This window comes from Perognathus longimembris, chromosome 28, assembly GCF_023159225.1.
Source record: "Perognathus longimembris pacificus isolate PPM17 chromosome 28, ASM2315922v1, whole genome shotgun sequence".
Taxonomy (NCBI): Eukaryota; Metazoa; Chordata; class Mammalia; order Rodentia; family Heteromyidae; genus Perognathus; species Perognathus longimembris.
The window spans coordinates 96,938,123-97,082,301 of record NC_063188.1 but is presented as its reverse complement, the minus strand read 5'-3'; the positions used below and the strand labels follow the sequence as shown (position 1 = coordinate 97,082,301).

General features: G+C 36.4%; 4 protein-coding genes across 4 annotated transcripts; all 4 read left to right on the top strand.

Annotated features, from left to right (window-relative positions):
• The first annotated feature begins 35,891 nt into the window (after nucleotides 1–35,891).
• LOC125343224 (melanoma-associated antigen B5-like) lies at nucleotides 35,892–36,881 on the top strand. Its single transcript, XM_048335489.1, has one exon. The coding sequence runs from the start codon at nucleotides 35,892–35,894 to the stop codon at nucleotides 36,879–36,881; it is 990 nt and encodes a 329-aa protein (XP_048191446.1).
• A 7,892-nt stretch (nucleotides 36,882–44,773) lies between these two features.
• On the top strand, nucleotides 44,774–46,054 carry LOC125343223 (melanoma-associated antigen B3-like). The gene has a single exon (XM_048335488.1). The coding sequence runs from the start codon at nucleotides 44,774–44,776 to the stop codon at nucleotides 46,052–46,054; it is 1,281 nt and encodes a 426-aa protein (XP_048191445.1).
• A 5,716-nt stretch (nucleotides 46,055–51,770) lies between these two features.
• On the top strand, nucleotides 51,771–52,817 carry LOC125343222 (melanoma-associated antigen B4-like). The gene has a single exon (XM_048335487.1). It carries the CDS (start codon nucleotides 51,771–51,773, stop codon nucleotides 52,815–52,817), a length of 1,047 nt encoding a protein of 348 aa, XP_048191444.1.
• Nucleotides 52,818–54,160: 1,343 nt separating this feature from the next.
• LOC125343221 (melanoma-associated antigen B18-like) lies at nucleotides 54,161–140,576 on the top strand. The gene is made up of 2 exons (XM_048335486.1): nucleotides 54,161–54,214; nucleotides 139,509–140,576. The coding sequence occupies exons 1-2, from the start codon at nucleotides 54,161–54,163 to the stop codon at nucleotides 140,574–140,576; spliced, it is 1,122 nt and encodes a 373-aa protein (XP_048191443.1).
• The last annotated feature ends 3,603 nt before the right edge of the window (nucleotides 140,577–144,179 follow it).

Below are 144,179 nucleotides of genomic sequence, written 5' to 3'. Positions count from 1 at the left end.
TGGGCTGGGATGTGGCTTAGTAGCAAAGCACTTGCCTAGCAAGTTCAATATCCTAGGTTTGATTCCCAATACCCCGCCGCCAGTCTATATATTTCAGTAACTGTTCACGCTATTTTATGAGTAATTCTATGTGGAATGGTTTAAATGCAGTAATATTTTCACAAACTACAAAACATCATTTGTCATTAAAATAATCCCTGTAACAAATTGTGGAGATCCTCTCGGCAAGAAAAATAAAATAAAATTAAGCAGTGTTCTTGCAATAAACTTTGTGTGTGTGATGGGGGGGGGGGGCATTTGCGACAGAAACTGGTTCCTTATACAGTGTTCCTGGTTCCTTGCCAAGCACTCTATCTATGAGCTACATCGCAGCCCCTAGAAATCTTTTTTATTATAAAACATTTAGCAGTCCTGTGTCTGTGCAAAAAACAGTGCCGGGAACACAGCAGGTACTTCATATGGCTCAGTGACTGGTTTTGTGTTATTAATTAGTTGATACTACATTAAGCATTATTGATATTTTTCATAAACATTTTTGCTTTCCAGAAATGAGTGAATTAAAACAAAGTTTGTATATGGTAATTAGTTGTGCGAAGTAGGCTCACATTTGGCAGGCATAGAGCTGATTATAAATTTAAGTGTTATAGATGGTATTCATGTAAGTGGAAATAGAATATGAGATAAGGTTCTACTAAAAACATATCAATCAAGTCAAGTGTAAAGACATAAACTTGTCATCTAATCACTTGAGAAGCTGAGGCAGGAGAATTCCAAGTTTAAGGCCAACCTAGGCTACATAAGAAATTTTAGGCCAGACTCAATTATATGCTACCTATATCAGACTCAGTTCATCTACGAAGACATACATAATACTTAACACAAAAGGATAGAAAAAATATTCCATTAAAATAGAAGACAAAAAAAGACCCAAAATAACAGACATCACAGTGGAGAGAATTTAGTGAAGAGTGTAAAATTAGACCATTAGGCCATTTATCCAAAAATAAATAAATCAGCACACCAAGAGGATAATTGTTAACTCATGCATACCAAGGGACAGAACACCTAAATATAAATGGCAAATATTAATAGATATGAAGGGAAAGATAGGCTGCAATACAACAGTAGGATACTTTAATACTTTATCACTGTATAGATCATTCAGACAGAAAATTAATAAGGAAACATTAGGGGCTGGGGATATGGCCTAGCGGCAAGAGTGCCTGCCTCATATACATGAGGCCCTGGGTTCGATTCCCCAGCACCACATATACAGAAAATGGCCAGAAGTGGCGCTGTGGCTCAAGTGGCAGAGTGCTAGCCTTGAGCGGGAAGAAGCCAGGGACAGTGCTCAGGCCCTGAGTCCAAGCCCCAGGACTGGCAAAAAAAAAAAAAAAAAAAAGGAAACATTAAGTTTAAGCTAAAATCTAGATCCAATTATGGTTCGAATATAATATGTCCCCCATAGGCTCATAGGGGTGGATTCCTAGAAAGTGGTGCTATTTGGGGAAGTGCTAAAACCTTTGGCAGGTGAGGATTCATTGGAATAGGTGGATCACTGGTTACATGTCCTTGAAGAGTGTTTTGTCCCTGAACCCTTCCTGTTCTACTTCCTGTCTGCCATTCTGTTAGCAACTTTGTTCTGCTTGATGCTCTTGCTGTCATGATATTCTGTCTCCGCTCAGGTGCAAAGCCATGGATCTAGAACTATCTGAAACTGTGAACCAAAATAAACCCTTTCTCCTCTACATTATTTATGCCAATTTATCTGTCACAGTAATAGAAAAACTTATTAGTAATACTTCTGTCCCATAGCAGCAGAAGATACATTTTTCTCAAGAGCACAAGAAACTTTCTTTAGGACAAATAATGGTAGTCCAAAGAATGTGCATTCAAATTTTGAGAAAATTGATATAGTATTAGGTGCTTTTCAATAAACACAATGGTATAAATGGAAATCAATAATAAAAGGAATTAAGAAAAAACTCAATACATGAAAATTGACTTGATTCCTGAACAAACAATGGGTCAACAAAGAAATTTAAAAGGAAATAAAAAATACCTTGTGACAAATGAAAATGGAACACAACATACTGAAGCTTATGAGGTATGGTAAAAGATGTCTTAATAGAGATTTTTTTTTTTTTTGGCCAGTCCTGGGCCTTGGACTCAGGGCCTGAGCACTGTCCCTGGCTTCTTCCCGCTCAAGGCTAGCACTCTGCCACTTGAGCCACAGCACCGCTTCTGGCCGTTTTCTGTATATGTGGTGATGGGGAATCAAACCTAGGGCCTCGTGTATCTGAGGCAGGCACTCTTGCCACTAGGCTATATCCCCAGCCCCTTAATAGAGATTTTTAATGTTACAAAAATGGATAATCCAGGCTCCAGTGGCTCATATCTGTAATTCTAGCTACTTAGGAGGCTGAGATCTGAGGATTGTGGTTTGAAGCCAGTCTGGGCAGGAAATTCTATGAGACTCTTATCTCCAAGACTGGGTTGTGCACACACACACACACACACACACACACACACAGGCACACACACACACATACACTCTCATACACACAAACACATATAAGAATATCTGCATGTAATAACAAGAAATTAGACACTTGTCTCCTATTACATACAAAATACGATTCAGGTCACAGAATATTACTTTATATGATTATGTGCACATAGCTATTGAACCTTTGTCAACCACTCCTATGAATATCTTCCTTTGGCCTTAGTGTGTGAACGTCTAGAGTCCTATATAATTTATCCTATCCCAGTATATGTGCATATAAAAGAATTGTACTCATTACTCATTACTCATTACCTGATTCATGTAATCACTCTGTATATCAACTCCACAATAACAATAAAAAAGAAAATTACTTTCAAATTAGTGTTAAATGCAAAAAGAAATGAATCCAGCATGTATTAAAACTGAGATGGGGGCTGGGGATATAGCCTAGTGGCAAGAGTGCCTGCCTCGGATACACGAGGCCCTAGGTTCGATTCCCCAGCACCACATATACAGAAAACGGCCAGAAGCGGCGCTGTGGCTCAAGTGGCAGAGTGCTAGCCTTGAGCGGGAAGAAGCCAGGGACAGTGCTCAGGCCCTGAGTCCAAGGCCCAAGACTGGCCAAAAAAAAAAAAAAAAAAAAAAAAAAAACTGAGATGGGGTCCCGAGGAAGATGGCGGAGGAGAAGCAGAGTGCTTGCGGAGCTCCCTCCGATATCGTAGTTTTCTCACCCCATAGAAACTGTTACTCCTAGAAAGACAGCCAAAGTAAGTTCTAACAGTACAGGGATTCTGAACAGGAAGGAAAAATCGACTTTGGGGCTGGGGATATAGCCTAGTGGCAAGAATGCCTGCCTCGGATACACGAGGCCCTAGGTTCGATTCCCCAGCACCACATATACAGAAAATGGCCAGAAGCGGCGCTGTGGCTCAAGTGGCAGAGTGCTAGCCTTGAGCGGGAAGAAGCCAGGGACGGTGCTCGGGCCCTGAGCCCAAGGCCCAGGACTGGCCAAAAAAAAAAAAGAAAAAAGAAAAATCGACTTTGCTGGTCTGAAAACACAGATTTTAGCTCTGCGTGGCGTCCTGCCGCTGCGCCAGTGCCGGCACCGGTGCAGCGCCCGGCACAGCACCCCCACACTCTGCGCAGCAAAAGCGAGACATACTCGAGACGGCAGCTGAGCACGGATGACCTGACATTGCAGAGACAGCGTGAGTACCCGACAAAAGTCATTCTCACTTGAGCCCACAGACCAGCTTCTGGAAGGCATCCCTGTCCCCACCGCCAGAGCAAAGCGCCATCTTTGCCACTGGCATAGGTCAGACCAGACTGGAACTGAAGCGGGCCTGGGGAAAGCAAGGTCAAAAAAGCCATCTTTGAAAAGGGCAGGAGGGGAGGAATCAGTGAGAACCAGCTCCGCCCAGAAGAACGCCCCCTGCCCTGGCGGGAGGTGAGTCCTGGGCTTAGCCAGAGGTGCCCCGCCCTGCCCGCCAGAATTTCTAAACTTAAAGCAAAAGTTGCGAGCAGCTACCGGGGGCACGGAAACAACAGACGGAGGAACAAACAGTTCCTGGGACAGCTAAACGGTCCCATCACAGAGGAAGCTAATTCCCAGCCCCAAACGGAGCTGCATTCCATACCCACCTATGCCAAGGAGGCCGCCTCCCTCAGGCAAGCAACTCTCAGCGGAGCAAAACAGGCCAGAGGCGCCCCGCCCTGCTGAGTTCACAGTCTAGTCAAGTCCAGGCATCAAAGGCAGCGGCCCCACAGCAGACAGAGGAGCCACAGTTCCTGAGACTGCTCACGTCCCCATCGACAGAGGACGCCCAAGGCCTGCCTGCAAGCTGTGCAAACCTCAGAGACCCACGATTGCACCAACAGGTGAAAAGGTCAGAACAGACCCACCCCTTGCCAACTGAAATCAAGTCAAACCAGCCTATCAGGAAAATAGTCTGCAGTCCACTGCAGGGAAACCAGAGACTGGGGAGAAACCACCCAAACAAGGAGGACTACTTTTTTTTTTTTCTTTCTGCTTTTTCTTTTCAAACATTTTTTTAAACGTTTTTTTTTTTAATTTTCTCTTTAATTTTTTCACATCTGAAACATCATTGGTTGTTTTTTTTGTTTGTTTTTTATTTGTTTGTTTGTTTTCCATTTTTACCGGTTTGTTTTATCAAGGTTTTTTTGTGTTTGTTTATTTGTTTGGGTTGTTCCTTTTCTGTTATTTTCCTTTTTATTTACTTTTTCTTCCTTTTTAAATAATTTTTCTCTGTTTTGTGTATCTGTCTTCCAGTATTTTTACTTTATTTCTCTCGTTGCGTCCTCTTCCTTTAAAAATTACTTTCCTATGAATAACACCTCCACTCTTTTCTGCTAACTCTCCAGTGTTTGTCATTTTAACCTTTTCTTTCTACTGATTCTACTCTTCTCCACATTTCCACGTCACTGAAACTAAACCAAAATCACCCCCCCAATACATTTTACTCTATTCTCTTTACTAGCTCCAACTTACCCTCCTGACTTACTGCCTGGACCTCCAGGTTCCATTGACTCCTGGTTATTGGATAGAGGGTATCCCAGCTTAATACGAGTGAATCAAAGGGGTTCATAGAGAAAGCCAGTCCTAAAAGTACTTAATATAAAAACAAGAATTGCGTATAGGGTTGTAACAGTAAATAAGTAACTACTGAATACAGGGCCCAGGATCGGTTGTTATATTGAAATTGTATTCTTAGGAACACCAAATCTAACTTTATAGACAGGTATACAAGTTATCTGTATACAATTGTGAAATTGTAAGATTTACACAACAGTGCTTGGTAAGGGCTGCTTTGGGTCTTAAACGGTGCTCACAGGTGCTGGTAGACTGGAATTCCCAATTCAAATGGGCAGAAGAAACACAAGAAAGATGGCAAAAATGAAGTCCTATCCCCCCCTCAAAACAAGCAGGATGCAGAGCAGCCAATCAAAAACATGGAAGAAAACCCCCAAAATGCTCTACAAAGTCTACTGATAAACATGATAAATGAAAAGTTTGAATCTCTTCAGTCAATTATGTTAGAGCGTGAGGAGGCAAACCAGCTTTACAGAAAATCTTAAAAGATGTACTATACAGGGAAAATAATCAAGATCCCAATACAGACAGAGAAATGAACCCTAAATAGTAAACATCAGATCAAGGAATGGGAAGACACAGCTTTAAACAAGATATTGATTATGAAAGGAACAAACGATCATCTCTCAATCCTAACTGTCAACATTAATGGACTTAATTCTCCAATCAAACGACATAGGCTCATAAGTTGGATCAAAAAATGAAGATCCATCTTTCTGCTGCCTCCAAGAGACACATCTATCCAGCAAAAGTAAACATCTTCTAAAAGTGAAAGGCTAGAAAAAAATCTATCAAGCAAATGGCCCCCATAAGCAGGCTGGAGTTGCAATCCTAGTATCAGACAAAATTGACTTCAAATTAAAAAAGGTAAGAAGAGACAAATAAGGTTACTACATACTAGTAAAAGGAGCTCTCCAACAGGAAGAAATAACCATCCTAAATATCTACACACCAAATGCAGGAGCACCCAACTTCATCAAACAAACACTACTGGCTCTAAAGACATTCATAGACACAAACACATTGATAGTGGGGGACTGTAACACTCCACTATCACCTCTGGACAGATCAACACGCCAAAAACTGAACAAAGAAACCACAGAACTAAATAATTGCATAGACCAACTAGACTTAATCGACATCTACAGAATATTCCACCCAGCAAGGACAGAATACACATTCTTTTCGGCAGCACATGGAACATTCTCCAAAATAGATCACATCTTAGGGCACAAAGAAAATCTGTACAAATTCAGGAGTATCAAAATCATTCCCTGCATTCTCTCAGACCACAATGGAATAAAATTAGAGCTCAACTCATTCAGCCACCACAGAAAATCCCACAATTCATGGAGACTAAAGAACACACTGCTGAAACATCAGTGGGTCTTTGAAGAAATTAAAATGGAAATTCAAATGTTTATGGACTTCAACCAAGTTGAGGACACAAAGTACCAGCTCCTTTGGTACACAGCAAAGGCAATACTCAGAGGAAAATTTATATCTCTGAGTACATACATCAACAAACTGGAGAAACAGCAACACAGTAATTTAAGGAAGCACCTTAATTTTCTGGAGAGAGAACAGCAAGCCAAACCCCAAGTCAATAGATGGAAGCAAAGAATTAAAATCAAATCAGAATTAAATCAATTAGAGACGAAAAAAACCATCGAAAGAATCAACAAAACAGAGAGTTGGTTCTTTGAATAAATCAACAAGATAGACAGACCCCTGGCAAACTTGACCAAAAAACGAAGGCAGCACACTCAAATAAACAAGATAAGAGATGAAACAGGTAGCATCACCACAGAAATAACCGAAATTCAGAAAATAATAAGGGACTATTTTGCAAACCTTTATGCCAACAAATTCGAGAACTTGGAAGAAATGGATGATTTTCTAGAAAAAATTGATACCCACAAACTCAACCATGAAGATTTAAACCTTCTAAACAGACCCATATCCAGTATTGAAATAGAAATGGCAATAAATGATCTCCCATTCAAGAAAAGCCCAGGTCCAGACGGATTCACTGCAGAATTCTACAAGGCCTTCAAAACAGAACTCACTCCAATATTTCTCAAACTCTTCAATGAAATTGAAAGAGAACGGTCACTACCAGACTCATTTTATGAAGCCAGTATAACCCTCATCCCAAAACCAGGCAGAGACTCATCACGGAAAGAGGACTACAGACCAATCTCCCTGATGAACATAGATGCAAAAATTCTCAACAAAATTCTAGCCGATCGACTTCAACGGGTCATCAAAAAAATCATACACCACGATCAAACTGGATTCATCCCAGGGATGCAAAGTTGGTTTAATATACATAAGTCAATTAATGTAATCCACCACATCAACCAGAGCAAGGTAAAGAACCACATGGTTTTATCGCTGGATGCGGAAAAAGCAGTTGATAAAATCCAGCACCCCATTTATGCTAAAAGCCCTGGAAATACTGGGATTCCAGGGAACATTCCTGAATATAGTCAAGGCAGTTTATGACAAACCAACAGCAAGCATAACTCTAAATGGTGAAAAACTAAAGCCATTCCCTTTAAAATCAGGAACAAGTCAGGGATGTCCACTCTCTCCCCTGCTCTTCAACATAGTAGTAGAATTCCTAGCCAGAGCAATTAGGCAAGAAGAAAATATAAAGAGGATCCAAATAGGTAAAGATGAAGTTAAACTTTCTCTCTTCGCAGATGACATGATCCTATACCTCAAGAATCCCATAGACTCTACCGCCAAGCTACTAGAGCTGATCCAAGCCTTAGGCAAAGTTGCAGGATATAAAATAAACCTTCAAAAATCAATGGCCTTTCTCTATGCTAACAACCTGAAGACCGAGGCTGAAATCAGGAAAGCAACTCCTTTCGCAATAGCCCCCAAAAACATAAAATACCTAGGAATAACCTTAACCAAAGAAGTAAAAGACCTCTTTGATGAGAATTTTAAAGCTTGAAAAATGAAATTAAGTCAGAACTAATAAAATGGAAAAACCACCCATGCTCCTGGATTGGGAGGATTAATATAATCAAAATGGCAATATTGCCAAAGGCTATCTACAAATTCAATGCAATACCCATTAATATCCCAACACCATTCTTTAATGAAATAGAGGAAGCAATGCAGAAATTCATATGGAACAATAAAAGACCTAGAATAGCAAAAACACTCCTAAGCAGAAAGAACAGTGCTGCAGGAATTACAATACCCAATTTCAAGCTGTATTTTAAAGCTATAGTAATAAAAACAGCTTGGTATTGGCACCGGAACAGGCCTGAAGCCCAATGGAACAGAATTGAAGACCTAGAATTGAACCCACAGAACTACGCCTACTTAATCTTTGATAAAGGAGCTAAAACAATAGTATGGAAGAAAGATAGCCTCTTTAACAAGTGGTGCTGGCAAAACTGGCTCAACACATGCAACACACTAAAACTAGATCCTTATATATCACCCTGCACCAAAATCAATTCCAAATGGATTAAAGACCTTGAAATCAAAACAGACACCCTGAAAACACTAAAGGAAGGAGAAGGAGAAACACTTGGGCTCCTTGGTGCAGGATGGAACTTCCTTAACAAAGACCCAGAAAGGCTACAAATCAAAGAAAGGTTGGACAAATGGGACTGCATCAAACTGCAGAGCTTCTGCAGGGCAAAGGACATAGCTCGCAAGATAAACAGAAAGCCCAGCGACTGGGAGAAGATCATTACCGGACATTCAACAGACAAAGGCCTCATCTCTAAAATATATGCAGAACTAAAAAAATTACCTTCTTCCAAAACAAAATCGCAAAAAACCAATAGCCCCCTCATCAAGTGGGCTAAAGACTTACAAAGAAACTTCTCTGATGAGGAAATGAGAATGGCCAAGAGACATATGAAAAAATGCTCTACATCACTGGCCATAAAGGAAATGCAAATCAAAACAACATTGAGATTCCATCTCACCCCAGCAAGAATGTCATATATCAAGAAAACTAATAACAACAATTGTTGGAGGGGATGTGGCCAAAAGGGAACCCTACTTCATTGTTGGTGGGAATGTAAACTGGTTCAGCCACTCTGGCAAGCAGTATGGAGATTCCTCAGAAGGCTAAATATAGAACTCCCCTATGACCCAGCAGCCCCACTTTTGGGTATCTATCCAAAAGACCACAAACAAAATCACAGTAATGCCACCAGCACAACAATGTTCATCGCAGCACAATTTGTCATAGCGAGAATCTGGAACCAACCCAGATGCCCCTCAGTAGACGAATGGATCAGGAAAATGTGGTACATGTACACAATGGAATTTTATGCCTCTATCAGAAAGAATGACATTGTTCCATTTGTAAGGAAATGGAAGGACTTGGGAAAAAGTTATACTAAGTGAAGTGAGCCAGACCCAAGAAACATGGACTCTATGGTCTCCCTTATTGGGAATAATTAGTACAGGTTTAGGCAAGTCATAGCAGAGCATCACAAGGCCCAATAGCTATACCCTTATGAACACATAAGATGATGCTAAGTGAAATGAACTCCATGTTATGGAAACAATTGTTATATCACAGTTGTAACTACTTTCAACGTCCTATGTGTATCTGTAGCTTCTATTATTGATGATGTTCTTGTATCACATTCCTGTGGTTGTACCTACACTATCTTTGTAATCTCATCTGAGTATATTGGACACCGTGTATACTGGTATTGGAAGTAGGAAATTGAAAGGGAATACCAAATTTGAGAGACACAGGGTAAAAAAAGAGAAACAACTACAAAAGCAATACTTGCAAAACTGTTTGGTGTAAGTGAAGTGAATACCTCCTGGGTGGGGGGAAGGGAAAGGGGGGAGGGAGGGGGGTATGAGGGACAAGGTAACAAACAGTACAAGAAATGTATCCAATGCCTAACATATGAAACTGTAACCTCTCTGTACATCAGTTTGATAATAAAAATTTGAAAAAAAATAAAACTGAGATGGAAGGTACAAAGTTGTAATATTACTAAAATAAAATATATAGGAAATGTTCTATGACAACTGGTCTTGGTAATGATTTTTTTTAAATATGAACCTCAAAGCACAAGCAGCAAATGCAAAATTGACAGCTAAAATTACTTTAAATTAAGGCAATCATCATAGTGAATTGATAAATTACAAGAGGACAGAAAAGATTTGCAAAGCATAAATCTAGGGAGGGGTTAATATCCAAAACACATGAACAATCAAAACAACTCATTCATATGAAAATAAATAATCCCGTTAAAAGTGGGCAAATGTTCTAAAAGAAAAAGACATGCAAATAACCAAAAATTATAAGGAAAATACTCTAGTGGGGTTTCAGTAAGTCAGGCTTGAAATCCTAGCTATGCAGGAGGCTGAGATCTGAGAATGATGGTCTAAAGCCAGCCCCGCCAGGGAAGTCCATGAGACTTTTATCTATAATTTCCAGGACAATCACAATACAAAGTTTGTGTGTTTTGTATTTATATTTCTAGAGCCCCAGTGAAAGATACCACTACCAGGAGGCCATACTAAACATTGCTGCATAAATTTCCCCAATCTCAGCAATGCTCAGGATTTAACAGTTTCTTGAAAGCTTTTTTTCTTTTGTCAAAAAGAAAATTAAGCTCTGTTTTTCATAGTATTGCTCTGCTGAAAGTAATTTTATTTTTTTCTATGAGTCAGTTAAACCCAACATTAAATTATTGCAACAACAACAAAACTTTCCCCAAACTAGCAACTCAAATAAGATAGAAATATTTCATCTATGAAAATAGGAGATCGCAAGACAGATGACTGAGCACTGCTCTATGAGGCCTTCCAGAGATTTAGGATTGTCAGGTAGACTATAGTTAATCCTTGACTTTCCAAGGCACCTGGAGTAGTTGTCAGTATCATTCAGTGGTAAAGAAGGAACTCTGGGGCACAGGGTTTAATCAGTGCTAAGATAACTCTTAAACTGAGCACGTTGCTTCTATTCTATTCTTTGGCGTTAAAGAAAATATGAAATAAATGTTAAGCACAGAGGTCATGTTTGACGAGGTAAAAATGGTAGTGAGACTTCCAGATAACTAGGCAAGTACAATTGTCCATATGACATGTAATTATTATAGCTTAAATTGGGACAATAGTCACTACAAGGAAAAATGGGATCAACTAAAGAAATATTACATTAGAAGACTTGTTTGTAAAGGAAAAAAAAAACCCACAACTGTCTCTGGAATTTTAAAACTGAAGGGATGATATTAAAAACAGTATGACAGAAGGAAAAATACAAATTGATTTATGTAAGAAATTAGTTCTATATGATGCTGAATTGAGGGCTCACAAGAAAGTGGAGTTTATCTCTAGAGGAAATATCTGATTTTTTATAATTCAATACTCATTTCTTGTTGCCAAAAAGTAATTTAAGAAGAAGCCTCATTCTCTTCCCTCCTGTTCTCTCTGAATTGTCTCATGAAGCAAACATTTATCATGATGCATTGTGACCTGTGTTCCATCTTTACTTTTTTACAGATGTTTCTGCTTAAAAGTTTCCACTTTCCTTTCTGTAAATAAACAAATTGGATCTATTCTCTGCTTTTCAGTGGAAATTCTTGTATTTTAGCCTCCCAGGACACTGAAGACTACAGGCTGTACCCTAAAATGGGAAGAGTGAAAAAAGAACACAGAGCAAACAGGCTTTGGCCTACCTCTGAGTTACATCTCTCTTGCTGACTTTCCTGACAATAGGAATCCCAAGATTCTGGACCTTGTTGACCTCTTGGTAACTGTTGATTATTCACAGCTATTATCTGCCTGAGTAGCAATCTCTGTAATCAACTTCTTTTCTCTTGAGTCCTCTAGTATCTGACAGATCTGTTCCCTGCTTAATAGGCTGCCCACTGATTCTATTACTAAAAAATTAAATCCCGAAATTCTTAAATATACACTAACCTACAAAGACTACAGCAAGTCTCATGTATCTGCTACCTAACGTCAATATTTGTAACTGTTAAATAAATGGACATAAGGTTCTTACCTCCAATTAAAAACCAAAAAAGCTGAAAGCGGAGCTGTGCTTCAAGTGGTAGAGAGCTATCCATGAGCAAAAATGCTCTGGGACAGTGTCCAGGCCCTGAGTTCAAGCCCCAGAACTGGCATACACACATGTAATGACCAAATGGATAATATCATGATCAATACAACTTCCCCACTTTCCCTTGTGGGAAACGTTGTTCATCTGAAAACTGAATGGTTTTAGATAGCACATATGCTTCTTAAAATGCATTACAAACTGAAGCAATTGCCCACCTCCAATTCTTTGTTTCATTTTTTCATATAAAATACTGCCACTTCTAAATATATCTTTCTAAACATTTATTTTATCCACACTTGATAGAAGGACTAAGATTAAATATAGTACCATGTTGCATAAAGGAAGGATCCTCTCATGAAGATACCCCACAATGGCTTCTCCTTTTGAAGGAAAAAAAAAAGTAAAATCTGTTTCCATCAAAAATGGATTCCTTCTTCTAGTAAAATGTATTACTGAAGTTAATAATCTTCAGCTGCTGTTTTTGGAATTTATCTAGATTGATAGGAACAGAAATTGCTTTAAAGATGATATCTCAGTAAAATTACTGTTGGGTTATTTATTTTTGCCTTGAGAAATCAGATCCAAATTGAAATACATTAATGTCCCTGCATGTGTCCACATTATGGTGAAATGTTCAGGTAAGTGGGATAAATGGAGGTAAGATATAATTTATGTAATTTTTTTCTTCTGTAGAGTACATGCATGATAATTTGTCAGAGCCATTACATTATTTTCTTGAAAATATCCCTAATGTAACATTTCATGGTCCTGACTATAATTTCTAATAACAATTTTCTATAGAAACATCCCTGGAAATATCTAGAGATCATATGTCCATACCTGTTAGAAAGTAATTTTTCCTATGATAGGACATCCAAATGATAATACTACTGTATGTAAGTTCTATATGACAGATACATTTTAAGGCTTCATTTGTAGTTTTAAGTTCGCAGTAAAATTGAGAAAGGTACAAAGATTTTTGTTATGCTCTATATCCCCATGCATGCATAACTTCCCTACATTTTTAGTGTACTGCAACACAGCAATTAATTTTTTTTACAACTAGTATACCTATAATGACACATCATAATCATCCAAAATCCATAGCTAATACTAAAGTTCACTGTTGGTCTGTACATTGTATCAAGTTGAACAAATGTATAATGGCATATAATCATAATAAAGTATGATTCAGAGTAGTATTTCTTCTTCCTCTAAATCCTTTGTTCTCCATGGTTTTGCCTTTTCCTCAGTGTTATATGGTCAAGTTCATAAAATATACAACTCTTTCAGACTGTTTTCTTTTCCTTCAGAATATATATTAAAAGGTTCTTAGTGTCTTTTCATGGCCCAAATAGCTCATTATTTCTAGCAGTGAAAAGCATTCCACTGTTGGGTGGCACTGCAATTTATCTATTTATTCACCTACCAAAAGATATCTTGGTGGTTTTGTCATTATTTTTCAAAAAGTATCTATAAACATTTAGGTGAATTATTTTCTTTTTAAAATTTTATTGCAAAGGTATCACGTAGAGGGGTTATAGTTACATAAGGCAGGTAATGAGTACATTTCTTTTTGAACAGTGTCACTCCCTCCCTCATTTTCCCCAGTTGTTTCCCTCCAAGCCCCCCCCTTCCTCCAAAGTTGTATAGTTCATTTTCAACATAGTGTCTAGTGAGTATCACTGCTGAATTGGTTCACGCTTTGTTCCACCACTTCTGTGCTTCCCTTCTCCTCTCCATATATACAAGACAAAGGGTATAGAAATCAAAAACAGTGACAAAAGGGAGAAAAGTGAAGGGAAGGAAAAAATAACTGCAAACAGTACAATAAAAACCTCTTGCTTCCATTGCTTGGAGTTCATTTTGATAAGTACCATTCTACATAATCATTCTATATAGCCATAGCCATTGAACCCTTGTGATCCTATTCTAAGAACATCCTCCTTTGTTCTCATTGTGTGAATGTTTAGAGTGCTCTTTGATTAATCATGTCCAAGTGCAGTTATGTCTTTTACTATCCATTGGATATACTTGTAGATTTATAGCCACATTCTAATTATTACAAATGAGGGGAATCACAATGGAATTCTGTGCTTCAATCAGAAAGAATGGCATTGACCCATTTGTATGGAAATAGATAGACTTGGGAAAATTAGATTAAGTGAAGTAAGCCAGACCCAAAGAATGCTTTTAAGGTTTTCAGAGCCTTTGAGTAAGCATCAAGTATATATTCTTCAGTAAAATGTGTTATTTTTGGTGGTACTGGAGATTTCATTCAAATTGCACTTGAATGGCTGAAGTTTGTGATCCATACTTCCAGTCAACTATGGTCTAAGTTTAACTGAGTTTTTCCTTTCTTATGAAAAGTTTTTACAGTTTTAGGTAACAGGTCTTTCTCTGATATATCTTTTGCAAATATTTTTTTCCTGTCTGTGGCTTACCTTCTCATTCTCCTGATTTTATCCTTAATATAGCAGATATTTTAAGTTTATTGAAGTTATCAATAGTTTATGTCATATGTCCTAGACTTTGTTTTGTTATATCCAAATTTCAACACTAAACACAAGAATTTCAACACTAAACACAAGGTCATCTGAGGTTTTCGTAATTTCTCAATTTAGGACTTTTGTAAATTTGTCTTTGACATTTAAGTTTATAATTCAGTTTGAATTATTTTTGTGAAAGTATTCTGTGTTGTTTTGTTATTTTTGCATGCATATATCTAGCTGTTCTACAGCCATTTTTTGAATAGATTATCTTATTGCCATAGGATTGGCTTTGTTCTTTTGTCAAAGTTCATTAGAAAATATATGGAACAGTTTCTGGCCTCTCTATTTTGTTCCACTGACCCACTAACATATTTGTTTTTGCTTTTTTTTTTTTTTTTTTTACCAAAACCACATTTTCTTGATTAGTGTGGCTTTATAGTAAGTCCTGAAGTCTGTCAATGCCAGTCTTTCAAGTTTGTTCTTTAAAAATATTGTATTGATATTTTGTTTATCCATATAAACTTTTGAATAAGTTGTTTGACATCTACAATAAAACTTTCTGGGATTAAAAATTATAGTAGCTCAATTTTTACTAGACACATATTAATTGCACATGCCTGTGGGGTACATAGCATGGTAAACTGATAATATAGGAATACACTGTGCAATGATCAAAACAAGGTAATTATCTTTTCCTTTTTTTAAAATTTAACTTTTATTTTCTATATCTTTATCTTGGGTTGAATACAACTGTGTTTATTTTATTTATTTATTTATTTGCCAGTCCTGGGGCTTGAAATCAGAGCCTGAGCACTGTCCCTGAGCTTCTTTTTGCTCAAGGCTAGCACTCTACTACTTGAGCCACGATGCCACTTCTGGCTTTTTCTATATATGTGGTACTGAGGAATTGAATCCAGGGCTTCATGTATACAAGGCAAGCACTCTACCACTAGGCCATATTCCCAGCCCACTTATCTTTTCCCTTTTAGCAGACATTTATTATTTCTTTGCATTGAGAAAGTTTGTACTCCTCACTTCAATGGTTTTTTTTTATAAAATATGTAATGAATTATCATAAATTATTTTAGTCATACAGTAATGTAGAAAAGAACTTATCCCTCCTGTGCAACTTTATTTGCTACCTCTTGTCTAAACTCCCTCTATATTCCTTTCTCTCTATTCCTCCTCTAGTATCACTATTTGCTTCTAGGAAATTATCTTCTATTTTTTATTGGGATCGCACTGAGTCTATAGATCAAGTTGGGAAAATCTGTCACCTTAACTATGTAGAGAGTTCCTATCTAAGAACACAGGGTATCTCTTCATTTTATACGTATTTTTGTTAGATTAATACCTAGGTTGTTTTTGGATGTGTGATAAGTATAAATGGCTCTATGTTTTTAATTTTGTGTTCCACTTATTCAATGTCATATATAGGAAAGGGACAAGTTTTTGTATATTAGTTTTGTATACTGTACCCTTTCTATAATTTGCTTGTTAATTTCTGGAATTTTATTTTAGTGACAATTTTAAATGATACTAATGCATGAATTAGGAGACTGTGTGTGTGTGTGCGTGTGTGCACGCACACGTGCACATGTGCAGATGGGACTCATATATTTTTTTTTTTTTTGGCCAGTCCTGGGCCTTGGACTCAGGGCCTGAGCACTGTCCCTGGCTTCTTCGTGCTCAAGGCTAGCACTCTGCCACCTGAGCCACAGCGCCCCTTCTGGCCGTTTTCCATATATGTGGTGCTGGGGAATCGAACCGACAGCTTCATGTGTAGGAGGCAAGTACCCTTGACACTAGGCCATATTCCCAGCCCATGGGGGACTCATATTTTTGACTCTCTGTAAAATTCTTCCTCTCTGTGATGATTTCCATGATGTTCTCTTGACCAATGTTCTAAACATTTTAAGTTGTACAATTCATAATTTTAACTTGAGGCACTGTATACAAGAAGGAAAAATATATTCTGACTACTCTGTCATTCAAACTGTTAGCATGTCATGTATTTTTATGTAAGTATGTGTGGGTGCACCTTGTTGTATATAAATATAAGTGTGTCTATGTATGTATGTATATATATATATATATATATATAATGTTTCTTTAACTAGCACTATGTTTGGAACTATATATCAAACTACTTCTTAATATTAGTACACCCACTACTGAAGAACTGGTTTGAATGGCTGAAAATATATTTTGAATATTTCTGGTAGTAAATAGTTTAGTAAAGTTTTCACTTTACCTATTACATAAACAATCCTATGAAAATTATCAACATACAAATGTTTAAAATATTCTGTTCTTTACCTTATGATGGGTTAATAATATGTATTCAATATAATAAAACAAAAAAGGAAAACAACCAAATCTATTTAAGAATATTTTGTTACATATTTTTTTGTGTTGGGGTTTGAACTCATGCCTAGATGCTGTCCCTGAGCTATTTTGCTCAAGGCTAGTGTTATAGCACTTGAGCTACAGCTCTACTTCTCAGTTATTTTTACTTTATCTTCTATGTTGTTCTTTCCAGACAGGAACACTTTTAATTTACTGTCCTTAATTTTAAGGTAAGAAAGTCTTCCAAATTGAACTCTCTTTATAATATTTATTTATTTTTCTCATCCTGGTTCTTGAAGGCTGTGGACTTTCCTTGCATATATTTCACTCTTTAGGATGCATGTTATCATAAAAGAGTATGAATTAAGCTGGGTGCCAGTGGCTCATACCTGTAATCCTAGCTACTCAGGAGGCTGAGATTTGAGGATCATGGTTCAAAGCCACTCCAAGTCCATGAGATTCTTATGTCCAATAAACTACTCAAAAAACCCAGAAGTGGTAATGTGGCTCAGGTGGTAAAATGCTAGACTTGAGCAAAAGAAGCTCAGGGACAGTACCCAAGCCTAGAGTTCAAGCTCCAGGATTTGGGGGTGGGGGGTGAGTATGAATTAGTTGCCTGTTTACTTTTGTATATATATATATATTTTTTGGCCAGTCCTGGGCCTTGGACTTCAGGGCCTGAGCACTGTCCCTGGTTTCTTCCCACTCAAGGCTAGCACTCTGCCACTTGAGCCACAGCGCCGCTTCTGGCTGTTTTCTGTATATGTGGTGCTGGGGAATCGAACCTAGGGCCTCGTGTATCCAAGGCAGGCACTCTTGCCACTAGGCTATATCCCCAGCCCACTTTTGTATATTTTTTAAATGTATTAGAATTAGAACTCAAGGCCCTATGCTTCCTAGGTAAGTGCTCTTACTATTTGAGCTACGACTACTGTTGTAGTTTGACTTATCTCTAAAATGAACACTATACCTATCAATCAAGATTATTGTGACACTTAATAAAGCATAATATCTATGCAGACACCCAGTATAATACTAGATATGCCTGAAGTTCTCATAAAATATAAGTTAACTCAAACAGATCAGTAGGCAGATATTTTTAGACATTTCAGAACAGTGCTATCCAGTAGAACTTCCTGTTGTGACAGACATGATGAGCACTATCTAATATGCTATTTACCATCCATGTCAAAATTTAAAGTGTGACCACTATAACTGAAGAAATTAATTTTGAATTATATTTAATTATTTGTCTCTGAATATTGGAGGTTACACTTACATGAATCACATAAACAGTACATTTCTTTTTGGACAATGTCACTCCTTTCCTCTCTCTCTCTCTCTGTTTTTCCCTCCTGTCCCCACCCACAAGTTGTGAACTTCATTTTCATCATAGTTTTACTGAGTACCACTGCTGTGTTTGTTTACTCAATTATATGTAATATAAACATAACTATCCATATGTGGCTACTAGCAACTTTGGTCAACAAACACAGTTCTAGAGACTATGCCCTTGCTTTTGTTAAAACAATGAATACCTTGATACTAGTAGAGATATGTGTGCATGAATGTAAAGTGTTCACTCAATTTTGGTATTCGCTTCCAATTTCTTAGTTCTAATAGCAGTATACCAAAATCGAGAGACACGGGGTAAAAGAAGACAAACAACTACAAAAGCAATACTTGCAAAACTGTTTGGTGTAAGTGAACTGAACACCTTATGGGGGGAAAGGGAAAGGGAAAGGGGGAGGGGGGTATGAGGGACAAGGTAACAAACAGTACAAGAAATGTAACCAATGCCTAATGTATGAAACTGTAACCTCTCTGTAATTCAGTTTGATAATATATATATATATATATATATATATATATATATATATATTTAAAGAAAGGAAATATGAGTCTACGGCCATACCACCCTGAACGTGCCCAATCTCGTCTGATCTCAGAAGCTAAGCAGGGTCGGGTCTGGTTAGTACTTGGATGGGAGAAAGGAAATATGAACAGTTAATGAAATTAAAGGATTCTTGTCATTTTGTGTAAAAAAAAAGAAAGTAAAGTGTCACACCATGAAAAATAAATGAAATTACTCTGAGATTTAAAGGCCTATGTAAAATTTTTCAATCATGGCTCTTTAGACAGACATATACCTTCTCTATCCATGTAAGGCTGACACTGTCCTTATTACTGAGCCATCTTACTCTTGTTAGATCCATATATCATTTCCCCAGCCATGGTAGTTATTTTTAATGGTAATTAATTGTAAAGTCAAACTTAAAATTTTTTAAATTTCCTTCCTCATAATTAATGAACCAACTAAATGAAATACTAAATAAAAATTATCAAAAAATTTAAAAACTCACTATATATTAGCAATCATAAGCCGTTTGAACTAGTAGCCTGCCTGAGGTTAGTACTCCAACTTCATTTAGGGATTCTCTTAACATTTAATTGATAGAGACTATAATATGAACTTAATTGCCAATAAAATGGAGAGAATAGCTTCAAATTTTAACATGTGTTTCTGGAGTAGTTAATGTGTGCATGTCAAAGTTCACTTTACCATTCAAATTTAGAAATATTCATAGTATTGCATTTATGAATGTTGGAAATTATTCTTCTAGATTTTAGTTGGGTAGTCATTGCAATGCAATCACTTTATGCCTGTCATTAACAGAGGAATAGGAAAATTAATCACCATATTATATAATTAATACATAAAAATTATTGATTTGGATTTTGGGAATTTGTATTTGTAGTTAAGGTTTTATAACTATGACAATTGTTGATGTTTTATTACTGATTCTGAATTTGTTGATGAAACATTTGAAATTACAATACAAATTATTATTGAAGGGTGAAATTCACCTAATAATTTTTGAGGATAGTTCAAGAAGAAATAATAAAATTAAGAACAATGTCACAAACTGCATATGGTGGCACATGCCTATAATCCCATTAATTCAAGAGACAGACAGGAGGACCACGAGTTTGAGCATAACACAGGCAAAGTTTGTAAAAATCTGTATCAAAAATAAAGCTCAAACAGAAGAGCTAGGGGCATTATCTCCAAGTGGTAGACCATTTATTCAACATGCATAAGGCGCTGGGTTTAATTGCCAATACAAGGACATTATCTTCATTTGAATGTTTTTTTTCCTTAAAGTTATTGTCCTAATTTATGATCTGGAAAGATAATTCCTACTGAATCTCATTCTCTTGTAGAAACCTGACTATAAGCCTGATGTGCCTAGTCATTTCTAAGAAGCAGCCCAAAGACTTCATAGCAGTACCATGAATGATAAGGAATGGTAACCAGAGGCTGTCAAATAACTGCATGCTTTTTGGCAGCTTTACATTTGAAAGAAGGTCCGAGCAGCCAATGTTCATAGCTGCTGAATCTTTCTACAAAGATTTCTCAGAAATCAGAAAATGCAAAATCCAGGGAAATTGTCTCAGGACATATTTGAACTTACTAAAACTCTATTTAACTGCATTTTCAGAATCACTATTATCTCCTAATTCTGTTTTTATGAAAATCACTTAATGAAATATGTTACTTAAATCATCTTTATATTATAATTTGTAATTCTCCTAGAAGCAGACTCTGAGATAAGGATTTGAGAGGGAGAGGGGAACTTATTTGAGAGGTAAGCACAAAAACAATAACAAGTGCAATAGAGATGGTACAATAATTAAAAATTGGTAAATTTTCAACTTACTTAAAAGTAGATAAATGAAACATAATCTGATTGGAAAAATTCCAGGACCTCAGAGTTATTGATATCAGCGGGTAAGTAAATGAAATATTTATTTACCAGTTCCTGGCATTCGTGCTAAATGCTAAAGGGTTGCTTGGAGGTTTGCATCAATGCTCTTGACAACAGATTATGGCCTGTGTTGCAGACAAAAAGGACTCCAGGGACTAGAGAGAGCCACCACAGATATTGACAAGTAAAATATTAATATGCACTAAAATATCACATAGTGAAGGGATATGGAAGGGATAGTAGCACAGAGTAGGTGCGGAAGTTCATTAACTGAATTATGGAATAACTATGTAGATCTGAAAAAAAGTTTCTTGAAGGTACGGAGTTCTCATATAAAATGGATATTAGCTCTCTTGTCTTGGCAACAATGACTACAGAAATGGGTGTCTCAGCTATAAACTTCCTTAAAACTTACTTAAAACAATACATACCTTGAAGAAAAGTATATTTTTGCTTGTAACTTTGGAATTCTTCGAAGAATCTGAAATGAAACTCTTACCATTTTATGATAACATTACTATCAATGATGATAGAAAGGGGCCAGAGGCATGGCTCAGTTGGTAGAGGACTAGCCAATGAGCAAAAATGGCAGGTATGGAGTTCAAGCCCTGGTCTCAGATCTAAAAAAAAAATTAACATAATAAATACAAATTATTTTAGGAGAAAACTATGAGGAATGATAAAGTGTTTTCATTAATGTCTTCCATAGATTTTTAAAGAGAGGGATATTATATAGTACCTGGTCCAAATACTAAGTATTTTTAAAACTACAGAGTTCCTTCAATGCTCATTCACACTACTTTATCATCATGCTGGTGAAATTTGCTGAACAAGTACAGCTAAGGAGATTTTACCCTACTGAAAGAAAAAGGCATCCCATAATGGAAAACATTACATTGAAAGAGAAGCTAGACTATTCTTAATACTTAGAAATTTGATTCATGTTGCTTGAGATCTTGGAGGCAACAGGAAACCTTCGTAGCATTCAGATATAAATAAATATTTTACCTTGCTACTTTGTGTATGTCTTTCTTCATGAAACCTAGAGACTGAAGAAGTTATGTCCTCATATTTCTGTAGCAGACAGGAATCTTACAGTGGAGTATACTAAGTATTCAACAACTATTATCAATTAACACTATCACTATATTACCAAATCAACAAGTAGAATCGTGTTCTTGGTAAAACAATACAGCAAATGAATCAGACTGTTGATATTAAGGCAACCAATCATGTATGAAGCAGCTATGAGGACTTCTGACTTTGACCAAAGTATCTTTAGCAAGAGCTTTATCCACAAAAGCTCCATGTTACATGCTTGGCCTCGATGTCACATCTTTCAAAAGATTCCTCAAAAGATATATTTTGGGGGCTGGGGATATAGCTTAGTGGCAAGAGTGCTTGCCTCGTATACATGAGGCCCTGGGTTCGATTCCCCAGCACCACATATACAGAAAATGGCCAGAAGTGGCACTGTGGCTCAAGTGGCAGAGTGCTAGCCTTGAGCAAAAGGAAGCCAGGGACAGTGCTCAGGCCCTGAGTCCAAGCCCCAGGACTGGCCAAAAAAAAAAAAAAAGATATATTTTGATCCTAAATAAATAATTAAATCTGTTGTGTATCAATTTTGTTTTAGTCATATAATATTTGGTTATACAAATAGCTATATGATCTCTCTCCAAAAGGGAAAGCTATAAGGCTGTCTCAACCATTGTAGCCACATAAATGTAAGTATGTGAGAAGAAATAAAGAAATCGGATTAGATTTTGTCTCTCTGTGTTAAATTTCATGAAGAAAACTGGAGTGTTCATTCATAAAACTTGTGCTATGATTGTCAGGAATGGAGAATGGATAATAGTAGACCTGATTTCAAATCCTAGTTTTTTCAAGTTTAGTATTTTTTTGTTTATTTAGTTGTTTGTTTTTGCTGGCCCTGGGCTTGATCTCAAGGCCTAGGTGCTGTCCCTGAGCCTCTTTTTGCTCAAGGCTAGCACTCTACCTCTTGAGCCACAGCGCTACTTATGGCTTTTCTGAGGGTGGGGTGGGGGTAGTTTATTGGAGTTAAGAGTCTCATGGACTTTTCTGCTGATTTGGCTTTGAACTACAATCCTCAGGTCTCAGCCTCTTGAGTAGCTATGCATAATCCACCAGTGACTGGCAAATTTAGCATCCTGAGTGACCAAGAAAGAGACCATAATTTTAAATTTGCAACATCTCAGTTTTTTATCTGCAATATGTAAACACTAGTGTAGTACAAATGATACCATCAATGTGGAATAATAATAGTAATATGTGGGTTATTTTAGATGCTATATTTTCTATTGATATTAGTGATCATAGAGAGTACATGTACATTAGGTTTTTTACTTCATTTCTTATGTACTTAAAATATGTAATATAAGAGCTTAAAAGCCATGAAATTCGTTCCTAAGAAGGAACTGATTTGTGACAACCTTTCTACAGGGAAATTGTGCAAGTCACCTTCGTTAAGACCAACAGTAATATTAATTTCTTCCAAGAAAATATACATAAAAAGCCCAATATATATTCTATGTCACCCATCCTATTTAGATTTCATATAAAGTTATCAAGAAAGTAAGTTTTGTTCATATGAGAAATTTTATCTACTATCTTGACTATTAATTTAGTAAAAATTTTAGTGCTGGGCACCAGTGGCTCACGTCTGAAATCCTAGCAACTAGGAAGCTGATACATAAGGATTGTAGTTTGAAGCCAGCTTGAGCAAGAAAGTTTATGAGACTCATCTCTAATAAACTACCCAACACACACACACACACACACACACACACACACACACACACACACACAGAGAGAGAGAGAGAGAGAGAGAGAGAGAGAGAGAGAGAGAGAGAGAGGTGAAGCTCTGGTTCAAATGAAGAAGTGAGGACTGGCACCCAAACCCCCAATCACCAAAAAAACAACAAAAACAAAGAAGCCTTCAGCATCATTACTGTGTAAAGTATAACCCCTGTCCCTCCTTTTTTTGTTGTTATTGTTGTCTGTGGGGCTTGAATTCAGGGCCTGGGTCTTGTTCCCAAGCTCTTTTGCTCAAGGCTAGTGCTCTACCACTTCGAGCCACAGTGCCACTTCCAGTTTTCTGGTGGTGAATTGGAGATGTGTCTCAGAATTTCTTGCCTGGGCTGGCTTTGAATTGTGATTCTTAGATCTCAGTCTCCTGAGTAGTTAGGGTTATGGGCATGAGCCACCAGGATGTTAATTGTGAAATCTTTAATTTTGAAGCCAAAGAAAATACTCTAAATTCTAGTGAGCAAAAGCCTCTATAAACTCTGAAACAAACCTCAGCTGTAAACAAATCAGATTAATCTAACTCCATAGGACCTTCATCTTTGAACGACTTAAACACGACCACTAGGCAAACAGATATTAATAAGCAAAGATCAAAGGAAGCTTCTTCCTAATATTAAAGGTAAAAGAATTACTTAAGGAAACTGAGATCTTAGGGATGCAGTTCATTAGAGCTTGAACTCAGGCCCTGCATGCTGTCCATTTTCTTTTTCACACAAGGCTGATACTCTACCACTTTCAGCTTTTGGTTGTTAATCAGAGATGAGAAACTCATTGACATTTCTGTCTAGGCTGGCTTCAAACCACAGTCCTCATATCTTAGCCTCCTGAGCAGCTAGAATTACAGGCATGAGCCACTGGCATTTGGCTTATATTATTTATTATTTTATTTTTAAATTTTCCGCTTGTGGTGTATAACATGATCTTTCAATATAACTAATTCAGTATATAAGGAATCTAGTATATATAGTATATACTAGAGTATGTATGCTATATATAGTAATATATAGTAATTACAAAATAATACATTGTTGGGGATTTAGTTTGGCCTTGAAGGGGGAAGGGCGACGAGAGCTCCCGAGACGCTGCCCTTCCCTCAGCCCTGGGACAGTGTGGAAGGTAGTCACTCCCACCTTCCTGCTTCAACTGGAAGAGAAGCAAAGCAGCCCCCGCCTCTCGGCTCGGCCACATGTGTAATGGCAGAGACCCAGGCCTTGGGGGGCTGTGGTCTCCGCCCATAGAGGAAGAGTTGTGACATCACCTGATGGACAGTCCTTTAGCCAATCGTTAAAATCCAGTAGCCCCTCTCCTGCGTGCGCCTCTGGGGGTATAAACTGTTAGCCCCTGCCTTGAATAAACCAGAACGCCCCTGAGGCTTTCTGGGACACCCACGCGCCCGTGTCTTCCTTGGCTGGAGATGGGGGTCTTGCGACTACGCATCACCTGAGGCTACCCGTGGACTCTGCTCCCGCAGTTATTTCCCTACTGGCCAGGGGGATGTGAGAGGGCGGTAGAGGACCACACACAGAAGAGGCAGAGAAGCCCAGGATCCCCCTTGTGGATGGGGGGGGGGGGCAGAGTGAAGCCCGGCAATACATCATATATAGATTACTAGAGTAAAGCAAATTTATATATCTGTCATCTCCATGTAGTTATCTTCTATTTCTTGTCATACAAGAATCTAAAAGTGATACTTATTTAAAAGCAAACAACAGATCAATGATATTAGATATTAACATTAGCTCCTGTTATACATTAGATCTCTAGATTTTATTCACTATTACATAATGGCACTATTCTCATAATGGTCATGTATAAGTATTGTTAAGTCATTTGAAGATGAAAATCCTCTAGGGATGAGAATTAATCCCCTTTGAATGAGACCAGCCTATTTCTTCCAAATCTCACCCCACCAGCATCACTGTTAGCCACTGTTTGAATATATAGTTCACCAAAAAGGGCATATTTATTTAAATTCATTCAGGAATTAAAAACAGAAAATTGAAACAAAAATCCTTCATGTCTGATATCAATCCTAGGTTGAAGCAGAATAAATTTGAGCTTGGACTATACAGCAAGAGTTTTTTCCTCAAAGCTCTCCTGCATCTGCTTACTGATGCTTAAAAATGTAATTTCTTTACACTAATGACAATGGTTAACATGTATATCTTACAGTGTACAGAGGAGTATTCTAACACGTGATTTACAAATCTTAACTAATTTCATCTTCTAATTACCCAGTGAATACATAGTGTTACTATCCCCATTTTACATATTGGGATACATCAGAAATAAGAGAGTAAAAGTAACTTGCCCAAGATTGTAATGAATATATAAGAATAAAGGTGAGAAACAGGGCTGGGAATGTGGCATAGCAGTAGGGTGCTTGCCTAGCATGCATGAAGCCCTGGGTTCGATTCCTCAGTACCACATACACAGAAAAAGTCAGAAGTGGTGCTGTGGCTCAAGAGGTAAAGTGCTAGCCTTGAGCAAAAGAAGCTCAGAGACAGTGCCCAGGCCCTGAGGCCCAAGCCCCAGGACTGGCAAAAATTAAGGTAAGAAACAATACTAGTAAAAGAATAATACTGCTAGCTAATATTTACTAAACTCATATGTAAGGACTCAACATAAAATGATACATTTAATTCTCATCTTATTGCTATAAAACTGACCTTTAATACCTTTAGTTTCCAGAAAACCAGTAAATAGGTTTAGTGAAATAAATAAATATTCTCGTGTTCCTATGGCTAGTTAAGTGGCAGAAGGAGGATTCAAATGCACATATTTCTAGGATTCTTCTGAGAGCTGGTATTCTTTCAATTATGGGACATTATTTGTCAGAAAATAATACCAAAAATAGTTACAAGCTGGTATAATGTACTTTTCAGCTTTAGTAACCAAAATTAAATTATATGAGAAATTTGAGTGAACTGAGTAAAAAGGAAGATAGCTCACAGAATTATGAGTGTTTGCTTTTAGTTGTCATAAAAAAGGCCACATTTTCTATTGGTGTGGCTTTTTCCTAACATGACAGATATTTGGGTAAGAAGTTGTTTTCAAAATGGGATAAACTCAGCTTTCAAATTTATTTTCTGCTTGATGATTTTAGATGTTTGGGTAACCACTGCTTCAAATAATTTTTAGTATGCAAACCAGACGCTATTGGCTCACATTTGGAATTGTAGCTACTTGGGAAGCGGAGAATGAAAGGATTGAAGTTCAAAGTCAGTAGAGCAGAAAAGTTTGCAGGACCTATTTTCTATCTGTAGCTGGGCACAGTGGCACATGGCTGTCATTCTAAGATATGCACAAAGCTAAGATTGGGATGTTAACCCAGGCAAAAAAGGCTGGGATATTTCATCTACATGAAGTGAAGGTGGACATGGTGGCATGTGTTTGTGATACAAGCACTGTGACTGTGATAGATAGCAAAATGTAGGATCGTCACTGCTTAGGCATGCACCTGGGTGAGAAGTCTGACCCTATCCCAATGATAACCAGTAAAAACAGAGCTGGAGGCCTGGGTTCAATGGTAGAACCCCACTCTAGGAAGAAGGAAGCTCTAGGTTTAAATCCTACTATTCCCCCCCCCTCCACACATACAAATTATAATACTTCGTAGTGTACATTTTCAGTTTTCATGCTTACTGTCATTGATAGTAATCTTGAAACAGAAATCAATGGATGTATGCTGTAGTCACTGACCACTATTGAATTGTAGCTACATTATATAAAATTATGCAAGGAAAACAAATATTAATTGGTCCAATATTTTATCCATACTATATAATATTTATTTGGGAAGTACAAAATGACTGACAGAAGTTTTTACTTTTCCTTTAGTTAGCAAGATATATGCTGTCATTTAAGAGAGCAAAAATAATTTCTAGCTATTTAGTTAGTAACAAGCAAGAATTGCTTATTACACACTTGTAACTATAATTCTTTTAATATTGTAGGTTAATACTTTTAAGATGTCTGATTTCAAGATGCTATATAAATAGAAAAATAATAGTATTATCTATAAAATCCATATATGTCCATATAGTATCAAGTAAAAATGCATACTTCAAACAGGAATAACATTCATGCTATAAATATAATGTGAAAAATAATGCTTCTGTAGTTTTAACTTTCATTGTACATTGAAATTCAGCTCTTAAAATAGTTGATAATTATTCAATGGTTCACCTTTTCTAGAATAGAGGGACAAAAAGTAATGAGAAATTTCACATTTACCAGTAAGATTTATTTATAAAGTTTATCTTGAAATTATTTTTGAGTTTTTTTTGTCAGTTGTGGGGCTTAAATTCTGGACCTGGGCACTGTCTGAGCTCTTCAGCTCGAGGCTAGTGCTCTACCACTTGAGCCTCAGCACCATTTCCAGTTTTCTGGTGGTTAATTGGATATAAGAGTCTCATGGACTTGTCTGCCTGGGCTGGCTTTGAATGGCGATCCTAAGATCTCAGCCTCCTGAGTAGCTAGGACTACTGGTGTGAGCCACCAGCACCTGGCAATTTTTGAGATCTTTAATCCTTCCTTTTCTAAGAGCATGATAACTTTGGCATTTTCTCTAGAACTCACAAAAGATCAGGAATCAATTTTTATTTCTTGGTTAAAATAAACTCTGAATAATTATTGATGCAGCCAGTAAGGTTTTTTTTTATCAATAACATAATGCTTACTTGATTTAAAGTTATTAGAGACTTGTCACATTTACCATTTGTAGTTTTATATTTTTATGTGGAATTGTAGAGGGAAGAAGTGTTCAAAATAAAAATGCTAAGATGAGCTGGGTGCCGATGTCTCACACCAATAATCCTAGTTACTCAGGAGGCTGAGAGCTGAGGATCACAGTTCAAAGCCATCCCAGTCAGGAAAGGCTGTGAGACTCTTATCTCCAATTAACTACCAGAAAATTGGAAGTGGCACCGTGGCTCAAGTGTTAGAGGGCTTGAGCAAAAGGGCTCAGGGACAATGCCTAGGCCCTCAGTTCAAGCCCCACTACTGACAAAATAAAATAAAATTGCTAAGATGCTATAAGTGAAAGCTTTTAAGTTTATATACCTTGTTAAATACAAAGCAAAATTAATCTAGACATGGTGGCTCATGCCTGTAACACTAGCTACTAGGAGTCAGACTGGGAGAACTGCAATTTGAGAACAGCCACTATTGCCATTAAAAAACAAAACTCTATACATAAAAAGTTTAAAAACAATAATTGAAAGCAGACAATATTATTGTATTATGCCAAAAATAATATGATAAATAAGTACTTTTCCATAATTGACTTCTTTTTGTTTGTGTGTATGCCAGTCATGGGGTGTGAACTCAGGCCTGGGCACTGACCCTGAGAGTTTTTTGCTCAAAGCTAGCACTCTTAACACTTGAACTACAGCTTCACTTTTGTTTTATTAGTGGTTAATGAAGATACATGTCTTATGGATTTTCCTGCCTGGGCTAGCTTTGAACCATGATTCTCAGATCTCAGATTCCTGAGATCACTAGGAATACAGGTGTGAGTCATCTGTGCCTGGCCTTTAATTGACTTCTTAATAAATAGTTCGCAATATCCCAATAGCTATGTACAGATAAGCACATAAAATGGTGTTAATTAAAATTATCTCCCTAATAAGGAAATAAGAGTGTGGTTTTTTTGTGTGGTTGTTTTGTTTTTCTTTATTTCCTTTATTTTAGTGAACTATTTGAAGTTATTTCTTTTGCTTTTCTTTTTTCCCCCTCTGGTTTATTCCCTGTCATCACTGTTTTTGATTTCAGTATCCTTTGTATTGTATATAAGTTTATCTGATTTGGGGAAGGAAAGAGGAATCATTGAAACAGTGGGAGAAATGGGGAACCAATGCAACAGTGATACTCACTAGACACTATGTTAGAAATAAACTTTACAACTTGGGGGGGGAGGAGACTTTGGGGGAGGGACAATAGGAGAAAATGAGGTAGGGAGTAAGTAACATTACTGGAAAAGAAATGTACTCATTATCTTACTTATGTAACTGTAGCCCCTCTTACATCACCTTTAAAATTAAAAAAAATAGTTCACAAATCTGTTCTTTCTTACACAACTAACGCTGGGAATGCTAATAGACTTATTTCATTAAAAAGTTCTGCTGGTGGCTCACATTTACAATCTTAGCTATTCCGGAGCCTGAGATCTGAAGATCATGATTCAAAGCCATTCTAGTCAGGAATGTCTGTGTGAAGCTTATTTCCAATTAATTACCAAAAAAGCAGAGTGGAACTGCAGCTTCAGTGGTAAAGCAGTAGTCTTAAGCACAAAAATTCAGGGACAGTGTACAAGCACTGAGTTCAAGCCCAGTGATAGGCATACACAAAAAAAGTATTTATGTAGGCTTTTTTCTTTTTTGTTCAATGGGGCTTGAACTCTGGGCCTGGGTGTTGCCCCTGGGCTTTTCAGCTCAAGGCTAGCGCCTTACTACTTGAGCCACAGTGATACTCACAAGAAAATACACTGGAAATTAACTGTACAACTCTGGTGTTGGGGGTAACATTGAGGAGGGAAGCTGGGAGAAAAATGAGGGAGGGGTAACAAGTATGACAAGAAATGTACTCACAACTTTATGTACATAACTATAACCACTCTGTACACCATCTTGATAATAAAATAAAATTAAAAAAAGAATGTTCAAAGGGGTTACATTGATCAAGATGCATTATATTCATAAACTGTTTTGGGGAATGGCAACTCTTTTATACAACTACTTAAAACTAATAAAATATTAAAAAAGATAAAATAATATGTAGGAAGGAGCTGAGGGAGACTATAGCCATAAAATTCAATGCATATCCTACAAAACTTATGGGAGAGACGAGGAATGAGGAATAATAAAATGAATGACATAAATCAAGACGCACCATATATATATATATAGATATATATATAGTTATATACCTATATATATATACCTATATATATATATATTTGTTGGTAAGTCCTTTGTATATCTACTTACAGGTAATAAAAGAAAATATTTGTGTGCCAGGTACTGGCGGCTCATGCTTGTAATCCCAGTCATTCATAATTCTGAGAATTCTCAGATCTGAGAACTGTGGTTCACAGCTATCCCACAGAGAAATTATCATGAGACTTTTTTTCTACCATTTACAATCAAAAGCTTACGAAAGTGGAGGAGTGGCTCAAGTGCTACACAGTGCCAGTCTTGAGCAAAAGGCCCAGCAAGAGTGCAAGCTCCAGTACCCAACTACTTGCCAGGTAGAAATTGGAAGGAATACTTTTCTAGGCCAGCTTGGTAAAAATGTAGCAGCAAGATCCCCTATTTCAACCAATAATTGGGCATATTTACATGTACCTGATATCCTAGCAAAGAAGATAAGATAAACATGAGGACCTAGCAATAGGCCTACCTGGAAAAAAGGTGAGCCACTATCCCAAATGGCACTATCCCAAATAGTGTAAAGGGCTGGGCTTTGGCACGATAATAGACTATCTAGCAAGTGATAAGTTCTTAGTTCAACCATTATAACCACCAATAAGTATAGGTATTAATAACAAAGCTATCATAAAATATCAAATAATTTGAAGAACTAGAGAATGAATATCATAAAACACACAGAAACAGAAGGTGAAGATAGAAAGAGAAATGCAAAATTGATGAATTACAAAATTGTGAAGCCTAGTAGTGAAAGTCAGTTCTCTAAAGGGTTTTATAAGGATTATTAATTATAAATGAGAAGAAGCTGAAATAAATGATGTAAGGCAAGTGAGACTGTGTATATCTTAAAGGAAGAAATGATTTACTGCTAGTAGAAGTATTACCAACATGTCAAGATAATAAATGGTGGACAGAAAAAGATTTTATCTAAAGGTAATTAGTTTTATTATTTAATTTTTCTGTACTACTGCAAATATCTGAGAATTTGTACAGTAAGAACCTTTTATATCACATCTCTAAATATGAAATCCAAAGTAACACAGAGAACTTTTAGCAAAGAAAAAAATTTCAAATGTATACTATAAATGAAGGTTTAGTCCAAATACAAAACACCATGTAAATATACTATGGCCACCCACCCAAGTGTGGAGGCCCATTACATTATATTTGAAGACAAAGAAAGTGCCACCTCACATAACTCTTCCAAAATATAAAAAGAAAATCAAAACTATTAACCATTTTAATAGGTTATCACTAGTAGTTATAAAGAACAGATGAAAATACTGTAATAAAATAATATTTAGGATATCTTATGCACATAGAGACATATTATCTTAAATTCATAACATATCCAATATAACAATAAATTAATGAAAAATAGGTGCATTCTGGGAATACAATGTCAGTATCGCACTATATATGTAGCTTAGTGAAACTGTTATGGAAGTCATGGAGGGTTCTCAAAACATTAAAAATAAAACTGCTCTATGATCCAGTGATTCCATTCCTAGGCATTTATCTGAAAGATTACAATTTAATAATGGAACCTGCACACTCAATATTCACTATAGCCAAGTTACTTAAAAAAAGGTCCATATGTCCTACAAGGGATGAATGGATCAAGAAAATATGGTGTGTGTGGGTGTGTGTGAGAGTGTGTGTATACACAAAATTTCTATCATATATATATGCAGAACAATAGAATTTTACTCATCCATCAGGAAGAATGGAATGTCATTTGCAGAGAATGGATAGATTTTGGGGAAAAAATCATATGAAGTATAATAAAACAGGGTCAGAAAAAGAAAGAGTACATTTTATCTCATATGTGGATCTTAATCTTAAAACAAAAACATTTATGTAAACATATCCAGGGTCATATTCATATATAATCGATAAAACTGACCAAAGTCATCTGTGCTAATTATTTCCTTTGATCCTTCCATAGCCCTTATAAATGTATAATAATATCTTTCTTCATATTAAATTATGGGAGCTTAGAAAGGATAAGACTAAGTGATCAGGATCATTACTGTGTGTTAGAGGTAAGGGCAGCACTGTTCATCTGGGTCTGCTCACCCTGTAACACCTATTCGTAGTTTTTAATTCTGATTATATACATATTAAATGTCTCACCTCATTTCTGTACACTTAGAAATATTAAAAACAAAACAGGGCTGGGAATATGGCCTAGTGGCAAGAGTGCTTGCCTCCTACACATGAAGCTCTCGGTTAGATTCCCCAGCACCACATATATGGAAAACGGCCAGAAGGGGCGCTGTGGCTCAGGTGGCAGAGTGCTAGCCTTGAGGGGGAAGAAGCCAGGGATGGTGCTCACGCCCTGAGTCCAAGGCCCAGGACTGGCAAAAAAAAAAAAAAAAAAAAAAAAAAAAAAAAAACTGACTCAGCTGCGCACCAGTGGCCTGTAATCTCAGCTACCAAGGAGGCTGAGAATTGCGGTTCAAAGCCAGCTTGGGCAGAAAAGTCCTTGAGACACATAGCCAATTAACCACCTACAAGCTGGAAATGGAGCTGTGGCTCAAAGTGATAAAGCAATAGTCCTGAACACAAAGTTCAGGGACAGCGTTCAGGCCCTGAGTTCAAGCCCCAATACCCACAAATACCCACAAAAACTTGATTAAAGTATACTATACACAGGCATGTGATCTTGTGGTGTATTACCTTGTGAAAAATTAATATATTAACAAAATAAATGTTAGGAAGCTACAATAGGTCTTGATTGGGAGCAGGGTGTGGAGGGTAGAAGCTAATGCTAGTAGGGGTTAAGTTAGAAGAATGGGAAGAGGAATGGATGGCAAATATAGTCAAAAGACCCAACGTATACAAAGAAAATGATACTAGGAATCTTGATGAGACTGGTAGGAAACAAGGTCAGATGGGAAGCAGGGAGAATATTGTTTGAGAATGGAAAGTGCATGTGTATGGGGCTGAATATGGCAAAGCATTTAGTATACATTTATTAAAAATAGAATAATAAAATGTGTTAATTTTTTCTGTGCAGGTCCAGAGGTTGGAACTCAAGGACTGGGCCTTTTCCCTTAGTTTTTGTGCTTCAGGCTAGCACATTACCACTTGAAGCACATTTTCCCTTCCAGCTTTTAGGTACTTAAATGGAGATAAGAGTCTCAAGGACTTCTTGCCAGATCTGGGTTTGAACCAGCTACTTGAATAGGAAGGAATATAAATACATGCCACCAGCAAACAGATTATAAAATTTATTTTTAGAAGAAGAGATAGAAAAGTGAAAGCAAACAAAAAGGCTGAATTAGAACACTGTGACATGCATTCACATATAGAAATATAAATATGACCTCATTTTGTATAACTAATATAAGCACTGAAAATTTAAATAAGAAAAAGTACCTTACAATAGAGGCATTTACATTCTTGTATTAACTATGGATCATTCACATTAGCCAATTTATGGAATCAGTCCAGGTTATTACCATTACATGAATTTGTGAAGACAATTATACTTAAGAGTTTACTCAGCCATAAAGAAATATGAAATTATGTCATTTATAAGAAAGTAGATGTGAGAAGAGATAATCAATTAAGTGAAACAATGGATACTTGGACAAATACCACATGCTTACTCTCATGTGGAATTTCAAAAAGAAAAAAGGAATTTGACTCTGAAAGAAGTACTATTATGGATGTGGAAGGTGATATGGGAGAGAACAGGACAGGAAAATAAAAGGGTGCATATAATCATTTTATGTTACATGTAAGTGTGAAAATGCCACAATGAAGTCCAATAATGTGTATACCAATATTAATGAAAAATGTTTACATGAGTGTAGTTGGTACATAAAATTATGTACTTATTCTGTAAGACCAGTAAATGAAAATAAGGATCCTGTTCAAACAAAATCAGTAATTAATGAACATACCATAGAAAATATAACTTTAAAAAATAAAAAAGATCCAAAATATACCTATGGGGGAAAAATAAACATCAGAAGTTCCTTCTGGAAATGATCATAAAACCTCAAGTCTCAGAGCTGTGCATAGATTTACATATGAATAATGTTTATATATTTTAGAAATTTACTACTTTGTGCAGGACAGTAAAGATGACACCCAAGTTAAGGACTCTGTATGTCACAACTAAAATCAACCACAGAAAAAATAAACAAATAAAGAAAAACAATATTAATGATAATGTAAAGAAAAGGCCTTTTGAGCTGGCTTGTCTATAACCCCAACTACACAGCTACTCAGGAGGCAGAAATGAAGAGAATTCTGTTTAGAGTCTAGATTGGACTCAGTGGGAATCCTGAGTGAAGAATGAGTAGCTTTGAAACTTTAGAGCTAAGATGCATATACAAAATTCTGCCCTTGATGACAGCCCTTGGATACCTGGTTACTGGTAGCAACATGTGACATAACTTCTTTTATGATGTTATCAAGGAGTGAGAGACTTGCTCAAAGTAGTATCTGTGTCAAGTGGGTAGGGTGAAGATTTCTGGGATAACTCAGAACTGTAAGTACCGAAAGAACTAATGGAAATACACATCACATAATGGGGGCACATCATACTATCTATTTGTTACTCTAAGCCATATAAGGCTGAGGATAGGTAGAGTCAACGAAGAGGACTCTCACCTCTGGGAGTGTTAACGGCTAATTTGGTCATTACTATGAGAGTAAAAGCATCAGGATAAAAAGGAAACAGGATTTAGTTAATACTAGGCTTAGAAGCAAGCATCAAGGGGGAATATTTACCACAAACTAGAGGGATGGCAAACACCCAGGGCTTTTGAAGAATATGGGAAGTTTCCTCAAGCTGAAGCTTGGAATGAGGTAGTCTGAATGTATAACCATGTTCAAATGATAGGGTCGATAACCAGAGACCTATGTGCCACTGTATTTTCGGTGTAAAGTTTGATGATTCCCTCAAAGATGCCTAGATGAAAAATTTGCTGGCAGTAGTCAGCACCAAGAACATCTAGGGGTGACAAGAAAGCTCTCCCTTGTGCTCCCTTCTCATGGGCCTCAGGGAGGTCTATGATGTCAACTTCAGTGTAACAGAGGATATGGGTACCATGACCTGTCATCAGGGCATGCACCAGGCAAGGTTGGCAGGTGCACAGAGATAGCCGGCTCAGGCTTACTGTAACTTCTTCTCCAGTTCCCAGACAGGATGTGGTAGTCGAGACATCAGAAACTCCACAGAATCTTCTGGCGATCCCTCCTGTAATACTGCGAAGACAGCCTTCCTTACTGCCATGACAGATACTCCACACTGAAGGCTTACATGTGTTATCGACATCTATCATTTTGCGTGGCTCCATTAACCAATTGTCATGTCTCTAGAAAAGAACAACCTTCACATTCAGGAAGAACATCAAGAGACCCTACAAACCTCATCTGAACATAAGGAAGCACAGACAAGTGAAGCAACCGAAGAAGAAACTCCCTGCCCTTCCTCTGAGGATCTACAGGAAGGTTTGGAGAACTCATCTGTTCTTGGGTCAAGTGACATTCCTGAAGAGCTTTGTACTATTCCAAGCCCCACCAGAAGTGTTGCAGATTTCCTTAGCAACCGAGCTAGTAAGCGTAGAAAGAGCCAACAATATGATGAACAGCCAAGTACCTCCACAGACACAGACTACACTGAAACCTACGACACTGATTTTTCAGATGACAGGGTAGACTTAATGGAACATTTTATTCTCTACAAGTTTGAAAGGCAACTGCCTATTTGCAAGGAAGAACTGATGAGCTTTGTTGGTGTTATCGATGAAGACGAATTTGCTGAGATCCTAAAGACTACTTCTCAAAATATGGAGTTTCTCTTTGGGGTTACCATTCAAGAAGCAAATAGAGACAATATCCAGTACGAACTAGTGAGCAAGCTAAAACTCCCCAATAATGGAAGGATCTATGCAGGCAATGGTTTACCCAAGACTGGCTTTGTCATGACTATTCTAGGTGTCATTTTCATGATGGGTAACCATGCGACTGAGGAAGAACTGTGGAAATTTTTAAGAACAATGCATGTGCGCCCAGGGAGGAAACACTATGTGTTTGGAGAGCCCCATAAGCTTGTTACTGAGGATTTGGTGAGACTGCAGTACTTGGAGTACCGGCAAGTACCTAACAGTGATCCTCCGTGCTATGAATTTCTGTGGGGCCCACGGGCTTATGAGGAAATTAACAAGATGGAGGTGCTAGAATTTTTAGCCAAGGTTAGTAATGATGATCCTAGAAAATTTTCAACTCATTATGAAGAAGCTTTAAAAGACATAGAAGAGAGAGCAAAAGCAAATAAGAAAAGCCAGACCCAGGAGTAATGCTATGGACAATTCTGTTACTTTTACACATCCAGCAGCCTTTCCACAACTCTTATCATCTTAAGTGTTTTCCCCTAGATGATACCATGTAGCATCATTGAAAAGGTATTCTTGAAAATGCCTAACAGCTCACAAGAAAATAGTTGGGATCATACAATAATAGAAATAAACTTAAAAAATCTTAAGTATTGGTTTTGATCATTTTTTTGTTAATTCTAAGGTATAGTGAAATTATGTGTACTTTGCATAGCTTTGATTATGAAAAGGGAGAAAATTATATTTTAAAAATTGTATCTCTAGGGCTGGGGATATAGCCTAGTGGCAAGAGTGCCTGCCTCGGATACACGAGGCCCTAGGTTCGATTCCCCAGAACCACATATACAGAAAACGGCCAGAAGCGGCACTGTGGCTCAAGTGGCAGAGTGCTAGCCTTGAGCGGGAAGAAGCCAGGGACAGTGCTCAGGCCCTGAGTCCGAGGCCCAGGACTGGCCAAAAAAAAAAAAATTGTATCTCTAATTATTAAATCTTTAAAATTCAAAGACTTGCTAATTGTCCCCAATATTCGACAGACATCATGTAAGGATCTCATCTTTGTAAGGTTCAAATACTGGGGATGCTAGATACATTTCCAACCTCTTCTCATAGAATTTTAAAAACATTTTATTGTAAAGATTGTGTGCAGGGGTTGGTCACAGTTATGTAAGTTATGTAATGAGTATATTTCTTTTTGAACAGTGCCACCCCCTCCCTCATTTTCTCCCAGTTTTTTCCCTCTTGACCCCCATCCTCCCAAGTTGTGTAGTTCATTTCCAACATAGTGCCTAGTAAGTATCATCCTTTGTTGCACAATTTCTGTGCTTCCTGTTCCCCTCCCCAAATCAGATAAACTTATATACAAGACAAAGTGTACAGAAATAAAATACAGCAACAAAACGGGTGTGGGGGGGAAGCCAAGGTGAAAAAAAAAACTTTGAACAGTACAATAAAAAAAACTCTTATTTCCATTTCTTGGAATTCATTTTGATAAGCATCATTTTATATGATCATATACACATAGCTTTTGAGCCCTTGTGATTCTTTCCTAAGATTATCTTCCTTTGGTTTCACCTTGTATTTAGAATCCTTTTTTCCCCACCATTTTGTGTCAAAGACTTGCTAACTATGGACTGCCTGCCATCCGAAGGCCTTTATGGAAATCCTTCCAACTCATGCGATGACAGTTTGCTAACATCAGATGAAAAGCAGATGGATGACACTTTTGTTTACCAATGGCGAGAAACACAGGCTTTGGAGAAAGAGTGCTTGGTTGAGTCCTGCCTCTGCCATTTTGCTGGGAATGTATTACTTAACCACCCTATGCCTCTGGCTTCTCCTTTCTTTTTTGTTGATAATTGGGGTTTAAACCCAGGACATCAGATTTGAGGGTTCTACCACTCATCTTTGTACTGGTTATTCTCAGGAGGGATTCTCTCAGATTATCTTTTTTTAAAAAAATATTAATTAAATTTTTTGACAAGGTGTTGTGCAAACGGGGTACAGTTACTATTGGGCAGTGTGTGCACTTCCTGTGATATCTTATACCCTGTTTAGAATCCTTTTTAATTAATCATGTTCTCTCCCCAAACAAATGTGATAGAGTATTTAGATAGGGGAATATATGAAAAACCTTTATAATGCTATGATTTAAAAACCTCTGATTTAAAGTCCCAGAATTTTTTTTTTTTTTTTTTTTTGCCAGTCCTAGGCCGTGAACTCAGGGTCTGAGCACTGTCCCTGGCTTCTTTTTTGCTCAAGGCTAGCACTCTGCCACTTGAGCCACAGCGCCACTTATGGCCATTTTCTGTATATGTGGTGCTGAGGAATCGAACCCAGGGCCTCATGTATACGAGGCAAGCACTCTTGCCACTAGGCCATATTCCCAGCCCCCCCAGAAATGTTTTGAAATTCAAGATGGGCATAGTTGGTTCATGCTTGTAATCTTAGCCACTTAGGAGACTAATATCTGAAGATTCCAATTACAAGGCCAACCTGGGCAGAAAGTTCATAAGACTCTTATGGATTCCCCAAGTAAACACCAAAAAGTAGAGCTGTGTTGGAAATGAACTTTACAACTTGGGTAGTTGAGTTGTGGGAAAAGCAGGAGAAAATGAAGGAAGGGGTAACACTGTTCATAAAAGAAGTTTACTCATTAGACCTTACTTATGTAACTATAACCTTTAGATAGGGGAATATATGAAAAACCTTTATAATGCTATGATTTAAAACTTCTGATTTAAAGTCCCATGCAATTTTTTAAACTCAAGTTGGGCATAGTTGGTTCATGCTTGTAATCTTAGCTACTTAGGAAACTAATATCTGAGGATTCCAGTTACAAAGCCAACCTGGGCAGAAAGTTCATATGACTCTTATGGACTCCCCAATTAAACACCAAAAAGTAGAGTTGTGTTGGAAATGAACTTTACAACCTGGGTAGGTGACTTGGGGGAAAAGCAGGAGAAAATGAGGGAAGGGGTAACACTGTTCAAAAAGAAATTTACTCATAACCTTATCTATGTAACTTTAACTCCTCTGTACATCACCTTTACAATAAAATAAAATTACACACACACACACACATGCGTGTGCATTGCAGAAATTCCTTGCCTACCTTTGGACTTTCAGGCCATATAGCATGCTTTTTGTTTGGGTGTGCTGGTCTTAGGCCTTGAATTCAGGGCCCAGGCTGTCCCTCAGATATTTTCTTTTTTTTTTTTTTCAAGTACACTGATTTTTATTGTTGAAAATCTGGGCTTCATCTCAAGATGATAACTATAAAATACTTTGTGTACATTTTAATCTTCACAATGACTTTATGAGATAGATATCATTCCATAAACAAAGCATGGGTGCAGAAATGTTAAGTATGATACCAATATTGCATAGCTAGTGAGGGACAAATTTCAGACAAACTCAGATCTCTTCTGATTAAAGCTAGTTCTCTACCACTTAAGTCACAGTTCCACTTCCAGGTTATAGTGGTGAATTGGAGATAAGAGCCTCATACCTTCCTGACAGTCTGTCTTTGAATCCTCATCCTCAGATCTCAGTCTTCTGTATGAGGTGATTGATTATAGGCTTGAGCACTCACTTGCACCTGGCAAAACATGTTTTTACTTATATAATATTTTTAGTATTATAACTTTATTATCTTTAACTTGTACAAAGAGGTTTTAATTCAATATGTCAGTTTATGAATACAGTGCATCTTGATAATGGTTTTCAGAATCTGGTTGGGACTGGGTGCCTGTGGTCATGCCTGTAATTCTAGCTACTCATAAGGTTGATATCTGAGGATTGCTGTTCAAGGCCAGTACAAGGAGGAAAGCCTGAGAATTTCATCTCCAATTAACCACCTAAATCCAGGAAGTAGAGCTGTAGCTTAAGTGGTAGGATGATAGCCTTGGGCAAAATATCAGACACAGCACACAGACCCTGAGCTCTAGAACAAGGACTGGCACACTACCCTCTGCTCCCCACTCTCTCCCCCGAAACAAAAAGAATAGGAAAGAACAAGAAGAAAGTAAAAAAAAAAAATAGAAATTTTCCAGGAGCATACATAACCCCGAATAAATTTCTATTTAGAACAATGCATCAGCTTGTTTGGGCTATCAAAAATACCATAGTCTAAGAGGCTTAAATGGTAGACAAATCTTTCCATTTAAATATTTCTTGGCAGTACTAGGGTTTGAGGCTAAGGACCACATGCTCCCTTGTGTCTTTCACCACTTGACACACATTTCTACCCTGGCTTTTTACTGACAATTTTGGAGAAGGAATTTCATAAGTCTTTTCTGCCCAAGTTTCCTTTGTACCAAGATCCTTCAGATCTCAAATTCCTGAGTAAACAGGATCATAGATGTAAGTCATTAGCATCTATCTTAGACAGTTACATTCTCATAGTATGCCTTAGTTTCTCCAGAGGCTTATTTTTTTCAGATTGCAAGCTGCTGGATTCTTGCTGCCACTTTACAAGGAGGCCTCTGCGTATGTATACATCTTTAGGTGACAATCCTGTCAGATTGCATTAGGGCCTACCAAGGTACTTCATTTTAACCATATCACCTTTTGAAAGCTCTTGTTTCCCAAATATGGCCATATTCTGAGTTACAGAGAATACAAATTTAACATATGAGGGCATATAATCAGCCTGTAATGGGGAAGAAGGGCTGGCATCTTTTCCATTGTCTCAATGTACTAGCAACAACGTGTTATGGACAGATGAGATGCACAGAAGTCACTGTGTTTTTGTATGTTTACCTGAAGGTCTTATTGCTTACAAAGGAAATAATTAAGTTTATTTTAATTTTAAAATTCTAAGGAATGCTAGATTTTGAAGGGAAATAATAAATGTAAACAGCCAGTTTGGAGGTCAAGGTAGACTGAATGCACCAAAGAAGTCATCCCTTGAGAAAATTCTAGCTCTAAGCTGCATTCAGATGGTGAAAAAACCCTCTGAAATAGATGGATAGAAAAATCTAATTTACTTGATAAAGCCAATACTTTATCTTCCTATTTTGTAACCTATTCTGGATCTGAGAACTGAATATCCATAGGAGAAAGTGCCATTATGTTGATTTTATAAAAAAAAAAACTATCACTCATTTAATCCTGTGGTTAGTCACCATGTCAAGGGTTGTCTATCCATTATTTATATTAAAATTGGTTTGACTAAGATTAGGTGCCCATACCAATACCACAGATGGGGTGGCTTCAACAACAAACATTTATTTCCTGGTGTCTGGAGGCTAAAAAACTTGCGATCAAATTAGAGGCAAATTTAATTTCTGGTGATGTCTCCCTTGTAGACGTAGGCTTTTTGCTCTATCATTTTGTGGAGGGAGAGGAAAGGGCACTCAAGCATTCTGGTCCTTTTTTTAGAAAAGCATTAATTCCATCATAAGATCTCATCCTAATGATTTCATTTAAATGAGTTATCTTCCCAAGGGTTCATATTCTAATGTCACTACATAGGAGTTTAAAATTTCAGCATCTGAATTTTGCTTTTTTTGAATTTTCAATAAAAAGGTTTAACAAATTCAAATGGCTAATAAAGAAACAGCAATATTCTTATATGTGTCTCTGTAGGCCTCTTGTTTGCCACAAGCCGCTTCCCTTTCCGAGGGCCTCCACTTTGAACATGGCTCTCCTTGGGCCTCTGGTCTCCTCAGACCTCTGCTCTCCATGGCCTTCTGCTCCGCTCTCTGCGTCTGCTCAGGCTTTGACAGGCACTAGGCTTCAGACTTTCCCATAGACCTCAGTCTCCGGGCCCCTCTGCAGGCCTCGGGGTCTTCTCAGCTCCCCTCCCACTCCACTCTGCCCGCTCTCCTCGGGCCTCTGGCTCTCAGCAGGCCTCGGCTCTGCAGTCCTCTCCTCTCCTCCGGCCCAGAGCTAGGCTGCTCCGGCCTCCATTCTCTGCAGGCCCAGACTCGGGCCTTCCTAGGCGCTCGTCTGTACTCGGGACTCTCTCTGCTGCTAGTTCCGACTCGGGCCTCCTCAGTCCATAGGCCCGAGCTCGGGCCTATTGGCACCACAGGCCCAGAGCTCGGGCTTCCCCCATCCGCAGGCCTGGGCTCCCCTCAGGCCTGAGGGGAACCCGGGAACTGCTCAGTTACACAAGGCACTTCCTGGCGCCTTGCTTTCTCTGTGCCTCTTTTTTTCTTTCCCTGAAAATCCCGCCCCCTTAGATCCTTCCTGCTGCCTGCAGTCTGGAGGTGGTGGTTCCCATCCCCTCAACGTGGGGCGGGATCCCATTTTACACTCCACAGTGGCGCATGGCAATGACAACAACATGGGGCGGGGCTCCCTACCCCTCCTCCTCCGCCAGGTTATTATTACAGAGCCACAGTTCTGCTTTAGCTTTTCTTGTAACTAGTCTTTCCTGCCCGGATTGACTTTGAACCATGATCTTTAGATCTCAGGCTCCTGCATAGCTAGTAATATAGGCATTAGCCACGGATACCTTTTTTTAAAAAAAAAAAAAAAAAAAAAGGCTATCACTCTCTCCCCTGTCCCTTCTCTGTATGCATCTCTTTTTTGTGGTTTTATTGACCTTATACTTTCTTGTCAAGCGGCTCTATCTTGGGCCATACCTGGGTGGCCAGGTAACTTCAGAAAGAGGAAATGTAGAAATTTCAAGGTCTCACTTTAAGGGGGAGTGGCAGACGGAGGAGTATACGGAAGAATCTCAACTCTAGAACCAATCAAGTCGCAATGTTCTGACATGGCCAGTCACATCCCCCAGAACAGAGGGGGCGCCAAAGTTGCTGCTCTCCTCTGTCAGTCTCTCCCTAGGATACTTTCTTTGGTGGTGGCCAAACCCACTTCCTGATTGTGGAGAGGCCATTTCGGAAAGAGGTGAAGCTCCGACTGCCGAAGCCAGCTGGACTGAGAGAAGGCTCAATTTCTAGGGGAAGCGAAGGTATGGAACTTAAAAAATACAGAGAGAAGCTTCTTACCTAAACAAAGTAGCCCTTCTCCCCAAAAGCCCTGTCCTTGCTTATAGGGGAGGGTGGAAGCCATTAGACGTAACCCATTCGGGCTCTTGCCCACTTCCGCGTTTAGTGTCCCGGGAATATGGGATAAAGAAGGAAACATTTCCGTTTCGGCACAATCAGGAATATTCAAGAAAATTAACAACATAATAAAGGCAAGAAACCATAGTTGTTGTTGTTGTTGTTGTTTGCATGGACACTACTCTGTTTTTAGCTTGTGGCATTTCTTGCCGTGGAGGTCAGTCAAGGTTAGCTTTTTGTTTTTTTCCCCAATGTGTTGGTATGGACAACTGAGGGCTTTGGCTTAAAGGATAGTTGGCAGAAAAAGAAATAGTAACCGGGATTGGAGATTCGCTCAATTGGTAGACTTCCTAAGTATTAAAAACACAGTATTGAAAGAATACCTTACGTCTCCAAAGGGAAAGAGAAAGACATAGAAAAAGCGGGAGAAAAGAGGAGTACTATGTTCACAGGGATTCAAGGACAGAACCAAGGTTCTTCTTTTCAGAAGAGTGAGGTAGCTCACAGACAACCCCTGCTATTAGTCCTGAGAGATCCAAAGCAGGGCTATTGGGCTAACTTCTCCAAGAATGGTTTCAGTAAACTGAGGGCCTCAGTCAGAGTGAAGGATTTTCAGGTCAGCATAGGGAAGCTTCAGATAAGGCAGCTTATACTCCTTTCTTCCTGTTGCATTGGGGGAGGGATGGAAAAAAGTTCTGTTGAATTTAGTTGAAAGGAGATGGCCTAAAGCATTATTGAACATATTTCTAGACTTACCTCAGTGATAAAGTAAGGACCATTGGTTTACACCACATTTAAGAAGGTAGTAAACAACTCATTCCTTACTCAAAGCCTTGTACAGTTATGGGATGCTAAGGTGGCTATCATATCCTGTGTAGGAGTATTATGAGATGGATAGAAAAAAGAAAGAATCCTAAGTGAAGGATTTAGAAGTTAAAGGAAAATTTAAGGGGACCTTTCACCATTGAATGGATAATCATAAGCCCATCCATCTACTCAATCCTGAAAATTCCAGGACAGGACTATCATCCTGAGACTGACATTTATTTATATCTAATTACTTATTTATATTTAATCCAACAGAAACAAAAACTCTAGTGTACAGAGACCCATTGGTGAGGTGAAGCAGGTACTACCCAGATTGAGGTAAGTCTAGTTAGAATAGCAGCTATGTGAATTGCCAGAGCAATGCTCTCATGGAAAGCTGAAGAGATTTTGGTTAAATCCAATTCACACTACCTATGGAACATGGTTCTGGTATTTTATTTTTTCTTCTCCAGGTGCCTGTAAAACCATCTGTTCTGCTCACAGCATTTCCTGTTGTCCCTAATAAGGGTAACCATGCCTCGTGGTCAGAAGAGTAAGCTCCATGCTCGTGAGAAACGCCGCCAGAACCGAGGCAGTGATCAGGGTTCTAAGGGTGCTGAGCAAAGAGTAGTGACAGCAGCAGAGCCTACTCCACCTGCCACGAGTGCTACTGAGTCATATAGCACTGCCCAGGTCCTTGAAGCACCATCTACCACAGCTCATAGAGGTAGACATATGGTTAGTTCTATTCCACCACCTATTATACTTATTGATGTGAGTATTTCAGCTGCAAAATCTATTGCCCCTACAGATGTGGGTGTTTCTGCTTCACCATCTGCTGCTTCTACTGCGTTGTGTGCTTCTGCGTTACCAGATATGGCTCCTTCGGGTGAAGGTTGTTCTTTTACTCCATCTATTGCCCCTACTGATGAACAGGTTTCTGATATAGAATTTGTTAGTACTGTTTGTATGGATGTGTTTGACACTAGATCTCTTACAGACTCCACAGGTCCAGCGGAAGAAGGTGCACGCGTTTCTGATGAAGAGGGACTCATTAAGTTTACACATCTAGACCATGTATCCAAAGAGGTTCTGATGGTGGAACAGCTACTACTCCACAAGTACAATTTGAAGCAATTTACTACCAAGGGTGATATGTTGAATATTATCACCCAAACCAATGCAAAGGACTTTGATGAGATCTTCAAGAGAGCCTCTGAACACCTCTCTGCTGTTTTTGCAGTTGAAGTAAGAGAAGTGAACTCTGACACATATAACCTTATCAGCAAGCTGAAACTCCCAAACAATGGGAGAGTTCGTGCTGGCAAAGGCTTCCCCAAGACTGGTCTTGTGATGAATATCCTGGCTATGATATTATTGAAGGGAAACTATGCCACTGAGGAAGATATCTGGAAATTCCTGAAGTTGATGCGTGTATATCATGGAAAGAAGCACTATGTATTCGGAGAGCCCAAGAAGCTCATTACCCAAGATTTGGTGAGGCTGAAGTACCTGGAGTCCCGGCAGGTACCCAACAGTGATCCTCCATGCTATGAGTTCCGGTGGGGTCCCCAAGCTCACGCTGAAACTAGCAAGGAGGAAGTCTTGCAATTCTTGTCTAAGATCAATGAAACTGCCCCCACGTTTTTTTCCAACCTTTATGAAGAGGTTGTGAAAAATGAGAAAGATGAAACCGTGAGCATAAAGGGATGCCAGTGTAGCACTACTCCCCAAGCTTTTGCAGTTACCAGTATCCCTCCTCCAGAACCTTTTTATTCCCTGGTTGAATCAGAACCTGGAAAACGGTCCAAATAAGAAAATATATCAATCATCATAGGGGTTTTGTTGAAAATATAAGAATGTGGAATGCAGTTGAGGGAAAAAGTTAAACATGTTCAATTTTTGTGTTTTCTTGTTGCTTGCACTGTTATTTGGTAAAATTAAGTGTTTCAAAGTTTTTCTTTGAATGAATAAAAATAAAAAGAGAAATGTTTGTAAGTTAGATTGTTCCTAAATGCTTATTCATCAAGCCTTTATTGAGAACATACTCTCTGTAAGAGCATACAGCGTACTTGAATGTTAAGGTAGCAAGCTGGGCCCCGCTTAGAAGTTTTTAGCCAAAAAGATGTAATTTTGAAAGGAAAATGTAGGCCAGACAGTGGTGGTTGATGCCTGCAATCCTAGCTACTCAGGAGTCTGAGATCTGAGAATCATGACTCAAAGCCAGTCAGGCAGTAAAGTCCATGAGATTCTTATATTCAGTAAACTACCAAAAAAGAAGCCAAAAGTGGAGCTGTGGCTCAAGTTCATTAGCCTTGTGCACAAAAGCTCAGGGACAGCAACCAGGCCCCAAGTTCAAGCCCTAGGATCAGAACCCCCTAGAATAGGGGGAAATGTTCAAATACCATCTGCAAGACCTTGTTTTGTATGAAAACAAGTAAAAATTTACAGTGTAAGGCCTTTGGTATTTTCAGAATTATAAACAACTAGTGCAATGGAATTTTTATGTAACCTGGGTGGTGGGCTAGTCAGGTTGTAGAAATGTTGAATAAACACCATGCCCCCAGAAGGTGTCTTACAGCTGACTGATAAAATCCTACAAGTCTATTTTTGTCTTAAAAAATTGCTGGAGGCTAAAGGTGGAATGGCCAGTGATAGAGGGAAAGGACAAATGTAGGCCTAACATATATTTAAGTCTCATAGTTCTGGAAGCTGCGAAATCTCAAATCAAGATGTCAGAAGATTCAGTTCCTTAGCAGGTTACCTTCCTGGTTTGCTCATTTAGCTACGAGCTCATGTACATTGACAGTAATAATAAGAGAGCAATAAGGAATAGTGAACAAATGGGCATGAAAGAAGGAGAAAGAATAAGATTTTTAGTCTTTCTTCAGTATGTTGTAGGAACACTACTCCAGTACCAAGGCTCACACTAATAAGAGTATCTAAATTTAATTACTCAAAGCAAACATATTTCAACACACATGTATTTGTTCATAACAAAACCATTTTAAATATAACTCTATAAGCAGATTAAAAGTAAAAGATTGAGCTTGTCCCTAGTGGCCCACATATATAATCTCAGCTCCTTAAAAGGCTGGATCGGAGGATCACAGTTTGAAGCCAGTCTGACCAGACGAGACTTTTATCTGTCATAAACTATCAATAAATACTGGACATGGAACTGTGGCTCAAGTGGTAGAGCACTACCTTTGAGCAAAAGAAGCCCAGGGACAGCACCCAGACCCTGATTTCAAGCCTCAGGAATGGTACAAAAAAATTTTTTTAAGTACAGGATTGGCAAGAATAGAAGGCTAAAGAAAATGGTAAAAAATACTTTATATGCATATATGAAAAGATAATGAAATCTACTAAAATTAATTTGTGGGGGGGAGGGTTCTGGATCTTGAACATGCTCTGCGTGCTGCCCTTAAGCTTTTTTCTCAGGACTAGTGCTCTACTGCTTGAACTGTTGCTCTACTTTCTGCTATTTTTTGTTGATGCTTAATTGGAGATGAGTCTCACAGATAACTGCTGCCTTGGCTCGCTCTGAGCCATGATCCTCTGGTCTCAGTCTCTTTTTTTTCCCCTCAGTCTCTTGAGTAGCTAGGATTACAGGCCTTCCTGGGGCTCCCAGCATTTATAATTATCTTAAAGGAGGAAATGGAGATTCATAGATGGTGAATTTCACAAAACAGAGTGTATGCATGTATGGAAATACTAAAATCATATTTTGAAAATTAATAGATGCTAAGGAAAACTTTAAAATTTTAAAGTAGAAAATTAATTATAGATATACCTAAATATCATTTATCAGGCACATTCACAAATACAATTTATGGAACCAGTTATGTGTTTACCAACAGATATAAAGACTTGTGGGTATACATAATAGTGATATGGGTATACAGTGATAAAGAAATGTTATTTCTTTTATAAGAAATTTCTTTTTACAAGAAAAGGAATGAAGCCAGACTCAGGCAAATATATGTTTTCTATCATGGAATTTAATTTAAAAAATCCCACAAATGCGAAAGAGGGGATATTAAGAATGTGGAGGAAGATAAAAAGGAGATAATAGATGATAATACAGAGGTTGAATAAGTCAAAGTAAGTTGTATACATATATAAAAATATCACAGTGATGCTGGTTATGTTGGTTCAAGCCTGTATCCCTAGATATTTGGGAGGGGAAGATGGGGACTAAAGATTTGAGGCTAGCTCAGGAATAACAGTTTGCCAGGCTCCTTTTCAACCAGTGGCTGGGTGAGGTGATATGTGCCTGTTATCTCTGCTAGGGGGGAAGCACAATGGCTATGTACAGAATAGGATAGAGGCATGGCTCAAATGGTACAACAACTCCGCAGCATGTGCGAAATTCTAAGTTCAATTCCCAGTATTGCAGGCAGGGAGTTACAGTGAAACCCATTGCTTTGTACAAGTAATATATACTAATGATAATGAAAATATGCTTATAGAAAATAGTAATTTGTACAGAAAAGATTTAAATGTGTAGGAAAATAGTTGTAAAAAAATCACAGAAGAATCAGGAGCCTAGTCAAAAATCAGTAATTGGAACATGTAATGAAAAATATAGTTTTCAGAAAAGCAACAATATTCAAATATACCTAATAAAACAAACACATGCTCAAATTCCTCACAGAGATGGCTATTAAGAACCTTAAGAACACAATTGAAAGAAAAAAGCCTTGAATAGAATTGCATAGTATTTATCACAGAGAAAAAATATTGTTAAAACACCATGTTTTCATTCTTTTGAGATTTACACAGTATATCATGACAAATCAACTATGGAAAAATTAAAGCACTAATTACATCAAGGAAGCGCAAGGCATGGTGATTTATAACTGTAACCCAAACTGCTCTGCAAATGGAGGTGGCGGGATCACTGATTTGGTTTAAAAAAAAGCCCACAAGAAGCTTTGTTTGAAAAATAATTGCAAAAAGCACTGTGAAGTAACTTAAACAGTAGTGTATTTGCACAACAAGTGAAAGATCCTAACTTCAAAACTCAGTAATGACACTGTAGGGTAAAATAAAGAAAAATACACTGAGGCATGATAAATTGTACAAGTCTCTAGGCAGTCACACAGAGTGATACCAAACAAGGATAGTTTTAGGAACTAAGAGGAACATAAAGGTGTAATGTCTATTTGCATCTGATCACATAAAATAATATTTATTGAAATGAACTCCAGGAAATGGAATCAAGAGGTTTTTTTTTTCTTTGTTGCTGTTTATTTTTATTATTTTCCTTTTGTCTTATTTGTTCCTTTCTCCGTCTTTGGGAGAGTAAGGCCAACAAAGAAATGGAAGAACAAAGAGTGAGCAAATGCAGCAGTGATACTCACTAGACACTATGTTGAAAATGAACTATATAACTTGTGGTGGGAACTGAAGGGAAAAAGTAGGAGAGAACCAGGAAAGGGTGACATTGCTCAAAAAGAAATGTATTCTTTACCTGATTTATGTAACTGTAATAACTCTATATATCATCTTCACAATAACAGTAAAAAATGCAAAAAAACAAAGCCCAACCCTCAGTACTGAAAAACAATGCTGTCAGACTGGTGCTCTACTGCTTGAACTGTTGCTCTACTTTCTGCTATTTTTTGTTGATGCTTAATTGGAGATGAGTCTCACAGATAACTGCTGCCTTGGCAATCCTATACTAGCCCTGAGCAAAATAAGCTCAGCGATAGCACCCAATCCCTGAGTTCAAGCCCTTCGACCGGCACTGAAAAAAAAGTCAAGACAACAGACTTGAGGGTGTCATTCAGGATATAGGAGAATCCAAATACAACTCTAGTAGTACTTTTGTGCGTGTGGGTGTGCACATGTGTATGTGTCTCTTCTGGGGCTTGAACTCAGGGCTTGGGTGCTGCTTTGAGTTTCATTGCTCAAAGATAATGCTCAACTATTTGTGCCACATCCCCACTTTTGGCTTTTAAAAGATAAGTCTCACGGACTTTCCTTCCTGGGCTGGTTTTGAACCACCAACCTCACACATTTCCCCAAAACATCTAGGATCGCAGGCGCAAACCTTCGGAAGATCTGCATGACTGCTATACTAGGGATCTATCTTTTTTTTTCACCATTCTCCAGAAAATGGATTGTTTGGACTCATCCAGGAGACAAAGTCAGAAAAAATAATTTTCGGTATTTTTCTCAGAACTCTCTTAGAACGGCCCTGTATGTGGGATTCTATTCCTAGGACTAAATTCTCCAATGGGAGGGGAAGACTGGGCAGGGAAGACTAGGAGGGGAATACCGGAAGGTGAATACCAGAAGGGGAAGACTGGAAGGGCAAGACCGGAAGGGGCAGATCGAAAGTGGGGGGAGACCAAAAGAGCAGACGAAGTAAAAGAACCGGAAGTGGAGGGCCGGAAGTTGAGGACTGGCGAGGGAAGGACAGGCTGAGGAACGTCAGATGTAAAAGACTCCGCTTCTGCTTCTCGGGATATTAAGGTGTGGTGCCTTGCTGTTGCGTCGCAGCTTCAAGTCAAGTGAGAGACTTCTCAGTGTTGTCAGGGGCCTTGGTTAGTAATCTGAGTTAAAAATGGAATGAATCCTGTGGAATGTATGAAAATTTCATTCTGCCGATTCCTTGAAAGCACGGCCATATTGGGCTCCGCCTCCTTTAAGTCCGAAAAGTCCAGGGGTATCTTAGTTAAGTCCAAAGGCCATTCACTTCCCCTAGAGGGCTCAAGAAATAAAGGTTTTGGTCTGTGGCTTATAGAATAGGGTAATCAGAGAAGTAAATTTCATATGCCATGGAAATAAAAGAGACCAATTGTAATAACTGACTCAAAAGTGGTTTGGAGGTGGCCATAAGGAATTCTAACTAGGACTGTTCTCTAAGTGGTCCAGGCAGATCAAAGGATATATGTGCTCCTTCACATTACCTTCTGAAGAATTAGGGCATTAGGGGTTTCTCTGTAAGAAAATGGAAGCTGGCGAGCCATGCCAAAAAAAAAAAATAAGATGATGACTCTAGTTTGGAATCATACTGTAGGCAGGTAGCAATGAGGGTTCTTAAACATTTTCTTTCTTATCTAGGAATCCAGAGTATCCTTGAAAGATGTTGTTGTGTCAATGTGCTTCTTTACTGGTACTAAGGAAGTTAGCTGGTAATGTTCTTTTCAGAGCAAGTGGGTGGGGGGGCGGGATATAAACCTTGCCAAAAATAGATAAATGTAAACCTACAGGTTTCAGAATCTAGGACAATGAAGGCCCCACTGCAGTCACTATAGTCTGACAAGTAGGCTCAGTGTCATGCAGTGACCTAAGATTCCCTTAACTTCCTCCACAGGATTCTCAGGACACAGAGCCAGACCAGGAGAAGAGTCTAGTAGGTTCCTAAAGAAGTGTGATTGCAGAAACTTGAGCAGTGTGCCTAGGTAAAGCCAACTTATTTTCCCACTAATGAATGCTAGTCACAATCTGTCATTCCTTCAGTCTAGTTTTTTTCTTCTGCTTTTCTAGGTCTCCTCAGAAGCTGACCCTAGTCATCATGCCACGAGGACAGAAGAGTAAGCATCGTTCTCGTGCCAAGCGTCAACTAGCTCGTATTGAGAGACAGATTCTTGAGGATGCACAGAACATTGCAGGAGAGGGGGCAGAGTCCCCACCCTCCCCTCCTCCTGTTGATGAGAGTGCTCCCCCCACCTACCCTTCTGTCTGTAATTCCCATCAGTCTCAGGGAGAAAAATCCTATGAATCTTTGGATGCAGGGGCTTGCTGCAGTGGTTCTAATGTGGGTGCAGAGGGTGTTGATAAAGGTACAGATGAGGAAAGTTCCACAGCCTTTCAGGAGGAATGCTCCACTCAGATCCTGTGTAGAGACTCTCTTGATTGGAAAACAAATAGATTGATGCAGTACATGCTAGAGAGGTTTAAAAGGAATGAGTGCTTTACACAGGCAGATATGCAGAAGATCACGAAAGGGAAGTACAAACAGAAGTTCCCTGCATTCTTTAAGAAAGCATCTGAGTACCTCGAGTTGATTTTTGGCATTGAGGTGAAAGAAATAAGTCCCAAGAGTGAAACCTACACCCTGATCAACAAATTACGCCTCTTCAATGACAGCAGTCTGAGTGGCAAATGGAGATTTCCCAAAACAGGCCTGGTGATGATACTCCTGGGTGTGATCTTTATGAAGGGCAATAGTGCCAGTGAGGAAGAGATCTGGGAATTCCTTAATTCATTGGGGATATATGCTGGGAGGAAGCATTTAATTTTTGGGGAGCCTCAAAAGCTCATCACCAAAGATTTGGTACAGGATGGGTACCTGGAATACTACCAGGTACCTGGCAGTAATCCTCCCATCTATGTGTACACGTGGGGTTTCAGAGCCTATGCTGAAACTACCAAGATGAAAGTCCTGGAGGTCTTGGCCAAGATCACTGATAGTGAACCTAGTTCTTTCCCTTTCCTGTATGAGCAAGCTTTGAGAGAGGAGGAAGAGAGAAAAGAAGAGAGTGCTGAAGAGGAAAATAGCACTTGTGGGCAGGCCAGGGTTCCTTCCCATGCTAGGTCCCACAAGTCCTCTCACATTTAGTTGCATTCTGTGAGTTTTCATGTCTTCTAAGTAGTATGAATTGGAGAGAACAAAATGTATGTCCCCTTTCATTTTCCTATTGTATAATATTGCTGTAATGCTATGTCTCAGTTCTTTCTTTTCAAGGCTTGTCCATTTATTTGAAGATTTATTTTACTTCCAATTATATTTATTAATTTACTCCTATATTCACTACTTTTTCAAAAGGTTTTGAAAGTTCTAGTTGTAGTGTTTATCTAAAAAACTATGAAGTGGAGAAAATAAAACTTGTCTTTTTGCCTGTTATATATGAATAATTTGTATAATTTGCAAGTGTTCATTTGAAGATTAATTCGTTACAGTCTCTTAACATAATGTATGACATGTTTATTGTTATTTATCAAGTTTAATAGTTTTGTTAGCCTTAAATGGGCAAATTGTTGTTTTACCATATCATAATGTAACTACATTTGAAGAGGATTTTTTACAAACATATGAAAAAAGTATTGGAAGACAGCTGATACTATGAAATGTTAAGAAAAAATAAATTGGTTAATTCATAGTTGACTGTATTCTTTTTGCCCATTGCTGGTAATATTAAGTGGAATATAATTGGATTTGGTTACTTTAGTCAAGCTATAAGAAATTAAGTTGTAAAACTTAAATCTCTTCCTTTTTTATTATTTTAGTAGTTTTCTCCAAGCCTTTATTGAACATCTCCTTTTTGGAAGTCCCCAACAGTACTAGTGATGGCAAAGAATAGAAGATGCAGAACCTGACAATAGGATTTTTTTTTTTTTGGCCAGTTGGGCCTTGGACTCAGGGCCTGAGCACTGTCCCTGGCTTCTTCCCGCTCAAGGCTAGCACTCTGCCACTTGAGCCACAGCGCCGCTTCTGGCCATTTTCTGTATATGTGGTGCTGGGGAATCGAACCTAGGGCCTCGTGTACCCGAGGCAGGCACTCTTGCCACTAGGCTATATCCCCAGCCCCAGGATTTTTTAATATTTATTTTTTAAATTTAATTTTATTGCCAAGGTGATGTACAGAGGGGTAACAGTTACATGTGTAATGTAGTGAGTACATTTCTTGTCAAACTTGTGGCCCACTTCCTCATTTTTCTCCCACTTTCCCTCCTCCTTGTCCTCTCCCCCCAGCTGTATAGTTCATTTCCAACATATTGTCTTGTGAATATCACTGTAGCATTGCTTCACCCTTTGTCCTTTATGTCACCATTTTGTTGTTCCCCTTCCCTTCCATAATTCAGATAAACATATGTACAATACCTAGGGCTTTTAGAGTTAAGTAGCTGCTATTTTACAAGCAAGATAGTGAGGCAGTGTCTAAAGGAGAAAGGACAAGGAGAATGAGGGATGAGGAAAGGCGGTTTCAGATGGAAGCCAAGTGTAAATTGATCGAGGTAATGTGGAACATTAGGAGATTGTAATTCTGTCCGTGTGAAATAATTTAAGTGAGGTTTTGAGGCAGGTTAGATAGAGCTCTGGGCATGGTGAGCAAGGGCCAGATCCTTTTGTTGGTGACACTGATTAAGGATCTTAGTGCATAATAGGAAAAAAATCTTAACAGTTCCTTTGGTTTGGAATTGCAATCCCCATCTGAAATAGGAATGTAAGGAGGCTGTGCACTTATGCTAGTGCAGGTATAGACACTTGCACAAACCATGCACATGTTGTTCAGGAAGTTTCTAAGAGTTAAAGGTGATAGTCCCTTCTGCTACCAAGAAACTCCTCACCAGTCACTCTTATTATGGAGTAGACATTTTAAACTGGATAAAAGTGGTTCACACCTGTAATCCTAGCAACCAAGGAGGCTGAGATCTGAGGTTCAAGACCAGCCTGGGCAACAAAGTCCATGAGACTCATCTCCAATTAATCAACAGAATGCCATAAGTGGAGCCATGGCTCAAGTGGTAGGGAGAGCACTAAGGACCTGAGTTCAAGCCCCAGGGCAGGCACACACACACACACAAAAGACACTTTAATCATCTGGCTTAGAAGATAATTTCTAAAACTAAGGGAAGGCTCAATTTTTGATAATAGTGAAATAATTGAAGAAGGATAATTGAGATGGAAAGGCACTAAGAAGCAAGGTCACTGGCCCTTGACACAAAACAGGAGCTTGTGAGTTAAGAGCTGGAGAATAACCCCATACCCAAATCAATATGCTGTAATTTGGAAATCATACTCAGTTTTACTTGCTCAGCAGCCTTGTACTTGAGCTACATCTTTTAGACTTTGCATATTCTCTAAGATATTTTTAAAGCTAAATTTTGTGTAGGAAGATTATTACAATATTAGCTCAAAATAAATTGGTAGTAACTGTTCTTCATTGCAGACTCAATCTTTGCCTAACCCTGTGCCAGGTGATTTAAATGGATTATAAATCTAAATCCTACATTAAGAGTTTATCAGAGTCACCCTGAAGACAACTTTCAGTTTTTTTAAGGTTATAAACAGGCAAACAAAAAGAGTTGGATTAAAAGATAACTGAATTCCTTTAGAGTTTACACTGTCACACTCCTCCTACCTGAGGCAACCCTCATGTCATCTATTTTCTGCCCATTATTTCAGTATTTATTTCTGGTGGTACTTCACACTCCAAAGTACTTTTTGGAATACAGAGTCAAAAGAGTAAGCAATGAAAATACAAAAATAAATGAGTTGTGACTGAAGACAGAGGCTAAGACAGAAGTATGAGTTTCAGTCTAATTTGGGCTATACAATGAGGTTGAGGCTAGGCTAGGCTACATAAGTTTAATACCAATCTGGACCACATTGCAAGATGTTGACACAAAAAATAAAGGAAATGAAGAGAGGGTGGGAGGGAAAATATGTAAGATTTTGGTACCATCCAGAAAAGAGAAATCCACTTTTGAGATAGAGATGCAATATGAATTTCATCAGGGCCCTAAATATGTTACAGAGACCAGTAATGTTCAACCTGAAACAATGTTTAGGCAAAGTTCTTTTTAACCAGATCATTTGGAGGATTAGCTTCTCCATTTGATCTGCCTCTTTGTCCTTGTTCCTAATTTAGCTTTTTCCAACCTAGGTAACATGCCAGCATTTGCTTATTTAAGAATTTCTTTGAATAATTTCTTTCACAATTTCAGGTTATATACCTAATTGAAGTGTGCATTAAAATTAATTCTCTTTCTCTGGTGCTAGGTTTTAATATGTACCTGATGCTTTGGTTTATTAGATAATTGCATAAACATGTGAATCAAATTTTATTTTTTGAACGAAACTGATGTTATTTTAAGAAGCTACAATATAAACAGCAATGACAATATAAGATCTGCTGAACTCAACCTTAGTGAGTACTTAGGTTTTTATCACTGCAATAAAATAACTATCCCATTTGTTTCAAATTATATTCTATTGAAATTGATTTAAATTTACAGCTAAGGTCAATTTTAGATTATGTACCCATGGCATATATTTTTAAAATAACAATACTATCTGGGCACTGGAGGCTCGTGCATATAATCCTAGTTACTCAGGAGGTTGAGATCTGAGGATCAAAGTGTTATGGGGTTTGAGGGAGGAGATTCCAAGTCCCTCCAAGAGCCCACCACTCAGAACCCTCAAGCAAAAAGATGGATTTACTGGGAAAGCAAAAAGCGAACTGACATCCCAGGGTCGCAGCACAGACTCGGGAGCTGAAACTGCCATCGTAAGAAAGAGTGGCTGACCGGCCAGGGACACAGTGCAGATTTGGGTGCTGACACTGTGACCACTAACAGTCCTCGAGCTGGGGTATATAAGGGTAAAAGTGTAGCACAGATGTAGGGGGTTGATACAGGGGTAGAGCAAGCAACAAACAAGTTAAGCAAGCCATTTATAGAAGCAGAATTTTGGGGTTAGTTTGACCTAATTTACTCCCCCCAACATTTCGTACCATGTTGCCCTAGTCGAGATGGAGTCAGCTCTACTTCCTACAACAACAGGTCAAAGCTAGCCCAGGCAAGAAAATCCATGAGACTCTTATCTCCAATTAGCCACCAGAAAACTGGAAGTGGTGCTGTGGCTCAAAGTGGTAGAGTGCTATACTTGAGATGAAGAGTTCAGGGACAGTGCTCAGGCTCAGAGTTCAAGCCTCATGACCAACAAAAAAAGAAGAGCAAGTCAAAAAAAGCATTTGGGGGCTGAGACATCAGGAGAAAAGTTTTATTACATCAACTCTAGAAAAATAGCATTGGTGCACTTAAATCTGTTCCCTAAGACAAAAATTCTTACTGAATAGGGACACGATACCTGTACATTATAAACATCAGATATCTGGATACCTGTATAGGACACAGAAACTTAACAATATTTTTATTTTGTCCCATCCTGTTGCTTGGAAATTTTCAGTCAGCTTAAAGTTTGTGGGTATTGGAGTGCATACTCTATTATTCAGTGTTCTATTACATGAAATCATTGTCTTAAAATGACATTACATTTCTCACAGATCTAAAATAATTTCTTTTTATTAAATGTAACAACATATGATCTAGGCAATAAAACATGTTTATTAAACATAATGTCAGGTATCGCCATAATAATTGTTTACATAATAAATGATGGAGAAAATATATGCCCTTGACCTGAGAGTTCACTTGACTTTAAGAATGTATTCTGAAAAATGATATGATGGGCTTCAATATTGATTTTTTTTTGGCCAGTCCTGGGGCTTGGACTCAGGGCCTGAGCACCGTCCCTGGCTTCTTTTTGCTCAAGGCTAGCACTCTTGCCACTAGGCCATATCCCCAGCCCTCAATATTGATTTTTTAGCTCTGGGTCATCCTTCACATTAGCTGTTCAAAATAGGGGTAAAAACATTTGGTGAATGAGAGACATGGCCTCTGATTTGGTTTATACAAAATTACTTAGATAAGTTTAAATATATGTGAAATTAAGGCATTTATAAGTAAAAATGAACATAAAAATTTGGAAGAAATTAATTTATATATTTAGTAAGTACAAATTTATGTCACTGATATTTAAAATGAGATTCTAGGAGGTAATTATTCAGGACTTTTTCTGAATCAAGGAATTCAGGGTGTAGGGTTATTTTTATTTATAAAACTTCTTTTTAGAAATAAAGTAAACTCTTTATCCTTAGGAAGACAATGTTAAATGAAGGTTTATAAAGCAAAAACTGACGGCCAAGTGCCATAGCTCACACCTGTAATCCTAGATGCTAGGAGGTTGAAATCTCAGGATCATGGTTTATCTCCAATAAAGTAACAAAACATGTAGTGGAGCTGTGGCTCAAGTGGTAGCTTGCTAGCTAAGCAAGCTAAGAGACAGTGACCAGGCCTTGAATTCTAGCCCCAGGACTGGCTTACACACACACACACACCCCTGATGACCTTTGCAAATAAAATTAAACAATAAAGTACAAAAATTAATATGTAGTCTGTGATATTCACCAGAGCATAAACTGATAATTTAATATTTATGAATCAATAATAATTCATGGAGTAAATATATAAATCAACTGTTTAAAATTAATATTACCTAAATATGATATACATTTACATGTCAAATTAAATGTTGCCTGCTTATCTAGTTCCCATATTATACTTACAATCATTATTACAATAGACTCTCAGGCATGTTAGTTATCTACATAACCACATAAGAAACACAAATACAAATCTGTCATTCGATTAACATGATTTTGTTGATCCTAATGTTATAAGGGTATCTCAGTCTTTCTCTTCATTATTCCCATGTGTTACTCTCAAAACTGTACCCTTAGATTGCAAAGAGAGTAAAGGATTATTTACTCTTTGGGTAAGGCACTTTGATTAGGTTCACTTGCCTACAAATACTTTCAAATAGTATGAAATAGAAATGGATGATAGAAAGTCATAAATTAAGTGATCCCCCCCCAAGGCTAATAGAAGAATTCAAACAAAGGCTTTGTGCCAGACACTGATGATCCATGCCTATAATCCTAGCTACTCTGGAGGCTGAGAACACTAAAACATACTAGAAAAGCAGTATATCACTCAAATTCCTAAGGTCTTCTACAGAAACCATGAATGAGTAAACTGCTTCTGTTGGTAAGGAAACTTAATCTCAATTGGTGTAGGCCACCAGACAATGAGAGTCGGGCTCAAGAAGTATAAAAACAAAATGCCCAATCATAGTTTGAAGCCAGCCTGGGCAAGAAAGTCCATGAGACCCTTATCTCCAGTTACCCACCAAGAAAAGCCAAAATTTGAGTTGTGACTCAAGTGGTAGAGTACTAGCCTGCCTTGTGTGGAAAAGCTGAGGACAGAACCCAGGCAGTGAATTCAAGTCCTGGTACTGGCAGTGGATACATACATACATACATACATACATACATACATACATACGTACGTACATACATAACTAAGAGAAGAGACAAACTTCTAATACACAAAAGCCCCAATCCCAAGACCTAAATTCAAAGCCCTTGTACTAGCACTCAATAAATGAATTAATGAAGGAGTAAATAAAGGCACAAATTTCTAATACAGAAAAACCTCAGTAACGGCACAAACAACCACCATAAGAATAAAGAAATAAAAATAAATACTTGACAATATGTCACACAGAAAAGACAATTTTACGATTTCAGAAACAAGGTTTTCCATATCTCAAATTAGGATGGAATCAAATGGCATGTAAAATGTAAATAAGGGCTTATAATCTTTATCAGTTAGGTATGGAAGGTACTGATTTCAACATAACCAAGTCCATACATGACAAGTCTAAGGTTAATATCAGGGGCTGGGAATATGGCCTAGTGGCAAGTGTGCTTGCCTTGTATACATGAAGCCCTGGGTTCCATTCCCCAGCACCACATATATAGAAAATGGCCAGAAGTGGCGCTGTGGCTCAAGTGGCAGACTGCTAGCCTTGAGCAAAAAGAAGCCAAGGACAGTGCTCAGGCCCTGAGTTCAAGGCCCAGGACTGGCAAAAAAGAAAAAAAAGAAAAAAAAGGTAATATGTAAGGTTAATATCACACTGGATGGTGAAAAGTTGAGAGCTTTTTTTTTTTGATATAACCACAAATAATGCAAGGAGGTCTTTTTTATTTTACCACTTCTATTTAACAAGATTATAGGAAATCATAAAATGAGCAATCAGACAGAAAAAAATAGTGACTCATCAAAATTATGAAAGAAGAAGAAAATTTGTTTCCAGACGCCAAAATCTTATTAACAAAAATCTCTAAAGTCTTCAACAAACCCTTAAAACCAATTAGACAATTATGAGCATGACAATAGATATGTGGAGAAGGAAGATGCTTACTCTATTAGAGGATAAAAGTTAACATAAATATCAAAAATCATAAAAGTTATTATTGTTTAAGTAGTCATCAAAGAAGCACATTCTTATACCTCGCCTTTGATTTGAATTGTCACATAGAATGTGTTTATTTGGTGTGTGTGTATATGCATGTGTGTTTCTGCAGGCATGCGTATGTGCATATGTATGTGTGTGTGTATGTGTGTGTATGTCCTGGACTTGAGAAGAAATTACTGGAATTCAGTTTGGCAATATGATGCCAAATACTGAAATAGGAAGGTCAGTGAAAAATATTCAGAAGCATAATGTTTAGGAAATAATCACTGAAGCATTTAACATCTAATGTAAAAACACGTTTATCATATCATCCTCTCATTTAACAAATATCTCTTATAATATTAGGTCAATATAAAACAATTTACCATAAAAAATATGAAATCAACCCAGATGTCCTTCAGTAGATGAATTGTGGTATATATATACAATGGACTTGAATGCTTCTATCAGAAAGAAAGACATTGCCCAATTTGTAAGAAAAATGGAAAAACTTAAAAAAAATCATAGTAAGCGAAGTGAGCCAGACCCAAAGAAACAAACTCTATGGTCTCCCTTATTGGTAACAATTAGTATATGTCTAGGATAGTTCTAGCAGATGATCACAATAACTCAATAGCTATGTACATATGATCATATAAGATGATGCTAAGCAAAATAAACTCCAAAATATGGAAGTAAGTGGCTTATCATTTATATTTGCAACGTACTATGTGAAATTATTTCTTTTTTCTTCTGTCCATCTTCTCAATGATGTAGCCTCTGTTGTCACTGTATTTGATTCTGGTACCCTGGGTATTTTATATATGTCTGTCTGAATTAGGAAAAGGAACGGGAACATTAAAATGGTGAGACAAGGGGTACAAGGCAAAGCAATGCAACAGCAATACTTACAAGACAATATGTTGTGAACTGCTGTACAACTTGGGGGGGGCACTGGGTAGGAGGGAAGGTAGGAGAATAATGAGGGAGGGGGGTAATAAGTTTGACAAGAAATGTACTCACTACCTAATGTATGTAACTGTCACCCCTCTGTACTTCACCTTGACAATAATACAAATAAAAGTAATTTTCCTGGGCCCTACTTCAAAACATCTCATGGAGCATTTTATTTTATTTTTTAACTATATTTTTTTTCTTTTTTTGGGGGGGGGACTGGTCCAGGACATTGCAATTGCTAGGCAAGCACTTTGCCACTGAGCTTCATCCTAGCCCTGTACACTGATTTTAGTATCATCATTGATCAGTATTTGTTTTTTGAGATGAAATCTTGGAGCATTAAACTCCAAATGTATTGCTCACACCATTCAAAACATTGTGTGTGTGTGTGTGTGTGTGTGTGTGTGTGTGTGTGTGTGCTGGTACTGGGGCTTGAATTCAAGGCCTAGGAGCTGAACTTGAGCTTTTTAATTAATTAATTAATTAATTAATTAATTAATTAATTGTGCCAGTCCTGGTCTTGAACTCAGGGCCTGGGCACTATACCTGAGTTTCTTTTGCTCAAGTGTTCTACTATGTCTCTACTATTTGAGTCATAGCATCACTTGTGGATTTTTCTGGGTAGTTTATTGGAGATAACAGTCACTCAGGGACTTTTCTGCCCCAGCTTCTTCAAACCACAATCCTCAGATCTCAACCGGGAGTAGCTAGGATTATAGGGATGAGTTTAACCATAGAGCAGTACAATCAATCAATCAATCAAATAAATTAAATCTACCTAAAAGAGCTATATGTTTCAAACAAATATATTATCATTAGCTTGTGGAAAATTGCCATACTAACAGCTGTGTATATGTATGTGTCTGCAGTTTTGTTAGCAGTATATGAATATTCAATGAAAGTGAATATCTAGAATTGCTTTGGGTGTGAGCATGGGCAGCTGTGTACATTTTGACAGATACTGTGAAACTTCAGCCTATCTTTGAAAGAAAGGGCAACTTCTCACTTGGAGTCTAGAAAACACTCCAGGCTAAGGACCTGAAGGCAAAAGCCCTGGGGTAGAAGAGCTAGACCTGAGTCCTGAAGGAAGAAGGGATGATTGGCTTTAGGCAGAAAGGAGAATAGTGAGATAAGGTGGTCTCTGTCACCTGAGAAGGGGACATTTTATTGTAAGTGTGATAAAACATACTAGACAGTAGGAATGGGGAATGAGCCTATTGATAAAGTCTGAACTTACAGACCTGTGCAGACTCCAAACCTGAGGTCAAGGCCAGCCTTCACATTTAGATCATTCTCAGATGCAAATACACCAAGAAAGACCTTATAATATATGGATTACTCAGGATATAACCTGAAAGGCTCAAGGTCAATAGTTTTTCAACTAAATGACCCAGACAACATCAGTAAAAGTCATTTTCTAGTCATGGGGTTAAACATCTTGAGCACCTTCACAGGCTGAGAGGGTCTTGGGTTTGAAGGGAGCAAGAGGTAGGGGAGGAGAGATCTTGGCGGGGAGGGGATCACTGTTGGAGCCAGAAGGGGAAGAGATGAGATGGATTATGTGCTTCACTGTGCTAGCAAATCTTGCAAAAAGAAATAGAAAAATGAGTAGATTATTTCAAGGCAGATATTAAGGGAGGGGAGCTCCAAACTCCGAGGCTTTGCTGTTAGAGCATTTTCTTTGTGAGACAAAGATCTAAATTTTCCAAGTTGGCCTTGAATTACGAGGCTCATCCAGTTCTCTCATCTTAGAATTAGGACTACGGTTGCATACCACCACATTTGGAATGGAAATGATCATTTTTGAGTGCCAGTCTTAGAGCTTGAACTCAGGGCCTGGGTGCTGTTCCTGAGCTTTTGTGCTCATGGGTAGCACTCCACCACTTGATTCACAGACTCACTTCCAGATGCTTTAGTGGTTAATTGGAGCGAAGAGTCTCATGGGCTTTCCCGCCTAGGTTGGTTTCAAATCATGATCTCCATGTCTAAGCCTCTTGATTAGCTAGGATTACAAGAATGAGCCACCAGGACATGGATGGAAATTATGTTTCAAAATAGAAGACAAACAACGAAAATGATAATTGCATAAGATCTTTGAGAATAATATAAGAGAATAAGGTAGTAAGCAGAAAGAGGAAGCAGAGTTTACTAGAATGATAATCCGGAGCCCTATTATACTGGACACATTATAATGAACCCCATTATAATGAGCCCCATTATAATGGACACCGTTTTATAAGAAAAGCAAGGGCAAATAGGAAATGAAACAGGAATGTTTGGATAACAGAAGAAAAAGTATAAACACTAGTCTGAGCATAGTAAGAAGAAAAAGAGATGGAGAAAATAGATATGCAGGGAGATTTCTAAACTTTTCAAAGTAATTTGGATGTTATACTAAGCCCAATCATTCAATCATTGAAGAGTCTTAAGCAGGGAAACCATAATATCTACTAGAAAACATCACTTTATGTGAGGAATTTAGAGAATAAGCATAGAGGAAGTAGAAAAGAGATTATCTATGAGGCCAATTAGATGAAGTTTATTGTATTATAGGTTATAATTTCATAAGGTTGAGTTAGGGCTTGAGATTTTCCATTTTTTTTTTTTTTTGGCCAGTCCTGGGCCTTGGACTCAGGGTCTGAGCACTGTCCCTGGCTTCTTCCCGCTCAAGGCTAGCACTCCGCCACTTGAGCCACAGCGCCGCTTCTGGCCATTTTCTGTATATGTGGTGCTGGGGAATCGAACCTAGGGCCTCGTGTATCCGAGGCAGGCACTCTTGCCACTAGGCTATATCCCCAGCCCTGAGATTTTCCATTTTTAATAGGCACTCAGGTGATAAGCATAATGATGTCCACAAATGACACCCTTTGAGGACCGAAACTCTATTCTAAATGGTATCTTTAACATTAGGAGGAAGAATAAGGTTTGTATTCACATTTGGACTTACAGTTGGTAGATAACATTGAGCAATTAAACATAGGGTATAATAGAAAGGAATGAATCAGTTAGGACAACTGGAGTTGTTTATAATGTAGTCAATAATCCAGTGTATATCCTACAAAATTAAGAAGAGTGAGGGAAGCAGTGGATAGGGGAGGGACGAGTGAGAGCATTGAAAGGGTGACACTGATAAAGATATATTGTCATTTTCTTTGCCAGTCCTGGGGCTTGAACTCAGGGCTTGAGCACTATCCCTGGTTTACTTTTGCTAAAGGCCAGCACTCTACCACTTGAGCCACAGCACCAATTCCACCTTTTTCTGTTTATGTGGTGCTGAGAAATCAAACCCCAGAGCTTCATGCATACTAGGCAATCACTCTACCACTAAGTCACATTCCCAATCCAATAAAGATATATTGTATTCATAAATTGCTTTGTTAAATGGAAACTCCTTTCAACTACTTGAAGATAATATATCATATATTTAATTATATCTATTGATTTATCTACCTATCTTTCTATCTTTAAAAACAGCTGGGTGCTTGTAGCTCATACCTATACTTCTAGCTACATAAGAGGCTGAGATCTAAGCACTGAGGTCTAAGCCAAATTAAGCAGGAAGTTCCATGGGACTCTTACCTCTACTTAATCACCAGGATGCCAATGGGAAACTGTGGTTCGAGTGGTAGAGTGCCAGTCTTGAGAAAAATTATCTTAGAGACAACACCCAGGTCCTAGGTTTCAACCCAAGGATCGGCACAAAGGAAAAAATAAAAACCACCTAATTATTCAATGCTAAGTTGGTGACAGTTGACAGAATCTGATAAAAATCTGAAAACCTTAGTCTAAAATAATATTTCTACCTTAGAAAAGATATTGATACGCTCTATACAATATATGTAATGTATTATATAAAAATATATACAAATATAAAAATCATATATATGTGTGTTATATTCAATTTAAAATTGGCATATATATATAACTATATATTTTTGAAAGCTGGTACATATATGTACATATTTGTATGTGTGTGTATATAAACATTTTACAAATAAAAATTTTTCCAAATATTATAAAAAGTCAACATCAATTATATATTTAAGCAAAAATACTCATTCTTCCTTTTCTTTAAATATTTGAAGCATATAGCATTATGACATCAACATCATGTGTTTAATCTGCAGCAATGGGGACATATGTTTCGATTATATTCTACTCTGGTTATTGATAGATTTTTCTCTTTTATGATTTAAAACCATGTAACGTTAAACAAAAATTCATTTATTACTTAAAAATATCATTCATTCCTGTTTGAGTATATTGGCCATCTAAATTAGCCTTTCAACTGGTTTTTATGTATTATACCATAAAGATTTGATTTCATGATGTATTTCCTAACTAAGGCTTAGTATTTGCTTCATATGAAATTATTCCTTAAGTCAAGGCCTCATCTTATAACAGTATTATAGTTATTGTTTTTATTTAACAACTTTCGAATTTAGGCTTCTATCATTATATCCAGGAATCCTGTTAGATGTACCAAAAGTGCAGGTTTTGGTGGTTGGGAGATGGTGCTTGGCTGAGCAAGAGAGGTTCTTGGGGGGCATGTAGAATGTTGGATGTGACTCTGGCAGGTGGCTTGCAGTAGGGGTGAGAATGTGTGTGAGTGTTTGGCATGGCAGTATGGGGGGGGGGACATCTTTGTGCCCCTGCAGAGCCAGCAGGAGTGAGGAAGCATGATTATGCTAATAAGAGGAAGCTTGATCCCACTGCTGTCAGAATATGACAAGGAAAAATGGATTTAAGTCTAGATCTTTACTTTTCAAACCATTTTTCAATCTGCATGCATTAAAATACAATAGCAGGTCTATTTCTTGCACTTGATAGGTTTAAAAACATATATAAAATTTAAGAGCTATTCATAAGTACCAATTTGATAACTAAAGGAAGAGGAATAAAAATTAGGATAAACAACTGATTAACTTCTGAGATCTGGTGATATCATTGATTTGCTTATAATCAAATCTTATAAATATATAAGATACATGTCCATTCTTTCCCTTCTGTATAAAATGTTGCTCTATGTATAATTTTGTATAATAGCTAAAATGAACTTGGTACTTGCTATACATTATTTTCAATGATTTATTTAATTGGTTTCATCTTCAAGCAGATTAATAAAATATGAAAGTACTTAGCAGACCATTCATATAAATAAAGGGAAAAATACTTTGTCCAAAGCCAAAATACTTGAACTGGTCAAAATGTAAGTTTTAGTTCCCATTACATAAGGTTTTCAGATATTTGAATATAATCTTTATAACTGCAAGTATAAGCAATCACTCATTTATGTATATCTATATTATGAATATGTGTATATGTTACATATGCATGCATATATGAACATATTTCTCCTTATATCACATATGCATTCCCATGATAACTATGTATGGGAGAAAGAGAAGCATAAATATTCATGTTCTCTGAAATAATAAAATGTTTTTGAATATGGAAACATTAATTAAAAGTTATGGGGACTGGTAAAACAGAAAGCCATTTTATATAGTTACTCCATCTGAATTTATATTTAAGAACTTATATTTTCAGCCTTCATTGGTTCCCTGAACAGTATGTAATGTTAGAAGGGGAGGAAGCAGTGGGACTGGTTTCTTGAGCAATTTTCTTTGGGACTTAAGTGTGCAGTAGGGTTAAACATTGAAAAAAAGAGAAAGAAAATGGAGGGGGACATAAAATGTTTACACATAATAATATGACTATGACATTTCCACAGGCTCCAAACAGTCTTGTAATACATTTAGCACATGCTTCATAAAGGGTCCACTCTACAGAACAAGCAACTTAATTCAAATGCCACAATTCTCTTTTGTTTGGTTATAAAATTCAATGGAATTAGGCATTTTGTGGGTTCTTTCAAGCGAGGTTGGCTTCTAAAGACTTAAAGAAAACTGTTGCTACCATGATAGTTTCACAAAGAAGGCAAGCCATCATTCTTGAGTATGGAATTTCAGTGTAATAAACAGAGTATACAGTGCTGATGATTTCACATAAATGGAGATACTGTTTGTTGTTCATGTTTTTATTAATAAATGTAAGATTTCTACAAAATTCCCTGTATCATCATAGTGTACTTTTGGTATTTACTTGCTAGACTTACTACATGGCCTAGTCAATAAATGATTAACTGCTTCCTATTTTTTTTAGCTATGGCAGCAGACAGACTGTGTTACTCACTTTGTCTTCTCAGCAGTTGTGTGGATTATGGAGATGAGCTGTAGCTCCAGCAGAAAATGCATCATTTATACATGTCAGTTGGATGGTATCATGCGCCTGCTTTCAACTGTTTTTTCAGATGCTGTGAGATTTATAACCATCGTGAAACCCTTTTCCCCCACATAGATCATGTTAGTAGAATACACGCACCTTTTCTGGACTTCACTCTTTAAGAAACCAGCCAGAATAAAAACAGGTTTTCTTTTGGTAATTTTCTTTTTCCAACAGGGGGGAAAAATTATCCCATTGACCTAAAAATTTGTTCAAATGCCAAAGTCACTAAGTATTCAGACTGAACAGAGAAATCTATTGGAATATTTTTCTGTTACAACATGTTATCTTTTAGGGAAATATATATGTATTTTTATGAAAATGTATTTAAGACTCTAAGATATTAACTTTGTTAGCCTGGCAGAGCTAAGGTAAATGCATGCCTACACACAATTAGTTTTATTAATGTGCTTCTTATTCTCTGGTATGTATATTTATGTGGAGATATAGTGTCTTCTTTCTCAGCAATGAAAATTATGAGCATTATGTAATTAAACAATATATTTTTGTGGATGGAGACCACTCCTAAGCAATAACATTAGCAAGTTAAAACTATTTGTGAAGTAGACACTTAGAGAAAAGAAAAACATTTCTCAATTTATTTTGTCTCTGTCCTTCCTTCTCTAGCAAAGAATCCTCAGTTTACATAAAGTATTATCAACAAGAAAAAATATAAACAAAATATGTACTATATCCTATAATTTATTATGCATAATTATAGGACAGCATAATCAACCTCTGTGAGAATGGACATCAGTTTCATAAAAGAGGTAATACTTAAGCTGGGGTTTTCTGGATATCTTTCTCCTTTCCAGCTGGAATATTTTCTCAGTAAAAAAAAGAGAGAGAGAATGAGGGAGGGGCAACAATGTTCAAAAGGAAATGTACTCATTACCCGAGTCATGTTACTATAACTCTTCTGTATATCATCTTCACATTAAAATGTTAAAAAATAATTAGCAAAATAAAAATACTGAAAATACTAGTAGTAGAGCCTGTAGAATCAAAGAAAACATGCAGGTATGTGTGAAACACTCTGATAGGTTAACAGTGGTATGCAGAGGTACTTACTCTATGTTGTTTATCTATCTAGATGCACAAACATACTGGAAGCACAAGAACAGAAAAATGCCAGACAATAAAACTTGCTTGTGAATGTGAATATTCCATGAGTAAATACCAGTGTTTCATTCATTTTTATTGTTTCTTTCTCACAATATTCTTACAGTTTAAAAACTGTCTCTGCTAATTTATTCTTTTTAGTAAACTTATAATTGACTTAACTCTTTCTTTGTACCAAATCTTGAAATCAGTATACAAAATAAGATTGACTTAACATTCATAGAATCACTTCATAAAGAAGTACTAATGGCTTAGGGAATGATATAGGAGTATGATTACAACAGATTTAGATTGAATGTGTTTCAACTGTATGAAAAACAAAATTTAATAACAAAGAAAATGACCTGATATGAACTGCTTTCTTAGTAATTTACTTCTCTTGCCTATATGTTTATAAATGAAAAATCTATGATACTGAATCATGTTCTACTTTGGGAATGCTAATGCTTGCTTCATTGTTCCTGCATTGTATTTGAACAAAGACTATGTAATCAACTAAAATATGTAATAGGGAGGCCTCTTTTTACCCTGATAGAATATGGAAAAAGTATCTGTTCACAATTTCAAGAAATTTTGAGATTAAAAAATTAAAGATATGTTTGAATGCAGGCACACAAAAGGAGAAATTGAAGTATATAGAAAATGAGGTTATAGTCCTAATTCACCTTGGATTTATATTGGATTAATAATATGTACCTAGGTTTCACATGGCATGTTGAAAGTAATTACAACAGTGATATATCACTCATTTCCATAACATGGAGGTCATCTCACTTAGCATCATCTTATGTGTTCATAAGGGCATAGCTATTGTGATCCTCTGCTGTGACTAGCCTAAACCTGTGCTAATTATTCTGTTGATTATCCTCTTGTATCCCCTTCCTGTGGTTGTCCCAGCACTATAACTGTATCTCATCTGAGTACCCTGTATACTGTATATATTAGTATTAGAACTAGGGAAGTGAAAGGGAATATCAAAATCAAGAGACAATGGATAAAAAGACAAACGACTCCAAAAGCAATACTTGCAAAACCATTTGGTGTAAACCTACTGAACAACTCATGGGGGGAGAGGGAAAAGGGGAGGTAGGAATGAGGGAGGAGGTAACAAATAGTACAAGAAATGTACCCATGGCCTTACGTATGACACTTTAACCCCTCTGTAGATCACTTTGACAATAAAAAGTAATTATTTAAAAAAATATGTATCTAGTGTTTTGATGAATAATGTTTAGCCATTTGATTAATGTTTTCTAAAAGTATATCTATATGTAACAAAGCTAATACTTCATTTCTATGAAAGATTACTTTGATGTTGCTTGTCCTTTAGTTATTTAACAAATTGTTTAGGTTTACTACTAACAGAAAATTTCAAATATTCTGTAATTAAATCCTCTAATTTTTTTATAGTACATGGAAAGGTTTCTGCATATTCTTTTATATCCTAAACTAAATGAGGAGGTCCCATTCTGTGATTTCATTGTACAGTGTAATGGAACTGATTGAACTTCAGTAAAATTAACCTTCCATTTAAATGTCTGTCTTCATTAGACAGGACAAGAAGCTAGATATGTGTGTGTGCTTTCAAACTTGTGATGCCCTCCCATCAGAAAGTGCCAGAATATCTGCAAAGAAACTGTTTTGTCAGAATCAATTTTGTACGATGCTTTATTTAATGAAAAGTTTTTATGGAGCATAGAAATTTCTGGCACTTCCTTTTGTTTTTGGCAATGAGTTTTATTAATCATGGAGCAGCTAGGTTTCAGGACCAACTACCTGTCTATTAGAATTGATTTTTGGAACTTCAACGGATCTTACTTGCAAAATTTTCTGCACTACAGAATATATTTCTCTTAAAATGGAATATATTAAACTTGAAATCTTCAGGGTAAAATAGTCATTCTAATTAATACAGGTTGGTGATGGAATACACTGTGCATCATCCAATACTAATTAGAACAAAGTGTCACCCTCCTATCATTCTAGTACAAAGCTTCTAAGTCCTTATTACCTATTCAGTAGGTGGACGTTTGCAACAGTGTGACCTTAATCACAAGATTGAGCAGATGTACAAAAGCTACCCAAATTCAGAACAAGTATTAGTCTAAAAGGCACTATTACAATCTTCCCAGTCCACATGGTTGATTTTCAGTTTTGTTGAGGAAGGCTATTTTGTGCTTCTTGCAGTGCTGCAAGTACTTCTACTTTCTGTGTTGTAACTTTCATAAATATGCCTTTAATTTTTCTGACTCACTCTGGAATCAGAAAGATGATTTGTAGAGAAAGTGTTGAACAGAAGATTCTAAGTTTAATTTTATTTTAAATTTCTAATTTTAATTCCTGAAGAATTAAAAATTGTATTACCTTACTTATGCCTGTACTAACATTTACAAACTAAAATTATCTTAAATAATTTTAACCTTGTAATTGTTTAAATAATTCTAATCTCATAAAAAATCTCATATTGTAATTATTTTAAATAACTTTAGTTTGTAAATATTAGTACTTCAAAGTTGAAACTAAAGGGAATCAGAGAAGTACTGAAGAGATTATGGTTGAAATTTCAAATGTGCCAATCACATTCTTACAAACACAGAGTTAAGAAAATAGTATTTAGAGGAATTTTAGTTTCTAGTGGTTTAATACAATAGACATCTTGAACAATTCTGGACAGCAAGGATATCTGAAGGAGATATATGGTCATTGAATGCGTCCTTGAACTACCAAGATTAAAAAAGAATCCAACTTCTAAACAAAATGAAAGTGGTAAAATTGGAAGACGAGCATTATCTCTTGAATTATCAAGTTTAGGAGATAGGAGAAAAAGCCATGTCCAAGAAAGATCATCTAAGGAGAAGGCTACATACATCCTCAGTACAATGTTAAACAAGCAACAAACTTGTAACACACATTCAATAGCATGTTTGACTTCGATGATTAAAGCATATGATAAACACTAACATATTATATTTGAAGAATAGAAACTGGAATTTAGTAAAAGGAAATATGAAGTCAATTTAAAAATTCCTCAATAAAAAACAGGGTAGAAAGGAAAAGATGGTTTTTAAGCAGGAGAGTAAAAATATTAAGTAGAAATGAATCTAAAATGAGTCAGTAAGTATAAGAAAGATATATGGTCCAATTTTTCAAATAGAAGTAAAAGAACTTCATTACTAAATTGACCATACCTAACTATACATTGTATATGAATGGAACTTTGAAATATTAATATAGAAAAGCTTAAAAATAAAGGGTATAATCACACATTATAGTCAAATGCTAAACAAAGGTAAACTCGTAAACTAATAACAAAACAGATTCTGTAACAAAAAGTTGCTATGATATGTGTTTACCAAGAACACATACAAATTCTGGACATTTGTGAATATAACACATAGCTTCAAGGTAACTCTAACAGAAATTTGTAGACATTCCAGAGGAAACAGACAAACACATTAATTTACTTTGGAAGATCACACACTTTTCTCAGCAAATGATAGGTTTTGAGCATTGACATAAGTAAGAATATAGGTGAATTACCTTTACAATATAAAAAAAAACACAAAAACAACAAAAAACAAGAGTCTCAAGGGCTTTCCTGAATGCGCTGGCTAGCTTCAAACTTCAGTCCTCAGATTTCAGCTTCGTGAGTAGGTAAGATTATAAACATGAGCCACAAGTGCCCACTCAGAAATGAAATTTAAGAGAATAATACAGCTTAGAATTTTATGTGGTCATAAAATATTTTTAGATACACTTGTAGAGCTGACTCCATCTTGATTATTAGGTTAACCTGACCCCAAAATTCTGCTTCTGTAAATGGCTTGCTTAACTTGTTTGTTGCTTTCTCTACCCCCTACATGTGTGGAGGACTGTTAGTGGTCACAGTGTCAGTGCCCGAGTCTGCGCTGTGTCCCTGGCAGGTCAGTTCTCTTTTTGCTTTCCCAATAAATGCGTCTTTTTGCTTGAGACTGTCTCTGAGTGGTAGACTCTTGGAGGGACGTGGAATATGATTTATCCCCTCCCTCGAACCCCGTAACAATACAACCTTAAATGACTAGGTTAAGCAAAAAGACAACCTAAATATTACTGTCCTGCCCAATCAGTAGAAATCAGGAAACAAATAGTATAATTATCTTTCAAATATTAGAAAGAAATAATCAATAAACAGTCCTGGCTACTCAGGGGGTGGCAATCCAGAGAATTATGGTTTGAAGCCAATTGGAATAAAAAGTTAGTGATACTACCCCATCTCAGTCCACAAGGTGGGGTATGTTGGTAGAACGCATAATCCTATGTACGTGGAGGGCACAGGTTTGACTATGGCCCTGGACAAAAGCATGAATCCCTGGCTGAAAAATAGCTTAAGGCATAAAAGAGCTGAAAATATAAGTCAAGTGTGAGAGTGTTTATTTAGCAAGCACAAAGGCCTGAGTTCAAATTCTAGGAGAGCGAAGGGGAAGGGGAAGGGAGGATTGGGGAAGAAAAGAGAGAAGTGGAGGGGAGGGGAAGGGAGGGGAGAGGAGATTGAGGGGGAGGAAAGGAAAGAGAAGGGGAGGGGAGGGGGAGAGGAAATTGTTGGCAAGGAGAGGAGAGGGGAGAAAAGGAGACAACAGAAACAAAAGAACAGAAAAAATACGGATAAAATAGAAAAATAAAACATAATAGGAACATAAACTTACATGTATCTAAATGATTATGAAAAATATATTTGTTTTTATTAAATATTTAAAACTTGTTAATGATACATTTTAGAAATTTGTTGAATTTAAGAAAGTTAATTCATTAACAGTGGAAAACTTGATAATGAATTTGAAGTTAGACAAAAATTTGTTTCTATAAATTAAACACTAGTCCTCCATTGCTTCAGAGGATGACTTTCTCAAGTATTTAATTATCACTTTTTTAACATTTGTTCCAAATAATCAAAATTAATTACAAATTTTGATATTGGTAACATTTGTTAAAACATGAAGTGAGAAATTGAGGGCAAATATGGATTGAAAAAAGGGGAAAAATTAAACCAATTGGCTATAATTTTCAAGGGTTTTCATGCACATAGGTTGTAAGAATTATCTGATTATTTTTATTTAGTTCATAGATTTATTTTTTCAATATAAGAGTTCAATAAAATTACAATGTTATGTTCAGTTTAAAATTATTTTCAAACAAATACTTATTTAAAAGACATTAACTTTATGAGACAAAGACATGCTGTCTATTCATAGATGAATCGATTGAGATGTCAAGGGACTGACTCACTTATCTTTTTGTAAACATGTAATTAAGCATTAAGAATTATACTTAAGATCATCTTTTAACTTTAAGTCTTATACACTATACCACATATCCTGTGCTAACTAGTGTGTTAATCCATTGCATAAACAACATATCAAGGTCAATGCTTTAATATTTTAAGTTATTTTCTAGTATTGGAGGGTTATTTTTCTCTGGAAATACATTTAAAAGCAATTTAAACCAACACGTACCACAAAAATCGTCCTCACACTGACACAGCAGTTTATGAAACAGAGTAATTCTTTTTTCTTATCTACTCAGCATTCAGCATGCTAAACCTTGAGAAGCTTGAAAAGAAATTGACTTTGGATGACAACCAGCAGAGGGTTCCCCAACACACTGCCCCCTGCTCTGTGCGTCCTTATTCTTTCACCAGCCTCTGATTAGGTATGCACAGCATTCAGACCCCCTCGGTGAGTTGATCCATTAAAAGACATCTTGTTGTTAAATATTTCATTGTTATGAGCTCACACTTAAATCTAAAGAGCAATTTGTGAAAAAATGAAGTATTTAATGATTTTTATAGCTCATAAAACAAGTAAATTACTTTCAGGGAACGACAGCATCACAGAGGCACTCACTACCTTTTTGTATTTCCCTATTTCCTGTATATTTCCCTCCTCTGTTTTGGTTCATACAACTACAATATATCATTCTGAACAATGGGAAATTATACATTCAGAACCACAAGCCAACCAAAGGTATTGTATGATTAAAGACCCAAGATCTTGATGCTTATTTCTTTCACTCCTTTACAAAATGGCTTATTTCTAAGTTTGCTATAGGTGTCCTACCCTTATCACTAACACTGAAAATGGGAAAATGGGTTCTGCTTAAAGTTACAACAATTGGCAAGTATTCTCACTGGTATTACAAAACCATTTTCTCACACAATGTACCTGCACTTAAAAAAATAAAGGAGGCAAGACAATCCTTCATGAAAAAGCAAGGAATGGAAAGCCATAAGAAGACACTAGCAGAGCCAAGGGATACTGAGAGAGGGGAGATATGCCAGTTTTGCCATCTTTGCTTCTAAGGCTCAGATGCCTGCCCTAAAGCAACTTTTCTCCTTTAGTTTAAACAACACCCTTACCCGAGGCTCCTCAAACTGTGCTGCTGTGCTGGCAACTTATTGGCTTTTTATCACATTGATTCCAGGCTGTACATATTAAGTTAAGTCACTGGTTCTTCCTACACAGATAGTTGAGCTTCATGTGCATTGAGATAATAGGCACTAAGGAAATGTAGTTCAGTAACCCTTAATCTAATACTGAGCATAAATATTTTTAACGTTCACTGCAAAACATGACAAAAGAATCTTAATTTCTACTCTCTTTAAATTTTAATGCTTTTATTTTAGAGATAAAGATTTTCAGGTTTTATGGTACCGTTATCCTGTGTTTGTTGGTTTGTTTGGGGTTTTTTTTTGTGCTTTGTGTATGTATATGTGTGTGCCAGTCCTGCTGCTTGAACTTAGGGACATTGTCCCTTAGCATTGCTTTGCTCAAGGCTGGCATTTGAGCACTTGAGCCAAAGCTTCACTTCCGGATTTTGGTGGCTAATTGGAGAAAAGAATCTCATGGACATTTCTACCTGGATTGGCTTCAAACTACAGTCCTCAAATTCAGCCTTCTGAGTAGCCAGGGTTATAGGCATGAGCCATCGGAGCCCAAGCAGGTTTTCTGTTGTTCGAATTTTTAGTTGTAATTTTAATTGATGTTACACTGAAATGCTTGTGAATTGAAACCTAAAGGGTGAGTTGTGTCCAGTACTTGAAGCCACATTTCAATTCACTTTTAGACTTGTTTATGCTGCAACATCCAGGGGTTAAATTAGGTTTTTTGAAATCTTGAAGTGTTCCTGAATTATAACTGTATCTGAATATGTTCAGATTCATCTTTCTTTCCTCCTCACAAATCTAAAACATTGTGTTCTATTCCTCCAAGATTTCCACATCCATATTGTTAACTTTGTGGCTGAGAATTACAATTTGCGAAATTCTCAATCTTTCCTTGTAATAATGGCAACTTATTGTTGTAGATTGACATTTATCCACAACTAAGACCTTTTTTATTATTATTATCATGACTTTGGACAAAGAAAGCATTCTTTTTCTGGGTTTATGTTTTAGTGTGCAAACCAGAATAGTCTACTTACAAGTATTTACAAATTGTTATTTTGGTTCAAATAGCTTCCAAATAGTGGTACTTTAAATAATCTTTAGTAATTTACTAACTAAAAATAACAAAAAATCAAATTTCGGCTGAATTTCTTCATAAACAATATTTTGTATAATTCACTTGGGAGTTACCAAGGTACAAATAAACCATTTTAGAGTAGCTGATGTAAAATATTGCCTATTATAATTTGTGTAACTAAATTAAATTTTAACGTTAGAATATTGCTTATATCTCTTCCATTCTGTTTACATTCTTCAAATTTCTAAAAATAATAATAAATAACATGCTAATGAAAGTAACTTGAATAGCCAAGACATCTTGAGAAGGAAGAACAAAGCTGAGTACATCACATTCCTAGATTTCAATATATATTACAAAGCTATAGTAATTAAATCAGTAAGGTTCTGACATAAAGACCAATAGAACATAAGGGAAAGTTGAGAAACAAAACCAAACATCAAACTATGCATCAAACTAACTTTCAATAAGGCCATCAAGAACACACTATGGGAAAGTTTTTTTTAGCAAAAAATATTTGGCTATCAAAACCATAAGATACTGACATTTGCAACATAAATGAATTTGATGAACATAATGTTAAGTGAGATAAGTCAGGCCCCAAAGGCAAATACTGCAAAATCATACTCATAAATAGACTCTAACAACATGATCTCATAAGCTGTGAAAGTATAATAGTAGCTGCCAGATAAAGTAGGGGACAGGAGAGAAGTTAAACAGGTAAAGTGTTGTTGCTTAATAAAAGAATTAAGTTCTAATGTTTTATCATATATAAAAATGAATATAATTAACAATGCATTGTATTTCTCAACATAGTTAGAAGTGAAAAATGTCAGTGAACTTGCCATGACAAAATGATAAAAGTTTATAGTGCCAGATGTGGTAATTATCCTGTTGCTGATCTCTATTCAAACTACCACCCTGAACCTCATAAATATGTACAAACATATTGTGTATCAATAAAAAAATCAAATCAAAACAACACTGAGATTCCACTTCACCCCATTAAGAATGTCCATTAGGGGCTGGGATGTAGCTCAGTGGCAAAGCACTTGCCTAGCAAGTGCCATGTCCTGGATTCAATCCCCAGTACCAGAAAAGAAAAGACACACAAAAAAAGAATGTCCATTATCAGGAAAATTAATAATAACAAATACTGGAGGGGATGTGGCTAGAAGGGAACCCTACTATATTGTTGGTGGGAATGCAAACTTGTTCAACCACTCTGGAAAGCACTGTGGAGGTTCATCAGACGGCTAAACATAGAGCTACCCTACTACCCAGAAGTCCCACTTTAGGGCATCTACCCAAAAGATTACAAACAAGACAACACTAAAGCCACCAGTACAACTATGTTCATTGGAGCACAATTTGTCATTGCTAAAATATGGAACAACCCAGATGCCCCTCAGTAGACAAGTGGATCAGGAAAATGTAGTACATATACATAATGCAATTCTATGCCTCTATCAGAAAGAATGATACTGCCCCAGTTGTAAGAAAAAGGGAGGACTTGGAAAAAAATCATACTAAGTGAAGTGAGCCAGACCCAAAGAAACATGGACTCTATGGTTTCCTTCACAGGGAATCATAATTAGTACATGTTTAGGCTAGTAATAGCAGAGGATCACAAGAGCCCAATACCTATGCCCTATGAACGCATAAGATGATGCTAAGTGAAACGAACTCCATGTTATAGAAATAAGTGGCATATCATTGTTGTAGCTATTCTCAACATGCCATGTGAATCTGTACCTTTTTTTTCCTCTTGTATTCCCATCCTGTGGTTTTATCCCTGCTATTACTGTAACTGATCTTAGTACCCTGGATACTGTATATATCTGTACTGGAACTAGGGAAGGGAAAGGGAATACCAAAATCGAGAGACAAAGGATAAAAAGAAAAACCATTGCAATAGTGATACCTACAAAACCAATTGGTGTAGGGCCAATGGTACAACTCATGGGGCAGGGGGAGGTAAGTGGAGAGGGGAGAGATGGCAGAAAAATGAGGGAGGAGGTAACAAGTTGGATAAGAAATGTACTTGCCTTACATATGAAACTGTAACCCCTCTGTACTTAACTTTGACAATAAAGAAGAAGAAAAAAATCAACTCACTATCTAAAAGAATTGAAATCTCAAAGAGCTATGTGTATCCAATGATTCAAGCAGCATTATTCCATGGCAAAGATAGGTAAAAACCTAAATGTCCATCAACAATAAATAAATGGATAAACAAATGTGGTACACATGTACAACAAGTCATTATTTAAATATAAAATAAAAGATCCTGACATATGAAACAATTTAGATGACCCTAGAGAACATTACACTGAGTGAAATAATCCAATAATATAGTTCTTGATTATACATAATAGCCTAATACCCAAAAGCAAAGTATACTGACAGCCACTAACGTCTGGGGTGGGAAGGAATGAGAGATTGGTATTCAGTATGTATACAGTTTTAATTATTTAATTATCCAAGATGAAGAAGTTCTAGAGATCTAGGCATAATATAATTTCTATAGTACACAATACTGTACACACAAAATTATATAAAGAAAGTAAATCTCACTTGGTGCCAGTAACTCATGCCTGTAATCCTAGGTGAGATCTGAGGATTGTAGTTCAAAGCCAGCATGGGCAGGAAATTCTCTGCAACTCTTATCTCCAACTAACTGCCAAAAAGATGAAAATGGAGCTGTGTCTCAAAACGATAGAGCACTAGCCTTGAGAATAAAAGCTGAGGAACAGTGCCCAGGCCCTGAGTTCTTGCCTCAGGACTAGCTAGCTATGTGGATATGATCATATAAAATGCTGCTTACCAAAATGACTCCAAGAAATGGAAACAATAGGTTTTATTATTTTACTGTTTGCAGTTATTTTTCCTTAGGTTATTCCTTTTTGTCACTGTTTTTGATTTCTGTACCCTTTGTCTTTATTTTGATTTAATTTTATTGTCAAGGTGATATACAGAGGGGTTATAGTTACATATGTAAGGTAGTGAGTACATTTCTTGTCAAACTTGTTATCCCCTCAGTTTTCTCCTACTTTCCCTCCCCTCCAATCCCTTTGTCTTGTATATAAGTTTATCTGATTTGGGGAGGGGAAGGGGGACAAAAGCTGAACTAATTCAGCAGTGATACACACTAGACATTATGTTGGAAATGAACTTATACAACTTGGTGGGGGGAAGTTGAATAAAATGAAGGTAACACTTCAAAAAGAAATTTACTCATTACTGACTTATGTAACTAATGCCTCTATACATCACTTTTACAAAAAATTTAAGTTAAAATGGTAAATCTCATGTCGAATCTTCTTAATATATTACAAAAGATGTTTTAGGAAATTCAGTATAGGAATCTGAAAATCTTTCCTGGAATACTGAAATAAGAATGAATTAATGCCGGGCTCGGGTCGCCTCCCCTGGCGCGGGGATTCAGGCTCTGCTATCCGCTAACAGCTCCCTTTCTCACCCTCTCCCCTGGTCACCCGACACGCAGGTAAGGCCAGGCCAGGGTGGAGTGGGGGACTCAGGAAAGACCTCTGGTGCACGGGGCCGTACAATATCGCTTTACTCCCTCACCCGTGAAGAAAGCCAGGCGTGCGCGGATCTCGGAGATGCTTCGAGAGCGAATCTGATTTATTAGGGAGGGGCAAAGGCTGATATGGTGGGAGGTGACGAGAGAAAAGATGAAAAGAGCACTGACGATAGGCTGCGAGCTTATCATAGGACCCACTCATGAGCTAACGTCACTTGGATAGCGACACCCCAGGGGTGAAAAGCCGGGGAGAATGGGAGGCACATGGGCTGGCGAGAAAGTTGGGGGCTGGTTGCAAAGCCAGTTCTTCTGGTTCCGGACCCAGAGAATTGTGGCCTGCTTCCGCATTCCCCAGGGCTGGGGGAAGGGCGGCGTCTCAGGTGCGCTCTCCAATGCCCTTCCCCCACAAGGCCAAGGCTGGACCCCAACAAATTAATTGTATGCACTGAAAAAATTACTTCAAGTACTACTACTTGCATAAACTAGTAATGGTCATTCCAATATCTCTTCATAGAGTATAATAACACCAGATGAAATTTGATCTTGAAAAGGAAGGATTCCATTTATCATGATCATTTATTTATACTACTACTAATTTTACTATCATTGTATTTTAAGTGTATGAGGAAAAGAGAATATCTAGTTGTTTGCATAGATAATTTTGAGATTCAAGAGTGATTTTATCAATTTATAAGCCAATGCAAACACATGCCCAGTATCTTAAATATTATGTCTTCTATTCACATTGAATTCTCATACTGAAATTAAAGTATCTTTGGAGAACTGAGCTCACTTGGACAAATGATTCTCAACTATCATTTCAAAATGTCAGAAACAGCTAGGTTGGAATAATACATATACTGAGAGTGAATCACTTTAATATACTAGCAAAAAGGTAAGACAGTTATGCATGTCATAAAACTTCAAGATGACTAACACTTATCACAGGTATGTTCCTTTATAGTAGAAAAAACACATTTGTTGGAAAGGTGCATGAAATTTTAAAAATGCATAGATTTATAATTATGGCGAATACAGACTTTGTAATTTAAACAATATCTATGTCTAGGGCTGCACTGTAATTCTCTCTCTTCTGTACTTATCACTAAATATATTCACACAGATAAAAATACCTTCTACTTCATTTAGCATGGTAATAAAGAAGGAAATATAATTCCTAACAAGAAGAAAATATATTAAAACTATAAAACCGTTTTGTAAAAAAAAAAGAGGGTGACCATGGGATTAATTATGCATGGTTACAATTTAAAACCTATTAGCGCAAACTGTGCTGCAAGGAAGCTGAATGGTTGTAGTTTCTGATATACAAAATTATAAAAATCATAACATAATATGAATCGCCTATACAAGAAAAGAAAGAAAAAGTATGCTATAGTGATTACACATATACATATCTCAGAAAAATATAGGTTTCCCCTGAGCTTGTGAGACTTTCAAAGATCAAAATAACTTTCCAGTTAGTTGCACATTGGGCTTTAGGTGGCAAAGTAAGCTTTGTCTATTGAGGCTCAAGAGAAAAGTTTGATAGTTTAAATCAACAGCAAGTATCAAAAGAGAAATTATTTATTCAAAAACAGTCAAATGGGTCATAATTTCAAAGAGGGAAGGGAAAGCTAGTTAAGGGAAGATTATAAGGAATCTTTTTGCACTTAACAGATATCCAATACATAGTCCATGTATAAAGAAAAACTAATAAAAAAGAATTTATTGCAGATCACATTTTGAAACTATATCTGGGGCTGTAATCTAAGATATTCAGGAGGTAGAGACTAGGGGGATGATGGTTTAAGGCCAACCTGGGCAAAAATTTAGTGAGATCATGTCCCAACAGACAAATGAGTGGTGTGAATCTCTTATTTTAGCCAGTCAGGAAACAAGACCACAAGACTGTGATCTGAGGCTAGCTCTGAGCAAAAACAGGTGTCTGTACCTAAAGTTACTTTCTGAGGCAATTTCTCCAGGCCAAAACATATGAACCCATTCCTGAAATGTAGCTAAAGTAATAAAGGACTGAAGGGATAACTCAAGTGGGACCTGCCTACCAAATAAAAGACCATAAATTCAAATTGCAGTAGTGCTCTCTCCCATTCACAAAAGATATGAACTTTAGGTGAGATATATACGGAGTTTCTTGGCTGTCATAGACCATGACAATCCTTGTCCTTTCTAGTTCCGTTCTACCTAAAACTTAGACTCCACTCTTCTATGCAAGGTTTGTATAACACCAATCTGTAGATTGTGCTTTGTCACTCATTCCTAAGCCAATTTTGCCTAAGGTATAAAGAACCTTATCTTCAGAAATAAATTAAATCTGGGGTTAATTTTATTGTTCAAACTAGTATCTGGAATGCTAGCTTGATTTTAAGACAAATCACCTTTGCCCATCTCTAGTTTTAAATGCTGACCTTACCTTTTGGTTCATTTAGTAGGACTTTTGTCACAGTTTTCTATCAGGGGACAGATGGCTCCATTTCCTGTGATTTTTGGAGAGATGTTTAAAAAAATTCCTAGAGAGGAAATTGGTTCCTGCTTTTTGACAGTTTCTGGAGTACTGCTTAATTTGGTGAGGATCCTCTGAGATATAATGCTATCCATTATGTACTTCAGTAAAAGCACAGCACAGCAGGAAAGTGCCTTGGAAAGTGGTATTGGGTCTATTACTTAATGCTTCACATCCTTTGGTCTTCTGATCAGCCCTGAATCCAGTTTACTATTACTATATTCTATGGAAATATATATTATATTCTATGGAAATATATATTATATTCTATGGAAATATATATTATATTAAGCAGTGTGTTTGAAACTAGCAACTCAACTTAAAACTTTGCTTTTAGGGCTGGGAATATGGCCTAGTGGCAAGAGTGCTTGCCTCATATACATGAAGCCCTGGGTTCGATTCCCGAGCACCACATATACAGAAAACGGCCAGAAGTGGCGCTATGACTCAAATGGCCAGAGTGCTAGTCTTGAGCAAAAAGAAGCCAGGGACAGTGCTCAGGCCCTGAGTCTAAGGCCCAGGACTGGCAAAAAACAAAACAAAACAAAACTTTGCTTTTATTCTAAAGGAACTTCTCAGACTTGTCATATCAATCCCAGCTGTTCAAGTTTACTTTCCATTCCCCATGATTTAGCAACTCAAAATCCATAATCTTCTGGGAGTTAGAAGAAATTTAAATGAGACCTAATGCAAAATAATTAATTCCCCACTTGTACCTTTTGTTGTTCCTTGGATCACATAATATTAAATTACTATTGCTTTTAGGATGGACTTTGGTATTAGTTCTTGGAAGCAGATTTTCTATCTGGTTTCCAGTAACAGGATTCACAGTACTTTTCACAGTTGCCTAATCTTTGGGGTTCTCATAGTGCCCCTAAGCAACCTTAGCCTCCCATCAGCACATTGTCAGGACTTTGTTCTTAATGCAAAATGGCTTCCTCATCGCAATTGTCTTGAAGAAATGTCCAGGAGTGGAAATTCTGGCTGCTTCTAAGATTTTGTTTATATCATGACTTTCCTGAATTTTATTATGATGCATGGGTGGGGTGGGGGGAGCTGTGTGTGTGTGTGTGTGTGTGTGTGTGTGTGTGTGTGTGTGTGTGCAATGCATTGATTGGGGCTATCAGATCCATCAGTTTGTTTCTTCAATCTGTGAATGTTTTGGCATTAAATTCTTAAGGCTTTTCTTTTTTCCTCTGGAACTCCTCTTTTTCCCTGGAGTACAATTATATCAATAGGAAAGATTGACTTTTCACATTTGGAATATCTTTCAAGAAACAAGCATGTAAAATAAATCTTTGGAACCTTCAGTGAAGATTTTTTTTCCTTTTTTTTCTTTAATTTTTATTATCAAACTGATGTACAAAGAGGTTACAGTTTCATACGTTAGGCATTGGATACATTTCTTGTACTGTTTGTTACCTTGTCCTTCATACCCCCCACCCTCCTCCCCCTTTCCCTCCCCCCCGAGGTGTTCAGTTCACTTACACCAAACAGTTTTGTAGTTGTTTGTCTTTTTTTACCCTGTGTCTCTCAAGTTTGGTATTCCCTTTCAATTTCCTGCATCCAATACCAGTATACATGGTTTCCAATATACTCAGATAAGATTACAGAGGTAGTGTAGGTACAACCACAGGAAGGTGATACAAGAACATCATCAATAATAGAAGCTACATATACACATGGGACATTGAAAGTAGTTACAACTATGATGTAACAATTGTTTCCATAACATGGAGCTCATTTCACTTAGCATCATCTTATGTGTTCATAAGGGTATAGCTATTGGGCCTTGTGATGCTCTGCTATGGCTTGCCTAAACCTGTACTAATTATTCCCAATAAGGGAGGCCATAGCGTCCATGTTTCTTTGGGTCTGGCTCACTTCACTTAGTATAACTTTTTCCAAGTCCTTCCATTTCCTTACAAATGGGACAATGTCATTCTTTCTGATAGAGGCATAAAATTCCATTGTGTATATGTACCACATTTTCCTGATCCATTCATCTACTGAGGGGTATCTGGGTTGGTTCCAGATTCTCGCTATGACAAATTGTGCTGCGATGAACATTGTTGTGCTGGTGGCATTACTGTGATTTTGTTTGTGGTCTTTTGGATAGATACCCAAAAGTGGGGCTGCTGGGTCATAGGGGAATTCTATATTTAGCCTTCTGAGGAATCTCCATACTGCTTGCCAGAGTGGCTGAACCAGTTTACATTCCCACCAACAATGAAGTAGGGTTCCCTTTTGGCCACATCCCCTCCAACAATTGTTATTGTTAGTTTTCTTGATATATGACATTCTTACTGGGGTGAGATGGAATCTCAATGTTGTTTTGATTTTCATTTCTTTTATGGCCAGTGATGTAGAGCATTTTTTCATATGTCTCTTGGCCATTCTCATTTCCTCATCAGAGAAGTCTCTTTGTAAGTCTTTAGCCCACTTGATGAGGGGGCTATTGGTTCTTTGCGGTTTTGTTTTGGAAGAAGGTAATTTTTTTAGTTCTGAATATATTTTAGTTATGAGGCCTTTGTCTGTTGAATATCCAGTAAAGATCTTCTCCCAGTCTGTGGGCTTTCTGTTTATCTTGCTAGCTATGTCCTTTGCCGTGCAGAAGCTCTGCAGTTTGATGCAGTCTCATTTGTCCAACCTTTCTTTGATTTGTAGCATTTCTGGGTCTTTTTTAGGGAAGTTCTGTCCTGCGCCAAGTTCAGTGAAGATTTTGAGAATTAAAGAGATGATGTCAAAGCAGATAAGTTCAGAAAGGGATAGAATCTAGGCTGAGAACCAAGCCATTGATTACAATTATATTTAGTATTCAAGACATATTACAAAATATACATAATCAAGTTTTATGAATGGGAGATTGTATGTTCATAGAAATTCTGCATCAAAATTTATACTTACATAAAATACTTCTAGAAATTGAGAATTTTACATTGTTAATTAGGAGCAATGGGTAAATCATAATAATCTTAACAAAGGCAGAAAAAAGCTGAAGTGAAACAAGGGCATATATATTTAGTTTCCTATTGTGTTAAATTTAGTTATTTGACAGATGGGACTATTTTCAGACACACAATTTATTCTTTACTACCAGTGGGAGAGGAAACACATGTCAATCAGAGAGGAGTATACACTAGCTGTTTTGCCATGTACTAACTATCCTATTGTTTAATTGTTGACTTAGATCTAAAGAAAAACCTATTTGACAAGTTGATACATGTGTCATAATATCTTTTTTATGCTGGTCCTAGGGCTTGAACTTAGGGCATAAGCATTGTCTCTGAACATTCATGCTCAAGTTTAGTGCTCTAACACTGAGCCATAGCTCTATTTCTGGCTTTTGGGTGGTTAATTGGAGATAAAAGTCTCACAGGCTTTCTTGCCCAGGCTGGTTTTCAACTGCAATCTTCAGATCTCAGCCTTCTGAGTAGCAAGGATTACAGGCATATACCACTAGTGCCCAGCTTGAGATTTGGCATTTTTCTAGTGACACTTGAGCCACCAGTACCCAATTAACACATATACATATATATATATATATGCCTATCTTTCATTTCTCTACTAAAGTAGTCTTAAAATAATATAATATTGTTTCATTATTTTGTAGGTAGTTGTACAAAGGGGTTTCAAAACAACAAATCAGTTTATAAATACAATTCATTTTGGTCAATGTCATACTTTCCATCATTCTTCCCCATTGTAATGTATCTTAGGATGGGATAGGACTTACAAAACTTATCTCTGGTGTTTGCTTATGAAAGAGAAAGATAACTCTCCTTCTATCACCACAAAATAGAGAAAGAAATACAAAGAGTTTAATTCTTAATCTTGCCTAGGAATTCCCTAAGACTTGGGAGATTCTGTGAGAAAAGGCTCTGTGCATTGCTAAAGTAGGAGTCTTGAAATCATGTGTGAGAAAAAGAAGTGCTTGTCTATTGGAAAAAAACAGTTGAAAGGACTTTGAGTCATGCTGAAGTAAACAAAAATTCCAAATGGGAAAGTTCAAAATAGAGAAGTTATACTGCTGTGCAGAATAAGTTGATGTGATTACATTACTAATACACATACACATATAGCATATACATATGTATATATGTATGTAAAAATAAAAATATAATATAACATGGTTATATTACTAATACAATGGTAACATGGTTATATTATTTAAAAGAATTTTTAAAAGATACTTTTAGCTTCCCTTGGTATTAGAGAGATTTATATATTGAAGAAAACAGGAAATGAATTAGAGAAACTGGAGAGAAATTATAAAGTATCTCCTCATTCCTGGGGAAAATATTCCAATAAATAAAACCAAGGCTGAGTGGAAAAGCAGTTAGGAATTCCAGATTTTGGAAACAGTTATCTGTTATCCCATTCTGTAATTACTCTTTTATCTCTATTTGTCATTCTGATAAGCAATTAAAGAATAAAATTATAATCATGAGTGCAGTGATTTAATGTCTGAGAACTGTAAGTAAAACGAATCAAAAAGCAAATAAATTTTGTAATAAAATTGGCTGTGACAAGAACAAGAAACAATGCTGAACATTACATTTATCTCCTTGCATGTTTCAATGTTGTCTTTGCGATAGAATTATTCACATTTAAATATTCTCTGCAGTCCTATATTTTTAAAAGATTACTTTCAAAGTGACTACTAGAGACATGGATATATGTGTACAATTTTTCACTTATAGATGTTCCTCTTTCATTTGACTTAGATTAAGCACTCCTAGTGGATTTTTTTCCTCATGAAGCCAGGATCTTAAAGACAAATCAAATTGCTCGCTTAGACTCAATAGGTTCATGAAAACTGGTATTACAGAGTACAAGTACTTTTACAAGTCTTGAAATCACAGTATCTTACCAAAAGAAGGAATAGCAATAGAAGTGAAAGTCTCTTTTTTTAAAACAAATTTACACAGGCAACAAATTATAAATATATTTCTAATAATACACACAATATATAAAATAATGTTTTTAATAAATTGTATGTTAAAACACTGCAGAATTTCACAAAAAATAATAAATGTACTAAAATAGGTTGGATTCTGGGATAGTGCTGGTCACAAAGAATTCTTTCATGTTATCATCACAGCGCAATGATACTTTTAAAATTATTTTGTTTCCATGATTTTTCAAAGCTACTAGGAAACAAAGACCTCTTTCTCTCCAGAAAGTATAAAACCACAAGAAAGCATGACAGAAGTGAGAAAGGCATCTTTTCCTTCCAAGGAAAGGTGAGTAAATTTTTATATTCAATCGGCTATTATATATGTACAATTTTATGCCTATTTCTTTAAGATTATAAATAACTTGATATAGATGAACAAATCCACTAATATTTGTATAATCCTAAAACATAAATAAGTTAATGTGTTAAAATATAAATAATTTAATTTAGCACATACTTTTTGGATACTTGGATTAGCACATACTTTTTGAGGTACTCATATACATACAGTGTGAGCCATTCATTAGCACCTCTAGCTATACTGATGTGATGAATTTCAAAGGTTAGAAGTTACAGCAATGGAAATGTTTTTAACATTTAATTTCAATGCTCTTAAATTCAACTTCTCTGCCATCCAATCAGTATATTTGTAATAGCTGTAAATTAAATGATTGTGTGAACTTTTATTTAAAAGAAAATTGTTCTCAATCTTCCTGTTCAGATCCAAATATTTCAATAATAAAAATATGAGTAAGAAACATTGAATTTAAGGACATCAATACCAAGTAATGGTATAACATATGACATTCATACTTAGCTAATGCTAGGCTTATTTACATGATGTTTATCTACCTAGATTTTAGCCCAATGTGAAAAAAATTTGACTTTTCAGGATTTGAAATCAATACATGCATTCAATATCTTAATATAAAGAAAATCTTCTCAGGCCATCATTTACACCTTACATCCTCCCTTATTAATTTTTTATTATTTGTCTTTCTTTAAATATAAATTTATTTATTATTTGTTTTTCTATTGCTTAACCTAGGAAGCTTAATTCACCATGAAGCTAGATCTAAAGATGGGTAAACTGACTATTATCAGAAACATTTGCTGCTAAAATTACTGAGAAATATAACAGAAAATTCTGGTATGAGAATTCGGAAAACAATTCTAAAATTTAGAGAAGAAAAAATACAAGATAAGCCAGGTGCTGGTGGGTCACATCTGTAACCCTGACTACTCAAAGGCCTGAGATCTGAAACTTGAGATTTTTCAAAACTAACTCCCTGGGACTCTTAACTCCAATTAAATGTATACACATAAAAATAAAGCCAGAAATAGAATACTAGCCTGGAGCAAAAAATCTCAGGGATAAGCTCTAATGCTGTGAGTTCAAGCCCCAGGACCACTGTGAAAGAAAGCAGAGAGAGAGAGAGAGAGAGGGAGAGGGAGGCAGGGAGGGAGGGCGGGAGGTGGGGCAGGGAGGGAGGGAGGAAGGGAGGAAGGAAGGAAGGAAGGGAAAGAGAGAAAGAAAGAAAAGAGAGAAAGAGAGGGGGAGGGAAGAGAATTGAGAGAGAAAGAAAGAAGAAGAGAGAGAAAAGAAAGAAGGGAGAATTTTGACTAAGATTCCATTTTCAGTTTGAGGACAAACATAGATTTATATTCATACAGTGGGGCTTCAAAGGTCATGTATTTTAACCACAAACCCAAATTACTGCTTGAAGGGTCACGGGATGTGTCTATATTGATCTCATTGTAAGTGGGAGGTAAAGTTCATACTTTTTTTTTCTTGATAGTAATGGATTTTTGAATTAAGGAATTATACTTGCAGGGCTAGCAATCTACCACTTTGAGCCCTACTTCCATGCTGTTTTCTTTTTCTTTTTCTTTTCCCTGCTGTGGGACTCGAAGTCAGGGCCTGGGCACTGTCCTTGAGCTTTTTCTCTCTACCACTTTGAGCCACTGCACCACTTCCTGTTTTCTCGTGGTTAATTGGAGATCAGTCTCTCAGACTTTCCTGCCTAGGCTGGCTTCAAACCCTGATCCTCAGGCCTCAGCCTCTTGACTAGCTATGATTTCAGGCACTCTACATTTCTTGATGCATTTTGTTAGCTATTCTGGATGTAGGTTTTGTCACACTTTTCTTGTGAGTTGTCCTTGAACTATGGTCATCAAGGTTTCAGCTTCCTGATGACTACTATAAGCTACCACAGCACCAAATTTCATATTTATTAGGACAAAACTTTGAAATTAATATTACAAGAATAAAAAGGTATTTTATGTGACTGAAGTGGAAACTTTGTTCATTCAAGGTTAGAAAACATGGCAGATACTAAAACAGGCAAAACCTATTCTAGGAGACCATAACAAACAACTAAACAAATTAGCATACATATTAGATAGTAAGTAGTATGAACAAGAGGGGAGGCGAATTTTACTTGAGTAATCAGAAGTCATGTTTACATAGTTCTTGATTGACAGATGTATTTATTACAGTGTTTGATATTCATTTACTACCACCCAGATCTACCAATTACATTAGCCTTACATGAGTCACAGCCCATAATTTGGTCACAGAAAGGGAGTCAAGATTCATTGGCTTTCCTTAAGAGGGGAGTGCCTTGTTTTCTCTGAATTGGAAGAAATTACCTCTTATTTCACCGAACACTCTCAACTCTTGCTGCTAACTATGAAACTATGATCACATCCTTTATCAAGACCTCTATATAGTTCTCTTTAAATTGTCAGTACTAGGATGGCCCACCTAACCTCTCAGCTTCTCTCTTTTTTTTTTGGCTAGTCCTGAGCCTTGGACTCAGGGCCTGAGCACTGTCCCTGGCTTCTTTTTCAAGGCTAGCACTCTGCCACTTGAGCCACAGCGCCACTTCTGTCCGTTTCTATATATATGGTGTTGGGGAATTGAACCTAGGGTTTCATGTATAGGAGGCAAGCACTCTTGCCACTAGGCTATATCCCCAGCCCCCTCTCAGCTTCATTATACTATTTGTTAGTGGGGGAATGGGGGATACATAGCAGCTGGTAAATCATCTATACAGAAAAAATATACCCTTGTTAGGGATTTACAGTAGAAGAAATGAATCTGTCCTGTATTTTAAAAGGAATGTGGGTTACACTTGCATATGCATTCAATAAAACTTAATAATTTTATGCTTAAAATTTGTACCCTTCATTATTTATCACTTTTGCCTCAAAAGGAAAACTATTTACATACGAATAAAGATACATATGCTAAAATATTTAGAGAACTGTATAAAACCCTGAACTTTATTTTGTACTGCATCAGTGACTCAAATGAACAGATGATGAATTAAAACTATAAGTGAATCATTAATGTATTGAATTATTAACAGTTAAATCTTTTTAAATTTGCTCTGTGTGTGTGTGTGTGTGTGTGTGTGTGTGTGTGTGTGTATGTGTCAATACTGGGGCTTTAACTCAGGGCCTGGGCACTGTTCTTGAGCTTTTTGTTGTTCAAGGTTCGCACTGTACCACTGAGACACAGGGCCACTTCCAGCATTTTAGTGGTTATTTGGAGTAAAAAGTCTCACAGACTTTCCTGCCTGGGTTGGGTTTGAACTGTGATCCACAGATCACATCCTCCTATGGGGCTAGGATTACAGGTGTGACTCATCAGCACCTGGGTCTATTTCAGTAATTTTTTTTAATTCAAATTTTTATTATCAAACTGATGTACAGAGAGGTTACAGTTTCATACGTTAGGCATTGGATACATTTCTTGTACTGTTTGTTACCTTGTCCCTCATACCCCCTTCCCTCCCCCCCTCTCCTTCCCCCTCCCCCCCGGAGGTGTTCGGTTCACTTACACCAAACAGTTTTGCAAGTATTGCTTTTGAAGTTGTTTCTCTTTTTCACCCTGTGTCTGTCAAATTTGGTATTCCCTTTGAATTTCCTACTTCCAATACCAGTAAACACGGTTTCCAATATACTCAGATAAGATTACAGAGATAGTGTAGGTACAACCACAGGAAGGTGATACAAGAACATCATCAATAATAGAAGCTACAAATACACATATGACGTTGAAAGTAGTTACAACTGTGATATAACAATTGTTTCCATAACATGGAGTTCATTTCACTTAGCATCATCTTATGTGTTCATAAGGGCATAGCTATTGGGCTCTTGTGATCCTCTGCTGTGACTAGCCTAAACCCGTACTAATTATTCCCAATAAGGGAGGCCATAGAGTCCATGTTTCTTTGGGTCTGGCTCACTTCACTTAGTATAACTTTTTCCAAGTCCTTCCATTTCCTTACAAATGGGACAATGTCATTCTTTCTGATAGAGGCATAAAATTCCATTGTGTATATGTACCACATTTTCCTGATCCATTCATCTACTGAGGGGTATCTGGGTTGGTTCCAGATTCTCGCTATGACAAATTGTGCTGCGATGAACATTGTTGTGCTGGTGGCATTACTGTGATTTTGTTTGTAGTCTTTTGGATAGATACCCAAAAGTGGGGCTGCTGGGTCATAGGGGAGTTCTATATTGAGCCTTCTGAGGAATCTCCATATTGCTTGCCAGAGTGGCTGAACCAGTTTACATTCCCACCAACAATGAAGTAGGGTTCCCTTTTGGCCACATCCCCTCCAACAATTGTTATTATTAGTTTTCTTGATATATGGCATTCTTTCTGGGGTGAGATGGAATCTCAATGTTGTTTTGATTTGCATTTCCTTTATGGCCAGTGATGTAGAGCATTTTTTCATATGTCTATTGGCCATTCTCATTTCCTCATCAGAGAAGTTTCTTTGTAAGTCTTTAGCCCACTTGATGAGGGGGCTATTGGTTCTTTGTGGTTTTGTTTTGGAAGAAGGTAATTTTTTTAGTTCTGCATATATTTTAGAGATGAGGCCTTTGTCTGTTGAATGTCCAGTAAAGATCTTCTCCCAGTCTGTGGGCTTTCTGTTTATCTTACGAGCTATGTCCTTTGCCGTGCAGAAGCTCTGCAGTTTGATGCAGTCCCATTTGTCCAACCTTTCTTTGATTTGTAGCCTTTCTGGGTCTTTGTTAAGGAAGTTCCGTCCTGCGCCAAGGAGCCCAAGTGTTTCTCCTACTCCTTCCTTTAGTGTTTTAAGATGGGAAAATTTTACCTTACAGAATCCATGCAGTAGGATTAAAAAGAATCCTCCATCTTAATTTTTACAACATTTTTACAACTTACATTTTTAAATGATATTTTCTAACATTATTCCTCTAATAATGCCTATGGGTTTTTCATCCTTGAAATCATTTTTAATGCACACTGCAGGTTTTTTTTCATACCTCAAATTACTGTGCGTATCTACCATTGTTTGGAAGTGACACAGGCTTCCAGATGGAAATAAGCCAGGACAGGAAGACAAATACCACATGTCCACATCATCACACTCACATATGACCTTTAGAAAAGTTCATAACACCAAAGTTTAGAGTAGAATGGTAGTTCCCAGGGGGTGGAGTAGCAAGGCAGAGGAAAGTTAAGGATCTCAGTGATAATCACATAGAAAAAAGAAATTTGCTGTGCTTTAGAATAGTAGGAGGACCACAGAGAAAAGTAATAAATTATACATTTCAAACAGCTAGAAGTGTTTTCCATGTTTTCACCATAAAGAAATGGTGCATGATTGAGGACGTACATGTTTAACCTACTTTCAGCATTATATAAAGTATATATGCATTGAAATATAACATGCTACCCTATAAATCTGTATAATTTTCATGTTTATATATTAGTTTTAATAAATTTTTACTAATTTAAATTCAGTTTCTGCAATAGTTAAAACAGCTTTTTAATTAATGTTTTCTCAGAAATAATATTATAATATTATGGTTAGTTTAAAATTGCCCTCAAAATAGTGTTAAGTAACTATAATAATTTCTCCAGTAATCCCATATATTATTTTTTACATACTTAAAAACACATTTTTATGAAAAAGCCATAGCCACCAAACTATCTCTGAGACCCCAAAATGCTTAAACGTCCCTTGATAAATTCTTTCAAGCATTTATATCCTTCCTAGACATACCATGTCAAATGTACACAGGATGTATGGGATTATTATTTATTTTCCAATACATGAGATTGAATTTAGGGCCTCACACAGGCTAGGAAAGCCCTCTGCCACTTGAGCCACACCTTCAGCCCAAGATGTAGGATTTATATTGAACATTTGTAGCACTTTCAGATACTATTTCAAGACTTTCAAGCATAGCATCTTATTTTTCAAACTCATTGGCAGATATAGATACAGTTCTTTTCATTTTGTAACTTACTTTCCGTTCCATAATGTACTTGGGGAAGGGGACAAGCTTTAACCTACCTACTGTTTATCTGAAATTGAAGTTTTAACCAGGCATTCTGTGTTTTATCTCATCATTTTTGTCAACCACAGTAGTCCCCATGGATATCTCAGCAAAAAGATATCAACTTCATCAAATGATATATCAGTGTGAAAGTAAGAGAAACTCCCATCAGCCCATAAGTGCCCATAAGTGTACAAGCTTAGGCTGGTGAGCATTTCATTAACTTAAGAATTACTCCATCATGTGGCTTAGGTGTGCACCAAATTTCTCAGACCTTGTTTATTAGATAATGATAAAAATTTCTGGGCTGGGGATATGGCCTAGTGGCAAGAGTGCCTACCTCATATACATGAGGCCCTGGGTCCGAGTCCCCAGCACCACATATACAGAAAATGGCCAGAAGTGGCGCTGTGGCTCAAGTGGCAGAGTGCTAGTCTTGAGCAAAAAGAAGCCAGGGACAGTGCTCAGGCCCTGAGTCCAAGCCCCAGGACCGGCCAAAAAAAAAAAAAAAATTCTTGTTACTCAATTCACTATATTAATTTTCTTGCTTGAGCATCATAAAACCTAAAAGTGTGTATATGTTCCCCAGTTAAAAGAGGAAGCTTTATGGATTTAGAGAGTTAAAAACCTGACTTGATTCACTGAACTCTAGTCAGAAACAGGAATCTAACCTAAATATATCTGGCTCATGATTTTGCTATATACAAAAATGCTCCACACTTCAAGTCAGAAAATGTCAGAAGTAAAGAACATTATGCTAGCTGTATTAGAGAATTTTCTATTTTTAAGGAGAGAAATAAGACTAAGGTATTTAAAATAGTATAATTCTACTAGAACTAAAAGCAATAAAAATAAAATCACCTCTTTTGTTTAAACATCAAATCAGGCTGTATTGACAAAGCAATGTTTTGCCCCAAGCATTTGAAAATGCTTTGAGAGATATGACAGAAACCAACAAAGATAAAAATGTGTACAGTTCGTTTTTAAATTAAATGTGATTAAAACATCAAAAGCCTCAACATAATGGAGAATGAAAAACTTGATTATTTGGCAGAGAAAATAATGCAGATTAGAAAACTGGTGTTCATAGTAAGAGAAAAGCAAATAATATACAAAAATAAGTAACTGCATAACATGGCAGTTAACCAAAGAAAATCATAGCTAAGGGACTATGTAGAATGCCTCCATTGTCCATGGGAAAGATAAACTCTGTTACTTATGTACCTGTGAAAAATTGAAATTATCAGTGACCTTAAAGGAGCTGGGATATTAGGAACAAAGGACAATTGTTCTCGCTAAGTAGAATGCCAATGCCTTTGCATTTTCAATTTGCTATTTCAATTGCATTTTCAAATGCTATTATAATAAATACATTAGTTTACGCAAAAACACTTTTAATGATACCAGAGGAATTTTTTCTGGTCCTGTAGCCTGGGCACTGTCTCTGAGCTCTTTTGAATCACAGCTCCACTTCTAGCTTTTTGGTGTTTAAATGGAGATAAGAGTCTCATGGACATTCCCGCCTGGGCTGGCTTGGAACTGTGATCCTGAAATCTCAGTCTCTTGAGTAGCTAGGATTACAGGTATGAGCCACAGATGTCCAGCCAGAGGAATTTTTCAAACAGATATTTTGTAAATATCAAACAATTATCCAAGGACTATCCTTACTATGAAAACATTAATGCCTTTTATATTTTGAATATGCATTGGGCATGTGTGTGTGGGAGGAGTGTAGGTATTGAATTAACTATTTCAAATAAATTAGTAGAATTGTTTTTAATAACTACTTACATCTAGTTCAAAGCATATCATTAATTTAGCATATTGAAAAATAAAGAATTAAGTTTTAGAGTTTCAGAACTTCCTTTCTAAAGTATACGGTAATTTTTTATAACAACACATATTTGTAGCATGTGTTTTCTTTATGCTAATTTCTTTTTGTAGCATATGTTTTAACTTACACATATTCATCATTGTACCTCAAATAAGTTGAATGAAACCATTAAGGTACTTCATGAAATGGAATAAACTCTGATCATAAATTATATCTGCATTAACAGGTAATATTTTAAAGTTACATATAATTTGTTAAAAGATATGAGTAAAGAAGATGGCCCATTTTCATGCACAGTGCCCTTTCCCCTGACTTTAGAATGGTATCATTTTCACACTTGTTTCTATATTTGTTTTGGTATGTTGATTCGATGTATGAAAGTATTTCTTAATTGCTAGACAGAGACTAGGCCAAATAAAATATTTAAAATGAAAACAGCCAATCCCCCAACTTAATTGATTTTTGTCCAAGAAGTCAAATATTTACTTCATCATGATAATGTTCTATATGCTAACTGCCCAGTGTGTTCTTTCTTAGCTATTGACACCTTTGACTAGAACAATGGAATCTCTGACTGAACCTCAATTTACCTATATAGGGCCACGATAACAACTCGTCTATGTGGAACTTTAGAGACACATCCTAAAAGTCATAAACAGTTTAATTAAACATTTGCACATTTGAATCCTTTTAACACTCATCAGATATATGTGACCCTTCCTAATGCAAAAACTCTGGAGACAGAATATATATTGGAAATAAATGAAAGACATTTGCCTGAACTAAGCCTAATTACACAAAAAGAAAAAAGAAACCTGTGATGTAGCTACAGCAAAATCTTCAAAGTATATTGTGTGCTCATGATTGAAAAGTGGTTGTAGACATGTTTTTGCTCCTTTTTCTCCTACTTCTCCTGTATCCTGACGTTTGACTTTTAACTTTATAAACACAATTCTATGTCTACTATCCCTAAACTCAGATAGGTTAAAAAAAACAACCTACTTTTTCGAGCTTTAGTAGATTTGGTTAATTTAAATTGGTACAATTTTCTAATTTCTCTTTATATGCCATGTCTGATTTGTTATTTTCCCATTGTTTGTTTTTCAGGGAATTTTGTTATAGCTCAAAATATAATAATCTCTAGGTTGTAGTATGATTAAAAAATAGGAAAACATAAAAAATCCTGTGGTGAGAATTTATTTTATTACTAACAATAATGGTCTCATAAACAATATCCTATACAATTATTTTTATTAATTTTTATGGCCAGTGAACATTATAATACTGATAAGGAATTTTAGATATCCTTTCAACATATGATGAATTTTAGGGATAGTTTTCAGAAAAGTTTTGAGTCAGAATACTTGCAGCTGGAAAAAAATCTACTATGTTATTCAAGTGTGACCCTAACACCTTTAAATCCCAAGGCCTGACTCATATTATTGAATCACTATTCCAATGGCATAAAGACATTCAATATTTAAAACATTAATATTTTATTTTTCCCTCACAGCTTAAACATTTCCTCTACCACTGGGCATCATATAGTCATGTTGAAAAAGGGTAGAAGAGTGTAGGTATATTTTTTAGTTCACTTATTACTAGTTAATTGAGTTTATGGTTCAAATACCAAGTGATAACTCCCCACTAAAATGCCTGAAATTTTATAAAACATAACTTGCTATCTACTAGCCAATTCTGCATAGTATTTACTTCATAATATTTTGTCTTTAGAGAAACTTACATGTATTTTACCAAAGAGATATATAATAATGTCTCAACAATTTACGACATGCCAATAAAATCATTGATAAAATAAGTAGCTTAATACGTAACTTACTAGCAGTTTTTGATTTATTTAATAAAATATACTTGAGTAAATTCTGTGTGCATTTTACTTGTAAGTTCCTAATAAAAGTACATAAAGCACACTTTTTCAGTAAAAGTTAATAACATTACTAATATTTTTGTGTCAGTACTGGGGCTTAAAATCATGACTTTACACTCTGGTAAAGTATCTTTGCTTACAGCTGACAAACTACCACTTGAGCCATGTCTCCACTTATGGCTTTTTGCTGGTTAATTGGAGATAAGTGTCTCAGTTTCAAGGATTTATCTGCCTGGGCTGGCTCCAAGCCTTGATCCTCAGATCTTAGCCCCCTGAGTAGCTAGGATAACAGGTGTGTGAAACACATGCCTGGCCAACACTGGTACTGAATTTAGAGAACTGAATTTAGGACCAAACATTTGCTAAGTAAGCGCTCTACCGCTTGAGCCATGTATGACTCTAGTACTTTTGTTTTTAATATAGGGTCTTAAACTTTGCCCAGTCTAGCCTTGGACCATGATCTTCCTATCCCTGTTTCCTGAATATCTCAGATTACAAGTATACATCAGCTAAAAAACAGATTCTAAATACTAGCATTTGAAGCTACTACTATATTTGATAGTTGTGCTTCTAAAAAAATTCCATAATAGTTTCCCTAAAAGTAGAATTTTATCACAGCATGTATAAATGCTTGAAGGTTTAGAATTATATGCTTGGAGGGAAAAATACAAGTTTATGAGAATTTTGAAGGATAGAAGGTAAGAAGTGTGATGACATGGAGAATAAGAGTTTCTTTCCAAAAATGTCCAAGTTCAAGTCCCAGAATCTGTCAATACACTATTACATGGTACAAGGGAACTGAAGTTTCAGATGGAATTAAGGTTTTTAAACCAGATGATCCTTAGATAAAGAGACTATCATGTATAATTCATGTAGCTGCAATGTAATGCAAGAGTCATTATAAAAGAAAGAGGGTGGCAGAAAAGGAGAATTAGAGAAGGAAATGTGCCTCATAAAAAGTATTAAAGTCACCTGGCACTACTGCCTTTGAATATAGAGAACCAAACCACTGGCCAAGAAATGCAGATTGTCTCTAAAATGTGGAAAAGGCTGGAAACAGGTTTTCCCTTAGAGCTTCTAGAAGAGTCATAGCCTTCCAGACATCCTGATTTTAAGCCAATCAAACCAGTTAATTTAATTACTCAAAGAACTATAGCATAATGCAGTTGTTATTTTTAATCAACCATTTTTTAAAAAATACCACAATTCTACTTTCTGTTAGCCACTGAGTTGGAAATACTTTTTTACAAAACCCTCACTTTTAAAGTTATAGGCAGGGGCTGGGAATATAGCCTAGTGGCAAGAGTGCTTGCCTCATTTACATGAAGCCCTGGGGTTCAATTCTCCAGCACCACATATAGAAAAAAACCGGAAGTGGCGCTGTGGCTCAAGTGGCAGACTGCTAGCCTTGAGCAAAAAGAAGCCAGGACAGTGCTCAGGCCCTGAGTCCAAGGCCCACGACTGACCCCCCAAAAATAAAGTTATAGGCAAAGAACATATCTTAGAACTTGAACAAATTTGATGCGTATGTAAGTGATAGCTGTTATAATAGGCCATTAATGTTTGAAAGGAGAGTAAACTATATTCTACAGGTATTTTACAAAGCATCACTTTGGGCACCAACAATTCACATCTGTAATCCTAGCTACTCAGGAGGCAGATATTTGAGGATTACAGTTTGAAATTAACCTTGGCAAGAAAGTCTGTGAGACTTATTTCCAAGTAATCACCAAAAAGCCACAAGTGGAGATGTAGCTTAAATGGTAGAGTGCTAGCTTTGAGCAAAAAGCTCAGGACAGTGCTCAAGCCTTGAAGTCAAGCCCTAGGAGCAGAACACATATGCATGTGTGCACACATACATACCCAAACCCATACACTCACAGAGTCAATTGTTTCTATTTTAACAAACAGAGTAAGCTGAATAAATTATTCATGCGTAATTCATAAGTAAGCCTTTTGGAGAACAAAGATGAAAATAAATCCAAATAGACAAAATTTCATTAAGTTAGTCTTAGAAGAGGATGTGTATGCCTTTGCCCTTATTGAGTATATATCTACCAAAGATTAGACTTAAGAAGAAATGAGCCAGGTTTTTAACAAATGTTAATAACATGACTAGGATAATATGATGGATTTACCAAACTACCCCTACAAACCCACTGAATGCACAGAAGTAAAACATTAGCATCTGGGAGCCAAAAAGGAGACCTAAGAGATAATATCTTTAGTGTGTAGGCAATAAAGCAATTTATATATGAAGACTCATTTTATACCTGGGTTTTAGTCCATGTTATATACTTCTTCTTTTTTCTTTGACCAGTCCTGGAGCTTGAACTCAGGGTGGCCTGGGCACTATCTCTGAGCTTTTGCTCAAGGCTAGCATCTACCACTAGAGCCACAGCACTTCTGCCTTTTTCTGTTTGTGTGGGACTGACGAATTGAACCCAGGGCTTCTAGCATGCTAGGCAAACACTCTACCACTAAGCCACATTCCAGCCCTAGTTATATACTTCTAATAAGAGCTAAGATTGGATATAGTGAGTACATCCATTGTTTTACTACAACCAAGCCCAGATGACCTGGTACCTTAGTGGGAAGAATCTCACCTCAGTGTAAATTGTTAACTGATTATACAATGAAGATGTCCCTGTGTGAATTAGACAATTCACTGTAACTTTGAGCATGTCACCTGCAAACATCATATTATTATTTAAACTTTTACAAGTTTAAAGACTTTGAAAACCAAACTATCATTCCTGGCTTTTTAATGGTCCTAAGTACTAGAACAATTTTGCCTTTAAATGGTGTTAATCTTTTAAATATAAGAATCATGTGGAAGGAAAGTTTCTATCATTATATTTTCTTTTTGATATTTTAAAAGTAATAAAATTTAGAAGTAATTTTAAAACATCTGATTACCATGGAAATTTGCCAACTCAGTATGTTGCATCTCAAGTGGACTTTATGATGTATGATTGAGAGCAGGAGAATTTTTGAAGATGTAAGCCTTTATTTTAACAATTCCTAATAGGCCTACTTAAAACATGCCCCAGGTAGCAGCAATATTTATTCCACCATTTTAAAGGCCCTTGAGTCCTGCTTTTCAAACTGTTTACAAAGATTTAAATTTCCACCACTAGAACATAAAAATATTTGAGACTAAAACTGTAATTTTGTAGAAAATTTGTCTTTGCTTTCATACATTTATAATAGAAAAAAAACCTATAAAATGTGTTCAAGTCTGGCCTCCACAGGCAGGAAATCATTACAAAGAAATGCTGTTCAATAAGGTTTCCCAGTGTTCCTTAATTCAATTTCCATTTGAACTTTTTGAAACTAAAGAATCAACCTTGTTAACCAGGTGTTACAGTAGTATTTTAATAGCTTTTAGTTTATTTTCTGTGGGATAAAAATGAAAGCTTTGTAATAGTAAAAGGAAACATGGTGTTCATGCCTTGAGCAGGGGTGGGTAAAAGTTTTCTGTTAAGAAACAAAAATCCTATAACAAAATAGATTCCATTTTGCACACCACATATATCTCTGTTGTCATTACTCAACTCTGCTTTTGTTTCTGAAATTAGCCATACAGTCATGACTGCATTTCACAAACATTATTTCCAAAGCAGAGGAAGCATGCTGAGCCCATATTTAAATCACTCTCTCTCAAAATATCTCACTATTTTGTAGTCACTCTTTTTGTGATGATGTAGGATGATACAATACCTATAGAATGGATGATGAGAATACAAGAACTGCTATAGCATAATAGCTGATGTAATAACCTGGACAAACCAGCAAACAACAAATGGCAGATGGTATACAATATGGATACTCTGGACAAAAGATGATTTATGTTCTTTGATGGAGTAGATTAGCATGGAAATTGATCACACTACTCAAATCAGTATGCAATTTAAAATGCAGGAAATATCTATTTCTGAAGTTTTAAATTTTGGAGCTGGGAATATGGCCTAGTGGCAGAGTGCTTGCCTCGCATACATGAAGGCCTGGGTTCAAGTCCTAAGCACCACATACATAGAAAAAGCCAGAAGTGGCACTGTGGCTCAAGTGGTAGATTGCTAGCCATTAGCAAAAAGAGCCAGAGACAGTGCACAGGTCCTGAGTTCAATCCCCAGGACTGGCAAAAATAAAATAAAATAAAATTTTCAATTTAGGAACTGGGGATATGGCTCAAGTGTGGGAAGGCAACAGCTTTTAGTAAAAAAGTTAAACAAAAGCACAAGGTCCTGAGTGCAGGTCCTAGTAGGGGCACACAAACAAATAGAAAAAAGAATTTTTAATTTAATATTTGCAGATCACAGTTGACTAATAATAACTTAAATTGTACAAAAGAAAGGAAACCTGCGGACAAGGTACAGCTCTACACTGTCTGTAAAACCTTCTATCACAATATTGAGTGTCACCTGAATGCTAGAATAGTTTTCTATAGAAGACAGATCTGTAATAGTTGGTTTGAATCCTTTTTGCAAGAAGAAAACTTTTTAGTGTATTAACATGTTAACATATGATGAATTCTTATCTATTTATAAGAATTAAAAAATCAGATGGTTTCCTCCCCAAATTTAGCCTTTCTAGTATTCATCATCATGGGAAAACTAATGAAAGTATTTGCATTTATTTTATTGTTTGCCATATCTCAATTGAATATATTAACTTTCTGTTTCAACCTTGAAATTGCATGATTTTATTGCTGTTGTTTTGCTCAAGATCATATAGATCGTTCTACTAAATCTAATCTACTAATGCCTCTACTAGTTGTTATTACCTTTGCTTTAGAAGTGACAATAGTCCATTTTTCAGTTCCATTCTCTCTTGTTCTGCAATACTCTCTTATCTGTAATACTTGTTTCTTACATTACTTAACTCATGAACTTGAAAGATTTCTCATATTTGAATTGTATATTTTGCATTTCTCCTGTATTTTGAATAATTTCTTACATTTACAGTACATGTTTTGCAACTGTGCAGTTTACATATGCAGAAATCATCCTGGAAATTCTTTACTCTTGAAGACACTTGCAGAATTTTTAACAACTTTCATCAATTTTGTTCCCATTTGACCTTGACTACAGTTTTGTCTTATTTATATTTTTGCTACTGTAATACATAATGTCCTCTGCATTTTCAGTCTTTACCACTGTTTCAGTTTATGGATGTCTGTAATAAAATGAAACTGAGTTCGCTTGTTTTAAATACCAGTCTACGAATCTATATTTTAAATACACAAATTAGCTTATATATTCAAGGCAATAACTTATCTGTTTAAATTTATTTTTGCCATTCTATTTTTTCTTACTTTACATTATTTTTTCACTTCTTTTAGCTTCTTTCTTGTCATTCATTGGTTTGTTCAAGTTCTCTTTTTATTCCATTTATTTCATTTCATCGTTTCTTCTGTGTGCCAGTCCTGAGGCTTGTACTCAGGACTTGGGCGCATTCCATAAGCTTTTTTGTTCAAGGCTAGCTCTACTTTCACTTTTTTGATACTTAGATGGAGATAAGATTCACACACTTCACTGCCCAGGTTGGCTTTGATGAACCACATTCCTCAGATCTCAGCTTCCTGATTAGGTAGGCATGATCCACTGGCACCTAGCTTCACTTTATGTTTTATACAGTCTTATGTGAATATCTCTACATTTTAGTGATTATTAAATTTTATGTAGTGAAATAGTTTATGCTACAAAGCAGGTATACAAAAACCATTTTAACAAGGGGCTGAAATCTGAGGATCATAGTTCCAGGGTAACCAAGGCATGAAAGGCCATAAGACTCGTACATCCAATAAATTACCAACAAAGCCTGAAATGGAGCTGTGGCTCAGATGAGCACTACCCTTGAGTAAAAAAGGCTCAGAGAAAGTGCCCAGGCACTGAGTTCAAGACATAGGAGCAGAACAAAAGTAAAATAATTAAAATACCCAGGTGATAGCAACTAGCATCACAAATGGAACATTTCAGGCATATACTTAGGGATTGTTGAATAGTTTTCCTCTTGGTCTAGTTTGATATCTTTGCCAACACCAATATTTATCAATGAATTATTTTCTTTACATGTTAGCAGATCATGTACTACTCAGCTTTTCACTGATGCAAAAATATCTGAAAGAAATATTTTAAAAGGAGTAAAACTTTGTTTGGGTTCATATTTTAGAGGTTGTAGGTACTATTTAGAGGGGGAGACTGAATGGACAGGGTGAAGGAGGGTAAATATTGTCAAAATACTTTATAGACATGTACGAAAATGGAACAATGAGGCTTATTGAGATTGGTTTGGGAAGGAGGGAAGAGGAAGAACAGTGAACTAAGGGGTGAGTCTAATCAAAGTACATTGTATGCATACATAAGCATGTCAGGAATAATTAATTAAAACTGATAATACCTACTGAGTCTAACTTTTTACAAAAGAAAATTTTCACCAAAAATATGTGTAGACAGCCTTATTCATACAGCTACATTTTTGTCCTCAGGGTGCTGAGGCTCACTTACCCAATACTACCTCTGGTTCACTCTTGTGAGGTAATATTTCATGTTCTCATTCTCATATATTGATTTGGAGGATAACATATAGCTATTCTACTAATATGCCATAAATGTCATTTGTAAGTTCTTTTTTAAAATCTAAAAGACAAAGTTGATAGGAATAGAATTCACAAGGGTTGTTTTAAAGGATTAGAGAATAGGCAGTGCACTGAATGTAGCATGTGTTTAATAATATTGTAGGTTATTGAAATTATTATTGAATTACTGAATTGTTGAAATTATTATTGTTGGAAAACAAACATTTATCTTTGAATTCTTACCACAATACTTGATATAAAGTACTGAAAATGTTTAATGAAGTTATTTCATGATGGTTTTCAAATATAAATTATAAACCAAAATTTGATTTACAATAATCTTCAATTTCAAATTTTGTTCATTTTTCTTTTACAATACAATGTAACTTCCCTTCAATTTACATGAGCTAGTAAATATATATAATTATTATTATCTACAATTTCAATTTCATTTATAAATGCATTCAAGGCCTGTGAATTTGCCTAATGTTGATGTGGGCAATCAGGCCTTATCTGAATTCTTTCTAGACCAGGAGTTGAGGTTCTAAGCAATGAGTAAGATCATGAGATGAAAATTTCAGGATACTTTCTTTCAAATCATGACCATAGGGTTAAGTTTGTTGGAGGACTTCTTACTCTTAGACCAGTAATGATTAGTGTGAGCTCAAAAAAAAAATTTCACTGGTCTACAAAAGTCCTAGAGTAACAGGACTGAAGGGTACTTGCTGGTTCCATTACTCTTTTTTTTTTTTTTTTTTTTTTGCCAGGCCTTGGACTCAGGGCCTGAGCACCATCCCTGGCTTCTTCCCGCTCAAGGCTAGCACTCTGCCACCTGAGCCACAGCGCCCCTTCTGGCCGTTTTCCATATATGTGGTGCTGGGGAATCGAGAGCTTCATGTGTAGGAGGCAAGCACTCTTGCCACTAGGCCATATTCCCAGCCCTGGTTCCATTACTCTTACTTTTCATGTTTGTGGAGGTTCTTTACATTCCTTTATCTCTTTGTTATGGCTAGTGTATGTGCCCTGATGATGTAAGGTGGTTTGGGGTTTTTGTTTGTTTGTTTTGACGCTAGACTTGGGACTTGAACTTAGGATCTGGGTGCTGTCCCTGAGCTATTTTGCTTGAGGCTAGTAGTCTACCACTTGAGCTACAGTCCCACTTCCAGCCTTTGGGAAGTTAAGCAGAGATAAGATTCTCAGAGACTTTCCTTCCTGGGCTAGATTTGAACCACAATCCTTATATCTCGGCCTCCTGAGTAGCTAGGGTTATAGACAAAAGCCACTGGTGCCTGGTAGATGTAAGATTTCAGTCAAAGTATTACATGAAGCCCCCTCACAAAACACAAACGAAACTTGTCAATAGAAAGTGTATGCCAACTATGTCTATCACATAATAAATATGTAAAATATACTTGCTGCATAGTAATTAGTAGCCATTCAATGATAATTTCTTTTTTCTTTCTTACTATGGATGAGATAGTGTAATAAATATTATGAGAAATATAATATTTGTCAAATACGATGGTGTTCTAACCTATGACCCATATAACCTCGAAGAGGAGACAAAGTCAACATTGCTAATTCTGTCTTGTATTCATAGGTAGGTCCTTTTTCCATATGTAAAATGATTTAACACTGTCCAAAATCCTTTGTTGAAGTAGGATGTATCAGTTGTGTTAGTAAATGACATTGACATTTAAAAATATTTATTAATCATTATAAAATAACCGTTATAAATTTATATTTGCAAAAATAATATTATTAAAAATTATACTTGCAGGCTGGGAATATGGCCTAGTGGCAAGAGTGCTTGCCTCCTACACATGAAGCTCTCGGTTCGATTCCCCAGCACCACATATATGGAAAACAGCCAGAAGGGGCGCTGTGGCTCAGGTGGCAGAGTGCTAGCCTTGAGTGGGAAGAAGCCAGGGATGGTGCTCAGGCCCTGAGTCCAAGGCCCAGGATTGGCCAAAAAAAAAAAAAAAAAATATATATATATATATATATATATATATTTGCAAAAGAAGATAGTATATCTATATAGTATATATATACTTGCTATATATATATATACATATATATATATACTTGCAAAAGAAGATAGTGAAAAGAGTTGTGTTGTTTAGCATTTTGCAAATCTCCTTAATACCTGGCTTACTAATTGACAACTGGATTCTCATATTTCCTCAGCGTTCAGTTTACTGTTCTATTGTAGGCTGGACATCCTCTGAAAACGCCAATAAATATTTCAAAGAGAGAGTAAAAAAATGAATAATGTTTTAGTACTAGTATGAAATAGATCTGACCTTGCCAATCACCTTCTCCCACCATCTTTCCATAATCCATGGATCATCCTTTGAGAAGTATTAGATGCAAAGATATCTTGATATAGTTTAGTAGCTAGGCAAGACTACAAAACAAAGCATATGAAAACACTGCTGCTGGTATAAATGAGCATGGTATTCAAAGATTACCCCTATTGAATACCATGATTGCTGATTGCTTTGACTTTTTCTACTTATGCTTTTTTTTTTTTTCAGTTGCGGGGCTTGAACTTATAGGGCCTAGGCATGGTCCCTGAGCATTCCTGTTCAAGGTTCACGCTCTAATACTTTGAGCCACAGCTCCACTTCCAGTTTGCTGGTGGTTAATTGGAGATAGGAGTCTTATAAAGTTTCCTCCCTAGCTGGCTTCAAATTGTGATCCTCATATCTCAGCCTCCTGAGTAGCTGGGATTACAGGCCTGAGCCAAAAATGCCAGCTTCTATTCAGCTGTTATTCATTTTTAAAAAATAAGAATAAAATAAAATGAAACTCATTTTTAAAAATAAGAATAAAATGAAACTATTTGTTGGTCAGAAGACAAGCTAGTACAATCCAAGTGCAGTGACTCCTGCTTATAATCCCAGATACTTTGAAAGTAGAGGCAAGATGAGAGTTTGAGATTAGGCCAAGAAAAAAGTTAGGAAGACTATTTTGCTAACCAGCTAGGTGTGGTAGCACATGCCTATCATTCTAGCTACATAAGAGGTGTATATAATGGGATCATAGTCTAAGGTTGGCCCAGTGCAAAAATGACATTCTTATCTAAAAAATAAAGCAAAAAAAAGTAAGAAGGCATGGCTCAGGTGGTAGAGCTCTTGCCTTGCAAGTTCTAGGTTCTGACTTCAAAATTCAGCAAAATGTTCCAAAAACAAATACATAAAAAGAAGGTAGGCTAGTCATTATTAAGTGAAAGGAGGGTGAGTAACAACTAGAAAAGGACAAGGATAAAAAGCTGGGGCTGTGATTTTAGCACTATTTCTTGATCAGAGTGCGGATTCCAAGATGGCAATCCGTTAGTAAGAATTAAGCAAGTTATATACATGTATGTCTGTCCCCCTTTACTGTGGCTATGCTAGACTTCAGTATAAAATTAAAATAAATTAAAGGAAAATATGCATGCTAGTCTAGTGATCTCTACTAATATTTAAAATAAATTTAATTGTCTACTAATGAAATAAGATTGATATATAGTTTAAGTGAAAGATAAGAAACACATCTATTGAGTTAAAACTTTATATTTTCAATGTAGTACAAAAGCTCTAACTTTCTAAATTGTGACAACTATTTGAGTTGTGTGTAAACTTCCATTTATTTACACGATGAGTGTTTCTCATTTTATAACAATCACTGTTACATGCCTGTGATGTAAACTTTATCAGTTCTGTTAAAATGGAATTGTACCTATTCTTTAAGTTCCAGTAAATTCATTCATTCAATCAGTAATTCTACCCTACAAGTTTTTTTTAATGCAGATTTCTTATTGGCTTAACCATTCATTATACTTCCCTGTTGTGAAAGGATATTAAGAGCTCCTATCTGTTTGCATCCATTAGTTCCAAATTTTAGTATGAATGTGTTGTTTCCACATGATCAGAATGTGCCAAAAATAATTTTTAATGTGACACAGAAAAATTCCCGAGGAATGATTTCCTTTCTTCTTTCTGATTCTCACTTTGTTTGGACAGTTTGCAGAAAAGTCTTGACACATCTTTAGGGCACATATAAAGCTGTTAACTCTGAAACATTCACATTAATGTGCTCCCCTGTTGAAGATAGCAAATGTGTCATAACTAATAAGCAATTCTTGTGGCTTACAGAGACAGAATATGCTTAATGCTTTCTCAAATGTACAAAAAGAAGTGATCACTTATTTTAGGTGTCAAGACTATCAACACCTACACACAAGGAAGAATGAGTATTTCATGGTTTGAACCAAAGTAAACATTGTTGAAAGAAAAAGCAAATAATTTAATGCCATAAGAGTAAAATGAACTATGAGTCATATGGCTGGAAAAGAATTTCAGAAAAGAGCAATTTTCTTTTGTTTAACACTGGAAAATGGCTTTAAATAACAGCAAAAAAGTTGAGCATTCATGCCTAGCTGTTCCTTTAATTCATTGTTTAGTTCTTGAATAACACATGAGTTGTAAGTACTTTGTAAAAGTATCTCATTCTACTGTATGACCATTATCAGCAAACACTCACACATTCACACACACATACACACACATTTTACTTTGGTGTTTAAACTTCATTAATCACTCTTCCTTCTTGAACTGGAAAACCCATGAAAACCAGTGGAGAATACTTTGTTGCAGTTATTTTTATATAACATATATGCCATAGTCTGAAGCACCAATTAATCACACATTGAAACATAGTTTTTAACCAAAGTATACACACCACTTCATATATAGAGTGTTTATATATTTAAACATGCAACATATGGGAACTGAGTTGAGGTAGGGGAGAGATCTAAAGTTCAATTTCTCAGAAGCTTTTAAGTTACTGAAGTAATTCCAGTAATTCAATGATCTTTTCCATGTTATAGGGAACAAATTAAAATTGCTGTACAATCTGATGTCCTAGTAGTATGAAATTTCACAGGTTAGGATAGCTAAAGTAATGAGGCAAAATTCTTTAATTAAACCAATTGGTACCAAAGGATTTGAGTTCAAAAGACATAAAAAAAGTTAATGGCCTAATCTGAAGAGCACACATAGGACATCTTTAGAAACATCTTGAATTCAAGATTGTACAAGTTGGAGGAAAGTCAAGAGGCTCTAGGGATAAACTACCCCTTTCCACTTTTTTAAGGTGTATTGAACAATTTACTTCTGTAAGTAGCCATTCTTAATGTGTCAGTGCTCTGGAATTGTGGTCTTGAATATTTTTCATCAATCAGAATCTGCTGGAGACCTTGTTAAAACACAGATGGCTAGATCCTACCAGATGAGTCTCTAATCAGTGGACATTTTAGTCTGGGTGCCCATTATACAATACCAAAAACCAGGTGAGTTCTAAAGAAAAGAATCTCTTGGTTCACTATTCTACAAGTTCAATGATGAGGGACCATGTTCGGTGATGGATTTCTTGCTATCAGAGCCCAAAAGTGATATAGGAAATTACCTGGTAAGACGCAGAGTGTGTGAAAGCATATGTCTTTTCTGGTATCTCTTCTTAGGAAATTCAAACTTTTGTCACTATGACCTAATTTGATCATAGTGTGGATGTGATTACAGTGAGTCTACTGTAATGACTTTATCTAATTCTAATCACCTCCCAAAGGCTCAATTTATAAATGCCATAATTAATTATGATTCCACCCTCTTAATACTTCACATTGGGATTCAAATTATAACTTAAGGAACCTTAAGGAAAATACTCTAACTATACCCAAACCATAGTAGTGGTTTTGAGGTCAGAGATTGAGAATTACAACTTTAATAAGTTGATTCTGCTCATTTAGGGATTCCTGTAACAAACTTTCCTCCAAAGTTTTCAAACTTCAATGTGCTTGTGAATCTCCAGGTTACCTTATTAAAATGTAAACAAAATGATGGGGAATCTATAATAGTGCAAATTCTTCCTAAGTAAGGTGCTTTGGACCAATTGCTTCCTGGAGCACACTTTGGGAATAAAGGATCTATACTATCTTAGTATATATGGATCTATTTATCAGAGCACTCTTTTCTTACTTGGAGAAAATGCAAAACTTTAATACATTGGCTAGGGAGAAAGGGGATCTTATTGCAGTTGAAGTTAACCTCAGACAAAGTATCATGACAAAAACAAGCTAAGTGGATGTCATTCTTTCTCCTTAGATATTTTGAAGAATGTCAATATATAAAATAAACCATTTATGTTTTTATATTTCATTTACCTGATGGGGAAAATTAAAGGCATACAGCCCCCTAGATTTGGAATAAAACGGTGTTGAGCTGCTTATATTTTCTGGTAGATTTCTTTATTTTTATTTTATTTTGAGTTAATATACACGTGTAAAATGAAGTTTCACTCTTGTATTCCCATATACGCACACAAGGTGCTATGAACAGATTCACTCTCTCTACCATATTCCCGTTCCACCCACTTCTTTCTAACTTTACAGTCATTCATTTTCTAGCTATAATAGTACTGAAATGATCTAATGACTATAGATGAGACAATGCCTACTGCAGAATATAATTCATTATTGAAGACTATGCTTGCTCAGAAAGTCCAAAACAATTACAGTTGGTAAAGTATACAGAAAGAAATTAAGGAATCTTATTCTGAATTTCAAATTATTATTTGCTACACTCTATGTTGCCATATGTTCCCAATCTACACTGGATAATTAATTAATGTATATATCAACTTTATTCAATTTTTTTTTGCCAGTCCTGGGGCTTGAACTCAGGTCCTGAGCACTGTCCCTGGCTTCTTTTTGCTCAAGGCTAGCACTCTACCTCTTGAGCCACAGTGCCACTTCTGGCTTTTTCTATGTATGTGTTGCTGAGGAATCAAACCCAGGGCTTCATATATATGAGGCAAGCACTCTACCACTAGGCCACATTGCCAGCCCTTCAAATATTTTAATACAGTACAATTATGTTTATCTTTTAAGTGTATACAAAATTGTAGGCTTAATTTTTTATTTCTATATAGTTTGGAGGTAGATGTATTATGTGTGTGTTGCTGGCAGTAATGATGTTTTGACATCTCTAGAAACTGACTATACTCTAGAATCCTTGTAATATTCTTGCCTTATGTTAACATGGCTACTGTGCCTGGAAGTAGAGTCTAGTGACTCCAGGAAATAAAGAATAGTGACTCCAGGAGAGGGATACAATTTAAGAGGAAGATGTGAAAAAAACAACAGATTCAACAATCCTAAATTTCTTCCAGCAAAGATGCCTGCAACTCTGTTGCAAACCTTGATTATTTATATGACAAGTTGAGAATTCCTGTGGATTTTTCACTAAAATAGATTATCTTATTCCATTATTATACTGTATTATATGATACAATATTACCTGACAAAACAATGCCATAATGTGCCTGAGTTAATAGGATATCCTTTTGTAGAAACTTCTATGTATATGGTTTATTTCTTATAGATTTTGATTTCTTGCTTTGAAAATGCAAAGAAAGATAGTGTTCACGTTAATTTTTCATGAAAAAATTAAATGCAATGATGTCCCCTTATTTAATAACCCCCAGAACTTCTATCTAATGCAGTACAATAAGAGATGGAAGTAAAAGCTGTAAAGATTAGGTAGAAATAAATCAAATAATCTTTGTTCACAGATGAGAAAATTATTTATGTAGAAAATCCCAAAGAATCAATAAACTTCCTGGAATTAAGAAATAATTGTATAGCACAGTTGCAGGATATAGGATCAATATATAAAAAGTCAATTGTTACTTCAATATCAATAGGGATAACTGGAATTTGAAATTAAAAACACAACAGTAATTTTACTACCTCTTAGATAAATGCCAGCTTCCTAGTGGATAATTAACACCCATAGTATAGTCACCTTGATGCAATTTTAATGTAAGAGGTAGTGTGACAGGATGAGATTCCAGCAATAAAAAGTCAATAGGCAAGTATTTAGCGATATTAGAAAATAAGCCAAGTAAACAGGCGGTCCATGACAGGAATGCATTTGGAACATATACATGGATAGAAAACACATAAAAATCTCAAGTCCAGCAAAAGATCAAATATTAAAATTACTTTACATAACAGAGTTTATGACAGCCTCCTTATATCAATGAAGTATTATAAGACCCAAGTAAAATAGGCCATTTGCACCCTTCCTCTGATTCTCTCTCACTCTATCCATGACAATAATCCTAAAAAGAAGTGGACAAGATTAGGGAGGAGTGTAAACAGAGATCATATATCTCCCCTAATGTGGGCTTGTACATGTTTTTGTCAAAGTTTGAAATGGAGGTAGAAAAGAACATTAAATTCAAGGTAAAATTAAGGTTCTTTTTTGGGGGGGGTCTAGCAATCAATTTCATTTCAATCTTGGACAAATGATGTTCCAGAGAAAATGACAGTGAAAAAGCAGGCAAGGATAATGAAGGAAATTACTCCAGGAATATAATTTCAGAAAACCAGAGGGCAAAATGTTAAAAAGGGGAATTTCTGCAGAGGAGAGGCTGTAGTATTTGTCAGTGTGGAGTTTCTTTTTTATTTTTATTGTCAAGGTGATATACAGAGGGGTTACAATTACATACATAAGGTAGTGAGTACATTTCTTGTCAAAATTGTTACCTCCTCCCTCATTTTTCTCCCACCTTCCCTCCTCCTCAATCGCCCCCCTTTGAGTTAGTTTACAACATACTGTCTTGTAAGTATTGCTGTTGCATTGGTTTGCCTTTTACCCTTTGTCTTACCATTTTGATTTTCCTCTTCCCTTCCCTAATTCAGATAAACATGTATACAATACCCATGGTACCGAAATCAAATGCAGGGACAAGGTTCTAATTGATATTGCATATTCAACAACAGAAAGTGATTAATGAATATCAAAGAACATTATTCCTATTTCATATGTACAGAAAGTCTAAAGAAACTGCCCCAAACGCCCTCTAGGTAGGGAAGGATCATGGTTGATCATGACTAACAAAACAATAAAGGAAGCTGGGCACTGTTGACTCTCACTTGTAATCCTAGCTACTCAGGAGGTTGAGATCTCAGGACTGCGGTTCAAAGCCAGCTATGGCAGGAAAGTCCATAAGTCTTTTCCAGTTATCCACCAGAAAACAGGAAGTGGCTCTAGGAAAGCACTAGTCTGAAGCTGAAAAGCTCAGGGACAGTGCCCAGGCCCAGAGTTCAAGCCCCAACCCCCCAACCCAAAACCAAAACAAAAAACACAAGAAAGGAGATGACCTTATCTTTCCTTTTAATTCATGCCTTACTCTGAAGTATGATGAATTTTTCAACACTACACATCAATAGGCCACTATTTCTAATCATATTTTAATCATTAAAACAGCCTTGCATATTATACATAAAACATTTATTTATGTCATTTTATTTTGGTACTGTACAGAGGCTTGAACTTAGGACTTTACATTGTCACTTGGCTTTTTCTGCTCATGGCTGGCACTCTACCCCTTGAATCATGCCTCCATTTCTGACTTTTTGCAGGTAAATTGGAGATAAATCTCCTGAATTTGTCTGCCCAGGTTGGCATCTAATAGAAATCCTCAGATATCACCCTCCTGAGTAGCTAAGGTTATACGTATAAGCCACTGGTGGTACCTAGCTTTTATTTAAGTTATCCTGAGTATGGAAATAAATGTATTCATCAGTGTGTGTAAATGGGGAAAGAAGATGAAACAGAGAAAGGAAGAGAATGTAAGTGTAAGCACACATAATTAAATACCAAATTTTCAATAGAAAGTAATCATGAGCCCTTGGTCAAGATTTGGTTGTGATTATTTGGTTTTCAGAATGTGAATGAACTCTCCCTCTCCTTTTCAGAATATTGATCCTTAGGTATTAGTAATACTAATACAAATTTAAAATGTACCTGTGTTTGAATCATTCAAATACTATAATAAATTTACATGAATTTTAAAATGTATCACTGTACTGAATGAAATTGAATTTATAATAATATAATGAAGCCATATTCCTTTATATACAAAATAACTTATAGTCTAATACTATAAACTATATTTAAAATCTCTATAAAGTTTTAAAATAGACACATTATTGGAGTAAGAAAGATTATCTCAACAAATACACTAGATCTAGAACCTATAAGGACAATTTTTATATTAATGAATTAAATTACATCAATATTACCATGGACTGTTTCTTTTCTTTTTTTTTTTTTTGCCAGTCCTGGGCCTTGGACTCAGGGCCTAAGCACTGTCCCTGGCTTCTTCCCGCTCAAGGCTAGCACTCTGCCACTTGAGCCACAGCGCCGCTTCTGGCCGTTTTCTGTATATGTGGTGCTGGGGAATCGAACCTAGGGCCTCGTGTATCCGAGGCAGGCACTCTTGTCACTAGGCTATATCCCCAGCCCCCATGGACTGTTTCTTAAAAGCACTATGAATTTACTTGTCAGACCTAAAGAAAACATATGCAAAGCACATGACATATACAAAAATTCATACTGTAGAGAGAAACTACACATTGTGTATGGATAACAGAAAGTTAGGAAATGACAGAGAAAGGAAAATAGAGGTAATCAAATAAGCATTGAGGAGAATGTGTGAAACCGAACAATGAAACTTGTTGAGATTGCCTTGGGAAGGGTTAGTAATAAGGGAGAGTGATTAAGTGGATGAATCTGATTAGGGTACATTATATACATGTATGGAGAGACCACAAAGAAACTCCCTTTCACAACTAATTGTTGCTTTAAAAAGTGGAAAAATAAAAGAAAGAATGCATGATTTCATAAAATGAAAGCCATGTGGTAGAAAGCCAGCATGTATTTATTTAGCAAAGCAGGACAAGTCAGAGAGAAATGAGAAATAAAATTTAAAAATAAATGAATGATCCCTTTATATGCAGTGTGGGAGCTGAGAGGCTCAAATGGCAGTCTTCTGCACTACAGTATTTATACCCTCTTGAATTGAGGGATTCGGATCACATTCCAACCTTTAAACATTTTGCAAAGTTTTTATTTCGATATTGTAATACAAAAATGGAGACCATTAGTCTAAGGGTGGGTTTACAATCCTGAATAGTTGAATCAGTTCCTTGATGCTCTAGCGAGTTATAGTCTTGGTTCCTGGAACTGTCTTAATTCCATCTCTTGCTCCTTTTCTAATATTATTTTTTCAACTATTTTACTGTCACCTATCACCCTATCTTCCTGCCTCAATAGCACCTACAACACACACATACAAAATATCATTCTTGTAGTTATGTTATATGACATAGTCAAACTTAATATGTAAAGATTTTCCAGCTGGTCCTGGGAAGCACTTGAGAACTTTCTGGAGATAATGGCAGAAGGAGTTAAAGAGATTTGAAACAAAAGAAAGACTTTACAGATAGTATTGCATCATTGTTGACTTAACATGGAAGGAGCTCATGACATAGAATTGAGCTGCTATAAGAAGCTGAGAATAGGGGCTGGGAATGTGGCTTACTGGCAGAGTGCTTGCCTAGCTTGCATGAAGCCCTGGGTTCAATTCCTCAGCACCATACAAACAGAAAAAGCCAGAAGTGTGGCTCAAGTGGTAGAGTGCTAGCCTTGAGCAAAAGGAAGCCAGGGACCGTGCTCAGGCCCTGAGTTCAAGGCCCAGGACTGACAAAAAAAATTACAGAAACAAAGAAGCTGAGAATGGTCCCCAGCAAGTAAGTAGGGATCTTAGTATTGCAAACTGTAAGGAACTGAATTCTGTGAATGAAAGAAGTGAACTTGAAAGAATACCATGAATTCCGGTGAGAATATACTTGGACAGCATTTTTTACTTTCCTACAAAATTAAGAAGAGTGAGGAAAGGGGTAGGTAGGGAAGGGATTAGTGAGAATGCTGAAAGGGGTGACATTATCATGATGCATTGTATTTATAAACTACTTATTTTAAATTGCAAAATAAATTTGTGAATCTTTACTATAGCATCAGTCCATTTTGTGTCAGATTGCTGATCTATAGAAATATGAGTTAATAAACATGTTTTCAGCCATTAAGTTTGTGGTAAGATTTCATAGCAACAAAATAAAACTACCATAGGGCCAGTCTATGTTTAGTACACAAAAAAACCATCTTGAATGGAATTTTCATTAACATATTAATTATACATATGTGTTCCATTATGATTTTTTATACATGTGTATCATGTGCTTTGATCAAATTTACCCCCTCTCTTAGTCTTTCTTATCCTTCTCCTATCTTTTTGTTTTAATGGATTTCATTATTCTATTGAATAATGTATACACATAAGAGAATAGTTTTTTTACAAAAAAACTGACACAAGTGATTATTTTGATACAGAGAAAAACAGAAATTATTTTTTTCTAGACTTCTATACTTAATTTTTTGCATAGTGAGAATTACTAATTTAGTATTTAACAAAGTGATTTTGCATGCAAAACAAATTATGAAGACTTAATATAAAAATGTTCTCATTCATTCAGGATTCTCCATTTATTTTATATAAATATATTAAAACAGAGTTATGATTATTGTAAATGAGACAGTGTTAGGCCCTGAGTACAGAATAGTAAATGAGATATTATCTCTGACCTGGTAGAGGTCAGAGTTTCCTGGAGGATATAAAGCAAAGACAAGTTTGTTAAGTTCTGTTTGTTAAAGGGCTAAGTACAATGTCAGGCAGATAGAAAGGTCACTTCTAGAGATAAGGTAAGTTCAAAAGAGCAAGATGCAAGAAGTGCAATGTAAGGAGTACATAAATATGAACTTTATTATGAGCACAACGGGAAGTTTTTGAAATACTAAAATTGACAACAGCATAATCTTACAATTTAGAAATATTTCTCTGCCTGCCACATGGAAAAGATGTTGGAGAGAATTAGAGACCTGTGCTTTATAATAATATATTCTATTGTAAATGCATCTATGTGCCTTCATCAGTATATTTTTATACTTCATGTTTTTAAAAATACAATGGAATATTCTATAATAAGAGAGCAGAAGTAGGGATGTGGAGAGTTATTTAGTATGCAGTATTAACAATCTTTATTGATCCTGATGTGGGAGTAAGAAAGCAGGAGTGAGGCAGCAAGGATAACACTTTAGTTATCCTCTCTCATTCACTAATGGAAGGCAGAAATGAAGCTTTGCAGACAGAAAGTGATGGTATACTTGTGCTGAGCTCACTGGGATTAAGGCATTTCTGAGATATACAAGTGCAGATGCTGGCTAGACAGTTCAGTTTCGGGACTGAGGGAAGCAATACACATGTTTTTGTCTCCTGAAAGCCTTTAACACTCTATAACAGGAAGTATAACTAAAATAAAACAAGGGTTTACTTTTCCTATAGAAAAACAATTCTAGAGACAAGCAGCTTCAGGCATTGATTTGCTCTCCAATATACAGAAGCTAAAAAATTGGCTTGAATATAGACTAGTGATTACGAGAGGTTGGGAAGAGACTATGGGAGAGGACGAAGAAGAGGCAGGTGCAGTACCTACCATTATGCATGTGTGGAAATATCACACTAAACAATTAATATATATTAATTAAAATAATAATTTAATGACATCAAAAATCACCTCATTTTAGGTTTCTGTTCTCTTCTACTTGGGTATGGGGGCTTGAAGTAAGGAGCTTACCTCATACTCTTGCTTGGTTTGGTTGTTCACAGCTGACACTTTACCATTTGAGCTACACTTCCAATTAGCGTTTTGCTGACTTACTGGAGATAGTGTCTCATGGAGTTTTCTGGCTGGACCTCTGGATCTCACTCAGACTGCTGAGTAGCTAGGGCTTACAGGTATGAGCTACCGGCTTTCAACTAAGAGAGCATGTTTGTATGTATGTATGCATGTATGTATGTATGTATGTATGTATGTATGTATGTATGCATGCAATATTTCTTCTTGGTAGTAATGTGGTTGCCAGAGATCCAGGCATCAGATTACATTCGAAAAATAAGAAATAGTCCTTAGAAGTCTCAGTCTACTTGTATTGAAATCCTTCTCATAGATTTTAGAGGTTGTTTTCTCGTTTGTTTGTTTTGTTTTGTGCTGGGCTTTGGACTCAGGGCCTTATGCTTGCTCAGCTCGCATGCTCAATTGACACTCTATCACTGGAGTCATGCTTCCCACCAAGTTTTTTTTTGCTGGTGGAGTCTTTTGAACTTTTCTTCCTCAGACTAACTTTCAACTATGTTCAAAGGTCTATGAACTATGTTCATTCAGGTCTTGGCCTCCTGCCAAGCGGAGATTATAGGCATCACCCAAAAACACTTGGCCTCCTCTCTGCTTGTATTACATTAAAATGGGAGATCGCAAAGAAATTAAGGAGAATATCTTGTTAGTTGAGCAATAAAATCAGCCCCAAACTTTAAATGACTTTCAATCTATTACACTAGATTCAGGGGAATCATATAGATTCTTGTGCTAAGAACTCTAATAAAAAATGTGTCAAGTATTTAAATTATATATCAATGTTTTTGTATTGTTTTATTTATTTATTCTGAGTCAGTCTTATTCTGTAGCTGATATTGGCCTAGAACTCACTCATTATGTAGCTGAGGTCCAAAGTCTTAATGCTTCAATCTGCCTCCTAAGTGCTGAGATCATAGGCACTCACTATCATGCCAGGTATAGCTGAGGAAATATAGAGTGTACATAAACTCATAAGGAATGGTCAGAAAATTAAGGAGAATATTCATGTTTAGGAGGTCAACAGAAGAAAGGAGTGTCTAGTAATACCAAATGATACCTAAAAATCAAGCAGAAAAACTGAAGTTTCTATTGTACCATAACACTGGTGACATCTATGATATTAGAAAATCCACTTCAGTTATTTCATAGTGGTAAAAATTAGGTCACTGTGGTCCAAGCAGTATAGGAAAAAGGAGGAATGGTTTAGGGGTTGAAATAAAAGCTTTCTTGAAATTTGCTTCAGGGAGGTAAGAATTGGATAGGGTTGAGCTGACAAAGAGGAAGTTGGAGTAAGAGGTTCGTTTTTAAGATGGAGGAGCAGTGAGCATTTTTTAAAGCTTACTTGGGAAAGAAGCCATAAAGGGGATATGTTCATTATTCAGGTGGGAGTGAATGATTGATAGAGTGAGTATTCTGAGGAAATGGAGGATAACAGAGGCTAAAGGTTGTGAGATTCTCAGATCTCACAGGATCTCCTGAGATCTCAGGATCTTCTTAGACTCATGAGATTCTGAGTTCAAGTCTCAGTATTGGAACACAAAGACAGATACAAACTCGTGCATGTGCGAGCATGTGCACGCATGCACGTACACACAGCAGAATAAATTTAAGTGGGGTATTAGTGGCTCATACCTGTAATAGCTACTCAGGAAGCTAAGATTTGAGAATTGAAGTTCATAGTTATCCCAGGAAGACAAATCTAAAACATTCTGACCTCCAATTGGAGATCAGCAGCAAAAAGCCAGAAGTAAATGTGTGGCTCAAGTGGTAAAGTGACAGCCTCAAACAAAAAATCCAAGTTAGAGTGCAAGGAATTGAGTTTAAACCCCAGTACTGGCACAAAAAAAGAAAGCGAAAGAAAAAGCAAAAATAAACCATATAAGACAGAGGAATGTTTGTTTATGTATGAGATCAGACAAAGTGACAAACCATACATCTCTTATGTATGAGACAAAATGTTCTCCTATAGATATAAGGAAATGTATGAGACTTCCTTAGAGATGAGCTTGTCAAAAGGAGGTGACATCTGCTTATAAGATAGTGGCGGAAAAGGTTAGAGACATTTGGAGGGAAGTTGAAGTAACTTTTGTTGTAAAGGAGAGGGTGAGAAAGAGAGAAAGTTGATTAATGAAACAAGGTTTGGAGTAGTTTTGAGGTATCCATAAGCTTATAGCTGTATCATTCCATGAAGGTATAGAATGTTTTCCATTATCTCTAGCAGCTTGTGTGAACATTGACTTTCGGTTGCATAAAATGCTACTTCAAGCTCATACTGTCCTTAGGACAGTATCTAAACTTTTTTACATAAATTAAAATTATGAAGTCTAGTGTTAATATGGAATGGAGCAAAGCCTGTATATAAGCTTTAATAATTTAGTATTTTTCTCCTGTCCTTTTCCTTTGAGAAGATGCAATCATAATAAATACTCAATGTATATATGTGAAAATAGAACTCAGAAAATCAAGGGGATGGGTGGTTTGGAAGAGATGGAGAAGAGTGAGATAGAAGTTCCATTGATCATAAATTGATTTCATAAATGAAGCACTGACTTAGAGGCAATTTTATTTCTAATTCTAAAATTTTAACCATTATAAATCAGCATAGGTAAGTAAAATTGTACATGTATTAGCTTAGTACCTAGAAAAAAGAAATGAAAATCTGGCTCATAAAATTAAATGTTAATGATAATTTATTTGGGAAAAACTAGAAAAAGTAACAGAGCATTCATTTTTTTTTAATGTGGAACTGAGGAATCAAACCCCAGGCTTCATGCATGCTATGCAAGCACTCTACCACTAAGCCACATTCTCAGTCCCCAGAGTTGTCATTTTTTATATTCACTAAGATATCAATTATCACATTTGTTCCAGCAACTTTATTAATCATTGAAGAGTCAGCCTACATTATAAAATGAGATGACAGGATCCCAAACAGATGTCTTTGTCCCTCACTGTTGTGCCCATAACAGGCAACAGGCATCACCAATTGATCACCGACCTCTTTCCCACTCAATCCAAACGTTACCTCAGAATCATTACCAATGCAACCCTGCCAACTATGACTCGCCATTGATCAGAATTTGGCATATAAGACACAAATTATTTCTCATTCCTTATCTAGTCATGGTGTATATGCCAGAACTTAACCTTACTATAAATATGAAGAACATTATCAGTTTTGTTTTATTTACAATAACTGCTCTTATTTAAGTCCAGAAACATACATGTTTCAGTTACAGCACAAAAATCACATGAACTACTACATTTTAATAGTCTTTTATCTTCTGCCTTACAGGTTACATGCTAAATGTGTCCATGTTTTACTTGTTTTATATCTCATATATTTATAAAAGTGCAGAATGCAAAGTCATCAACATGATTAATGCATAGCTTTAAAATTTCCCAGAATATACTCTGCCTCATATATATTCAAACAGATAAACAAAAATCTTGGAATATATTAGCCTTAGAAAATTACTGGAAAATATTTCTCAGATGTGGCTGTCTTTACTGTATTTGAAATATACTGACTGCTGAAACATTTGGTTCTGCATCTAGTAACTGTAAGAAGTTATTTTTTGCACTAGGTGGAGGATTTAACTCTCTATCTTCCATTAAAACCAGCAAGCTAAAAATACAAGCTGTATGGCGCTACACCAATCATTTGCCATGGAGTAGCTCTGCAAATTAAGAAATATAATGCATATTTTAAAAGACTGCAAAGAAGAGCTGGGCACCTGTGGCTCACACCTGTGATCTTAACTACTCAGGAAATTCAGATCTGAGGCTTGCGGTTCAAAGGCAGCTTAGGAAGGAAGTCTGTGTGACTCTTAGCTCCTATTAATTACCAAAAAGCCAGCCTCGAGCAAGAAAGCTCAGGAATAGCTTTCAGGCCCTATGTCCAAGCTCCAAGACAGCGCGCGCGCGCGCGTGTGTGCGTGTGTGTGTGCACGCGCGCACACCCACACCCAAACAAAGCCCACGTTAGCTTACAGATAGATGTCCTTCTTTAAAAAGTCCTTGATTGTGTAAAATTGTTGTATTTTCCACTGAAAACATTAAACCACTTCATTCCGATATGCAAGGACATGATAAACCTATGGTCACAGAGGGTCTCACCATTTTTTCTTCACATTCTTCTAGAGGTTAACCAACTACTACATGTGGCAGCTAAATCCAGCCTTGTATTTTTGTATGGCTCATAAACTAATAATTTGGTATACTTTTAAATGGTTTACAAAAAAACAAGAATAATGCTCCGCTCCACGCCTATAATCGTAGCTATTAGGGAGCTAAAATCTGAGGATGATGGTTCAAAGCTAGCTTGGACAGGAAACTCCATGAGAATCTTATCACCAACTGGCAAAAAAAAAAAAAGAGCTGTGGTACAATTGCTAGAACACAAGCCTTGAGGGAAAAAGCTAAAGGACAGCACCTAGGCCCTGGGTTCAAGAACCAGTAACACACACACACACACACACACACACATACACACACACAACTGAAAGGAAACATGACCACCTACCACGTATTAAATAACTGCAACCACTTAAAAGGACAGAAATTATGATTAAAAAAAATTGCCACTGCATGATATACAATTTAATGACAAGCTACTTGTACTTGTCATGATTAGGTACTTTATTATCACTGTTGCCACACAGTAACACTGAAATGTGTCAGTATACCTACTTAATGATCAAAATCAACTTAAGTTTAAAGTCAAAGTTAACACATATAGAAAGTTGTGGAGCTGGAAATTCAATTCAATTATGCTTTATATAAAAATAAATATCCAGGGTTAAGCTCGGCAACAGTGGCTCACATCTACAATCCAAGCCACTTAAGTCTGATATCTGGGGATCATGGTTCGAAGTCATCCCAGGCAGGAGACTCTTATCTGTGAGATTCAAAAATCATAACTAGAGCTGTGGCTCAAGTGGCAGAGAGCTCGTCTGGAGCACAAATGGTCAGGGAGAGTGCCTAGGCCATGAGTTCAAGCCCCATGATCAGCCTCAGCAACAACAAAAAAAGTCTAGCTTTCCAAATCTTGGTTGCTCACACCTGTAATCCTAGCTAGAGGATCTCAGCTAAGAGGCTGAGATCTGATAATTAAGGTTTGCAGCCCGCTCAGGCACAAATGCCCATGAGCCTCTTATTACCAATTAAACAGCAAAAAGCTGCAAGTAGAGGTGTGGTTCAAGTGGTAGTGTCAGCCTTGAGAAAAACAGCCAAATGAGATTAGTAGTCCTTGAGTTTAAGCCCCAGTATTCACACAAATAAAAACTGACTGGGGAGAAAAATACCTAACTAGGATGGAATGTTATTCAGTAATTGAAATGTTGCACAAAATGTAGTTTTTTGTTATTTTCTGTCTAGTACTTCCAAGGTTAATTTAAATATCATGTTCTTTATGTATAAACTATGCTATGCTGCTTAGACTCCCTGGTGGCTAGGTAGGTTTCAGATTGACCTGAAACTACTCATAGCATTTCCCTCGAAGCAAAGTTGTTTTTTCTTTGTCCCCCCCCCAACCCCCCTTGGGATAGAGTCCACTTGAAATCGAGGGTGTTGTCCCCACCGGGTTTGCTTAGCCATGCCACAAGCCAGACTTTTTGGTACGAGTAATGGGGCTTGAGCTCTGGGTCTCACACTCTTGCTCAGCTGGCTTGCTTATGACTAACACTCTACCATTTGAGCCACGCCAGCAGTTGGAGGTGGAGTCTCATGGACTTTCTACCCCAGCTAGCTTTAAACGGTAACTTTCCAGGTCTCAGTCAGGTGTGAGCCAGCTGCACTTGACTTAGGTTGTCTTTCTTCTGTTCTATAAGCTAGAATTAGGATGTGGCAGTAACCAAGGTCTACCATGCAAAAGAGGAACAATGGAACTAAATTGAGTGAACCTCACCACTGAATTTGGTGTTTGTGGAAACATCTTTCCTATTATCCCAGACAACACACTTCTAGCCTGTTTGTCTTAGGACAAATACTCAACATTATTTCACTCAATCTATCACACTCTGTTAAAAAGCTGAACCCTAGCTAACATGAATGAGATATTTGCTTTAGTTCACCGATGCATGCCCCCACTCATTGCTGTAATCTCAATCCTGACCTCAACTATACTAAATTTTTTGCAACAAGTCTCAAAAAGCATAAAAAACACTAAAAATGATATCAAATTAACATATGGAATGGGAAATAATAATCATATTGTAATAGTAGGGAACAACTGGACACTGATATGTATTCTACAAGTTAAAATAGTATTTGAGAACTGTTCTTGCTCTTTTATGCTTTTAACACAAGTTTGTTAATTCAGAGCCTCCTCTTTGCTAGGCACATACTGTACCACATGGGCCACACCTCCAGGCCCTTTTATATTGCCATTTGAAAGGCAGACTTTCACTTTATGTCAAGGTAGGCCTGGGCTACCATCCTCCTCCTTGTGTTTTTCTGTGCCACTGAGGATGACAGGTACATGACACTATGTTCAGCCATTGAGTGGGATGGAGTCACAAAGTTTGATACCTACTCTGACCTCAAACTGCATTCTGCTGATAGGCTTGAACCACCACATTTGTCTTCATTAGTTTTTTTTTGTTTTATTTTTTTATTTTTATTTTTTTTGGCTAGTCCTGGGGCTTGGACTCAGGGCCTGAGCACTGTCCCTGGCTTCTTTTTGCTCAAGGCTAGCACTCTGCCACTTGAGCCACAGCGCCACTTCTGGCCATTTTCTGTATATATGGTGCTGGGGACTCGAACCCAGGGCCTCATGTATATGAGGCAGGCACTCTTGCCACTAGGCCATATCCCCAGCCCCTTCATTAGTTTTTTAAATTAAAAAAAATATTATAAAAAGGTGATGCATAGAGGGGTTGTAGTTCTCATTAGGTTTTGTTTCTTTGTCAGTCCTGGGGCTTGAAATCAAGGCTTGGCACAATAGTTGGGTGTAATCGTACACAAATGACATCTCAGAAATGCAAGAAAGCACAAACAGGATTGCAGTGTAGGCTGGCCAGGCATAAACTAAGACCATATCTCAAAAATATCCAAGAAGGACTGCCAAAGTGTTTCAAATATAGTGCGCATAACCTAACAAGTATAAGACCCTAAATTCAAATTCCAGTACTGCAAAATACATACATACATACATACATACATACATACATACATACGTACCACTAGAACCCCTATATAATCCAGCAACTCTATATTTTGTATATATCCAAAGAAGATGAAATTATGCAAAAAGATACTTGTACTCCCATGTTTATTGTAGTACTAGCTTAAATATGGACTCAATCTATATATCTATCCATGAATTAACAGATAAAGAAAATGTTCTATAAATGTACAATAAAATATTGTTCATCAATAAAAATGAAATCATGTCAGGAAGTTATTGTGTACATGAAATAATCCAGAAAAAGAAAAAATAAATGCCATATATCTTCATTCATTTTTGAAAACTAATATGTTCATCTTGTTAGAAGAACACATTGGAATAGTGGTCTAGAAGGGCAAAGGGGAGGGTGGAAGAAGTGAGCCACAGTAACAGTCATCAAAATACAATAGAAAGTAACTATTACTTCTGGTTTGTCTGTAGCACAGGCGGGTAATTAAGCATTTAAGACAATCTATAATGTCTTTTAGAATGACTAGAAAGGTATAGAATTCCCAAAGCATAAAAATTTTAATGTATAAAGAGAATTGCTATGTTTTGCCTAATTTGATTATTAGATTATTAGATGATATGTATGCATATGCATTTGTATTTCCCATAATGTACCTTTACCATTATATATCACAAATAATACAGAATTTTTAATCATAGAGATAGAGAAACATGAAATAGTACAAAGAAGTCTCTGTACCCTTCATCCAACTTCCTTTAATAATGACAAAGTATATAATATAAAAAAAATCAGAACTACTGAGCATATTATGATATCATTTGATTTTTTTACTTGCATGAGGGTATGGATATATATGTGTAATTCTATCCAATTATAGTTCTTTCTTTTTGGTGCCAGTCCTGGAGCTTAAACTCAGGAACTGAGCACTGACCCTGAGCTTCTTTGCTCAATGCTAGTACTCTACCACTTGAGCCAAAGCTCCACTTGTGGCTATTTGGTGGTTGGTTGTAGAGAAGAATCTCACAGGCTTTCCTGCCTGCCGGGGCTGGCTTTGAATCATCATCTTCAGATTTCGACCTCCTAACAGTGCCAAGTAGTTCTGTCATTTTTTTTTTACCATATGCACACATCTATGAAATCACAACAATGTTGTAGAGATCAAACTGTTTCCTAATTAAAAAGGAATTTCCTCGTGCTATGCTTTTAAAGTAGTATACTCCCTTGTCCATATCTACTGGCAGCCACATTATGCTTTCTAACCTATAATTTCATAATTTCTAGAACTTACATGAATAAAATCAGTATATAATCATTTTTACATAACAAGTACACAGAACAATACAATAAAAATTTGTATGAGAAATGTCAAGTGAGTAAAACTTCGTATGTCTTGGTGTCTCTGGATGCTCCCTTCTACTATCTAATATCAAAACAGGAATATCAAAATTGAGAGACAAAGGATAAAAAGACAAACAACTACAAAAGCAATCCTGCAAAACCTTTTGCTGTAAACCAACTGAACAACTTGTGTGGGGAGAAGGAAAGGGGGAGGGGGAGGGGGAAATGAGGGAGGAGGTAACAACTAGTACAAGAAATGTACCTAAGGCCTAACGCATGAAACTGTAACCTCTCTGTACATCACTTTGATAATAAATAAGAAAAAAAGTGGACATAAGGCCTCATTTCTTACCAGAGATACTCTCAAAGTGCTTAATATAGCTCAGTTTTGTAGCTCATATGTAAAGTAACACCTTTCCCATACAGCATTCAGAAGAATGACACAACTTGTTCACTAGAAAATGTTCCTGGCTATTAATTTTGCACTAGAGGGTAACAAATGTATAGTGATTGTCAATTACTAATGATGCTTTAGAGTATATGTGGGAAAAATATAACTGTAAACAAAAAACATGATTCTTCCTTACCTGGATTGTTATTGCCATAGGAGGTCTGACTACAACAAAGAGACCAGGTGAGTAATTATTTTACCAGATCACACAGTAATTTGGCAAGGGCTGTTTGTCTTACCTGTGGTGCAAATGGCAGGTTAACTTCCTTGCTAATGATGTTCTACAGGTTGTTCAAGCACAAGGAGTTTATGTGTTCTTGTGAAAAGTAAAATGACATAGATGAATTTGTCCTGATTCACTCAAAATCCTCCTCATATCTGAGAATAAATAACAGATTAAATGTATTAATATTCAAAGTTAAATCTTGCAATTACTAGGATAAAGCACATAAATACATAAATACATATTCATGTTATTTAAAGTTGTAAAACCCTTTTCAAAGCATTGCATCAAAATGTATTTGTAGAAAGCTTATCCCAAATAATAATAATTGGAAATATTCTTGAAAAAATAGATATCTAACAATTCAAAATATAAGAGACAAGTGAAAAATATTATATATTTTTGGTATAGTATACATGTACTTATATTTGTATACATATATTAATATATATTCATACATAACAAAGGGTTAATGCATTTTGCATATGAAAGTATGGCATATAGTATGCTTATATGCTATTAATATATTGCATACTAAATTCTCTTTAGAATTAATTTAAAATTTCTAAATTTAAAATTCCCCCCCAAATATCCCGAAGTATATGTTAGCATTTTGTAACACACATATAAATATGTACTTAGCACTACTTTGTGCCTTGCACAGTGCTATGTATCAGGAATAGTGAAGAATAGTTGAAGCTCACAATAAGTTGCAAGACATCAGAAAGTTTATAACTTAATGGGAAAATATTAAGTCAATAAATGTTAAAATGAAGCTCTGCAATTGACCAAAGAAATGCAAATGAAAACAGCCATAAAATATAATTTTCAACTGATCAAATTTATGATAAATAGTGAATGGTGAATGCTGGGAAACAGGTATTTTGTAATTTACTGGGAATTCTTTGAATATAATTAGTGAAATATATTACATTCATTTAGGAATGTATTAATGTTTGTATATGTGCATATGCAGATACAGATATAAATACATAGCTGTGCTTAAAATTTGAAAAACCAAAACAAGTAAGTACCAAACAAAAGGCACTTTGAGAAATGATGGTATGCTCTTATAACAGAGTACTGTGCAGCAGTACACTCCTTGGTGTAAAGCTATTTTACCTATGCATGATATTTACACACACACACACACACACACAGGCTTTGTAGTTCACATGTAAAATTACACTTTTCCCATATAGTATTCAGAAGGATGAAACAACTAGTTCACTAGAAAATGTTCATATCTATTAATTTTCCACTAGAGAGTAACAAACATATAGTAATGTCAATTACTGATGATGCTTTAGAGTGTATGTGGAGGAAAGAGAACTGGAAACAAAAATATATATAATAAATAAATAGTAACAATATATACATGTATATGTATGTATATGCGTATATGTATACATAATGTTATTGGTTTGAAAATAAGATACACAGATGTAATGAAACAACTGTGCTGTCTCTGGGTGATATTTCTTTTGTTGTTGGTGATCATGAGGCTTGAACTAACTCTGGGCCTGAGCACTGTCCCTGAGCTCTTCAGCTCAAGGCTAGCACTCTACCACTTTGAGCCACAGCTCCACTTCTGGTTTCTGGTGGTTAACTGGAAATAAGATTCTCACAGACTTTCTGCCCAGGCTGGCTTTGAACCATGATCCTCAGACCAAAGCCTCTTGAGTAGCTAGCATTAAAGGCATAAGCCACGAGCACCCAGTGCATGATAATTTTAATGAAAATTATTTTTATTCCTTCATTTTATCTTATTTTTGTTTCTTTCAGAGATTAGCAAAGGTTTATTTAGTAAAGCAGGATGAGCAAGAAGAAATAAGGAAGAAAAGAGCATCCTCTGTCAGTCAGGGGGTAGAAGCTGCATTTTCCCTCTTTTCTAAACTTATAATTAATTTTTTTTACCTGATCTTCTTTTAAAGTGTTGGTTGTTAAGCCTAGGCCATTTCACATGCTAAGCAAAGACTATGTCCTACTATGATACATATTGGACCTCTAACACTTAATCAATCACAGTCTAACCATAAAGAGTAAGGAAAGATTAAGTCCAATGCCATCATGCTAAAAGAAATGTCTCTATTTCCTCATCAAGATAGCTTCCTTAGTCACTCTATAAATCAAACATAATCTCTAGCTCACTAGAATGTAGTTAACACAACCATATATACAAAAATGTATCCAGATAAGTGTCTATTGTTTTTACTCTGTGTGTATTTGTGTGTGTTTGTCTGTATTTGTATTGGGGCTTGAACTCAGGGCCTCAGGCAATCCCCTCTCCCTTAGCTTTTTAGCCCCAGATTGAAACTCTATCACTTGAGCCACATCTCTACTTCCAGCTTTTTTTTCTGGTTAGTTTGATATTTGAGTCTCTGATTTTTCTGCTCTGATGGCTTTGAACCCTGATCATCAAATCTTAGCCTTGTGAGTTGTTTTGACTTTTGACAAGCTTCACGTTGTTCTACCAATAGAAAGTGACAATAGAATTTAACACTCAATTGTGTAATGAACACAGTAGTGCATTAGATAAACTTTATATTGCAAAATTCTTTTCTCTATGCATGACAAATTTTCTGAGTCATGTTGGCACTTTTGGAATTTCTTTTCAGTACAAGCACCAAAACAATATTGTTGTCCCCAAGTTCTTGATAAGCTACTTAATACAGTAGAGTTTTTTGAAGTGAAACTTCATTTCTGAATTCCCATTTTCCTTGTGTTTTCTACTGTAAATCTCTGAATGGATCTATAACACTTTACTGGTACTGTAGTGCTCTTCTGAGGAGCCAGGGACCTGCTGAATCTCCCAGGTTTCATCATAAAGAGGATTAAAATAGATTTATTGTACATAGGAAGTGAATTATGAAGTACTTTCTGTTAGGCATCATTTTAACAGAGAATCTTTCTTGAAAATTTGGTGTTGGCAGAAAAGAACACTCTCGCCTGAATGAACAAATTATTTTTCTGAGCCTAGATTTTCCCATAAACTCAGTCTTCCTTGAAGAGTTATCGATTTACTTCCTGGCTTATGAATCACTAGTAAGCCTAAAAGAATCAAAGGGAAAATTAAAAACATATACTTCAAAGTGAGCAAAGACTCAAATCTTTTTTAATCCTCTTGGATATAAATGTAGTTAGAGAAAGTCCAAAAATAACTATGCAGCCTTATTTAAATAATGTACTTCTTAGAGTATTCAGAATCCTCCCACAGAGAGCAACCATTATAAGTGTTAAGGTAAAATGTGGGCAATATTCGTAGACATCCATGTCCATAATATTTCTGAGAACTTATGTTTATATACTAAAATGTTACTCATAAAGAAATCAGGAAATAAAGATATTTAATCCCAAGCCTATACTAAGTATGCAGCACAGAGTAATTTTCAGAATCCATAGGAAATGAAGGAAAAGAGAAGCATCAATATCCTTTACTTTAAAATCTTCTATACTCTTATTTATTAAAATTTAAAACTCAATGGAAAACATGCATCCTTGTCTTTCTGGGCCCAACTTACTTGTAAGTAAATACATTGGGTGATAGGCAATCGTATACAAATGTATTAACTGAAATACAGGAGATTCAAGGGAGAACTCACACAGTGTAAGAAAAGCAACAATCAAAGTTCAGTACCATAAAACATCAGGAAGCAGGTACTGCAAGGGGGGTAGAGTGGAGTTAAGAGGAAAAGGATTGACAAAGGAAGAGGAAAATAGGGGGAGAATACAGTTAAGAATCCAATGTATATCATCCAAAATTAAGAAGAGTGAGGGAAGGGGTGGGTAGGAGAGGGGTGGTAAAAATGTTGAAAAGGGTGACACTGACTCAGGTATAGTATATTTATAAACTGCTTTGCTAAATATAAGTTCCTTTGTACAACTACTTAAAGATAGTTTTTTTAAAAGAAAGAACTATAATTTTTTTTAAAAAAAAACTACACTGATTCTTCTGCTTCTTGAATACCCCAAGCCTAGTCAGGATATTTGCAGCAGCATCTTCCTCTCCTGGAAATGTTAATGACCAGCACATTCTTCCTCTTAGGTTGTAAAATAAACAACAAATACTTCTGAAAGCCCTCTATGATTCAGTGTTTCCATTATCCTCCCAATCCCATTATTCTTATCATATTAATTTTCCTTCATATTACTTAAAATTTTTGTATATATTTTAGTCATTTGATTAATTTCTGTGACTCCCTTTGGGCTACAAGGCTCATGAAGCTGCTGTTTCCTAAGTATAGGTTAGTTTATGGTGAAACTCATAAAGTTTAAGCTTCAGATATGTGTATTTGACCTATAATTACTTTTATTTTGAGAAATCTCAAACAACCCCCAAATCTGCATTTGCTTTCCACATAGGTAGATTCACTGTAAGGCTACCTTTACCAAATGAGTTCCTCTTATAAATACCTCTTCCCACCCTTCTCTCTCTCTCTCATTTAATGCTGATTCTGGAGATCCTATGTATCAGTTACCAAATTTATGAAACTGGGATAATAGTATGTTAGGTAGCTATAAGAATTAAAACTATATGTAAAGTATATATAAAATGATTACATAGATTTGTATATGTATATATATATACATAGTTGGTGCTATTATTTGTTTGCATTATATAAATGATGGAAAATACCTTTCTAGAATATAAAATTTCCAGAATTAAATGACTAGATGAAAACTCTGATGCTTTCCGGGAAGATTTCAAGTGACTGTGAACACTCTAGTCTTTTTATGTCTGGGGCATCTTAAATTAAAGAAATCTTGGAGAATTTCATCCAGATTCTGAAAGCAGAGATTGCTGGTCATTACCCTCTTTCAACCTGAGAATGGATCAAAGTTTTAAGAGTAAAGATGTAGGACAGTATACCCTAGAAATTTAACCAAATGCTTAGGTAGTGTAATGGAAATAAATTTATATATACTAGTCATATCTTTAAGGCTAGTAATATAATTACATAAAATTAACTGTTCATGTGCAAATATATAATAAATAGGTGTAACATATTCCTGATATAAATATATATGTGTACACTTACATGTGTATATAATTTGTATACACGTGCATATATACACCCACATTTATCCATACATATATTAAAAATGATGCATTTTGAGCTGGGTGCCAGTGGCTCATGACTGTAATCCTGGCTACTAAGGAGTCTCAGAAGTGCAAAATTGCAGTTCAAAGCCAGCCTATGCAGAAACCCTATGAGACTATCTCCAAAAATAATTTTGAAAATGCCAGGCACTAGCTGTGAGCAAGAATATTGAGCAAGAGCAGCAAGGGTTGAGTTCAAACCCCAGTAATGACAAATAAATAAATAAAATGTGTTTTGTTAACATTCAGAAAGACAATGATTTTGTTATTATATAAAAGAAAAAAAAACAAGAATAGATCAGGGCAAACTTTATGGATATACTAGCTGTGCTGTTGAACAAGGAGCCAAATTTACAAGGCTTCATGCTTCCTTTAAAGCTCAGCTGTCCACAAAGCGGCTCAGGGACAGTATCCAGGCTCTGAGTTCAAGCCCCAGGGCCGGCGACAACAACAAAAAATTGAATATCAACAAAGCTTTATTGTCACCAAACTGAAAATCTTAATGATGCTTGAGCAATAGTTATACATTTTCATTTTTTGCTGGGCCTAGAAAATTATATAGCTAGTGTTAATTTAAACAAATATTTAAGTATGAAATGGCAAAGAATTTTATTACAATATAATATTTTATTTACATTGTATATATAAATATATATGTATGTGGACAATTAATGGATAAAATGATACTCAATCCTTTAACAAGTAAATACTGAGGCAGATTTTTATAACTACTAAGAGTGTACTGCATTATTATTTTATTAATTACCAGATGACTATATATTATCAAAAAGAAAGGAAAATCAACATGTTTGTGACTCCTGAGAAAAGATGTACTAGAGAATTTTGTTTTGTTTCAGTTGTGAGAATCAATCTCAGGACCTCAGAAATATTAGACAACTCTCCTACCACTGATCTCTCTCTCTCTCTCTCTCTCTGTCTCTCTCTCTCTCTCTCTCTCTCTCTATATATATATATATCCAGCCTAAAAACATATCGCTTCTTTGAAAATTCAGAGACTCCTCGGTGTGTAGAATTTTCTCTACAAGTGTTAATCCTGAGGTCTCTTTTTACTTCCTCAAGTAGTCACCTTAGTTCTCTAGGTGTTTACTCAGCTAACAGTATACATTCCCTCCATTGTGAAAAAAAAATCACTTTTATTTTTTAAATTTAATTCTCAAGAATATGCAGAGGGGTTCCAGTTACATAATAAGGTAATGAATACATTTCTTGTCAAACTTGTTACCCCTCCCTCATTTTTCTCCCATCTTCCCTTATTATGCATAGGGAAGTGATTTGACTGTCAAAAGCAATACTAATGAAAAAGAAACAAATGATTTTTCTCTTTGTACAAATAAAAATTAAGAAAAACAGTAGTAAGTTGAACATTACAAATGATAAACTTTTTATTTTTGTATGCTTTTAGATTTCCTTTGGCTAACAAATTAGTTCCTTACATAGAAACACTTTGATATGAAAAGTCATGTGGTCATTAGAAACTTTTATACTTGAAAACTTAAAAAGGTAAAATTTAAGCAAATGATGAAAGTAAGCAATAGAGACTATGATAATAAGTGAGGTTTCATGGTTCCAAATGCTTTTCAAAATATATACTAAATCAACATTCATTGTGTTCTCAAAGAAGGCATCATGATAGCTCAGTCACTCTCAAAGAACTGGGAATAATAAATGTTTGTTTTTATGATGATGGCCCTGGTAAGATAATTTTCAATCTTCATCTTATTCAGAAACTCCAAGTCTTTATTAAGCCCAATCAATAAATGTACAGTTAGAATTCTATATTTGCATCTCTCTGACAAATCTTTTCTTTTCCAGTCCTAGGGCTTGAACTCAGGGCCTGGACTCTGTCCCTGAGTCTCTCTGCGTTCAAGGCTAACTCTCTACCACTTGAACCACAGCCACACATACAGCCTTTACTGTTTCTGTGGTACTAAGGAATTGAACCCAGGGCTTCATGCATTCTAGATAAGCACTCTACCACTAAGCCACATTTCCAGCTCTCTGACAAATCTTTAATTAAAAATACAATAATTTCAATATCATATGAAGGCACTGAATAACAGTTTATGCCTTCTTGTTTTTAAATATTAATGTGAAATCTAAGCATCTAGAGTCATGCCTACCTTTCATAAATGTTGATAAAGAATTACTAGAAAAGCTGTAAGCAAAATGTTTTTACATTTATACAGAACCTTGTTGACATAGGACCATTGTGTACACATACACTCAGACCTCTGCATTATTTATGAGTTTGAATTCCTAATATTTTACTGTCATTAAAGTACTTTTAATTACTATCCTCTCAGTGTAAGAAAAAACAGAGAATAATATGAGTTCTAGGAATCTACAATTAAACCTCAAAGGCAGATGATTGCATTTTGAATAAGGTATGGAAGCCCCGTTAGATTATTGTCGAGTAGACGCTCACTTCGTTCATCTCTCACCCCTACCTATGTAAGAAGAGTATTCATTCACACAATTCTTACGTTAAGTTCAATTTGCTTTAGTAAATAAGATGTTAGTGTGCATGGCATGAAATGTGAAATGTGCATTGTGATTGTTGCTTGAGCTTGATCCCACTCATACCTTACCATTGTCACAAGAAATAGATGTCACAGGTACCAAAGTGCATCAGAGACATATGTAGAAGGTTTGGACTCTAACTGCATTTGGGATCTATAATTGCATCCAAGACTAAACAAACTCAATGAAGATCATGAAATATCACCTAACAACAGCAAAATAAATGAAAAAATCATGAATTTACATAGTATTTGGAAAGTCTTCCAAATCTATATGTTAGTTCAAAATCTGTCCAGTGTACATTAGACTCACTGCTAGAATTAAACTGAGACTTTGTAACAACATAAAATTACTTGAAAATAAAAGCCTCTACAACTTTGATTTATATAAAATTATTAGCTTATATAAAAAATATATAAATTTATCCTATACCATATGATGGATAATTCCATGTGTTAACTTGCCTGAGTAAAGGAATAACCATATGGGTAGTAAAACATTATTTCTAAGTGTGTCTGTAAAGATGATGTAAAGTGACTAGAATTTGCATCTATACTAAGTAAAAAAATTTCCCTGATCAATAAAGGTGGGTATCCAATTTATCAAAGGCCCAGATATAAAAGACAGAGGAAGGAAAATTTTGCTTGCTTCTTCTCTACTTGCTGTAAGATGTCCACCTTCTCTTTATCTCATACATAAGAACTCCTGGATCCTTAGTTTCCATAGTTAGGTCTGAACTAAACTTATACCATCAACAATGTACACACTGCCCGTCCTTAGGTTTCAGTACCAGCATAAATTACACCACTTGCTTTCCCGGTTCTTCAGTCTGGAGTCATGAAGTCATGACAACAGACCTCCCTACTCATTTCCTTTCTTTCTTTCTTTCTTTCTTTCTTTCTTTCTTTCTTTCTTTCTTTCTTTCTTTCTTTCTTTCTTTCTTTCTTTCTTTCTCTCTCTCTCTTTCTCTCTTTCTCTCTCTCTCTCTTTCCTTCTTTCCTTCTTTCCTTCTTTCCTTCCTTCTTTCCTTCTTTCCTTCCTTCCTTCCTTCCTTCCTTCCTTCCTTCCTTCCTTCCTTCCTTCCTTCCTTCCTTCCTTCCTTCCTTCCTTCCTTTCTTTCTTTCTTTCTTTCTTTCTTTCTTTCTTTCTTTCTTTCTTTCTTTCTTTCTTTCTTTCTTTCTTTCTTTCTTTCTTTCTTGCTAATGCTGAGGCTCAAACTCTGGGCCTGGGGGCTGTCCCTGAGCTTTTGTGCTCAAGGCTTGCACTCTATCACTACCAATTGAGCCACAGCTCCACTTCCAGCTTCTGGCTGGCTTCAGACCAAAATGCTTAGCTCTCAGCTTCCTGAGTACCTAGGATTACAGGTGTGAGCAACCCATTCCAGGATTCCCTATTCATTTTCAGTCCTATCAAGCTTTCCCTATTCTCTCCTCCTTTTCCTCTCTTATTGATTATGTTTGTATGGAGAATCCTCCTAACATTATCAACTACATGTTCAATCTCAATTATCCAACAGATATTTAACAGTGCTTATTTGCTAACTGGTCAATAGCCCAACAGGCTCATAAAGGAAAATTCATCTGGGAGCGTGGTGATACATTTTCTACCTCCACTTTATAAAGTATCTATCATATTCGTTGCTTCCTCTGTTTTTGTGCTAGTTCTAGGGCTTATACGCATGGCCTCTTGCTCTCTCTTGACATTTTTATTCATGGCTGGCTCCATTTCTGGCTCTTTGCTGGTTAATTGGAGAGAAAATTCTGACATTTTTGTCTGCCTGGGCTGGCTCCAAACTGTGTTCCTCAGATCTCAGCCTCCTGATTAGTTAGGATTTCAGGTGTAAAGCACCTACACTGGATTCATTCATTGTGTTATCATCATCTCCTTGCCCAGGGCATAGCCAAATTGCATTATGAAAAAATCATCATGAATTAAAATATAGACTTTATTTTCTATTCAGAAAAATATTAAAAGGTGAGCAAAATACATAGAGCTAAACTTTTTCTAAGTGTATAGATTAAGATTGTGTTCACTAACTACAAGAATAAGTCTGACCTTTTCATACGACTTGAATAAAATGGTGAATTTTCTACCACATAAAAACAGTAGAATTTCTCTGAAACAAAAGTATTAAGACTATATATTCTATAGGTCTTTTCCAATTGAATGCTTATGATAATCATGAACAACATCCTTACCAAAAAATCAGATTGTTTTTGTTACTAAATTTATAGTTGATTTTAACCATTATTTTATTATTAAACGAATGTTGAAAGTAACTACAACGGTGATATACCACTTGTTTATATAACTTGAAGTTCATTTTGCTTACGATCATCTTATGTGCTAGTGTTATCATTTGAATTTAAGTTTTCTCCCTGCCCAAAGACTGGTATTTTGAAGGCTTCCATCATTGATACAATACTATTCAAAGGTGAGGTAAATGCAGAGGTGACTGGTTCATGACAGTACAATATGCTATAACATATAAAGTTATAGCACATCTAACATAACAGTGAATTCGAATTTTCTGTTAGCAGAAAAGATAAAACATTTCATCACCTATAAGCGTAAGGGGAAAATATTTGGTTAGAAATTCAAAAACAGTTCATGGTGATAACTTCTAACAAACTTACATTAGATTGGAATGTTTGTACTATAACATCAACAGCAAACAGTTGTAGGTATGAAATATTAGAAGCATTCTCAATATATTCTAGACCAAGATAAAGAGGAATAGTATCAATTGTTATTGGTCTAACTTACAATTGATTGAATAACCAGTATTCAGCTATTCACAAGAATATCAAAATAAATGACTAAATTAAAGGAAATGTGATCTTCTAATTAAAAATTCCAAAAGGATTGTATCACAAATAATCCAAATATATAATGAACTTCAAAATCAGTTGTAGAATTAGTATAACAAAACCAGCAATCTAGCCACACAAAATAAATAAATACAATATATCATGAAAACTATATATTATTCCCAATAGCTGCAATTAATGACATTTTTGTGTAAGTAGTAAAAAATATATAATTTGTATTGAACACCTAAAATTCTCAATAGCTCAATCCATATTGAGCAAAAAGAGCAAAAGGAGACATCACATTACCTATTTAAAAAACATACAGATATAAAAATCAAAAGACTATGGTATTGGCATAGCACAATGTACCAGAACAGAAAACGTAGAAGAAAATTACATTTATAGCCAATTAATTAAGGTGGTAAGAGCACACATTTGAGAAAGAAAAGTATTTTCAATAAATGCTGCTGGGAAATCTGGATAGTGTCATGCAGAAGAATTATTCTAGACCATCATCTCCTCCATACAAATAAAAAAATCAACTCAAAATGGATCAATGAATTAAATGTAAGATCTGAAACTGTGAAATGTCTAGAACACACATAAAGAAAATGCTTCAGAACATCAGAATGGATAAGTAATTGGGGGAAGGATAATATCTCAAGAGTACAGAAAACAAAGTAAAAACAGACATCAAACTAGAAAGCTCTGCTCAGCAAAAGAAATAATTAACAGAATGAAAGTATAAACCTTGCATACTGTTCTTTGGAATATAAAATAGTATTACAGACAACAGTACAAAAGTTTCTTGAGAATTTAAAACTAAAACTTTTCCATAATTCAGGAATCCCACTTCTAAGTGCATATTGGAAAGAAAGAAAATCAGACTGCCAAAGAGATATCTGCTCATTGCAGTACAACTTACAATAGCTACAGAATGCAAACAACTTAAGCATTCTTCAACTGATAAGTGGATAAAGAAAATGTGGTACATATAGACAAGAGATTTTATTAGCTACTCAAACAATTAAATCCAATCATTGGAGATCATTATGTTACCTAAAATAAGCAAGGCAAAGGAAAACAATTACTACATGATCCCATCCATATGTGGAATATTTATTTTAAAATATTGATCTTACGGAAATTGAAAATAAAACGGTAGTTACTAGAGGATGGGAAGAGTAAGAGGGAGGGATAGATGGATGGGAAATGATCAATGCGTATTGTTAAATTTAAGTAGGAATAAGCAATTATATATACTGTATATTTCAAAGAGGTAGGCTTTGAATGCTTCATCATGAAGATACAATGAATGAGTAAATAGATGTGTTTATCCTGATTTAAATAGTACCTATTGCATACATGTTTCAAATCAATACATAATACCTAAGGTATATTTTCAATTTTTTGTACCAATAAAAAATAGCTTAAACAGCAGCAAAATTCAAAATACATCTAAGAAGAGGATTAAATGCATAATTTTTATCAAAGCAAAGTTAAAAATGTACTAATAGACTTAGCAAAGGTTTTCTTAAATAAAACAATATGCTATGTTTATTCATGAACAGAACATTGAATATGTATGTGTGTGTGTGCATCAATTGACCTTGGATTATTTATAGATTTAATACCTTTCCCATGTGGTTAGCCTCCAATCATAAAGCTTTGCCCATGCTGTAAGTTTTAAGTTCCGGCCATAGCTTCTATGCTTAGGCTCTACCTTCTTTACAACTCAAGACTCTCAGGAAAATAAACTGGTTTGAGAACCCCACTGACTCACCTCAAAAGAAAATGCCTTGGCCCCCAAGCTAAGTTAATAAAAGAATTCATGATAATCCTCCATTCTCCGCGAAAACCCCTCCTCCAAATGGGTGAAAGACTGCAAGCCCCGCCCCCAGGGATGATTGGCAGCCCCTCCCCTATGGTCACGTGCCAATAGACCAGTTGTCAAAGCATCAGTTGTAAGACCCTCCCCACCCTCAACTTCCGATTCAACGGCTTACTGCTTCTGGTTTTCTGATTTTCCAGTTCCCTGGTTTTCTGTTTTCCTGGTTTCCTAGTGAAGTCTACACTTGTGTGCCGCTACTGAGGAAAATTTATAGGAACCCGAATTTATCAAGGTATCTGCTGGAGCATTGTCCCTTCCTCATCAGCGGCAACCTCATAGACCCATCCATTCCCACTGTCAACATTAATATCTCAAAGCCCAACTGTTAGGCCTAACACCTGTAAACTTCCTTTTAGAAATATGAGATGGAAAGGCATAGGATGAAAGGAGCAGCCTCTTGCTAACAGAAGGACTCATAGGACTGATGAAAAATAGCTGGCATTAAACCTGAGATGACAAGTTCCAATAAAATATACCTGCTTGTGTTTTCCTAAAACGGTATTGTGAAAGTAATCGAGAGTGCATGAGAGGTAGCCATTCAAGGTTGGAGGCATGGCTCAGTTGGTGTTGAGCTAGTCAATGAGTGAAATAAGCAGTTATTAAGTTCAAGCCCTGCCTGGTATCAGCAAAAATAGAAAAAAAGAGGCAGCCATTATTCTACTTAAGGTAAACTCTCTGTACTGAGGCTCTTCACAAAGCTTATCCTCTATGTCTTTTCTAGGTCGACCATTTCATCAGCGGCACACCTGTTCCTCCTAAGATCATCATGCCTAGAGGTCAAAGGAGCAAGCTGCGTTCCCGCGGAAAACGCCGCAATATCCCTGGTGAAAATATGAATCCACTGGATGATAAGGTTGCCACAATAGAGAAAGAAGAGTACCCCTCTTCTGCATCTCCTCCTATTGAGAATCAACCTGAGTGTGTTTCCACTGATGACATACCAAGCTCTCCTGAGGTGTCAGAGGAAGCTGCAGCTGTTACTGATACTGCTTCAGCCAGTTCAAATGATGCCGAAGAAGAGGCCCAAAGCCAAGAAGATGTGACTCCAGATCTCTCAAGAATTACTGATAGCTGGCGCAAAGATCCTTTAAACAGAATGGTGGTTTTATTGGTGCAGTTCCTGATCGACAAGTATCAAAACAAGGAAACGATCCTGAGGTCAGAGATGCTCAAGCTTGTTATCAAAAAGCATAAGCCTCAATTCAACGAGATCCTGAAGAGAGCCTCAGAGCATATGGAGCTGGCTTTTGGTGTCGATTTGAAGGAAGTGGATTCTGTTAGGCACTGCTACACTCTTGTCAACAAGTTAGATCATTCTATTGATGGGCCAGTGAGTGAAGAAGACAACATACCCAAGACGGGCCTCCTAATGGTTGTGCTCGGTCTGATCTTCATGAATGAGAATTATGCCCCAGAAGAAGAGGTCTGGGAAGTGCTGAATCTGATGGGTGTATATGCTAACAGAAGACACTTCATCTATGGGAACCCCAAAAAAGTTATCACTCAAGATTTGGTGGAGCTGCAATACCTGAAGTATCAGCTGGTACCCAATAGTGATCCTCCACGGTATGAATTCACGTGGGGTCCAAGATCCCAAGCTGAAGTCAGCAAAATGAAAATCCTGGAGTATTTGGCTAAGATCCACGATTCTAGTCCCAGTGCCTTCCCATACTGGTATGAAGAAGCATTGAAAGATGAGGAAGAAAGAGCTCAAGCTAGAATTGCAACCAGGGCTCGCAATGCTGCTGCGATGGCCAGAGCAGATTCCACGCCTTCCCATGCTAAGTAAAATCTGAGGCAGATTCTTCATTGTTTTATTGATAAGGTCTGTCAATTCTTAATAGGGGAGGGTTACTGTGGGCCTGGAGGGAATAAATGTATATTGTTTGTGTTCTTATTATATATTGCTAACTTGGAGTTACCCTTTTTCTTCCAGGTTATGTTTCAAGATTGAGGTTTCAAGATAATTTTCTTCGTGGACAAAAGTGCTGTAATTATTCTAAGCAGTGGATGACCAGAGTGGATCTGGGAGAAAAGTTTTATCTTTAAGTTTAGTTATATTCATACCTTCAATTATTTTCCTTTTCTGTATTATCTTTGAAATATTTTACTTAATCCACTTCAATAATCTTAAAATCTAAAGTTAGTAATAAATATATTTGCATACATATTGCTGTTTAATAGTTTCAAGAGTTAGAACTGTCTTAATATGTATAGAAGCTTTATTATTTTGCAAGAGAGTAGTAAACCATTTATATTTAGTGAGAATTGATGAGGTAACATGGATATGCTATCAGCATTCCTTTTAAGTGTGTGAAAGTTGGCAGTAAGTTTGGAGATGAAGGAGGGGGGAGTACACAATTGCATTTCTTGGTTTAATTTATTAACTTTTTCTTATAAGAATAAAATATACTAACTAAGTTCATTAACTTACTAAGGAAAGTATACAACAATAAAGTATTTACAAACAAGAATTCGTGTTCACTGGCTTATATATTTCCCAAAATTAGCACCTGGTTTTGAAAGTCCTTTCATTTGAAAAGAAAAAATTAAGATGCAGGACAGCCAACTCCTGCTTAGAATTGTATAGTCAAATAATAAATTCATAAGGAGGATAGTTAAATATCTTCAAAGACCTAAAGGACAAGTGATAAGAAGGAAGTAGGAAGGGAGTTGAGAAAAATGAAGGGAAGGGTACCTTGCTAAAAATAGGTGAAAATTAATGGGCTGGGAATATGGCTTAGCAGTAGGGTGCTTGCCTAGCATGCAGGAAGCTCTAGGTTTGATTCCTCAGCACCACATACACAGAAAAGCCGGAAGTGGCGCTGTAGCTCAAGAGGTAGAGTGCTAGCCTTGAGCAAAAAGAAGCCAAGGACAGGTGTGCTCAGGCCCCAAGTCTAAGCCCCTGGACTGGCAAAAAAAGGTGAAAATTCAGAAGAGGTTCTTTGCTTTTATTCAGAAACTACAAGTCTCTTAGTATGATATACAGTGAACTTTTATCAGTGAGATTCACACACTATTTTCTTCTCCTTATTCCATAAACAGTGCAAAACTGTTGATACATCACTCATAATTAGGCTTAAGTAATTTAGAGATTTAGTATTTCAAGAGAAGGTACACAGATTACATGCAAATACCATTTTGTTTAAGGGACATGAGTGATTTTTGCTATCCTAAGTAGGTGCTGGGACCAGTTCCCAAGAATACTGAAGGATACTGTACTTTTAAGCTAGGAAGTGGGCTAAATGAAGTCATAAAATACTCATTGTTGGATTGTCTTCAAGTGGAAGGTATGGAAGGACAAAATCTTGCCTTAAAGAATTACTTTGGTAGCTGGGCACTGGTGGTTTATATCTGTAATCTGAGCTACTAAGGAGACAAAGGATCAAGGTTCTAGGCTAGACTTGGGAAACAGTCTGAACTACTTTCATTTCCATATAACCAGCAAAAAGTGAGAAGTGGAAATGTTGCTCAAATGGCAGAGCATCAGCCTTGAGCAAAAAAGTCAAGCAAGAGCATGAAGGCTTGAGTTTAAGCAAAGGAGTTTTTTATTTTATTTTTTTTTTGGCCAGTCCTGGACCTTGGACTCAGGGCCTGAGCACTGTCCCTGGCTTCCTTTTGCTCAAGGCTAGCACTCTCCTACTTGAGCCACAGCACCACTTCTGGCCGTTTTCTGTACATGTGGTGCTGGGGAATCAAACCCAGGGCCTCATGTATATGAGGCAAGCTCTCTTGCCACTAGGCCATAAAGGAGTTATTTTGATGGCCTCAATCAACCAGAGGAAAGCCTTATCCTAGAGCAGAATTGGATAGTGTCCTAAGCTCTTTTTCATATCCAGTTGAACGTATAGAACCATTAGGGGTTTTATGCATACTATCTCTCAGGAATTACTGAAAAATTAGAATAAAATTCACTTGAAGTTAGTATGTGCAGAAGCTATTGTACTGGCTCTCTAAGAGAGATAGGTCACAATGCTTTAAAGGCACATTTAAACTAAGTTAATTTTACTATAAAGCACTCTATAATTTTACAGTGATTAAATGAATGAAAATAGAGGCAGTTTAGGGGGGGAAGTATCTGGGAAGGAAGCTGGTTTAATACAATTTTTAGAACCTTAACTTTCATTGAGCTGAGCAAGACTTTGTCAAATTTCAAATTAATTTGGCCTCAAGTGAGGGAGGTTTGATATGGATTTACTAAGTATCATCATAGGAAAATTTGATATTGCCTAAGAAAGCTATCTGTAGCCAGGTGCCAGTGGCTCATGTCTATAATCCTAGCTATTCAGGAAGCTGAAATCTGAGGGTCCCAGTTCAAAGTCAGCCAGGGCAGGAAAGTCTGTGATACTTACCTCCAATTAACCACCAAAAATGCTAGAAGTGAAGCTGTAGTTCAAATGGTAAAGCACTAGCCTTGAGCACAAAAGCTCAGGGACAGGGCCTAGGCCTTTAGCTCATACCATGGGACTGCTACCATAAAAACAAAAGTAAACAGGAAGGAAGGAAGGAAGGAAGAAAAGAAGGAAGGAAGGAAGGAAAGAAGGAAGGGAGGAAGGATGGAAGGATGGAAGGGAAAATCAAGGAAGCTACCTGATAATGGGAGGGGGGAAGGGGATAAGTAAATGTTTCTAGAGAGGAAGGAGGTATCATCTATGTATGGCAAGTGTCATTCGTTAAAGACAAAATTTTCCATTCTGTCAATTGCTTCACACTCATTGTCTATATTCCAGTAGTCCTAACAAGGTAAGGTTTATCAGACATAATTTTCAGAACTTAAAGTTTTCTTAAATTTACATGACTAATAAGTGACAGAGCTTGGGAAAATACCTCTAGTCATTTTCTGTAGCTCACACTTTTACATGCTTCCTAAATTGAAGATCTTTTGCCTCTTAATTCACTATTTTTCTCACTACTCCAATATGTATTACATAGTCAATGGAAAAGAAAAGACTATTCAGTCAAAGTACTAAAATTAAGCTGAAGGGAAGGTGAGAATGAGAATAAAGTCTATGGTGAGGAATTCCTATGAGCATCATTTTTCAATGATCCTTCTGTTATTAGTCTGAGGTTTCTTTAAGAGTAGATTTTGCCCAAATGCTGCAGGTTTATGAATCAAATACCAACTGTTTCTCATAATATACATCTTTTTCTTTGGGTATTTTCCAGCATACCTTCAGGTCCTAACATCTCATCTGCTAATTAGCAGCACTTCATGGCTTCCTGTAAAGGCTGTAACAGTTACTTTCTATAATGCGAATATTTCCAGATCACCTGCCTACCCATGGTCATAGAATGTAACAATACTTTGCAGGGTCCTTTTGTGGAACCATTGACAGGACATTGAATTTAGGTATCCAGTTCCCTGAGGCCCTTTACCATTATGTATCTCCAC

Excerpts from the sequence above, each read along its gene's own strand:
- LOC125343224 (XM_048335489.1), top strand. The coding sequence starts at position 35,892 with ATGTCTCTAGAAAAGAACAACCTTCACATTCAGGAAGAACATCAAGAG.
- LOC125343223 (XM_048335488.1), top strand. The coding sequence starts at position 44,774 with ATGCCTCGTGGTCAGAAGAGTAAGCTCCATGCTCGTGAGAAACGCCGC.
- LOC125343222 (XM_048335487.1), top strand. The coding sequence starts at position 51,771 with ATGCCACGAGGACAGAAGAGTAAGCATCGTTCTCGTGCCAAGCGTCAA.
- LOC125343221 (XM_048335486.1), top strand. The coding sequence starts at position 54,161 with ATGAGGGATGAGGAAAGGCGGTTTCAGATGGAAGCCAAGTGTAAATTG. Across the intron at positions 54,215-139,508 it reads CCAAGTGTAAATTGATCGAG|GTCGACCATTTCATCAGCGG; the intron begins GTAATGTGGAAC and ends TGTCTTTTCTAG.